A 144,179-nucleotide genomic window follows, 5' to 3' on the forward strand; every position below is an offset into this window, starting at 1 on the left:
ACAGGGTTAATGACTTTCTTGTCCTTGACAGATAAGGTCACTATAAACTTCATAAAGTGCAACTTCATTCTGTAGATTTGTTACATTGAGAAAACATAGAATTACTGAATGACAAACTGATTCTCATGTGCTCAAGCTGATTTTACTTTTCAACTCATTGGAAAATCTACAGCACTGTTGCTATAATTAGTATATTAGCATTTCACTCACTATGTCATGCACTGTTCCACAAGGACTATAGTGAGAACACCTCTCACACACACACACACACACTGAAACTGACTCCAGCCTGTTGGTTCTGGTTAAAACTTCCCCACACCAAGAGGAACATGTCATGCAAAAACACTCATTCACAAGCACAAACACACATGCATTACAGACACACTAATTACATGTATGTATCTGTATACTCTGTGAAGGGTTAAAAGTGATTTATAAGATGTCTTAACAGAGGTCACAGGTAGGTATCCATATAGCCTACTCATTCAGGCCGTGATCAAATCCCATCTGGTATCATTACATCTAAGAAATTCAAGACCCTTGTTATTTCCCCATGTTTTACTACATACACATATTCATGAGCACATTGTTAAAGGTCAAAGCCAGCAGCCAGCAGCCAGCAGTCAGCAGATCTCTCATTTCCTTCACAAACTTTTTGAAAAGCAGCCACCCCTCTACACTTTCAAATCCCTTCCTTAAATCAGATACAGATGGCCACACAGCCACCAATCACAGCAGAGGCGTGTGCAGGCTCCACCTCCTGGTGTACTGAAGGGTGACAGGGTGCATGTGGAGATGAAACAGCCCCTCTGTGCAGTAAATATGACACGCATTACCATCACAACAAACATGGACACCTATATACACATGACAGGGATTGGCAGTGCGGTGGGATACGGCTGCTCTCATGTGGTTTAGAGCAATAACTCTCATAGTCGGTATATAGTGCAATACACCATGTAAGGTAAAAACAAACGTATATGTATAGATATATAAAAGTAGAAGTGCATAATTTTGTGATGTCTAATTTGCAGAGACAAGTAAGCTATTTGTTTGTCTGCATTGCAAAAAATGTAAATACTGTGCACCTGCGGTGGTATTAAAACATTACTCTGTTTGTTTTAAAACAGTCTGTCTGAAAGCAATCGTAAGTTTCGCTGCTTAATTTGGTGCTATTAGTGGCACAGAAATTATGCACTGCAGCGTTGAGGCATTTAGTAATACAGTTTTCTGTAGAAAACTGTAAAAGTAAAACTGTAAAGGTTTTACAGTAAAAAAAAAAAAAAAATTGTATGTAAGATTTAAAGTCACGTGCATAAAATGTTCCGTTTCAGGAATTCAGCAATAATAATTCTTAAAAAAAAGTATATGATCAATGAGTTATGACAACATGTGTTTTTACATTGCGTTAACTGATCAAAATCAGAATACATACAAGAATACAACAACCATACAAGAATCAACTTATTTTTTTAAAGTAGGTTTAATTTAAGTTAAAATGACTTAAACATCCAAGTTAATTGATTTTTGCTCAAAATTTCTACCCGATGAAATATTTTGGAACTTGGCATAACTAGAATAATGCATATTCGGTAACGCTTCCTTTTACAGTACAGTACTTACGTGTACTTACAGTGTACTTACCTAGAAAGTACTGGCTAATATAAGGTAAGTACATGGGTTAGGGGTAGGTTCAGGGTAAGTACCTAGTTATTACCCAGTAATTATAATTACTATAATAAGTACATAGTAAGTACATGGGTAACAGGACTGTAAAAGGAAGCGTTACCGCATATTCTTTATAAAAATGCCCAAGGCATTTTAATATTTTAATAATTTAAATGACTTTTCCAGGTCTAGAAATCACACTTTTAAAAGGCTACCTCAAATATCCAGTTTTCCAAGGCCATGGGAATCCTGGACCTTCACAGATAAAAACAAACAGTTGTTCAGGTGAATTTAAAAGCTTGGTTTGTCTTATTTTAAATTAGGGACAATTCACCCAAAAAAATAAAATTCTGTCATCATTTACTCACCCTCAAGTTGTTCCAAACCTGAATGAATTTCTGTCTTCTGCTGAACACAAAAGAAAATATTTTGAAGAATGTCAGTAACCAAACTGTTGACGGGGGCCATTTACTTTCATGGTATTTTTTTATTTTTTTATTTATTCATATGGAAGTCAATGGCCCTTGTCAACTGTTTGGTTAACTGTTTGGAAATTAGGTGAACTATTACTTTGTCATCTTGAGGGACCCTTGGAACCACTGCTCTACACCATTTTTATTTTGTACAGACAGCAGAGGACAAGACAGTCTGGCTGATATGTTATATATTTGGGCCTAGAACCTGTTTCTCAATCTGTGATCAATGCGTGTTAATGGGTATTTAGTGATCATTGTTGGCTTTGATCAGTGTCCGAGTGCTAGGAATGTCCTTCCAGCTCAGTCAGAGAACATAAAATCCCCAGTGCAACACATTCTTTAGTTTGGTCTATATGTGCATCTGAATTCGGCATTTAAATCAGATGTGTTATACTGCATTCTGTACTATCTAGAGCATGTCACATGCTTCTCCCTCCACATGCCTCCCCTTAGTAACGGAAAAAAGAGCACAACTTCTCTGCGTGTCTCTGGTGAGCGTCATGGTGACAGTTGTGGTCCTGTATTGGCTATCTAAATGTATAACTGTTTTGCACTTTATATTTCTGTTGTACTGAAGGTCTTGTGATGCAGGGGTGGTGAGTTTAATCTGTATTCAATGGTCGTTTGACCTGAACTAATCTGGCCTCTAAACTGGATTCTTTCCACCTGGATTTATCCAGTACTAGAATCACACAAAAGATTCTTACATGAAAATGAATCATTAAAACAACCATAGATAAAGATTATTTTTGAATTGTGCTGTTATTCGGGTTACGAATTCTGGAAATGACTTTGAGATAAGCAGAAGGGATATTAGAACACGCTAATACAACATTAACCATGCCAATTGAAATCAGAGAGCCATCCACCCTGTTAAAGGTTGTGACTGACCGTATCCACAGTTTAATTACATTATTCTGTTAAAGTACTGCTTCACTCATCTCAGCTGCTGATGTAAATATTTGGTTTGTGTGCAGAAAAATAGACTTCTGTTTATCATAAATGGAACAGAAACCGGAGGAGATACAGGCGGGTTTCCTCGTGAACTGCAGGGAGATGTTTTGAAAGGGACTTGAGAAGAGAAGAAGTGCAGCGTGGATAAACAGGCCTGCGGACTAGTTTGCTTGTGTTGTGGGTTAAAGTTCCCACATGTGATCTGTTCAAACAGCGATGGGTCATTCTACATCTGCAGTAGTGAAAAAACAACAGATAGAGGGAGAGGATTTGTGCAGAAACATGTTGGCTCTGTGATATGGGAAAGACATACACTCTCTAGAACAAAAAAAAGAGATGTTCATTTAACATATGTCAGTGTGGTCCATAACAACACTGTACACTTTAATTGCATGGACAAAAAAAACAGAAACATTTTCTTTTGTGTTCCACAGAATAATAAAAAAAAGTCATACAGGTTTGGAACAACATAAGGGTGAAAATTCTAATAAAAATTCAAAAACATCCCTTTTAAAAATACTTGTTTATGGAAACTGCTCTAAAGCTAAACTTAATCTAGCTTTTAGCCTGCAATTACGTAGATCAAATTATCTTATTGTAAACGGTCCTACTCGACCCGCTCCGAGCAGGATTTGAACCGGAGTTTCCGGCGTGGCGTGGGAGGGTAAAACCGCAGCCTCACACTGGAGACGCCGGTGAGTAGGACCCATTACATTTAGTGTCGTGACCCCGGATTGGATTGAGGTTTAGGGGGTTGAGTGTATGCCAGCAAGAGCTGTATGAGTAAACCTCACTCCCCTGGCCTAAAGAGGTGCTCTAGCGACTGATACTAAAGTCTGAAGTTTTTAGCGTCCTTGTTAGCGCACCCGCCTCCCATGCCAGAGACACCGGTTCGAGCAGGACCGTCGAGCAGGACTGGTTACATTATCACTGTTTTTGCTGCGCAATTCTTGACTTTGACACTTGATATCATCCCTTGCTATGATCCAATAACTAACATTTGCTGAGAAAATAAATGAATTGGTGATTTAGACTGAGAAAGTGCAATGGAAAGAGGTCAATACAATGACACAATGTACTTTTCCTGTATAGGTGAAGTCTGAGATTTTAATGATGGCAGTGATGTGTGTCTGCTCCTGATAAAGCTGTCCTTATGGATTTTGAACCCTAAAAGATGATGAAAGCAAGTTACATAGAGAATACTAGTGTCTGTTTAAAAAGAAAGAGAGAAAGGTTAGCATATTAATAATTTATTTATGCATTGAATGAATAATGGAAGTGCTTGTTTCGAGCTGTGCTAAACAACATACTGAACTTATATAAATTTGTTGAAAAGGTAATAATTTCACCTTTGAATCCAATTCATTTGACACATGGATCATGTTAGGAATAATGTTTTCGGACATAGTACCTGTAGCGCATGACTATAGAGATCTGAGAGATTCCGCTTGTATTGATGTCCACTCCTATTTAAAGTTGGAATGCTTGAGTGGGGAGTTTCCTGGAATTTCCGTTTTTTTGAGAGAGTTGTTACTCTCATTCCTGCTGCATTTTCAGGGGGGCATGTAACCCTTGTGCATCAATTTAAAAAAGTTACACATGTACATGGACAAAAATGTCCGTGTCAAAAAACTGTCATAAAAATCTTAAGCTTGGGAGCACAGACTTATTTTTGGTATCATTTTAAAGAAGACCCTTGGCAGATTATTGCTGAAGTAAAAAAACAAATAAATAAGTAAATCCAAAAAAAAAGTTGTATAGGTTTAAGTTTATTAAAATTATTTATGAACATTATTTTATATAAAATATATATTTTATTAAACAAGTTGAACTCCAAAACGGCTAGAAAATCAAAGCCATAAATCTACATAAGTTGTGTTCCAAATTTGAGCATGATATCTCAAAAAATGAGCTTTCGGTAAGATTTTGTTTGGGCGCAGTAACAGATTTTCCCCATTGGTTGCCAGCAAAACTCCACTGGTGCACACAGTAATTGGATTTGTTATTTGCAGTTGAGTTTTTCTCTCTCAATATTACAAACACACACATGCACACTCACAGATATTTTTTTATAACACACATACCAACCACACTCTGACATCCATACCAACACACCCACACAAATATTGTTGCATAATTTATCCAGTTGGCTCTATAATATGCTGAAGTAGAAAACAGTAATCAAGCGAGTATTTGCGAGTATTATAGGCCAAACCTGGAAAAATGGCACCATCTGGTAAAAAAAAATAGTAAAAATTTAAATTTGGAAGCCTTGCCAACAGAATGAAAGCCTCTTAACAAAGATTGCAACATTTTATAGTTAAATGGCCCTGCATGGGATTAAAAATTGCAGTTTTAATGGGTTTCAATGGGGACATTTTTGTCCAAAAAGCGCTGAGGGAGTATTTTGTGCACCTAGTGCAAAATTGATTTTTTAAAGAAAATGGCGGTGAAATAGTAAAATTCCAATAAAAATACAGACCTGTGCCAAATTTTATGCAGTTAGCATTAACACAGGCAAAGTGATCAAAAAAACAAAACTGAAAAGGACACAAATGTCCATAAGGATGCACAAGGGTTAAGAATGTTTCATCAAAACTGATCTCAGGGTGTGATATACAGAACACTATAAGGGGATCTCTATGAAAATATATCAGCTCCTGTAAGAAATCCCTTATCATTGCTGTCAATCATAAACTAAAGACACACCCACTATATAAATGTGAACCTTTGTAAACTGCATGTCTGTTGAATGTTCACACACGTTTCAGTAATTTCACAAATGCACAGTTTGGAATTCTGTGGTGAGAATGTAATTATTCCAAATTAGATTCCAAATTGCAAAGTCATTTGAAGCAACTGAATTTAGCTTTGAGTCACGTGTGATTAATGTATGCGACTATTCTGTAAGTTCTATAAGAGCTTCTTTGGTTATGGACTTTGAGGGCACTAACTGTGTTTGCATGCTTGTGCACACCAGAAATATTCATATAAACGGGACAAGTTGTTAACCAAGACTGTTTTTTTTTTTTTTTATCTTTCATTTCAGTGTTCTTTTATATGTCAATCTCTGATTCAGTATGCAGGAATTTGTTCTCTTTGCTGCTGTGACTGGAACTCATGCTTATTAACAAAAGGCACTAATTAATCTCTGCTGGTACAGCACAGCAATTTCACATGCTGTCAACTGAAATGAAAGAATGGGAGACAACAGAATATTGGTGAATACAAAAGAAGCTGCAGACATTAACTAGTCTAAAAACATTAGGGATGTACCGATATAAAGAAATTGGCCGATACTAATAACCGATAATTCTTCAAATTTGAAAGCCAATAACCGATATATTGGCCGATATTTTTGAAAGTCTGATTTCAAAAACAAAAGTCTCACCATTAAAAGCCATGTCCCAAGCACACAATTATAATGTTCTCATTATAATTTTATGTATATGACAGACTTGTGCTGCATATGTCACACTTAACTCTGTATTTTCTTTTTCTTTTTAAGTGATTACAATCATATTTGCAATTCAAAACCATCATGGTGAACAGTGCGCATCTGAAGAAGTGTCTCAGCGGAAGGAAATAATCCATTATTTTTCGGCTTAGATATTTCACCCAAATTTTCTTATCGGCCCGATAACGATAACATTAAAAAGGAACATATCGATAGATACCGATATGGCGGCCGATATATCGTGCATCCCTAAAAAACATCCTAAGGATGTCTAAACATACTTTTAAACAATCATTTTGCTTGAGAAGTAATCTTGCATAAGAAAATCAATGTCTTATCAAGGGTAGCTAGCAAAAGTAAAAAGAAAAATACTGGAAGTAAAAAGTAGGCCATCCACATTAAATTGTAGGCTACTTGAATATCTTATGCATTTTTTTCTTCTGAATTTAACATATCTTGTTTAAGAATGATTTGATATTTTATTTTAAAACGCGACCAAAATACTTTTTTACACGTTTCAGTGTTGGGCTCAACTTGTTGAACTTAAATTACTTCCAGATTTTTTCGTTATCTTTAAAAAGGCAATGGGGTTGTAAATAACATATAGCATTAGCCTCAAATGGTCCCAGTGAAGTTTTAACATCACGTTCAAAGTCATCATAACTCCTCAAATGTCCTTGTAACTGGAGACTATATTACACTGGCGTTAGTTGTGCGCATGCGCAGCAGCAGGGTTTCTATCATAGTCGAGGGGATGGGTTAAGTCACAGTCACACCACATATCCACGCAGGCATTCGAGCTGTCCATGCTGCTCGGTGAACCGGGAGCTTACATCACAGAAGGATATCGCACACTTGGAACCGGAGTTGGTGAATGAAACGCGCAGGTATGTGTTTTCCGTGTGTATTTACAGGCTGTGTACCACTAGTCCTGCTGGAGAGAAAGGCGGTCCATTTAAAAATGCATTTTGAGCTTTAGAAGAACACAATGAATTAACCTGATCTCTGGTGGTGCGAGCACACTCTCTTTGTGATTCATTCGCGATGTTGTAGTGCGCTCAGACCTGCAGATTGACAATTGTGGCCATTTAAGACGGGCTGTTGAGTGAATAGGGGGTTTGTGACCCTCCAACACCGAAACAGACCCTTCTCTCACAGACCAAGAAGTGGGTCTCATTTATCACGTTGTTCGCTGTTCTCGCCGTTTAAGTTTATCGCCACTCACGCGTGTCGCGCGCTCACGTGCGCAATGAAGGATGTGGGGTGAAAAAATATAATGAATTAAAACCGCATCTGTTCAATTGCGGATATATCCTTTTGTTTTATCATTTTTATAGTTATCTGAAGATTACTTTTTTGCTTTCACTCAGTCATTTAGTCTTAGTGACTAAATGTGACTACTTTTGTGACAACTTTTGGTCTGAGTTGCTTGGTGACATTGGTTGAGAAGAAAATACAAACTGGGCAAATTACTATGAAAATCAAGCTACTATGAGATGCCTAACCTTACCTAGATAAGTTTTTGAGCTTCAGAGGCATGTGCTGTGTTTGATGCCTTCAGATGCTTTTTAGGCAGGCATATCACCAGGTTTTGAGACATTGAGTAGCTTGATTTTCATAGTAATTTGTCCAGTTTGTATATTTCTTCTCAACCAATGTCACCAAGCAACTCAGACCAAAAGTAGGTAAGAGAAACACTGATGGTCTGAATTTTAAAAACACACTGCTTGTTTTAAGCTAAATTAGAGCTCTGCTTCCATTCGTGAGAGGAAACCGACACTTTCACTAAACAAATAAGAAGTTCTCAGAAAACTTCACTTTGCTCCACTCATATATTTGGGTCAAAATTCTAACTGTAATTTATATAGGGATTCCTATAGGGACTGTATTTATAGGGGTATCCATTTTCACAGTGGATTCTAATGAGCAGAATCTGATTTAGTTTATCAGCTTTTTATTGCAGGGGAAAGTTTCAACATCTCTGATATTTCATCATGAGCTTATTGGTATCATCAATGTTGCAAGCTAATCTCATGAGGTTAAATGTAGGTCGCCAAGTCACCTCAGATTGAATCAAAAAGATCTCTACTCAATTTAGGAGAAGAAGGTTGGTAGAGAGATGTCAGTCAGGTCACACTGTTATAAGGGCACAAATGGTGCCTCTCTGAACTCGGTGGTACTATCAGAAACCTGATATGACTTTGTCTGGAAATGGAAATCGGGCAGATGCACACACAATCATTACTTAAAGTCCCACTCCGATCATATTTTGAGCTATTTTTAAACATTCCCAGTGGTCTTTAAATTATGATTATGCCATTTTTAGCCAAAATCACAAAACCTGTGCCGTTTTCTGGGACTTCGCTTCAGCAGAGCGGCAGTAGCTCATTAGCAATTCGCCTCTGTGTTGTGGGCGGAGCCGTTGGCACGGAGATGACCCTCCCCCTGCCCGTTGCTGAGAGCTCTGTCTCTCCTGCTAGCTTACACCCCCAATACCGGTGTGGCAACAGTATTATATACACGTTAATTATTATTATCCGAAGTTAATCAAAGTTATTACCGATCACCGATCATTATTTCACTCCAAGACGTCGCGTGTGGAGACGCCCAGTGGAGTTACTACGTCACAACTCCAGTCTATTTTAGCCGGCATTTTAGCGTCTGCTACTGATTCACAGCCATTTGAATGTAGAAATACTCAGAAATACAACTTTGAGCTTATTTTTCTCAAGGTATGTCCTCTAACATCAGAAAAATGCCACAAGAACATGTTAACACCTAGAAAAACATTATTTTCATCGGAGTGGGTCTTTAACAAAAGAGTAACCTGAAATTATTTCAGTAGTGATGAATTCCAGAAGGCTTCTGATGCAATTTCATTTCCAACTTTGACCCACGTTGAGAGTGTAAAGATAATCTCCCTTCAATAAAACTGCGTATGTAATGTTTAAGTCCATTTTAATGGGCTGTTATGTGGTGTTTGAGATCTAGTTGGCTGACTTAAAGTTCAGCGGTCACGTCTGATTTGTAATTGATCAAAGGTTCACACAAGGGCAAATGTTGAGGATGTGGGAGAAAAACGGGTTTAGCAATTCAAAAGAGTCACAAGACCAATCAAGAGCACATAATTGAATGATTTGAGTTGGATGCCAAACTGTCAACATCAAGCACACACTGATGGATATTATATTTCATTACAGGTATTGTTTAGTGCTAAGTTTGTTATTATATTTCTTTTCATGTATAGTTTGTTGCTAAGACAAGCCACAAACTTATTATAGTGCCAGTCTGTGGTAGTTCTTTGGCAGGTCAACGTGTATAGGCTCACAGTGGTGGTTTGTGTGTTTGTGGTTATGTGCCCTGTATGAGGTGGCAATTGAATATGACAAAGGCCGTTCTATTGTTGGTAGGGATGCACGATATAGGATTTTGGCCGATATTCGATATGCCGATATTTTCAAACTAATTTTGCCCGATACCGATATATTTGTATTTTTTTTAAGTGCAAAAAAAGCTTATTAAAGCTTCTATTAATGTTCTCAGTCAAGAGCAGTGAGTGATTTCCTCTGTGTTTTGTTGTTTTATTAACATTAACGGGATAGTTCTCCCAAAAATTTAAATTGTCATCATTTACTCTCTCAAGTTTCTTTCTTCTGTTGAAATTATAAAAGTTATTTGGAAGAATGTGGCTAACCAAACAGTTGCTGTACTCCAGTGACTATATTTAAGCACAAGAAAGAAATGAATCCAGGTTTGAAACAACATTAGATAGACATAATTTTTATTTCTGGGTGCAGTATCTCTTTAAAGACAAGCGGCAGAATATTATTACTGTCTCTTTAAGAACTGCACGCGAGTAACGCGACGCGTCTAATATACACGCATTTGACAAGCAGATTTTCTCTGTTTGCTTTCACTTTAGACATAACCAACTTTGTTTATGTAAACCTTGTGTGTATTTGACAGTATCAGCGCAATAAGACTCGAAAGATTAGTCCAGTATGCAGGCGCTGTGACAGGCTTTTAGTTCCTGTGAGCGTCGGGTGTAACGCGCTCAGAAAAGCGGATGTTAGAACAGCGCATCAGCACGTGAATGACATGTTTACCTAGCAAGACTTTGACGCACATGCAAACAATGAACTTTTGTGAATTGCGGTGTCCCGTGAGTGTAACTCTACCTCTGCGTTTACATGTGATGTGATGTGAATGTACGTCGCGTTGTACAGTATGTTGAGATGAAGGCGCCAGAATTGAACTGATAGAATGCACGATACTATGATTTTTCTTCAAAAGCAGATAGTGGAGACATTTTAATCGTCCACGATCAAAAACCGTGAGACGCACAGCACACCCCTAGTTGGAAGTTTAAGTTGCTGGCGCTCATGCTTCGTTCACGGTCGTCACGTGCGCATAGGAAACACGCCACCCTATCGGCAAGACTCATCGGCAGAAATATTCATATCGGCCGATGCCGATGATGGTCATTTTAAGCTTTTATCGGCCGATACCGATGTTGTCCCGATATCATCGTGCATCCCTAATTGTTGGCTATTATGAATGCCACAAACTCACTGTTGCATGTCAGAAATTTTGACTGCATCCACTCTTTAGAGTGGACACTCAAATTCAAAGTCAATGGTTGTGACATTCATGGCACGACTCGGCTCACTTTACTTTGGCTCGGCTTGCTTTTCCACTGCAGTTTAGTACCACTTCAAAGTGGGTGGGATTATAGACTGATCGTTATAGTTGTGCCGCCACCTTGTCTACTGACCACGATACAGCCATTTTTTTTCAAGTTGCGTGAACCAGATTAAAATCAAAAGGGAATTTGAATGAGAATGGAGTACAAGGGGGGGGGGTGTATGGTTAGGGCCGGTCCATCTGGCTGTTCCACTGTTCTCTTGGTGGTAAATGTTAATTCTATTGATATGCACACTAGGGATGCTCCAATCGATCGGCCAGAGATCGGTATCGGCCGATCTTCACATTTTATGACTCGATCGGTACTCACTAAACTTGGCCGATCTCACAAACCGATCACAATTTGATTAGGCCTACATCAAAACGTGAGAAGGTACATGATGCGTGGGGACTTAAATGATTTGGCAGTCATGTCATCGCTGGTGTGGAATTGCTATGAGGTGTCGAGAAACAGCTATTTGCCATGTATGTTTCAAAGGAATCTCATGTGGAGGAGCATTGTCCTCCAGAGAGATCAGCTTTCTGAAGAGTAGCTTCGCTCGCTCAGTCCACACAGCGTCGCTCGCTCAGAACGCCCGCAGTGACGTGCTGGTTAGGAAATATGTGAAATAAATTGGGCTGCCCGTGCACGACTAAAGTTTTTTTTCTAGTTGACTAGTAGTAATTCATTTAAGCCATTACTGCATATTTATATTAATTTAATTAAATATATATGGGAGAAAATACTAAACCATAATGAGCGTTATCGTAATATTGCCTATATGCCGCATATCAAGCGCATGCATAGGCCTAAAGCTTGCCACAAAGAACCGGCAAAAGTAATGTTTAAGCAGCATGGTACATTTGAATTGTTTATTAATAAACTAGTGTTTTCTGGCTGCAAAGATACAGTTGGCGACGACGCCATCTTCGCATGTAGTGAACGCGCCTATAGAGAGAAATGCACACTTCATACGGATAGACTACATAAGCAGAGAGTAGGCTACCCCATTTCTTATCGATTTGAATGGTTTTTTTTTAAAGCATTTCAAGCTTTCTATACGTTCTCAGGTCTGTGAGGCAAGTCATTTATACGCTGAGTTTCGGTTCATTTATGAGACGCGTTCACCTCCGTATCCTATATTGTCTGCTATATTTCGCTTCTTATTTATTAAATCCAGCCAATTGGTTGATGAAACATTGATTGAAATTAAGGTAAAAATTTTTACAAAACGAAATTCACTTTAAAAAATGGCTTTCTACAAAACAAAACTTAATTAAGTGTCAAAATCATGTCTGACCCACTCCAAATGTCTCCTTATATATTGGGCATCTTATGATCCTATCTTACCCATCTCATGCGGTTCCTTTTTCATATAATCAACATAGATGAAATTAAAAAAAAGAACATTATATTATATAAAACAAATATGAAATGTATATTTACGTTTTTAAGTTATATTTAGCCTAAACGTCAGACCACTCCGCTTTTCTCAGTTTTGTGGCCTATGCATGTGTGCGTGCATATGGGGGAGGGGTGCGATTTTCTAATAATAGCCAGCTACAGTCTCTTCGAATATTATTTTTGCTCGAAATGCCCATCCCTTCTAATGAGTAGGATCAAACTACTCCAATTTGTTCTTTTAGGAGTTTAAATTATTTAGTTATTTAATTTTTGTCCTGCTCAGACTTGTATTGGACAAGGTTTAAGTTATGACTTCTCTATTTTAGGTGATTAAATGTTTATGTTGTCCTCCAAAGTTTACTATTGGACAATGTTTAATTTAAGCCTGTGGGCTGCATCAGACTGCTCCATTTTGTTTGTATTTATCATTGTCTTATATTAAGTAGCCTATATTAAGCATCGGTATCGGGATCGGTATCGGCCGATCACCATGACAAGAAATCGGCTATCGGTATCGGCTGCAAAAATCCTGATCGGAGCATCCCTAATGCACACTCTTAAACACTTGTCAAAACCCTTAAAGCAGTGGTTCTGAACCTTATTTTACTCCAAGGCACGCTTTGTCCACAACAATATTCGAAGGCGCTATAATATATTTATTCATAATTTCTACTCATTAAATATTTTAGAGCTTTGCATATCTTGTAAAATGTGTTCATTATAAAAATATATTATGAAAAAAGATTTTATTAATGTACATGAATTGTACAGGTCTAGAAATCACACTTTTAAACTGAGGCTTCCTCATGAATCCTGGTTTTAGACCATAGGAATCCTGGTTCTTCAAAGACATTTTTTTTTTACGGGGTTGAATTCAAATAAATATCTTGTATGGATTTGGATGCACGATATATCGACTACCACCATATCTTATCAACCGATTCATGTTCATTTTTGATGTTATCGACCCGATAAGAAAATTTGGCTGATATATTAAAGCCGATAAATTATTTCCTTTAGCTGAGACATTTCAGATGTGCACTGTTCACCATGATGGTTTTGAATTGCTTGAGATATGATTGGATAGAATGAATTTTGTTCTGTTCCTCACACAAAGTTATTGTATGACTCAAGAACTTGTATAGCAAATATAGCATGTTTTGAATGGACTACTATTATTATGGTACTTTTTAGAGCTTTTTTGCCTTGAAGCTTAAAAAGCTTCAGTCCCCATTTATTGTCCTTGTCAATGTAATTTTCATATTATTGCTTTAACTCTGAGAGGAAGAGAACTCTATCGCAGCCTCTCTTCACATGTAAAGGTTTAGTGTGGTTTAGTCAAATGTTTCCTCGTCAGAGCCCTGTGGAGACAGACGTTGCGTATATCAGTCAGAAACCAATGAATGTTGGGGGAGTGTTTAAACCCACCTCTCAGGACTCAAGACTTTGAAGGGGCAAGTGATTTTAATGTCTTTGTAAGTGCCCTGTGAAATTGTTTTAATGGTTATTACTTACTGTGTGTGTGCTACTTGTTTCACCCGTTAATAATTGATCAGGGTCATAAGAAGTTAAGAACGGCTCTTTCTATGAATGAATGATTGTGGGCCCACTTTTAGATTTCCTTTGCTCAGTATAACGCCTGAACCGGTCTGTTTTCAGAAGTGTGTGTACTTTGGCAGAGTGTGTGGATGAATAAAGCATGTCACTCAGTACCATCCTTTTTGCTCTACTGAGAGTGAGAGAAAAGGGATTGTGAAAAATGCCATCAGTCTGATAGACTTTACAAGGCATTTGGCTTCAATGAACTGTAAAACTTGTAGTTCACAAAATTTAAAATGCATGTAAGCAAAACTTTGCTTAATGAACAGTCTGGTTTCTGATTGGAGGCCACACTACATACATTATGATGCAGATTTCACGGGTGGTTCACTTATGACACATAGGTGTTGGGCGTTCTCTATCAGATTTCTTAAGAAGAGGAAATGGTTTGAGGATTTCTCCAGGGTTGCAAAAATATACAAACAAATGACCATGTCATATTTTTTTTACTCATGTTGTCGTGTCATTGCATATCATTCCGTATGGCTTCCTTTTCTAATGTGGATGAATGTGGAGTTAAGCTTTCAGAATTCAAAGTACCATAAAGGTATGGACCATACATCATAATTCTTCTGAAGCCATACAGTAAATGATCCGTTCATGAATCCGTTCTCTCATGAGCCCACCAAAGAGAGAAGATTTTCATTGAATATAGACAATATCAGTATCATGTTCGGAAGACTTAGATTATTGCGATACTTTCGTTTAAAAAAAAATTCAGAACCTTTAACACTCCTTTGTAATTTCTTTTGTGGTGTTCCAAGTCATACAGGTTTGAAATGACATGTGAGTGAGTGTAGTTTAGTCATACTGGTTTAGTTCAAAACAATTGAGTATGTCCTTCTCTATTTGCAAAGAACTTTTGACGTAAAGTCTTTAACCTAAAAGATTGTACTCCAAGGCATATTCATTTTATCACACTTTCCCCCCTGACTTTTTGATCATTAATGACTAAACATTAACACTAAATTTTCCAGACCAAGAAGTTTCAGGAAACGATCACTTCCTCCTTTTGAGATGCAGCCAGATGTCATGCATCAGTTGTCTTTGGTGAAATAAGATAATTCACTTCAAGTTTACACTGCTATAAACTAACAACCCTTGATTCACACCTTGGCAATAAAATCACCATTGGCTAGTAAAACATTTTTGGTTACTCACCAGACTGATATACTGTTTATATTTATATATATACACACACACACACACACAAAATGGCACAGGTTTTTAAATATCTAAACGTACACTCTTAACATCAATCAAGCATTATATTATGAGAATCAAGCAATACAGTATTTAATGATTGAACTTAATTAGGAAAATTCAACTAAATAAACTACACCACGGTCCCACAATTTCAACGTCACCATCACTAAGCTTCCGACAACTCTTTCAGTTTTTATCTAAAAACATTTTCCCAGAATGTTTCAGTTAGAATAGTTTGTAAGAGCACAATTATAAGCATAACTCAAGCGCTCATACAGTATTTTCACTCGCTGAACACTCTATCTATGCTAAACTTATACTTAGCCTCTTAACACACACTGGCGAGTAAAATCTAAGAATCTATTAGCCAATGGCTAATAATATAAATTTTTTAGTCGCCCATATTGAAGATTTAGTTGCATATGTGAGTGATTTACTCGCATTGTAGAGGGTTGTGATAAGCTTTAGTACAGCTCATACACCGTATACTACCTGCTTTGTTTTTAAATAGTGCATGTTTAATGTTTTAAAAAAGTGGAGTCCCAGTTTACATCTTAAAAATAAATACGCTTTTGCGTTATGTCTTAACTCTGGGCAGTCAAATCATGAGTCATATGAGCCATAGACATTGCAACATCTCATATCCATCCATCACACTCAATATAAAAGGTAAAATAGAGCACATTGCATCGTGGGATACAGTATTCCCCCACATGTATACAGATACGTTATCTCAGTAACGAAAATGTGTACTTAATGCAGCAATAGTAAGAAAAGTATATTCTTCTAAACATAGCTGAGGGCTCTCATTATAATGGCAGCTGTAAACTGGTTGACCAGACCAGAGCTCTAGTCTAGACAGCTGAAATTGGCCATATCTAAAGTCTCATAGTCTCAAAGTGGGTGACTATGTATTTCTTTTGTTTATCTACCGTGATCTTTCTTATTACATTGGTCATTGGCCTTTCTGCATTAATGTTCTGTCTTTTAAACATTCCACAGGAAGATGCATTTAATGTTTACAGATGTTTTGATTAAGGAGGTTGGATTGAAGGTTTATTTATATCCAGTAAGGCAATCTATTTAAAATTCTTGGGATTTTGTTATTCTTTTGAGCATCTCAGAAATGCATATTCGTGTCTAGCATATGAAGTTTTAGGTTTTTACTTTTATGATGGGTTTATTTGTAGTGAACTGTTTTGTTCAGTGCCAGAGAGGACTGATGTTCACAGGAAGATCCAGTTCTACTAACTTCTGTTAAGAACCATATGGCATTTGGAAGGTAGACTAAATGTCACCTGCGTAAAACAAATGGAGATTATGTATCAGGGACACCGTAGGAAGTAGGGCTGCAGGATATTGAAGAAAAATGTGATATGCGATTACTTGTTAAATAATGTGATATTCGATATGCGATATTGCTTTAAGTGTGTAAAATACATTTAAATTATATTTTAAATATTTAAACTTAAAAATGATATAACTAATATGTTTCACATTCTTTCTGGGAAAGGAAATCAACACAACTTCTGAAAGTGAACAACAGTGTTTTAGCATTACATAAATAGTAATGTCACAAATCTGACAATGTAATTTTAACATCAATGTAAACAAACAAAACAAAAACTATTTAAATAGCCTACTATTTAAAGTGTCAGACAGCGCGAGTTGCAGTGAGTTGTTTTCCGCAGCTTATTGAGCTTAACTCAAAAGTAAATCACACGTAAGTAACAGTCATGTGCCCAGTCTATTCTTTGCTATATGCGTCGACCTAAAACTTTGAATCCTATTAAAATGTTTCAGATATCGCTAGCCGTTGTTTTATCGCTATCGCTATTATGCATAGCTCGATTTGCATTACGATATGTACATTTGCGATATTTCAATAATTTCTATATATCGTGCAGCCCTAGTATAGGAAGTGAAATTTCTTTCAGACTTATTTAACCATTAAGCCATAAAAAAACTAGGGAAATGCATCTTATCATTTTTTTATACTTGAGTACTTAACAGATTAATCACCAGAGTACTTATTTTTAACTACCTGACAAGTTAATATGAGACTTTCTGTGATGGTTGGTGTTACACAGTATTCGGCCATACACGGTTTACTTTACTTGCCCAACGCAGTCGTTGCCATCGTGGCCTAATGGTTAGAGTCAGACTGGTAACCCAAAGGTTGTGGGTTCAATTCTCAATACCGGCAGGAAAGGACTGAGGTGGCCTTGAGCAAGGCACCTAACCCCTAATCGCTCCCTGGGCGCCACAGCAAAATGGCTGCCCGCTGCTCTTGGTGTGTGTGCCCACTAGGACTGGGCAAAAAAAATCGATTTTTAGATTAATCGTTTTTTAAAATGTGGTCGATTCAAAATCGATTCTCAACGGCCACGAATCGATTTTTTCCATATTCAGGGCTCGCGGTGCTGCGTCTTCTCACTCTGCACAAGGCAAGCGCTGCAGGCGTCGATACACACTCGTGTTTAGGAGTCGGGACATGATTCACTTGCACAATCGGGCAAGCATTGCATCGTAACTAACGTTTATCATTTTCACGTCTTTTTTAAGTTTTACCAGTTTAAACATTCAAGCAATTTTAAACTATCCTGTGCTCGCGAACTCGTGCATGTTTTTCATTGCGTGCACAAACAGTAAAGCCTAAATCCGCCTCACAAACAGCTCGCCAGTAACAAAAGTTCTTTTTGCGTGTTTTTAACTGTTAAAGCGATATAATCCACGAAAATGATGTCAAAACTCTGGTCTTGGTGAGTATGTAACCTCGTAAAGACAGTCTGTTATGTCTTAAATAAGCATAAAACGCGTGTGACAGACAGTATAATGAAACAGTAATGGATCCGTGCACTAGTTCTTAAAGTGAACGCAGCCATATGTGTCTGTCATTAATTTTGTTGTCAAAACAACAATTGTAAGGAATCAGAATTAATAGCCTATGTATTTAATTCAGTCAGGAATTAGGCCTATTCTATTGTATTTATTTGTGCTACTTTTTTCAATTTAATTCAAAGATCGAAATCAAGCTTCCATGTGTTGCATAAACTCTTAACAAAAAAATTACCCCATTGTAAAAACAAACATTTAGGTGAGATCAATATAATAAAATTTTTTCTAAAAAATGATAACTGATATTTAGACTGAGATTTGTGTTACATCTATATTCATTATAGTCGAATCGAGAATCGAAATCGAATCGAACTGTGAGCTTGTGAATCGAAATCGAATCGAATTTGAACATCTGAATCGATACCCAGCCCTAGTGCCCACAGTTTGCAGTGTGTGTGTGTTCACTACTCACTGCAACTAATGTGTGTGCTCTAACTTGGATGGGTTAAATGTAGGGATTAAAAGCAGAGGACAAATTCTGAGTATGGGTTACCATACTTGGCCTTCAACACATGACACTGTCACTGCGGCACTGGCCCCACTGTCGTTTAGCTTTTTGTAGAAATAAAAACCATTTTGTTTAATTGGACAAAGGATGCTACAATTATAAACTGAAAGTATCTGCTCTGCTCCATACAGCAGGAGTCAGATTTCACTTATTACGTGATGAGAGAGAGTAAGGAAAGATGAGATGAATGATGGCGATGGCGGAGGATTTGGTGCGCAACAGATCCCTGATTGTCATTGGCAAAAATCTCATCTTGTAAAATGTGCGTTCAGTGCCGCTGCTCCATATACACATATTAGACACTCTATCATGAATTCACATTCTATCTGAAATGAACTGACATTTCAGCCTCCAAAGAATTTCACTTAAAATGTCCTAATTACATTTAAGGGCGTTTTCACACCTGAAAGTCCGCACCAAGGTCCGAACCAAAGTTCACGTTTTGATACATTTTATACTTTCAGAAAGTTTTGGTTTGGTTTCACACTGCAATTCTGCGAGCGCACTAAAGAACTTTACGTGACATACTTGCGTTGCGTCCTGTCGTCATCATCTATGTGGGCTGCACATTGATTGGTTTTGTAAATGGACGTGCGTCTGACGTCAGCGTGTTGTCAATTCGGCGGGTAACTTTGACAACATGAGTGAACAGACGCATATCGTTGCAACTATATTGTTATTTTTATGGGATAATTACCTGCAGCACCAACTATACACAAGGCTAGTTCAAATGCGCCAAATGAACGTCCTCGTCGTGCGAACATTTTATCGTCGCCGGCAGGAAAGGAGGAGAAGACTGCTAGTTGACTTCTTATTATGTCATCAGACCATACTTCAATTAAAAACCTCGTCTCCTCCTCTCCCCATGTGCTACACGGCTCATTTTTCCTGCCACCTTCTGTTTTTCGGATATGCGGGAACCACCAGAACTTCCTGTAAAAGGTCCGAAAGTCCGAACCATACAGAAACGGCTTTCACTCTAGAAACGAACCAAACCTTTGTTCAGTTTGATCCGGACCGAGATTACCTCTTTTCGTCGGACCAAATTTCATCTGTTTGGTCCGGACCGTGGTCCGGGGGAGGTTTCACACCTGTAATTTTGATTCGGACCAAACTGAAAAGTCCGAAAGTCCGGACCAAACAAGGTAGGTGTGAAAGGGCCCTTAGTTTCAGAGAGCAAAGTGAAAATCCATTGAAAATGTGAACAGAATATGGAATAACATTATCATAGTGTGTATGCAAAATGATCCATGTTTAATGGGATTTAATTAATGCTGGCTGATGATAGATCATCTATTGACCAACTAGTCGACCATTCTTCTGACTTATCCCAACTTTAGATTAAACGCAGCACCTGACCTACTCTGAGAGGGTAAAAATGGACATCTGCTTCCTTTTAGTGCTGATCTCTTGTCTCTTGTAAAAAGCACAAAACCGTCATCTCTCAACCTATGACTACTAGTCAATATCCTGTACAGCTCCCAGTAGAGAAACATTAGGCCATAACCTCTTCGGTTGAGACTGAGTCTGACTGATATACACAGATCCACTGTGGAGGGCATTTCATGACATCCACAGACTCTCAGGAGACCGCTGAACCAGCAGCCTGTCCAACACTGAAGTCTCAGGAGGAAAGAGACTCTTCATGGCTTAATTGGGCCATACTGAAGCATTCTGGGAGATTTACAGGATATTTAATATTAGACATGGTCATGGTCCAAGCAGTTTTTAAACCGAAATGATTTCCACATAAATATGGATGCATGCATTGTGTAGATGTTTTAATAACATTGTGCTGATTTTAAATTCATTTCTGACTCCTGAATATTACAACATGGTTTGCAGTAACCAGAAGTATTAATCTTTGCTTATTTGTTTTTGCTGGGTTGTCACACTTTATTAATGATTTAAAAAATAACTTTATGGCAGTTAAGCTACACTGCCCTTACGAGGGCATATACGAAGTCAGCGGAAAACAAAAATGCTTATTTTAGATATCTTGAGGTTGCAACACACACGCACATTAGTTTTTCCTGTACCAGTTTTAAGTAAGATTAAATGCATACGTTTCCAGAGGATTAGGAATGCACAAGTGTTATGTATGAGTTGATCTGGCTCCAGCTGATCTGGTATTCTGCTGGGGTTTTGGCCCCTCACAGGTCTCGAATGGAGTGTGTTAGGAAACAGATCAGCACTTTAAAGTGCTCAAGCCTACAGATTTTTCCAGACTCAGGAGTTTTGTCGACATGTGATTGTCCTCATTAACCCATTGCGCGTGGCGTGAGTGAAAAAGCAACTGGGCATCCAAGTGAAATTGAGCATTTATTGCAGCTCTGTTTTACTTTCTATGTGCGGTCTGTTATTTCTCATAGGAAATGTTGTTTTGTGTGTGTGGTACAGTGAAAAAAATACAAATCAGCAAGTTATGAAGATGATTGACAGATTTGCAGACCATTTAGGATTAAGAGGAGGGGTTAATGCATCACTTCATTGGCAAACCAAACAGAGGTTAGTCTGTAGTCATCAATAAAACATCACAAGGAACTTGGAGAACGTGGGATCACAATGCTCAAGTCTCCATTCTCAGTTTGTTTCCAGAACAATCCAGCTACTGTGTCTGAGCTTGTCTGACCACAGATGTTTGTACATTTGATGGCATTAATACAAGATGAAATCACATTCACATACTGGATTGAAACAGTCACATGCAAGTTGACATGAAATCGAAATTGTCCCTTTTACTTTAATGCATATTATTCCAAAGAAAATATTTGAGTCTTTTGTAATATTTAATCTCAACTTGTTGTTCCTCTCAAATTATTTTTCTTTCTGATGTCATTTTTCATGCATGCTATTTTGATTGTTAATTTTTATTATTATTATTAAAAATATTAAGAATTTAAATATCTTTTATAAGGGGTTGTAAGCAGCTCTTGGGCAGGATATTATGCTGTGTGAACCAGACTTTGTTGTTTGTCAAAAGTTTGTCTATTCAAGACTAGAGCTGTGTCTAGTGGCAGAATGACAAGAGCCGTTTCCCACTAGAACAATATGTAAAAATGGAAAAGTGTCTTAATTTTGATATCTCTTATTTTTATTGGCTTAATGTGCGGTAACACAGTTAGTCTCAGTTCGACCCTCTTGAATGTTTGGCACATCATCATGTATTTGTTAGTGTCAGCTGCTATCTGGAAAAACAACCCTCACTGCAATATTTATGCCAAAAATCCCTGCTCTGCACTCTATTTCACCAACAATTACCCAAAACTGCTAAATCTCTCTTTCATCCTTTGAATGGCAGGAGTGTACTGTACACTCTCATGCTTTTACCTTCTTCAGACATGCAACAGCAGGCCTTGACAATTCCCATGATTCTGCAAATACCATATGACCTTATTAATAAACCGGTTTTAACATAAAATGAAACTACATTGTCATGATTGCTCAGAGATAACATAACCTAGACTAATAATGTGGTTAAAAGGATTTACTCACCCTCATGTCATTCCAAACCTGTATGACTTTTTTCTTCTTCTGTGGAACATAAAAGAAGATATTTTGAAGAATGCTGGAAACCAAACAGTTTGTTTTCCCATTGACTTCCACAAAAAATACAATGGAAGTCAATGGAAACTGACACTGTTTGATTACCAACATTCTTCAGAATATCATCTATTATGTTCCACCGATGAAAGTCAGCCATACAGGTTTGTATTGACACATGAGAGTGTGTAAATTGATAGTTCAGGGCTATTCCTTTAAAGGTGCTGTTTGTAATTTGTTTGGGGGCTGTGCTAAAACGTAAAAATACCATATGTTCGCAGATATTTAGGACACATGCTAGGTTCACATACTTTTTTCTAAGAAAAGAATGCTACAACCAGTAATTCTGCTTTGAAATGTGTATTCCGTGGCGGAATGTTTGTTTTTGTTTTGGTACGTGTGATCCCGCCTACTGCCAATATACCCAATACGCTGATTTCACGCAGCCGTTATTTTGAAATCGAAAGCGAGGCTCCGGTGGGAAGAAAACCGGAAGTGCCGCCTTTAATCACAGGAGAGTCGCAAATGCGATGGCGCAGAAAATAAAAAAAGAAGCAGGAACGAACTACGGTATATACATATCCTATATTGGATAACATCCAATAGTGTAAATCGCGGCTTCAGGTTGGTAGTCCAAGGCATTGTTCAGTTGTTTATCTTTACTTCCGGGGTTCTTACCACCGGAGCCTCACTTTCGATTTCAAAATGGCGGCTGCGTGAAATCAGCGTATAGCATTTCGGGTTGCCAGTTGGCGGAAAACACGGCGTATTGCAGCATTGAAAGCCAACAAACAAACTGGGTCAGAGATCGCAGATTCTACCTGACCTAAAAAGCCATGGCATTCATCTAAAAAGTTCTATGACCAGAGGCACATTTGAGGCACAATATGTAAACATTTTTTATTTAAAATATTAAAAAAAAAACACTAGAGCAATGTTAATTAGTTGACTTGTGTACTTGCATTATCCCAAATGTTTCCAACAATGTTTAAATCCAAAGAACTTATAATTGTTGCATAGCTCAACAATATTGTTTGAACTTGTTTTTTTTTTTTTTTTTTATTTACCACAAGTTACATATTTATACCCAAAAAGTAAATTAGAAAACACTATTTTGTCAAGTGGCTTGCATAGCATAATCAGAAAAGGCTTTATTTTTAGTAACAGTAATACATACAGCTTTTTCTCCACCATGCAATTATTTTAAAACATTGTCTTTTAGCAACATAAGTCATCCAGCTTTTATTAATATGATATTCTAATATCGATCTAGCTTACTACAGTGTGCAAAAAGTGTCTCATATATTAGCCACAAGGCACAGAGTAATGTTAACATAATCAAATGTATTTTTATTATGATTGTTTTGACCAAGTAAAACAGTGCTTCGCTTAAACAGTAGCCCCTGAAGTGCACGTGTCACCCCACACATTATTACCTCACGGTAGTTGCATCATAGCAGCTATTTGAGTTCTGAGGTAAGTAAGTTCTGCCTGAAGCAACAAAGAGAGGACTTAATTAAAATGGGACTCCTTACCCACATCTGTTTTATCCTCTCTGATATATGACCCTTCCTCCTATCTGAGGCCCTGGCAGTGATTTAGCCTTTACCCCTCCAAGCACACATACCAGCCTAGACCATGACTTTCATGCTCAAATAAAACTATTCTGTGCTCTAAAGGCAAAGAGAGTCAGAAAAGACTGTTTGTGTGTGAAGGCATTTGTGCCAACATCTCGGTTGTTTTGATGTTTCTAGGTCTCGTATGTTTGTGTGTTTTGACATCAGCTCTGTTAAAGAGTAACTAACTATAGCAGTTACGCTCAAACTACAAGCTGTTTACACTGTTTTTGTTCACGCTTTGTTCATTCACATGCTGTACTCTTGCTCTGTCCGCGTGGATAACTTTCCCTGAATTGGATCTTGTCCAGTGTGATCTACAACAGAGTCTGACACAGTTCACAGGGTTAGGGTTGAGATCTGTCATGTGAATCATCTTATTTCAGTCTATGCTTGTGTGCCTATAAATCTATAAATCCTTCTCTTTTTCTCCTCACAGACTGATCCAGTTTGCTTGAAGCTCAGCTGATTCTTTCTCTTCTTCGTCATCATCCTCATCAGTGTGTGTGTGTAAAGATGCCGCCAGCGACAGGAGGGCCGGTAGGCTACACTCCTCCCGAGGGCGGCTGGGGCTGGGCAGTGGTAGTAGGGGCCTTTATCAGCATTGGCTTCTCCTATGCCTTCCCCAAATCCATTACGGTGTTCTTCAAAGAGATCGAGGTGATTTTCGATGCCACCAGCAGCCAAGTGTCATGGATCTCATCAATCATGCTGGCTGTCATGTATGCGGGAGGTCAGTTTTGTTTTACTACTTTCACTTCTGTCCTGCTTGGTACGTAAAGTCCCCCTGTCAATGATTTAATTCCTTCAAATTCATCTTTGATCACCAAAATGGCACATTTAAACGTTTTTTTTTTCCTGTGAAAAAAAAATTTAGTCATGCCTTGAAATAGCTTGAATGTAACTACACCCTTTCTTCATTTACTATAAATCATTTAGGATCATTTAGTATAGTATGAATATGCAAATGAGCCCCGCCTCCACTCACTCATACAGGTTCGTCTACAGGTCGATGTATCAGAATGGTACCAGTATCAGAATTAGGTGAACACGACAACTCCCATGATTCCATGCTCCATCACTGCATCATCATGTTACATCGTTGTTATTGTTTTGAGTAAACAGCCTCTAGTGATGAAACTTACATACTTCAGTTCGTAATTAGGCTTCCCATTAAATGCACAGTAAGTAAACATCTCACCCACTTGATATCACAGCTTTGTCATGTCGCATTCAAACCTAAAATTACTTGAAAACATAATTTGTGAGGGTTTTTAGTGCCTGCAAACTAGGGATGGTAAGATTCAAATAAGTGTGCATCGGATACAAGTTGGCATTTGTATGCATCGTTTCTAACATCTGCATCGGTAAAAAACGATTTATTCATATATAATTATTAGTAGATGCGCTATACTTTTACTATTTAGAAAGTGACCAACATTTTATTATGTAACTGCTGCGTTCACACCGAACGCAAATTGAGCGTCTGGAGCGAGTGATTTCCTTGTTAAGTCATTGTAAAGACACGTTGACGCGGGTCTGGAGGTCCTGCGGCGCGAGACGTTTAACGCGGTGCACTGGACACGATTTCGCCTCATTTGCGCGTCCAGTTCGACTAGATTGATTTCTCCTTTCTGAACTGTTGCACAAGCGCGTTCTCTCATCACGACTGCTGCAGCTGCTACATGAATATGACGTATCACAACACTACGGAGTGCGAGGCGTGTCCTGAGAGTCACCCACCTTTAAACCTTAAAGTAAGACATTAAGTTAATCTGGTTTACAGAAGCCTGTGACTGCAAATAATAGTTTTCATAGATGTATATTTTTACATCTGAATACAGTTATGAAAGTATGGAGCCCCCCTAGTCCCACTTTGTCAAAAAAAATTATTATAACTATCTCGTGGCCTCAAGATAAGTAACTCGTGGCCTCAAGATAGTATCTCGTGGCCTTAAGGTATCTTGAGGCCACGAGATACTATCTTGAGGCCACGAGTTACTTATCTTGAGGCCACGAGTTACTTATCTTGAGGCCACGAGATACTTATCTTGAGGCCACGAGTTACTTATCTTGAGGCCACGAGATACTTATCTTGAGGCCACGAGATACTTATCTTGAGGCCACGATTACTTATCTTGAGGCCACGAGTTACTATCTTGAGGCCACGAGTTACTTATCTTGAGGCCACGAGATACTTATCTTGAGGCCACGATTACTTATCTTGAGGCCACGAGTTACTATCTTGAGGCCACGAGATACTATCTTGAGGCCACGAGATACTATCTTGAGGCCACGAGATACTATCTTGAGGCCACGAGTTACTATCTTGAGGCCACGAGTTACTATCTTGAGGCCACGAGATACTATCTTGAGGCCACGAGATACTAGGCCACGAGATAGTTATAATACATTTTTTTGACAAAGTGGGACTAGGGGGGCTCCGTATGAAAGACCTGTTTGTGAAAGTTTTTTATTTATGTTTATTGGGTAACACTTTACTTGAAGGGGTGTACATAAGACTGACATGACACCTTCATAACCATGACATGACGTATGTCATGAATATGAAGTAGGGTTTATGCATGTTTATGACAACTGTCATTAAGTGTCTTTCGCTCAATAATGACATTTTGAATGCAAATATGACATTGTTTAAGATGTCTTTGTTATGACACCTTGACATAAACCATAACATCATAACCTGTCAGTGTCTTTGTCATGACAACTTGACATTAAATTAAATTAAACTGTCATGTGGTTGGTTTTGACACTGGCTGTCATAAGGCCATTATAACTGTGTCATGAATATTTTTCGTGACCTCAACTACAGTGGTACAAATTTAATTTGTCATTAAACAGTTATAATGGCTTCATGACAGCCAATGTCAAAACCAACCACCTGACAGTTTAATGTAATGTTAACCAATAAAGCTAAGTGGTTTCTTAAGTTTGATAATTAATCTGCTATGTCACGTTTATGACAGGTTGTGTTGTCTTAGTAATGTCAAGTTGTCATGACAAAGACACTGACAGGTTATGATGTATTGGTTTATGTCAAGGTGTCATAACAAAGACATCTCAAACAATGTCATATTTGCATAAAAAATGTCATAATTGAGCGAATGACACTTAATGACAGTTGTCACAAACATGCATAACTTCCTTCATATTCATAACATGTGTCATGTCATGATTATGAAGGTGTCATGTTAGTCTTATACACACCCCTTCAAGTAAAGTGTTACCGTTTATGGTTTGTTAAAACAGCACCTGCTTTTATTTAATCTTTTGGTTTTGTGAAGAAATATGAAAGAATATGCGTTAAAAGTCAGATGGCACTTAAGCTACTTTATGATTTGCTGTATGTCTGAATAAAAGAAATAAAAGTTAACTATCTATACCATATTGAATTGCATAGCATCATATTTTTCTCCATTGCATCGTATTACATTGAATCGCATCGTGTTGAATCGGATCGCACCGCATCGTAAGAGTAGTGAATCGTATTGCATCGCATCGGTAGCTGCTTAGATGTATCTTTAATGTATCGTATCGTTGGCTGTGCATCGAGATGCGTATCGCATCGGCCTCAGCTATGGAGATGCACATCCCTACTGCAAACAGCTGTGCCGAAAATATGAACGCAACACGCTATATTGTAGATTAAGCTTTTTCCCATAGAAAACCATTAAGAAAATGTTTGCATAGAAAAAACAATGGAAAAGCAGTGCAGTTGACTGTTAAAAACGCATTCTGTGTGAATATCCTACTGTTTGTAGTGATTGAAATACTGAGGTAGGTGATATGGATCGAAAGTAACCAGAACTGGTTTGTTCACATACATTCGTTTTCCTTCTTTTGAGAGGTGATCTAAATATTCGTGGCATGAAACAGATGGAAAATAGACTGTGCTGCAGTTCAATGGATGTGTTGCCCTCCAGGTCTCCGCACCAGCCAAGGACTAAAAACTATTAGTTGTTCAATTCTGAGTTGTGTAAAGGCCCGTTCACACCAAGGATGATAACGATAAAGATATAGTTCTAAAAATCATTCTAAATATAAGAGAATAGAAATAGAGCAGTTTCTGTTTCAAGAAACTGCTGAAGACATATCTTTTTCGGCAGCACTTGATTCAGTAGAATTAACACTTTCTCTTCTATTCTATTCTAAAAAAAAAAAAAAAAACTGCACTAAAATTAAACTGAGAGGGGTTATAGCACTTACGTATTGTTGTCCTACTGTTAGTTTAACTGCTTCTATTGTTCTCATTTGTAAGTCGCTTTGGATAAAAGCGTCTGCTAAATGAATAAATGTAAATGTAAGAGAATAGCTGAATCCACTCCACAACTATAATGATAATAGCACAGGGAAACGATATTGTTAGAATCGGATAAAAACAGTGACAGCCAATCAGAATCCACCAAACATTAAAGAGCTCGAGCATTTAAAGTGGTAGACGACAAAACTGCAGTGCGCGTTTATAATAAACCGAACATTTATATCGTCTGCTGGTGTGGACACTAATATAGTTATTTTTATAGTTATCGTTTTTGGTGTGAACGAGCCTTAACTATCTCTCTCTAGCTGTTTTGTTTCTTCTGTGTTCTGGTAGAGTAAAATAAGGTCAGATCTGAAACACAGCTGTGTGTTTAAACAGGTTTTCATATAATGAAGCTGATTAGGTAAATGTAGGTTTAAACTAGTGTTCCTACCTGATGTTCTAACAGGCAATCACCCAGAATGCTGTGCTGATTTGTCATTAGACTGTTAAAACACACTTCTTTACTTCTATGAATTTTTGGTTTAAGGTTTGAAAAGTTGCTCAGTCACTTGACACTGTAGTAGGGAAGATACAAACGTACATAGTATGACTAATATTTGCAGTCAAATACCACGTCAGAGAAAATGTGGATGAGTACACTGTAGACTGATGATGTCACTTCCTGGTGTCAAACGTGTCTGTGGTTTCCACCACACACTTATATCTGACTACATTAGGTTCATGTTGCTTTGCACGTAGCCTGAACTCAACAAAGAGGCTCTTCCAGTCACCCATAACCTGAGAAAGGCAGAGCGGGGGTTGGGGGAGAGAAAGATAGTTGCTCTGTTCTTTTTTCCTTCTTGTGAACCAGTTGTTGTAAATTTGACTGAATTTAAAAAAGTGAATGTTTGAAAGGAAAAATGTAGTTTAATAAATCTTTTATTATTAAATACATTTAATTTATTTAAAAATAAAAATTAAAAATAAAGTTTATGGAAATGAGCATGTGCTGCAACCTAATGAATCAATCTTTATTACTTTCTATCCTTTTTTTTCATAAGGGGTGGTCACACTAATCAAAATGATTTCACTGCTATACGGTATCATTCAAAAGTTAGGGGTCAGTAGGTTTTTTTTAAATACTTTTAATAAACAAGGATGCATTAAAAAGGTGATCGAAAGTGACAGTAAATACATTTTATTATTTGAAATGTAAATCTTTTGCAACATAAATCCTGTTCTTTTGAACTTTCTATTTATCAAATAATCCTTAAATTGATTTACGGTTTACAAAAAACTATTAAGCAGTCCAACTGTTTTTAACATTGATAATTATAAGAAATGTTTCTTGACAACCAAATTAGCATATTAGAATGATTTCTGAAGGATCATTTGACACTGAAGACTTTTAACATTTCACAATTTTACCGTTTTGTCTAGAGTTTTTTTTTCCGTTTTTTTTTTTTTTATCGAATCAATTCAGCCTTGGTCAGAATAAGAGACTTCTTTCAGAAACATTTGGAAAAAATCGTAACATCCCTAAACTTTTGAATGGTAGCGTATGTTGTCTGCCATTTATTAAAAAAAATACAATGTTAATGATGCATTAAAAAAAATACTCCCTTGACATTTCCAAACATGCAGCTTCTCCTAATGAGTAAAGTTTATCTAAACTTTCAAAAATGTGTTTCTTTTGTCTTTGATTTTACCAATCTGTGACTTTTAGACCCTCTCTTGGTCAAACAAATTGTTGCCATACAATTTGCAGGTGAGAGTTCACCATATGTGAACTTTGGCACACTAAAATGAGAATATCCTATACCATTTTCAAACTTCTTTGGTCTGCTGATCACATTTGACCTGAAATATTTACTTAAAATTCCCCTTGGGATTATAAGTTGTTCTCAGTTCTCTGATGTCGGTTAATGGTCACATGACATGCTGCAGGTAAAGAAAACAATATTAGATCTTTGTTTCCTAATGAACCCCACTCTCTAATAATGCTGGGTTGTTTCAGCCCATGTTTGGGTAAAATATGGATAAACCAAACAGTTTTGTCCATATTTGACCTAAACATGGGCTGAAACAACTCGGCATTTTTTTAAATCATGTTCTGTACATATGCTTTTGTATATGAATAAATGAAAGAAATTGATTTGAACACAATCTAGTGTGGTGGCCCTTTTGTCCTTTACTTTTATTCAAGGTCTGGACACTTCTCTTGTTTTGACTCATGTCAGCAGAATTTATGTAATATAATATCTCTTTGTGTCATGTATTGAGTCAGTAAAAAGGTATTCTGCATCTGCACACTCTAGTGTTGAATGCGATAATTGCAATTGCACAGTAAAGACGTGTTCAAGATGAGCTCCGATCTGAGTGTCTTTTTTCTTACGGTTGTGTAAAAACATAACAGAACCCATGACGAGATTTAAAAGGACCCTGTCATGCAGCAAACCACAAAGAGTGGAAGCATTTGTGTCTATCCTACCTCAAAAGTTCTGCAGAGTTGCTTGCTTCGGATGGAGGAGGGGACAAGCAGGCCTTACGTACCAGGAATAAAGTGCAACAGAAATTGTCTAAAGGAGAAACAAAAGAGAGAAACGGAAATGTCTGGGTGTGTCGGACAGATGGATGCTTTTGAAAGTACATACAACCTCTTGCGCAGTTTAACTGCACCAGTAAAGCCAGCAGAGAAAACATTCAAAGAAATTGTGGAGGTGCTGCAAACACATTTGAATCCAGAGCCCTTGATACTCACGGAGCGCTTTCGCTTTCATAAGCGTAATCAACAAAAGACAGCATCAGAATCGGATAGGGGTGTAACGATATACATGTCACAATTCGATACAAATCACGATACCAAACTCAAGATACTATACTATCACGATATTTTAAGCCAAAATAAGACTTTTTTTTAAATTACTTTATTATTATTAAAATATTATTATTATTATTATTATTATATAATTATCAGGACCCATAAATATTCCCCAATTGCATTATTATACTTTTTTTTTTTTTCTCACACAGTATTCTTACACAGACAAGCCGCACACACAGACTCTCCCGGTGCTCGCTATGTCCTGCCTCTCCCGCTATTAAAGCACTATACATATAAGAATAAACCATCTAAAATGCTTTGAATAATACTACTAAAACTAAATGTGATATGGTGATTTTAAATTGTTTGCTTTCAATTTGAGGAGTGCCGTTCCAGCGCAAATGCGCTTCAGATGATCAATGCAATCAATCACATTTGTAATCGCAAGAAAGCATGTCAAAACTATTTCCAAACTGTAAATGGTTAGTTCATCCAATAATTAGGGCCCGAGCACCGATGGTGTGAGGACCCTCTTGGAATTGCTCTATTTATTAATTCTACATTTACTCACTCTCATGCATTTGAAAGTCTGTGTTTTCTACTGCACGTTGTAAATCTGTTCATCATATAAAGCCATGGGTCTCTTCCAAGTCTGACATTTTTTTGGATTTTTAAGTTTTAGAGGAATGGATTTTAAATGGAAGGACATCAATTTCTCAGGTTTCATTAAAAATATCTTAAGGGTGAGTACAGAATTTACATTTTTGGGTAAATTATTGCCTACCTTATAAATACGCTAAGCTGAGCCTTGGATAAAACTAACTCTATCGCAAATTATATTGCTTACATCAAGGATACATATTGTTGCATTTTTATATTGCGATATCTTGATGTAACAATGTATCGTTAAACCCCTAGTATAGTATAGTAGAGTACATGGCAGAGCTTAGGCTCGCAGAGCACTGCCAATTCGGGCGATGGGATGTCTGACTCGATCAGAGTTAGCCTTGTTTGTGGTCTGCACAGTGAGCACACAAGTGTCTCCTTACTGAGTCGCCATCTCTACTGAGACAGCCGCGTTAGACGCGCTGGATCTGCAAAGAAAGGCAACAGCTGAATGTCACGTAAACGAATTTGCGACAAAGCTAAGTGAACAAGGAACGGTATGTTACATTTGCAAAAAGAAATTAAAAGGTAAATTAACTGAATGAATCAGACTCCGAAAACTCTATGGCAGGCTTGTCATACATTGAGCTGCATTCCCTTAAAGAGACGGATCACAAAATGATCTGGGTGACTCCAATTATTGAAGGGGTAAAATTGAAGATAGAACTTGACGCAGGATCAGCGCTGTCAATATTATCATACACGGATTACAAAGACAATTTCGACAAACTCAAACTAAAATGTACTTGCGTAATGATCAAGACCTACACCGGTGTGAAAATTGCACCCATGGGAAAATGAAGTCAGACCAAAATGTGAAAAGAAAAGGTGTGTTTTAGATCATTATGTACTGAAAAAGGGTGACGTACATCTGTGCAGGACAAACTAGAGCGTGTGCTTGCGCAATCCGCACAAGTTTTCCAAGGTGGCATTGGAACACTGAAATGCGTTAAAGCAAGGTGTATTATTAAGTCTGGCAAAATTTCACAAGGCATGGCCTGTACCATATTCGGTACGCCCAAAAGTGGAGGCTGAGCTAAAACGACTAGAAAACCAAGGAATTCGGTCTAAAGGAAGCTGGACTGACTGGGCAACACCTATAGTTCCAGTTGTCAAGAAAAGTGGTGATGTAAGAATTTGTGGTGACTTTAAGGTCACAATTAACCCAGTCTTGCATCTTTGCGTCACTATCAGGTGGGCAATGTTTTTCAAAAATTTATCTTGCCCAGGTTTACTTACAAATGGAGATAGAAGAATCTTCAAAAGAAATACCTTACAATAGACACGCATAAGGGTCTCTTCCACTACAACAAATTGAATGCTGTTCTTGAAAGGCTTGAAAGGGCTTAAGCTTGATATGGGGGAGTGAAGAAGTTTAATAAGTATTTGTATGGGTACCATCAGAGCATGTGAGCGGAGTGGAGCGGGAGCGAGCGGGGAGCGCGAGCGGGCGGATCTTGGACAGAGCGCAGAGCGGCATTTTTAAAAGGATGGAGCGTCGCCCTATTTCCCGCTCCAATTTTGCTCCGCTCACACCACGAGTCTGACTCCACGTCTTTTCCCCGCCTGGCTAAAGAAGCTCGCATTGTATTCAGCATCCCAATCGGGTCTGCGAGCGCAGAGAGGGTTTTCTCCGCAACCACTGCATGAGTCTGAAGCCTCAGACATTGTCCAAACTTGTGTTCTTGAAGGTGAACTCAAAAGAACTGTAGATAAGGAAAGCAATTCATTTTCTTTCTTTCTTTTTTAAGTTTGACAACATAAGCCAATTTAAATTGTAATCCACGTGCACTCTGCACAAAAGTTCAGTTTTACGAATTTTGGCCTAATAGTTAATTTAGCCTACTTTTAAAACATTGATGTAGCCTACAGTAGGGCATAGCCTGTATATTTTTATTCATATAATTAGGCCCATTGATTCGTTTAATTTTACAGCAATTTTTTTGTACTATTGATATAAGCCAATTTTAAGCGTGCGCGCTGTGCAAAAGTTTAGTTATCAAAATGTTGGCCTAATAGTTCATTTACTTTTAAAACGTTTATGTAGGCCTATATTTTTGTTTATATAATTTTTATTTATATTAGGCCCATTTATTCGTTTAATTTTAGAGCAGTTTGTGTGTACAATGGATAGGCTGTAAGCCAATTTATATTTTAATCGTGCACTTTGCGCAAAAATTCAGTTATCAAAATTCTGCCCTAATAGTTAATTTACTTTTAAAACTTTTATGTATATTTTTGTTTATATCATTTTTATTCATATTATTAGGTCAATTTATTCGTTTAATTTTACATGACTTTTTGTATAGGCTATATTCCTTCTTACATAGGTTAGGCCTAATTTGTCATTTGAAATAAAACATTTCTATTTCAGTTGCTCTTTAGTTCTTTGGGAGGTAAGCATGTGGTCTAAGCTAAAAGTGAAGTACATGCAGATTTTTTTCCTTTTTTGGAGCGAGCGGGGGGCGATTTGAGTGGAGCACGAAGCAAACTGCGTTGAGCGATAATGAGCGAAGCGGCCTGATGTGGCTTTGAGCAGCGGAGCGGAGGGGTGAACAGTTCCGTGAGCGAGGAGCTGAGATTCTCACCGCTCCACTCCGCTCATATGCTCTGGGTATCATCCAGAAGCTGGCCCAGAACAGACAGGAGTGGAGGGCTTTTGTTGCTGCCCTACATGTCAGTGGCATAAAGGGCAGTAAGCAAGTAAGTATGGGAAACATTTCACTCTGATCACTGATCATCAACCTCTAGTGGCTATTTTTTAGACCTAGCAAAAGTGTTCCGGTGATGGCAGCAGCACGACTATTGAGTTCAAGGGCACAAAGTACCATGGCAATGCAGATGGATTGTTGCGTCTTCCTCAGGAGAACCTAGATTATGTCAAAGATGACACTGATATGTTTCACATCGTTCAAATGGAACCATTACCTGTCACAAGTGCTCAAATACAAAGGGAGACAATTCAAGATCCTGTATTGGCCAAAGTGTTTGACCTAACCATGAAAGGCTGGCCAGCTAGAGGAGATCCACAACCTCCCGACTACTCAAACCACCGTGAGAAGCTTTCTGTAACACAAGGACGTGTCGTGGAGTACCGAGTGAGTGTGCAAAGTACTCACTGCCTTACACAAAGGACATTTAGGTGCTGATCAAATGATAAGCCTGGCCAGAAGCTATATTTGGTGGCCTAGACTAGATCGCCAAATTGAAGATCTAGCTAGAACATGTTCTTGGTGTCACAGATTCAACGACAGCCACTTTACATGTGTGGTTACAATTTCCCACCAGTCCCTCCCTGGCAGCGAGTCCACATCGACTATCAGACACCCATTCTTGACAAAAATTTCCTGGTAGTAGTGGATGCACATTCAAAATGGCCAGAGGTATTTCCTGTCAAAAATGCTACACCTACGCTGACTGATGAACTGCTACACACATTGTTCTCCCTCACTGGCTTACCTGAGCAGTTGGTCAGCGATGATGGTACACAGTTTACCTCGGAGGAATTCCTGTAACGAATGGCCTGGCTGAACGCTTTTATTCAGTCCCTGAATCCCATGGAAGGAGAGTGCCACTGTGAGAAAAGATTGCAAACTTTTGTTTGGCCTATAGGAACTCCACTCACGCAACCACAAGTCAGTCTCCAGCCACACTCTTTATGGGACGAAGTCTTTGTTAACGTCTAGACTTGTGTAAATCTGACTTGCGCCGACATGCAAACTAAGCAGTGTAGCCAAAATCCAAAATGATCCATACTCAGGACCTTGCAAGTTGGTCAAAATGTGCTTGCTAGAGACTATAGACCAATCACACCAAAAGTGGCAACCAGGTAAAAACTTGACTAAGACTGGGCCCCCCTCACTTACACGGTAAGTTAGTACCAACATGGTTTGGTGCTGATACATCTATCTGCTTTTGGATGCAACAGCAACACAAGTTATTTCTTTTCAAAACATCGGAAGTAGGGCTGCATAATTAATCGAATTTTAATCACGATTTTGGCTTCCCACGATCAAATTCGAGTGATCGAGCGATATTTAAAAATGTGTCATTCCGTTCATAGAACACTCCGTATCAAAGTTGGGTTTTTGGGGGTTTTTTTGCAAAGCCAATCTAGCGCTCCGTAAACCACTGTCTGATCACGTGCCTCCATGAGCCAATCAGAGTTGTTCCCTGCACCGCGCAGCTTAGTTTCTAGATCTAGACTATGACCCCTGGGCCATGCTCTTATATAGTGTAAGTTCGAATTATGGACTCCAATAATCAGTACTACAAACGTCTTGTTTTGAACTATTGTTTAATGAATAGAAATAGTTCGAGCACATAAACTTTCATATGGAGGATTTCACAACTAATCACTGACACTGTACCACAACCAGGTTTTACGTTTCTTAAGCGTCATAACAATGACTCTGAATTTTATCCATTAATTGAACTTCCATAGTGCATAGTTCTGCCTTGAAATGTTCTAATTTGGTTACATTCTGTTATGGAATATTTGTTTTTTATTGATTAGTATATTTTGAGTTTTATTCACATCCATTATGCAGGTGCAATGCAAGTTTATATTTTGCTTCCTAAAATATATTTACACAATGTAAAATTGAAAATAATGCCCTGTTGAAGTTTTGCTACATATTTCTTTATTGATTTATTTATTTGATTTATTCTTTAAGGAGATGCACTGAATTTTGGTGAGTAAGAGGACCTATTTTATTTTGATGCACATATTTGTACATTAGCAGGAATGTAGCACAATATGAATGTGAAAGCAGTTATAATTAGCCTATGTGACAATTGTTGTTTTAGTTAAAATCAACAAATAATCGTGATCTCAATATTGATCAAAATAATCGTGATTTATCATTTTGGCCATAATCGTGCAGCCCTAATCAGGAGTGAGTACATCAAGGCTGGATGGGAGGGACTGTTGTGAATTGAGTTATTTTGCATCTGCGCACTCTAGTTTTGAAAGTGATCGTTGCAACTGTGCAGTAAAGATGTGTTCAAGATGAGCTCCGATCTGAGTGTCTTTCTTACTGTTGTATAAGTGTAAAGACACAACACCGTGTGATCTGTGGCTGTTTTCAGCCTTGTAGAGTGTTCAAGTTTTCTCCAGTGTTTGTGAGAATCACACTCCTGTGCTCCTGTACATTTTAAATTATCTCTGTACAACTGTAAAAAAATACTTTACAAGTAGCTCTCAGACTGAATATCTAAAGAAAATTATCCTCTTCTGACTACCGGGTTTCTGAACCAGTTTATATAATTGTGTATTTGGATCACTGCTGTTTTTGTCCTTTTTTTTCCCTTTTTTGTGGTCTAGAAAGGATGGCCTATTTGGTGCTACACAAAGCCTGTCAGAATAAATTAATTCAAGGAATGTGACTGGGGGACAGACAAATTGCTTTGAACTCTGATTGGCTGCATGGAACATACGGGAAAGTTCCTCCTCCTGATGATAGATTAGCTTTTATGGCGAACTGTCACGTAAATTTTGCAGATATTTACAACTAAAGTTTTGCAAACATAAAGAAAGAATTTATAGTAGTTTTAGTGCTTTTTGTCTATACTTTTATGTGTACTATAAGGAATTATCTATCAAGTCTTTTTTTTTTTTTTAAAGCTTCATTACCTTGACATGTTGTTATTATTAGCTTGGGTTGTGTGTACACAACTATATGCTATGACTTTTATGGAGTTTGCGCTAGATTCTTCTGCACTGTTTCAGATTCTCTCAATAGCTTTGTGATGGATTCTCAGATTCTCATTCTTTTCTGTGTCTGTTTATTGTTTAAAAGTCTTAGTTACCGTGACCGACCCTCGTTTTAAAGTTATCTATCTCTGAGTACTTTAGGGAGGTTAGTTCCTAAAGGGTTAGTTTTCCAATTCTGTCATTAATTACTCAGCCTCATGTCGTTCCAAAACCTGTACGATTTTTGTTCATCTTCAGAACACAAATTAAGATATTTGATGAAATCCGAGAGCTTTCTGACCCCTCTATAAACAGCAACGTCATAACTTTCTCATACTTTCTCAAACTCGTACTTTAAAGGCCCAGAAAGGTTAAGACTTTGTTAAAATAGTCCATGTGACTACAGTGGTTTAAGTTTAATGTTATGAAGCGACGAGAATACTTTTTGTGCGCAAAAACAAAAATAACGACTTTATTTAACAATTTCTTCTCTTCCTTGTCAGTCTTCGAGCCCATTCACGAGAGCTGCAGTGTTTTCAACAATGTCTTCTCTTCGCTTTCTGTCTCTGACGCGGTTCACGTTGTATAGTCGGTTTTTTTATTTTTTTGCACACTTCAAATGCAGAATAAAATGCCACGTAGAGGACAGACGCAAAATGTGTGGGGAAGTCCATTTGATTGTAGTTTAAGTGAGAAATGGTTGCAGTGCTCTGGTCAACCGCTATAGAGTAAAAACCGGTGAATGCAGTTTACAGGTTTCACAGAAAGACAATGATATGAGAACGTGCGAGTTGCAGCCAGTGAGCCAAATCAGTCGCGGTAAAAAACGGTCATGTTTGCGGACCAAATAGCTCAATACGAGAGGCAACGAGAAATGCAGACATGAAATAAAATTTCAGGGTTTCAGGGGTTTTTAGATTACTATAAAAGTTCACACATTCACTTTTCTTGAAAATATTTAGCTATTAGATCTATTTAAATGCTTCAGTTTGTTTTCATATTATAATAATATAATATATCAGTTTAAATGCTTCAATTTGTTTTCATATTAAATCACTTCAAATACTTCAATTCGTTTTTTTTTATATTATATTAGGCCTATATTTTATTATATTATAAGCCTAATGAAGAATTGATCTCACAAGGGTAGGCCTATTGTTTAGGGCTCTTTGCCATTTAAAACGTTTGAAACCCCCTGCTAAAGAAAATATTGGCAATTCATAAGCAATAAACAATCATTTAACTTTGACGGTTTAATGCTACCTGTACAAAATTAATTGACTGTACAAAAACACTTTATGGTTTTCCCAAACCATCTCAGTGTAACAGCTTAATTTTAACTGTAAAAAGCACTGTAAAAAAAGATTCTCAGTAACCTAAAAGGTAACCTTCATTTAGTGACTTCTTAATTAACTGCTTGTTTTCAAAAATATGATTGAATACCAAAGAGTTACACCAATGCTCAAATAAAATAGAAATGGCCCATTCAAGTTAAAAGTTACAACTGCATGTTGAAACCATTGTGTTTCTACGTATGCTGTACAGGTCAGGTATAAAGAATATTTTTGCTCAGGTGGCGCAAAATGTCCGCCCAATAGAGAAGTTTTGCTCCGCAAGAAAAAAAAAATAGAGGGAACATTGGTCAGAAACCTCTCTAATCTCATCAAAATTATCTTCATTTTAGTTCCGAAGACATGAGGGTGAGTAATTAATGACAGAAATTTCATTTTTGGATGAACTAGCCCTTTAAGTGTGACGCTGCTCGAAATGGGGCCTTTCACAAGAAGAGCACTGCACTGATGAAGCGGTTTATTTATTCACCAGGAAAAAGAGGAAGTAATAGCTGGGTTCTTTTTGTTTCTGAATGCTCTTTCTTGTACTTGTATTGCCGTCTTCTGTGGTGCACAGTAAAGCTCAGAAGTATTCACTGTATATCTCTGAAACCGCTTATTAAATCTTGCAATTGTGTATTTGTGTGGGAACTCCTAATTATGTCGAAGAAAGGAAGGTTGTATTAGGCTGCTTGTTTTGTCTGCTTTCCATAATGTTTGAGCCATGTTTACTGAAATGAACAGTCTGTTCCTGTTCTGATCACTTTGGGGCAGCTTCATTCTGCTGATTAAGTTTTTCTCCCTCACACCACCTCAGTTGATCACATGCCATGTAGTGAAGTTTCCTTCCTCTGAATCGTCTCTGTGTCCTCCTGGAGTTTTGCTTTGAAACAGTCAGATGTGTGAATGACTGTAATGCCATCTTGTGGTGGAACATTAAAAGGGGACAAAATGTAGCCTAAAACTCTTAAAGTGATTTTTCTTTTTCAACAAATGGTTGGTAATGTTGATTGTCAACCTCGGGGGGTCAAATTAACTTTTTTTTAATATTCTATTTATTATAAGATGTTTACAATTTGTTGCAACCCTGTTACACAGGGTGATGTGTGGGTTGCAAATTTAGGTTTAGCTTGTTTGCTTTTACCTTTCTTTTTTTACCCACATGTTTTGTGTTAACAGGACTAATCAAGTTTACAAAAATGTTACCCAATCTAGTCTTATATTTAATTTGTGTTTAGCTATATAAAAAATAAATAATCACACATCAGTTTAAACTGTAATTAGACATGTGTCTGAATTTTATTTATTTATTTTCAAACCAACCTGTTTTTTCTCAACAGGACCAATCAGCAGTATTCTGGTGAATAAATATGGTAGTCGACCCATCATGATTGCTGGAGGGGTTCTGTCTGGCACAGGATTAGTCGCCGCATCCTTCTGTAACACAGTAGAGGGTCTTTACTTCTGTGTGGGAGTTATAGGCGGTAAGTACATTGAATGACACTGATCATGAGGACAGGGTGAGTACAATTAAATAATGAAAGTTACAAACTCACTTTCTGAATCATGCGTACAAGCTTTCTCTCTCCTCTGTTTCTAGGACTGGGTTTGGCTTTTAATCTGAATCCAGCGTTGACCATGATTGGCAAATACTTTTACAAGCGGCGGCCAATAGCTAATGGCATCGCGATGGCGGGCAGCCCGGTGTTCTTGTCCACCCTGGCCCCGTTGAACAGCTGGCTGTTTGATTATTACGGGTGGAGGGGCAGTTTCCTCATCCTGGGAGGAGCTTTGCTAAACTGCTGTGTTGCGGGGTCACTAATGCGACCCATTGGACCAAAACCACAACCTGCCATCCCAAAAGAGGATGGCGAACCCAAACGTCAAGAGAAAAAAACATGCCTTCAGACCGTCAACAGCTTTCTGGATCTGACCCTGTTTACCCACCGAGGCTTCTTGCTGTACCTGCTCGGAAACGTCATCATGTTTTTCGGCCTCTTCGCACCCCTTGTGTTCCTCAGTAACTACGCGAAGAGTAAAGACATTTCCAAGGATAAGGCTGCGTTCTTGCTGTCCATCTTGGCCTTCACTGACATGATTGCTCGGCCGTCCATGGGCCTGCTGGCCAACACACGCTGGGTCCGTCCACGCATCCAGTACTTCTTCGCAGCATCTGTGCTGTATAATGGCATCTGCCACTTGATGGCGCCATTCTCCACCGATTACTTGGGTTTTGCCATTTATGCAGTGTTTTTCGGTGTGGCGTTCGGCTGGCTCAGTTCTGTGCTGTTTGAGACTCTCATGGACCTGGTGGGCGCTCAGAGATTCTCCAGTGCTGTCGGGTTGGTCACCATCGTGGAGTGTGGACCTGTGCTGCTGGGGCCGCCGTTACTGGGTAAGGCTGGGTTTAGACCAAAAACGACAAAATGATAATCATTTACTCACCCTCATGTCGTTCCAAACCTGTATGAAGAATGTTGGTTACCAAACAGTTTTGTTTACCACTGACCATTTGATCATCCAAAGAAGGCGGCCAAGCAGGTTTGGATTGATAAAGTAAATGATGACAAAATTAGCTTTTGAGTGTAATATCCCTTTTAAAGACTATTTTCACGTTGTTGTTTTTTTTAATTAAATGTTGATACATATTTAATATATAAAATGCTTGAATATTTTCTCATCGTTGAAAGTGTTATTGTGAAATATTAATATGACATGACAAAATAGCGACAATTTATGGGATGTTTTTTCAAATGAATATATAAAATTATAATAAATATATTAAAAATAATAAAACATTTAAAAATAATAAATAAATAAAAACGATAATAGTGCTTCAATATGGAATTTAATTATACATGTTCTCATCAACTAAAATGTAATTACAAAAATGTATGAACATGACATAATAATGACTAAAGTTAAAGGAATTTTAATCAAAAATATGAATATCAAATTAAATATTAATGTTACAATTAATATGTAAAATGTTTGAATATTTGGTTTATTCTCATCAACTAAAATATTTCAAATAGTAAAACCAATATTAAAAAAATATCAAATTAAATATTAAAAACATTTTAATGAATATAAATGAATATATAAAATGCTTGGATATTCTAATTTTATATACTCTCATCAACTAAAATGCTATTATGAGATAAATGAGTGACTTAAAATATTGACTAAATATAAAAGCTGTTTTTATTTAATTTTTTTAACTGTGGGACTTAACGTGCTTCAGCTTTAACTACACTAATCAATGAACGTCATCGCATGTCTTGTTCCAGTTACTTTGTAACAGAGATTGATGAAAGCATTTTCCCATTTCTTTCCTTGCAGGAAGACTCAATGATATCTACGATGATTATAGATACACATATCAGGGTTGTGGAGCCGTCCTGGTGGTCGCCAGCGCATTCCTGTTCGTGGGAATGGGAATCAACTACCGGCTATTGGACAAAGAGAAGAGGGAGGAGGAGAGAAGAGCTAGGGAGGAAGAGAAAGATGAAGAAACAAGTATAGACAATGCCCTGAACGAGAAGGCAAAGGAGGCGGATGGAGACGAATGTTATGCATGAGCGGACGTTGCCAAACGGAAAAGGACACTATAAACTGCACTCACATGCCAACAATCCATGTCTTCCCATTCTGACAGTCCAAAATGATAAACACAGAAAAGAAATGTTCCCTCTAAAGCGTTACTTAATGATTCAGGCAATGTTTCGAAAAGCACAAAAAGACTGTTGCCAAGAAAGTCTTTTTTATGCAATCCCACACACCCCTCAAATGTTACTTTCATTCTCCCAACATTCAAATGGGAGTCTCTCTGTACCTTAATGACCCAATTCACCTTTTTCTGGTATATTACAAACATTATGAGAGCATTCCTAGTTTGAGACTCCAGAATTACACAGTTCATCTGCTTTTAAATGAAACTTCAAAATGCACATTTCAAAATAGAGCAGATTTTCATAAGAGAATTGCCTTGTCATTTTAAGGTGACGTGCGCACAGGATTTGTCAGATCAAGACATGGGAGAAGGATATCTATCATAGGAATAGTATTTTGGACTAAAGGTCATTATTACATGTAGGATACACTTTTTTTTCTTTTTTTTAAGTTGAGTGTGAAGTTTTTATGTATCTGTATTGTAGTCTTCCCTGTTCTTATTGGCTGGTTGAAAATAGTGCCAGGCTATGCTGCCACATGAAGGCAAAACGCAGATGGAAAAGGTTTTTGGATTGATTCGATGTCAACTTTCATGCTCCGTTTTCTCTGAATCTGAACGTAGTTTAGGAAAACCCATCTGTCATGGGACAGATCATAGACTTAGAATTTATGAAGTTACTGTGTTTTGCCTTTTAGCGTGGCAGAAGAATTCGCGGTTGGTTTCTAAGTGCAGTTTAATATGCATTTTTGACAGGTTGCTTCCTGCTCTTGTGATCTCATGATCTCACATTGCTCATCATCTCTTTATGTATGGACATTTCTGTGGTTACTGTTTTTAGGAACTGCAGCAAACACTAAATGGCAACGGTCTTGTTTTTGTCCGAGAGGCAATTCTCACTTCACATGAGTAGTCTGATGTTTGGAGATGTTTGCTTTCGCTTCTGTTTCACTTTTTAATTTAGTGAAGATTATAATTGTTTCACTAGGATACATTCAAATAGGGGATCCTTTTTAAAGTGTGTTGATTTGCCATTTTGACCATGTTGTTTTTAGATGTCTAGAAACTTTTAATTACGGTTGCCAGCAGATCCTGTGCCTTTGATTGAGTGCCTTTCTATCTAAATACAGGTACATGCAATACTAATTCCTGAAACCTCTTTTTACGGAGCTGTTTCCGATTATCAAGAGGATGTGTATTGATTTTAATTTCATAGTCTGAAATTAATTTTTGTTTTGTGCCATATTTTGTGGAGAGTAGAGTCCTTCATTTCAACCTGAGCCAGCAACAAACACGGTACTGAATTTCTGTTGGCTAAAGATAGTCTTCATTTCAAGTTCTGCTAGTGCAAAACAAAGGTGCTTGTGCTTGTTATGAGTGCAAATGTTTCCGAAGCCATTTTATTCTTTCTGCTTTTTTAGAGTACATTTTGCTGATGATGTGGAAAACAACACGACTCTCAGGTCTGCAAAAAGAACAAGAAACACAATCTCAAACATCAGCGACAGTTTTGGCACTCTAGAGTGCTGCATTGAGTCACTTTCAGGTAAAAATATACATTGAAAAAGCAAGGAAACACCACCACCTGCTGGCTGCTGTGACACTGCGGCCCAACAGCAGGTCAATCAAATAGGCTGGTTCACTGCAGTTTTTGTGTAGCATTTTTGAGAAACATTTGTGTCCAAACACAAGCAAGTAATTATTTTTCAAGTAACGTTGTTTAGTCACAGCAGATTTTGTATAGTGCACTTTATTTAAATACATTTAAGGTGAAATTCATACTGTTGAATTGTTACTGCATTCACCGTGTAAGGCAATTTATTTCGCTTTTTCCCTGAGTAGAAATGGATCGGACTGGGTCCTGGGGGATGTGTGCTCCAGTTCTCTGGTAATCTCAGAGCTCAGCTGAATAATAGCAGCTGCTAGACAAAGCAGAAAGAGATTCAGTGCCGTGTTAATGACTCAATTTCAGTATCTCCGATAAATTCATCGCTGCTCCGACTGCACGTCGGATTACAGGAAGAGCTGTCTAAACTCCACTCGACTGTGTGTGTGTGTGCAGGTGGATTTCTTATTAGTTTTGGTAATTGTGTGAAGGAAAATACTGCTGTACAGTAAATGGACCACCCTGAGAATTTTCTATCATCTTTTCCCACTTTTTCTTGTTGGCCAATTGAACAGAAGTAACACTAACCAGAGTGCTTTTAAACGTCTCCTGTCAAAAAGACAATTGACTGAGGTCAAGAGAGACTGAGGTAGGAAGTATTTGATTTTGACTGTATTTGTGTGTGTGTGTTTTTGCACAGAGATTCCATGCAAACTCACGGTTTTATGATTAATTTAGGAGAGTGGGTAGAGTCTGGCCCTTGGAAGGTTTTCAGGGCAGAGGAAAAACAATTGTATTTTCAAGTAGGCTATTTTAAACACTATCACGTGTGAAATTTTGTATGTTGTTTTGTGTGGATGAGCAAATCAATAAACTTTTTTTTAAAAAAATGTTAAAGTGTTATTACTGAGTTTAATGTATAAATTCCGATATAATTGTAATTTTGTTGTTGCATACACCCTGGGACTGGGAGACTGATGAGATGTGCATAATGGTAGTTAGACAGGTTGTTATGGGGTAAGTTGTCTCAGTGGAATGTGACACATTAAAATAGGTTTTCTGCTAGATTTTAAAAGGGCAGCAATTAAACAAAACTAATGTGAAAAAAATTATATAAATTATAGGCCTACATTTAAACCATGCACTTGCACATCTGCTCTAGCGTTGTCTTTCTATGGTATTTATAGAAATGGTATTTGTATTGTCATTGGATTAATTTGTGCTTGTATTATTTCTACTTGTGAGTCACTTCTGATAAAAAAAGCATGTGTTAAATGAATAACATTTATAATGTGTGACAACTTGCCCCAGCTTGGCATTTATACAATAAATAAATAAATAAAAAACAGGTAAGAAGTATTTAGTTTTTATTTTATTTTATTTTTACATGTAATATAACGCTTGTAGTATGCTATATAAAACATGTTATATATAAAAACCTGTGACAATTATCCCTAGTCTAGAGGAGGAGAAATACACCACAGTTAGATTAATCTTTAACTTTAGGTTAAATTTTTAGCACGGAAACATATTTCACCACCAGATGGCGATAAACTTGTAGATCACGTTTTACCTGTATTTCGAGACAAAAGGGTTATGCAAATGTAACGTTTTGTTTAATAAGAAAGTAGGCCTACGTAATATATCTTTGGAAACACAGTAGCAACGCTGTTGTTATACACTGGTGTATAAAATATATAAAACACCAAAATCGCTGGGGCAGTTAAATCCTCGGCGGTTAAGTTGAGGTCGTCTCCATGGGAACCCATTTGTAAAACACTATTGCGTGAGCTGGAAAATTGTTGAAACGGTTTGTGGTAAGAACGCAGAATTAACACTTGGTTTTGTTTTGTTTTATATTTAAGCACATTTTGCAGATTGAGAGTTTTAACGTTAGTATAGATTTGTACATTTGGAATGTCGTTCACTATAAACCCTCTAGCAAATCCCAAAGGAGTGAAAAAACTATGCGAACTTTGCCAGAAACCTGCTCAACTGAAGTGCACACAATGCCTGGTCACATTTTACTGGTGAGTCTGGAGCCTTCGGGTTATTCAATGATGTGTTTTGTCTTTATAAAACACCTTATACTGGTAAAAAAAAAATACTCCATAGTGTAATTGCGCGTACAGACAGCAGGTGGCATTATAGGCACACATGTTTCGCACGCATTCTTCTTGGCCGTGTTACTGCAGAGATGGAAAGGTTGAACGAGTTCAAACAGCTGGAGGAGAAATTATGTGCAGAGGGAAGAGAATAGCCAGCCATGCATGCTTAAAACCAACCAGGAAAAAAAGAAAGAAATATGACTGGAAAAATAAATGTTTTTTAGTTTGCATCCGTGGAGTTTTCACTTGCCGTTTTAAAGACGCCACGAACCACGACGCATATCTACGGTCTCACAGTGTCAACATGCAAATGTTTATCTAATTTAAATATTATACCTCGGTCACTTTTTTTTTACCTCCAGAAACAGAATGTTCTCTGATCTGATGGGCACCACTTAAAGCGATAGTTAAATGAAATTTTTATTTATAAGGGGCGATTCCTCCGAGGAGGCAAGGGGCTCCTCAAAAAACTAGATGAGAGATTAATCAATATAAGAAAATATAAACCCCCGCAAATATTACAAAATGTGACATAAAAAAACTTTTGAATTAGCGCCAATTCTGGGGCGGCAGTTGTTTGAATGGTGGGTCCATTATTATTATTATTGATGAAAAACACAACAAAACGATACAATGACAAAATCGCCTAAATACGTTAGGCGTTTTTCCATTTCGCTTTGAAACCAAATCTTCCGCCATTCAATCAAGATCGGCGAAATAGGCAAAGTGATGTTAAATCTGACTCCTGCTGAGTGCTGATATACCGTACACCAGTCTGATATAAACTACAGAATGTTTCTGTTGGGGTTAGGTGTATCTAAAAACAATAAAAGTATCTTGAATGTTCTCATTTAGCTAGCTAAGTAATGTGTGTGTGTGTGTCCTGGTAAACCCTACATTATGGGGACAAAATGTCCCAAAAAGATGGCAATATCTGAAATCCTTGTCCTTGTGGGGACATTTTTTGGTCCAGCTTAAAACAGCTTATAAATCACACTAAGTGATGTTTTTTGAAAATGTAAAATAGCAGAACGTTTTCTGTGAGGGGTAGGGTTAGTGTAAGGGGATAAAATACACAGTTTGTACTGGAAAAAAATCATTATGTCTATGGAAAGTCTCCATACAATTTGGAAACCAAACGTGTGTGTGTGTGTGTGTGTGTGTGTGTGTGTGTAGTGACCCTGACCACCAGCTGACTGACTGGATCAGTATTCATGAAAAAGTGTGTCCGTTGCTGGTATCTATTCACGCACCTGCATCATTCGGCACACTGCAGTCCGACCAAGACCACCACCAAAAAGAAAGAGTGAAGAAACAGGTTTATATGCACTCCAGCACATTAAAATGGGGCAAATCGGTTTGTTAACAGGGCAGATGTCTGATAAGTGTGTGTTTTGTATGTTTTTGACACTAGGAGTATCTAATAGAGATTGCTCATTTAGAGGCGCAGAGGTGGGTGTCCAAGAAGAGGTTCCAGGATGTGTTGCCAGCCGCTCTCCTATTCCTGCGCTGGGCCATGCAGGTGTACGGAACCTGTGCTGTTGAACTGGTACCAGCTTATCTACTGCTTGCGCAGGCTAATATAGGTGAGATGTGCACAAAACTAACAAAAGACAAGCACTAAACCTGCAAAAACCTACCCATGGTTGTGCTAATTTTAAATCTCTCTAAGGTCCATTAGATTGCAGACTTCACAGTTTGCTTCACTTTCCGAACTTCTCTGGAGGCTAACAGCCAATAACTTTCACTTCTGCAGAGAATGGAAACAAATGTTTGCTAAAAACCGAGGCTGACATCGAGCCCTATTTACTTCCTGTGGGACGGTCTATTGGTGGGCTCAGGGGTGGTGCTTGGACATGAACTGAACGGAGAGATGTTTGTTATGTAATTCAGGATGTGGCAGACTAGTCATGCAGATGTGTACTGTCTGAGTGAAAACCTCTTGCACTGAAAGCTCTTTGACATAAGCATATGAAAGATTAATCTTTATGTGACTGGAGATTTGATAGTTGGCATGGGATAATTCACTGACATGAATTTGCATATTGTGAATATGAATCGGGGCCTTGTTGATCCATTAAATATTGGGACATTGATGACTCAGTTTGCTGTGTCAAGAAAGTCTGCATCAAAAGGCATCTGACATTTATAAACAACATCACAGTGCATCTACATTATAGCTGTTCTTTCCATGCACATTAGAAATAACATTTTAAAGACAGTAATAAAGCTTTGTCTTCATTTACACTTGCGCTCATCTTCTCACAACTCGAGAGACAGATGACATGACGTCAATTCCATTAAGCAGCTGATTCTGGGGAGTGAACATCTCAGTGCAGTGGAATAATTTTGACAGTGAGACAGCACTAGGAATGGCCAACTCCTTGGCCAAGGGCAGTGCACTGTTGAACTAGGGAGCGGATTGAGACACACCCTTGATCATTAGGCTTCTGTCTATACAGATAGACACTTTACATGAGAATCCACACAGTGGACTTTTTGACAACTGAGGAAACCAGGCATGAATCTTTAAAACATTAGATCTCTATTCCAATAGAAACATCAAAGATGGTTGTATAGAGTAGACACAGACAGGCCCTCTAATAGCCAGGCTCACTCCAACTCAAGAGGCATCAAGGACCCTTTGTTCATAGTGCATGTTGTTTTTGTGTGTTTAGGTTTAGGTTCTCTCTTCCAGGCTCATGAGTATCTGTCTAAGGCTGAGTGGACAGTGATGAGAACACCAGGCTGCAGTCACACTGTCCTTCATCAGCTACACAGAACCCTGGGCCGACTGCACGCTGCCATGGGAAAATACACATCTGCTCTCACTCACTTTGCCAATGACGTAAGTCCTAATATGCGTGGAACACTGTGATTGGATTGCATGTACATAATAATGTGTACCAGTGGTATACTGGCATTAGATATTATTGTTTAATCATTTTAATTTGAACTAAAAATCCATATTTCATGTCCATTTATTTATGTCAGTTATTTGTTTGTCTCTTTAAAACACCCAAAGTTCATTCATTTTTAAATTGTAATATTTTTTTCTTTGTGCAGGTGTACTATGCCAGTGAGATGTTTGGTTTGGACAGTACTGTGACGTCTGGAGGATATTTCCTGATGGCTGATGTGTTTCTGAAGCAAAACAAGCCTGACGTTGCCCTCTCGCTCTACGCAGAGGTAGACACACACCCACCACCAGTGCACATTGAGTCATCTGTGTCTGTGAAACGTCTCTCATTGCATTGCGTGCGTGTGTACAGGTGGCGAGTTCATGGCACTCTCACCTGTGTAAGCTGATGGATGATATCAGTCGGAGTGGCACTCAACCAGAAGAATGTTTTGGTAAGTGGCATAAAGACATAAAGACAACCAACACAAAGACATATCCGCAAATAGTCTCATCTCTGTGGACAGTAACGGTTTCATTGTTAATCAAATATCAAATGTATATATATTCATATTATGAAGGGCCAATCAGGAAATAATTATATAATAATATGAATCGTGAATATGTAAATCCGAATATATATTTATAAGCCATATAAATATAAATCTGAATATATAGTTATAACTGTAAGTCCTGAAATAATCCTGAATATATAAATGCATATATTGTCTACTTAGGGCCTAAATTTTATCACAGGATTGTGTAATTGAACATAATTTTACTCATTCCCACAAGTTCAATGCTTATAATGTGCTGGATTCCTGCAAACACGTATTAGCATGCAGGTTGAATGAGTAAACAAAACTAAAGTCAATCGGATCTTTATTCCATGCCAAGGCATGGACTCTACAAGACCCCTGAAGGTGTCTTGAAGTATTTGGCACCAATACTTTAGCAGCAGATTCTTCAAGTCCTGTAGGTTGCGACGTGGAGCCACCATGGATCGAACTTGTTGGTCCAGCATATCCCATAGATGCTCAATGGGATTGAGATCTTGCCGTCAAATAAAACGGGACTCATCGCACCAGGCGACCTTCTTCCACTGCTCCAGGGTCCAGTTCCGATGCTCGTGCTCAGTGTAGGCACTTTCGACAGTGGTCAGGGCAGGGGTCATCATAGGCACTCTTATTGGTCTGCAGCTACGTAGCCCCATATCCATCAAAGAGCAATGCACTATGTAATGACACATTCCTCCCATAACCATCATTAAAATTTTGTTTGACTTGTGCCATAGTAGACTTTCTGTTGGCTTGGACCGGACAGGATAGCCTTCGTTGCCCTCGTGCATTGATGAGCCTTGGGTGGCCAACAGCCTCTTGCTGGTTTGTGGTTTGCCCCTCCTCGGACCACTGTTGGTAAACACTCACCACTATTGACTGGGAGCAACACAAGCCTTGGTGTTTCAGAGATCATTTACCCAGTCAATCAGATCTTAATTCCTACCCATTTCACCTGCATCTTGCATATATACAGTATATATATATATATTGTACATTTCATTTAATGTAGTTCATATCCTGACATAAATTTGACTTATGATCTCTCATGAAATGTCACATCTGTATGGTGCGGATTAAATTATTTATAAGCTTTTATGACAGCCTGTACCATCATGGTTGTGTGTGTATTGTATGTAGTTTGTATGAGGTCATCTATATATTTAGAGTCATGTCATGAGGTTGTTTCCTAGAGCAAAAGCTACTTTATTCTACTGATGACTAAGATCAAACATGACAGAGCCGCTAGTACGTGCCGCACTCCTGCCCTAGTTCTTTTGCTAAGCCTATTAACCTCAGCGGTGTTTTGGCTAAGTCTTCCAGTGACGTGGCTGGCTTAGCTCTGTGTTCATACTGGCTGGTCACTGGTCAGTACACTTGATCCTTCCTGCTCTCTGGCCTCTTAACGACTGACCTGAGGTCAGTAGACTGGCGCCGGTTCCGCCCTCTGGCCAGCCACATCACATTATAACTTCTGACCAGATGACACTATAGCAGGAAACAGCTCAGCCGGCCTTGCTCTGCATGTCACTTTGAATGTGACTGCACTGAGCAACAACAACAAGCATGACCTGATATCAATCAGGGACACAGACTAGCCAGTTCTATTTTTTATTGTCTCTATAGGGCAGACAGTCTGATCATGTCTGTGGACTTACATCACCGTTCAGTCAAGACACTTGTAAATGCAATAGGTATAATCATAATTACTCTTATTTTATTGATAAATTAATACATTTAAATGTTTAAATAAACCAATGATATAAGCGAATACTTTTCAATTATACATACACATACATTATTGTTAAAAACTACTTTAAGACTTTAAGTCTTAACAAGGCTGCTTTGATTTTTTCAAAAATACAATACAAATACAGTAATACAATGAAATTTCATTACAATTTAAAAATACCTTTTCTAGTTTAATTTATTCCTGTGATCAAAGCTGAATTTTCAGCATCATTACTCCAGTCTTCAGTGTCACATGATCCTTCAGAAATCATTCTAATATGCTGATTTGGGGCTCCAGAAACACTTATTATTATTATCGATGTTAAAAAAAACATGATCAAAATGTTTAATTCTTTGATGAATAGAGTTCAAAAGAACATGATTTTTTTTTTTTAGCTAGAAGTCTTTTTTAATTGTATGTCTTTACTGTCACTATTTAGCAATTTCATGCAATCTCGCAGAATAAAGTTATTAATTTAAATACATTAATTAAAAAAAGTCTTACTGAACCCGAAGCTTTAGAACGGTAGTGTACATATGCTGAAATCAAACAATATTTAATTGAAATACACTAAAAATATTTGAAAACAAATTATCCATAGACTAGGTTGTTGGTAGATTTTAGAACTGGCTCAAGGGAGAGCTAGTATTTCTCTTAATGGAGCGAGTGATCATGGTTATCAGCCGATTCAGACAATATCGGCTGATTCATCCACCTGGCAAACAACGTCAAACCCTGTGTAAGGTGGTGATATGTTTCAAACACTAGATGGAAGATCATATTGCTGAATATCTCTTAGACTAGAGATTATTCAACAGAATTCATCATACAGTTTCACAGGTATTTCCCTGGTTTACTCACCTCGCACGATCGAACAGTGGTGAAGCTTTTATTTAATACAGAAACTTGAAACAGTTTTCTCAGATACTACACTGACCTGGCTGTGACCTTGTTATCTGACATTGAGATTCCTGTTTGTGTGTCTGATAGATGAGGCCCAGTGTGTGGAGGCTGATCAGATGTTGAGATGTCTCTTAGAGTTTGAGGAACAGTGTGTGAAACCTCGCCCTGACCAGTCAGTCCTGTTGGCTCATTCTCTAGCTATGCTGTGGTTGCTATGCAACAACCACACCAAGGTAAACAATAAATATCGACTAATGAAATATTCTATAAAGAAACTTCATATGATACATTTACAATATGCTCCTGAATTCAACACTCACCTCCTCACCACTGCCCTGCATAACCAAATCATAGTCAATAACCAAAACCTCGCCCAAACATCTAAATTAAATAGAAAGTGCCGAGATGAAACATTTGAATCCAGATCTGGATGCATGGGTGTATACTGTATATGAAGTCATTCTGTGCCGTAAACATGTTAAGTTCTTGAATTCAGTGCAGATTAACACTAATAACACTAATGACTAAAGCCATGACCCGGCTATTCTGGTTGTAATGGGATTCTCCTTTAGGCTTTCTTTTACTTCCCCTACATTTTAAATCCCCAGATATTAGAAACTAGTTCAACCTCCCAGCTCTCATATCCAACTACAAAAATAACAAACAAAAAACTTCCCATATATTACCTCACATCTCCCCGGCTCTTAAATCAAAACGTTAACATCCCATTATTCATCAAACTATCCCAAAAGTCTCTCAATTAAACAGCTACACTTGTCATACTACCAGATTAAATTGGAAATGAAATTAGTCTATTTATTATAAATTTGGAAATCAGATTTCCTTTTTTGTTGTTGGTATATACTCCTTTTATGTTTTTGTGTTTGTGTATATAGGCTCTGGAGTATGGGAAGAAGGCTGAGGTGTTGATCCAGGGGTTAAGTGAACAAAACAGACTGAGAGAGTCGATCCATAACCTCCTACAACATGCTGAAAAACACCTAGAATGAGATTGCCCGCTAAACCTATACACCACAGACCTCCAAAAAACAATAAATCAAAACAGACCACAATCTTTACACTGTACGGTGGCATCCTGCTTAATTTCATATTAATTCGTTAATCTATCATCAATGGATATTGGGAGAAACTGATGTACAATTAAGGTGCAGTCACTGTAGTGAAATTTCACCGGCAAAAAGGGTCCATTGTCAATAGTGTATGAAGCACAGCTCACACACAAACAGAAGTCACTTTCAAACCTTTCTGCTGGTAAATTTGTGACTAACTCTAACCCGTTGCGAAATCTGCATAGGGAACTCCTTCACAAAAATCACAAGCGCATGGATTCCGATTGTATTGATTGGATTTTGCCTGCAAAAGTTCAAAATGTGACTGCACCTTTAGTGAGGCAAACGATAGCAAAAGTTCGATGGAAAAGGTCTGTCAACTGTGACGTGAGATAAAGACAAGCTGACACAAATTTCATGTTCTGGACATTTTTTTAATGTCTTTATTGGTATTATTGGTTTTATTACGTAATGACACATAACATCAATGTTAGCGTTCTATCACTAGTAATTTCTTGTTTTAAATTATACAACATTGCTTGGTTTTTGGCATTTAGGTTCCCACTAAAAAAAGGAAAACAAAAACGAAACAAGAGGCGCAATGAAATGAACACATGGAGTCTCAAAACATTTCCCTTTTCCATTCCATAGAACAGTTCATTAGCAGCAACTGTTTTTTTGTTTTTTGTGACACTAAGTTAATTGCCAAGTCAGAGGAGTATAGTGGTACCTTAATACTCAGAATGAGTATTATTTCATATAGACAATGTTTTCCACTGAGCCAGATCTGATGACGCCATGTTAGCTCTCAGTTCAGATTTAGGACTTGATTTATTCTGAATTGAAGTATTTAGATTTGGAGTCACACAGTTTGTTTGTATGCTAAACATAAGGGGAGAAGAAACTTCCTGTTGTATTCTACCGGAAGTGGAGGCAGAGTGTGTAAGAGTCGGACAACCACATGGTGCGTTATCGCAAACACCGAAAAGTGTCAGAGTTTACAGGGACACTTGTTCTTGAGTGGGATGAGGTGGAGGGTGCAAGTCTCTGGTGGCATGGAATGATGGAACACATCACACACAAGACGGCAAATCACAACGCTTGAGAGGGGGTGGTGAGAAGAGTGCGTGTGTGTGTGTGTGTGTGCGTCTCAGGTGGTCAATGTCTGTTCAGTCAAACTCACACTAAAACCCTTCGCCACTCTTCAGCCTTTCCCAAGCAAGATTATAAACCAGTTTGTCCTTTTTCTCAACAAAACATAAAATTATAAATTAGGAAAACAAAAGACAACAGAACACTAAATATAAAACAAACAAGAAAAAGATTGCATTTAACCATCAGGTCTCACAGCATCCATTTCTTAATATTTTATAACGCTTTGTCCTTTTGTTTATTGATACACATAGGCAGGACTGTCTAACATGAATGTCACGTTTCCAAGGACAGGAATTTGATCAAGGCTGCTTCCCCGAGTTAACTAAAATGTCAAGTCTATATTTCATCTTAATGTAAACTGTATTTCATCTAAAGTCTGAACTCACATTTAATTGATCTAAACTATGACGTCTAACATGGCAAACCATTCTGATATGGTTTGGATTGTGAGTTTGGTCCATTTGAAGTTTTTTTTTTATATATGCAATTTAAGACTGAATGTAAATTTGAACATGCAAATATGCAGAGTAAGGATTTTTACTATTTTTAGACATTTCCAAATTGAAAAGGGATATTAAAAGAGTCACTTAATGTTAAATAGAAGAATTAGACTGAGGAATGTGCAGTGCTCAAATCAATACAATTCCTGGTTTTCTTTCAGGTTATTGGCTTTTAGACCACTGGGCTGAATTAAAAGAAGTTGTAGCACCCATTTGAGTTGACACTTCAGTTTTATTGTTGCAGTATTTTTGTACAAACAAATCGTTGAAGACAAATAGCTTATTCATCGTCAGCGCTTAGTGTTGGCAAAACGTTCAGCCCTTGTGGTAAAAACATTAGTATTTAAAAGTCTACTCTATTTCTATGCAACTCACTGTTCAGACTCTATATGTGGGAGATTTGCTTTTGGAGTGGCAGACATGCAGATTGACGTGTGGGCATTAGCAGGTTTGAATTAGACATTGGATAAAGAAGCTTTTTTTTTTTTAAGAATATTGTTCCCGTTCACATTATCTTCCATAGTATTGATCTGTAAACAGAGTACATTAACCAATCCAAAATGGTGGACAGTGGAGGTTTTTAAAATGGCCGCCTCAATTACAGAATTACCAAGTAGAAGATGCCCATTTACCAATTAAAGTTCCTATAGGCCAAATCGTCACTTACACATTAAGGATGGTAATTCAAAACGGGTCCCACATCAGTCATTCAATTTTACAGACACCGGCAAAGCAAATGAAACCTTTACGCTTGTCTGATCAGCAGTAATTCATTTACTACAGGCAGCCATTGCAACAGACTAAAATAACTCGTATTCATTCATGCTTTTAAAAGAGTCGGGATGGATGAGAATATTCACAGCTTTCCAGTTTTTGTTCTTGGTGTCCCTCTATCTGTCTGTCTGGATGGACTTTTTGAGGGCAGGGAGGTATGTGCCTTTGTATCCTGGTGGGCAGTTGAAATTTGGGTCCATTCATTTCCTATCTCTTTCTTTCTCTCTCGCCCCATGCATGCAATGCATTATGCCTTCAGCCAGGCTTTACCACAAGGTTTGTAACAGACAAAATTCATTCATTCTCTCTCTATAATACAAAAGACTTTAATATGTCCTTAAGTGTGTGTCAGTGTGTGTGTGTGTGTGTACCCTAACCCACAGTATGAACATCAGAATCCAGTTTGTTGGTCGCTGAAAGGTTACATTTGGGAATCATGTCCTGATAAAACCACTCTACAGTACATGCACCCTCAAATTACAGTGGCAAACACATATTCAGCTGGTGCACTACAGCCAGACTGGAGTGTACACTATCTGGTGCACTTCCAAACTGCACTGTACACTTGTTTAATTCTATAGTCTGTCAATGGAGAAGAAACATCAGGGGAGCAGCCTCAGACGGGGGTTTACAGGGAGGGTTAGTATGATTACACGTGTGCATCTGTATGCATTTAATGTCCACTTCAGTATGTGTTGCTCTTTGATGTCTGTGTATCTGTGTGTGTTTGTGGCTGTAATTCCAGCTCACTCAGTCAACAGTTTCATCTCACTCACGAGGAGGGAGTTGATATTGTAAGCGGGATCTGCAGTGACAGGGTTGGGGCCCGTTTCGTTTAGATCCCCCTCACTCTCGCTGGAGGTGGAGCTTGTGCTCATGGTCGACACGCCGTCAGGGATGGTACAGCTAGTGCCGGGTGGGCAGATCTCGTTGGGAATACACACCTCTGTGGGGATTATCACCTCAGGCTCGCTGCTAGTTTCACTGGTGCTGGAGACCACAGACAGCAGCGACATCTTCCTGCTGAGGCGGTTTGGCAGGAGTGAGAGGGCATAGTCGGCCACGATACCCGCCACGTCCATCCCGCACGCCTGGTCGAATGCGATGAAGCCTACGTTGGCATTAGCCTCGCACACCACAAAAGAACCATCGTTTAGCTGGAGCAGGTCGATCCCGCAGACGTCCATCCCCAAAATATTGCACACCTGCACGGCCAGCTGCTTCCCCTGCTCACTAAGGGGGCACATCATTCCCACCCCACCTAGAAAAAGGAGTGAAATCATGAGCAGAGGGGCTAAATGGGAAATTATGGTCAGTCTTGCTATTGTTAACTAAAACAATTAAAAGCGGTAACTGAAATAAAGCTGAAATAAAAATAAAATAAAAAAAACGTATAGGAAAATTAGAAATGTTGCCTTGAACTGAAAATTAAAGCCAATAGTATTTATTATTGTAATTAGGGCTGTCATTTAAATTAGAGTACTCGGTTTAAAAAGAACCCTCGATTGCAATTTACCCGTGTCGAGTAACTGGCAAAATACCAGAATCCATGAACCACATTATTAGATTGTTTTGTAAGGCTGCACGATGTATTAAAACCATTTAAATACCATACTATAGCACTATTGTGAATTCACAAAGGCTGCAATTCAATTAAATAAATATATGCCCTGCATGTTTAATATATAGGCCCATGCGCTTGTGTCTCAGAATGGCTCCATTCACAGTTTTTCCACATGAACCATACATCATTTACATGCCTCAAACTCCATCTCTGAATGTTGAGTTTGGGTTGATTATAATGTTCATGTGCGCCATTTCAACAGCTTTGTAATGCAAATCATTTATAAACCTATGCTAACACAGGAGAATACATCAATATGTTTCTAAATATGCAAACTGATTTCAACTGATCGTGATTTCAAAATGAAAGTCAAACCCTCGCTCCGAGTTTGCATGTTTTGATGTCCACATATTCTTGTTCAAGAAATGAGTGGCTCTAGCATTTCTATCATAAAGAAGTGGCCAAATATTAAAGATTAAGTTAACATTTGAATTAAATGTCATTTGACCCATATTAAACAAGGATTTGATCTGCTGTAAAGTTGGTTCCCTCTGCAGGCATTTGTTATAATACATAATGTACATAAATAGATTGTTTATATTATGTATTTTACCAATATTGTTCTATAAAACCGTAAGATTACTTGCTTTTGATACATTATTTGAAGCAAAAATGAATGCCTCGTTATTATACATGTATTTTAAGTCATTATAAAGGCTATTGTTTTAGTTCTAGTTTTCTAGTTCTAGTTTTCGTAATCCAATTACTCGATTAATCGTCAAAATAATCGACGATTACTTGATTACCAAAATAATCTTTATGGACAGCCCTATTAGTTTTCTTACATACATCTTATATTTATATGGAAATACAAAAAAATAAAAAAATAAATCTTAGTTGATACAGAAAAATAAAAACACCCACAGACACCAAAAAATATCAGCAGTTATTAAATTATAATTTTGGGGGGAGGCGATTGCGCAATTGCATACCTAGCGAACAGTTGCTCTGCATGCGTCCGTCGGTAGAGCAGCGCAACATGGACCCGATCACTCGCCCTCCGACCAGAACTACCCGCACATCCCTCCCATGGCTCTCCTTCACATACTCCTGAAACAGATATGGGGCGTCATGGCGAATCAGATGACAAAGGTCTGAGAGGTGGTGCTTATCCCGGGCCAGGAACACAGCTTTACCTGCACAGATCAAAATGTGACATCATTAAAAGACCAGTGATGGGAATAACGGCGTTATAAATAACGCCGTTACTAACGGCATTACTTTTTCCAGTAACGAGTAATCTAATTGATTACTCTTCTCATCTTAATAACGCCGTTCCCGTTACTGCCAAAAAATGCGGCGCGTTACTATAACTGATGAAGCTGGGTTTTTTTTTTTTTCATCAGACCAACTAGATCTCTGAGCGAGAGGCAAATACTTTTTTTACTGTTCTTCCTTGGTTAGTGGGCAGAGCACGAGACAAGCGCATAAATGCTGACGACTGAGGTAGAGTAAAATGTCATTGTAAGCCAATCAGAGGTAGAGTTGGGCGGGTGTTCGAAAGCACGCATAGTAGTAGGCATTCGGCACTTTTGACTCAGCTCACTGAAAAGAGCCGGCTCTTTTGGCTCACAAACGGCTCTTTAAATTACTTTAACTATAATATATATCAATTTTTTTACATAATTATTTCATTTCTATAGGCTAAATTTGTAAAAAAAATAGAGTCGGCTCTTCAGATATGCGAGCCAGCTCCCGACGTTCACCTAAAAGAGCCGGCTCTTAGAGTCGGCTCATTCGCGAACTGTAACTGTAACTAGTAACTGTAACTAATTACTTTTTAAAAGTAACTTGCCCAACACTGTTAAAGACCAACTATGATCAAGTGCAAATTTAACAGTAGTGAGGTTTTGACTGTAAAAGTACTCAGAATTAATTTTTGGAACTACCTAAACAAAATGTGTCTACTTTTAACAGGTTGTGTAAAATGTAAGAAGTTTCAAAGTGTTACTAAAAGCTAAAGCGATGATTGATTCCTCTGCATAAAGAGCAAATAGAACAAGTAACAATCCAGGGTTAAATGCGTGAACCTTCATGTGACGACAATCTAGTGGAACAGTGTCAAATGCATCCCTTTCACAGATTAACAAATAATATTACACTCTTGATACACAGCCAGGTGTAGCAGCATGAATTTGGCCGCATGCAAAACTGTTTTTTTTTTATTAACACGAGGAAGAGAAAATAATTAGTTGTAATCGAAATGATTTAACCCCCAATGCAAATCAGGTTTATTGGCAAAATTTACAGACTTTCAGCTGTTCGCAATGAACAAATCAAACAAAAGTCATTGAAATAGCTCAACGCAACAAATGTTTCAGGTGGTTTCCCCAAATTAAACAAAAAATGATTCAACCCCTTCATGGCAAGCATCTTTAGTACTTAGTAGAACACCCTTTTGCTGTTATGACCTGCTGAAAATGAGATGTATAACCAGACAGCAGCTTCTGGCGGCGTTTCTGAGGAATCTAAGCTCATTCCTCATGAACAATGGCATCCAGTTCAGTAATATTCATGGGTTTGTGTGTTGCAACTGCCTTAGAAACCCCTAAGGGTTAGAAACCCTAACTTCAAATCCCACCAGAGATTTTCTATGGGGTTTCTAAGTCTAACTGTGATGCCACTGTAGAATCTTCCAGGACTTCTTCTGCAACCAAGCCTTGGTGTAGAAGAATCCCTTGGTGGAATTTGAGGTATGTTTGGGATCATTGTGCTGTTGGAAGGTCCAATGATGCTTCAGCTTTCTCGTCATGACGTTTTCTACTAGGATTTCCTGATAGTTCAATGAATCCATCTTGCCTTCCACACACTGCAGGTTTCCAGTGCCTGAGGTTTCAAAGCAGCCCCAGAGCATCACTGAGTCGCCACCAGTGTTCTTTTCAGCATATGCTTCATTCTTCCTCCAAACATACAGCTGATCCATAGGGCTAAAAAGTTCCAGTTTTGTTTCATCACTCCACAGAACAGAATCCTTCTATGGCTTATTTATACGATTTTGAGCAAATTGGTTTCTTACGGTTTCTGGTACAGTTTCTTATCTAGAACCGTTAGTGTTTATTTGAAAAATACCGGAACTGTGCGAAATTCCTAAGTTTCGGTTTTGAAAACGGTTCTGGTGCACTGTGTGGGCGAAGTGCTGGGAGCTTATCCTTTAATAGCGACGTCTCACGTCATGAATATTAAAATAGTAATGAATTCACTGGCCCTCGCACTACTCATACGTCTTGCTTCAGATTGACACACAGGGAATGTGTGTCCATATGCGAGTGAGAGAGAGTGTCTGGTGCTCAATAATACATACTACAATGATATAAAGACAGTAGAGCTGCACGAATAATCTTTAAACGATCTCGATTCAAACACCCATGCAATCTTATTCCTAAATGACAAAAACTTCACACTGGAACATTCAAATCTGTTTGCGCTGTCGTTGACGAGAGAGCAGTCGTCAATATATATGAAACAGCTTTACTTTCACAGTCTTTTCAACCACACAGTATCGATATTTCTGTGTTACAAATATTCAAATGATCACAGAAGTACTAAGATAAAAGCCTATAGTTCGAGTATAAACACGTGATTTACTCGGTTGCTACCGTAGACATCAATTTTGAAAGTCGCTGCCTTCAAATAACGAGTGTATCGATTACATCTGATGCTTCAAAACATTCATAAAGACGACTGTTAAAGCTGCAGTCTGTAACTTTATGTTCAGAATTTACAAAATTGATATAATGAGCGAGCACATCATGAATGCCTTTTTTTCAAACCGTGTTTTTGTCTTATCCTGAATCACTGCGGTAAGTCTGTAATAAAGCGTTTAGACTCGGACTACTTTACACCGGTCGGGTCGGCTGCGGAGTAGCCCAGTGCCTGCGTGACTCACCCGCGTCAGACATAAACAGAGAGAAGTAGCTCCGGCTACAATGCTCTTCTGCAAGACGCATGCAATTCTGTTTATTACCCGCTAGAGCGCTGATTCATCCAGTAATGAAACAAGTGAAGTCGTTATGAAATCAATCATTCAAATCGATTTAAAAAATATTACGTTTCACCTGTCTGTCACCTACATGTGTGTTCAAGCATATTCTACCCCTTCTGAGAAGGTATTCTCCACTGCTGGAGATGCAATAAGCTATAGGAGAGGTCCCAAATTATCCTAGAGAATACAGAAATGTTTATTTTCTTTCAGAAAAATTCAACAATAATATGTTGGATTTGTTGACATTACCAGTCTTTTAAACTCATTTGACAAGTATAAGGAATAAACACAAAAAGGATTGTGCATTTTCCCCTTACTACTATTTTTTATTAGTTGTTTTAATAATTTTTATTGAATGGGAACCAGAAATCTGGTTTCAGCCGTTGATAGCTTCCTTTTTCTGCCCCGTCCAGGTAGTGTAACCACTGTTCCTTTAACTTTGATCTTGCGAACTATGCTTCCAACTGTGTCTCTTGGAACATTTAGTCCCTTCACTATCTTTTTGTGTCCTATTACTTGTTTGTAAAGGGCAATGATATCTTCTCTTAACTTTTTGGACCATTTTGACTTGGCCATCTTTTGACTTCGCCATATTGGTCTCAACAAACCTAGCCAGTTCAGATAATTAATGTGTTCTAGCTCAAGCACACCAGGTGCAACTAATGAAGACCTTGATTAGTTGCATCAGGTGTGCTTGAGACAACACCTGTATTGCAGATGTGTGCTGTTGTGAGGGATTCTATTCAGGGGATTGAACCATTTTGAGATTGCAGAAGTCATGAAAAGATGCATTTTCAGTTGAATTTGGGGAAACCACTTGAAACATTTGTTGTGATGAGCTATTTCAATTACTTTTGTTTGATTTGTTCATTGCAAACAGCTGAAAGTCTGTAAATTTTGCCAGTGAACCGGATTTGCAATGGGGATTGAATAATCAATTTTCGTAGGTAATAGTCATCAATCACATACAAGGAGATATGCAAGACTAATTGCTGGGAGAGACCTCTAGAGCAACCAGGGGTTAAGTGTCTCGCTCAAGGGGACAAAGGTGAAACAGCAGGATTGTGAACTCTCCCAGATGTTCAACCATCAGGCTGCCGCCACCCCACCCAATTCCTCGTAGATCAGAGGAAATCTTTCAAAACATGTCACAGCCCAACAAAGGTCAACATTGTGAGCAATTTTATTTTCATCTGTAGTTCAATCGACCCGGTACCTTTTTAACAAAGATTTGACTGGTTACGTAAAGCAGGACGCACACATTTCAGTGTTCCCACACCTTTAACCAATACATTTAAATTACTTATCCAGTGGTGATCATATACTGGGTACGGATTAAAATAAATAAATAAATAAAATAGAGACTGCCAAAAAATAAGTGACTAATAGGCCATAAATATTTGAAAGATGAGATTTGAATGGAACATTAAAAAAATTCAACGTTCTGAAACCGCATTGGGTTGGGCTGATCTGGGAGCATAAAAAAAAAAAAAAGAATTTATATTAAATTTTCTTCAGGTGTGGCCACTGGTCTTAGCTTTAATGAGGCACTGTCATCTGACCATGAGACTCTTGAGTTAATCCAGAGCAGTTTGTGTAATTCTGTATTGTTGCTGATCATTGGCAACATCAGTCGTAAAAAAATATTATGCTTTCAGCACACACACCTCAAATTTGCTTGGGGGAAAAAAAAAACAGTGCAGGACAAAGACGCCTTGTGCACTGGGAGAAAGAAAGACAACCTTTGTTTTTAAGGTAAGAGAGATGATGTTTCTAAGCTGCTTGATTTCAGAGATCCAGCGTGCTGTATAACTTTGAGGCGTTTGTGTTCTCAGGGCTCCTGAAGGTTTGTCAGCACCCAGATCTGAAGTCTAATGTGGCCTGTTTCTTTCAGTCCCCAAAGGTGCACACAGACTGTTCTAGTATCAGTTATTTACCTCTGTGTCCACGAGCGTTCTTCACCACCACAGGGTAACCCAGCGGTTCAGCTTCATCAATCATCTTGCGGAAGTTGTCGTGTCCTCCTGGAGACACATGCATACACACACAGCTTAGTGAATATGTAATGAATGCAATTAAAAGTGAGATTTAATTTGAGTGCCAGATTCCAGAGCAAGACGCAAACAGCTCTAATGAAACAAGCAACACTGCGACATTCAATATCCACATGAGAAGAACTGCAACACTGACAGATTTTTTCTTTTGCCACACACGTTTCCCATTTCCTGGATGGCACTCAGTCCAACTACGTGGCCAGTTTTTGAAGGTTCATGGCTTAAAGATGTTTTAGGAAAATATGTTCTTCAGAAGATACACGACTGCCACATGTTAGACCCAGAGGTTGTGCTATAAATAATTGTATCACTTATGGTCTATTTTTATTAGTGCTGGGCCGTTATCGGCGTTAACGTGCTGCGTTAACGTGAGACTCTTATCGGGCGATTAAAAAAATATCGCTGTTAATCAAAGTTGGGTTGGGATCATAAATAGCTTTTTCGAATATCGTTATATTTTCGCGCAATTCTAATGTGTAGTATGACGCCGCGCCTACTGTCACAGATCGCGCAGTAGGGTATTTTCCTGTCAGGGACACAAGGTTTACTTTTACTTTGTTACGTTGGGCGAAGTTCCTCTCGTTACTTTATTTTAATGCAATACGTTGTTAAATGAGTTTATTCCAAGCGCGTTGTGTCCTTTGTATGGGCATGCCATGAGGGATGCTCATTTACAAATGAATCACTCTTTTGAGTCGATTCTGTTCAAAGACTTCATCAAACAAGTTGTCAGATGATCTGTCTAAATCGGTTCGCGAATCAGTTGATCTGTTCAGTTCCTCGCGCACTGAATCGTCTGAAGCGCTTTCAATTCACACTCGGAGTCGAAACAAGAAGATTTAAGAGCATCAAGAGCGTTGGATGAAGTGGCCGTCTAGTCTAGTCTAGTCTAGTCTAGTCTAGTCTAGTGAATGCAAATCTGCAAATGCATCATATTTTTGCCAGCGATGAAGATCTTTATTAGTTGAACATCTTCGTCTGTGAATGAATGATTCCACAGGACGATACATTCGATTTCATTTCATTCAGGTAATACATTGTGTGTGTATTGCGCGTGTATTGCGCAGTGGCATAATCACACGAATAGTTTACATTGATTGAAACTAATTTGTTTAAAAATGAGGCTATTGCAGTAACAAGGCAGGTTCACATAAAATTCTTATGACATATGACGACATTATTTTTTGATCTAACGAGCATTGGCGATGCAAAAACGGACTGTCGTGCGTATTTTTTTTTTTCTTCTTCCAATTAGCCTACTATGTTAAAAAAAGGACGAAAACATGTTACTTGTTCAATTAATAAACAGTTTGTTTGATGACAAATCGCTAAAGATGAAATTGGCCTCCCTTTCTGTCATTGCGGTTTTTTTTTTTGGTTTTTTTTTACGATATTCGACTTTTGCTCCTCGATTGTCGAATGGCATTTTTGGCAGAAATGCACATCCCTATGCGAGGCAAACTATTCTCAAAGACTTACTTTTAGTCATTATTTGGGTAGCACACATCCTGAATTAGGGCTGTAGCGATACACTAATCTCACGATACGATACGATACACGATATTCGGCTGACGATACGATATATATCACGATATTCAGCCAACGATACGATTCGATATAATTCGATACACTTACATCATTTTCTGAAAGATTTAAAGGGGACAGAGTGATTTTGGTGACATCTTGTGAGTCTTCCATTTACTTGGATTGAATTAATTGAACTGAAAACTGAAAACATCATTTACACAATATATGTCTCTGACTGGGCAGAGAGTACAGCTTGCAAATGCTGGACAAAATGAATCAAATATGTGTAGAGAAAATTAGTTCTATTTATTGAAAGACAACAGTGCAAACTGTAGCTTATAAGCCTTTGTTAATTGCAATACTGCACTTTATTTACTTTTCAATGGAGAGTTAAAAGGTGCAGCAAGTGGCCTGTTGTGAACAGTTTCTTTGCACTGCCTTTTCTTTGACAGCTTTTTTAGCTTGACACTGAACATGTGACGTGCTTCAGTTGTGCGCGAGGTCAAGCCGTCGCACGTCAGGGAAACTCTCTCCGCGCTGGCCAGGGAGGCTTTGACGTGTGCTCTTGCCTGAGTGTACAGCCTGGGAATGCAAACCTTGATGAGGTGTTCGCGGGTTGGAATAGGATAGCGGGGCTCCATCGCGTTCACCATGCGCCTAAAGCCGGCGTTTTCCACCACCGAATACGATTTTTTTTACATTTTTTTTTTTTTTTACTAAGCCTATTTAAAATCGTATTTGATTGCAGAGCGCCGCAGCGCATTCACGCAGCACTACCTCGCTCTCGCGCTCTCTCTCTCTCTCTCTCTCTCTCTCTCTCTCACACACACACACACACTCATCCGTACCTCGCGCACTTTCTCACTCACGGAACACCGCTGCACAAATCTGTCCAACACAGCGCTGTCAATTTCGGAGACCCAGCTTTAAAAAAAGCTACTAGCCAGCATGCAAGGAGCCTAGCCAACAAGGAGAGCTAAGTTGTTGTTTGAATACAGCTGGATTTTCGTCAATATCGATGCACGCGCGCAGCTGGCCACTAGCGGCTGGCTGACCAAATCACTCTTCATGCAACGCGAACGGGTTTAACACGGGGGATTTGAATGGGACTTATGTATCGATACTCGCGGCCTAAAAATCGATACTTTCTTGGGAGAAAAAATATCGATTTATATCGCAGAATCGATAAAATCGCTCAGCCCTATCCTGAATGCCTTCGGGAGAATTCAAATGAGCCATTTTAATCTAGATTAATCTAGATTAATTTCAATATTAATCTAGATCAAATTTAAAGTATAAAAATTAGAGGTGGGCATAGATTATTTTTTTTAATCTAGATTAATTTCAATATCTAATTTTTATACTTTAAATTTGTTTTCATTTCCCCTTTAAGAATGTAGAGATATCCCGTTCTATTTGTGTACATTTTATATAATCTCAATTTAGCCAATATGAACAATTTCAACAATTAAAAATGACAATTCATGCTTTGGACACGTATGGTCCGTTATTCATGTTTTAATCATATAAATGTAGCACCTTTTTGAATATGCGGTCACAGTCTATGTTTCTGTTTCCAACAACCTGAACTTGGCAAAACAGACTACAAGCTAGAGATGTTTAAAGGGGAAAAAACAGGTTTGAATTGTTTTCCTTGTATTTATATTAAAATGCTAGACATCATTTGAAATTTGCCAATGTTAATTAAATGACAAGATTTGTAATTAACGCAACCTCTGGTTTGATAGAACGTGTCCAAGATAGATGAAACAAACAGAGAGCATATGGAAAGAGAGTAGAAGAGAAACCTAAGAAGTGGGTAGAAATTTAAGCTCAAACCCAAACCAAAGCCAGTATAACTTTTAAATGTGTCAGCACCCTGTACATTCTCAAATATATTCTTCATGCTTTTGAAGAGAACATTCTTTATGGATGTAGAATCTGTTTGGCGGGTTTGAGAGGAACAGATGAACTCGTTCAGCATTCAGTAAGAGGGGGCGAAAGAGAGAAAATGCAGGGTATGTCAGAACGGCTCTGCCAGGAACACGTCACTACAGCAGCTGTAACTGCTGTTATACACTAGTGTTGCACGGTGCACCGATACTTCAAAAGTATCACGATTCCCGGAAATGAAAAACGTCACGATTCCTAAATTTATTAGTATCGATACTTTTATGAATGACCGCGTTCCAGATTTGTAAGAGACGTATTTCATGTTGGTGTGTGCAACGCACGCTTCCAGTGCCTCCCTATGGACGTCTGTGTTTTTGATCCTCACGCACGCAGCAAAGCAGCTGCAGCTGTTATGAGACAAACACTACAGCGCAGGGCTCCAGACTAATTTTTTGCCTTGGTTGCACTGGTGCGCCTAACTTTTTTATTTAGGTGCACCAGCACAAAATTTAGGTGCACCCAAATGTTTCCTCGGCTCGCGTCGCCTTTAACGCCACAATTTCAAGCTCAGCTTTTTATCATGCTCCATATACATGCATATATATTATGTAAATGATTTTAAACAAGAACAAGGTGTAGGTAAATACTTTTTTTTAATTTGAAGCACAATTATATTGTATACAAAAAAAAAAATTGTGCTTCACTGAGCTGCCAAACTAACTATTTTGAGTCTCTAGCTCAGGCTCGGTAGGCTCACCGAGGAAGGACCAGGGCTTGGCATCTTACAGGGACTGGGGAGACGGGTGGCTGAAGTAGCTCCATGTCTGGGCTGTTGTCGGAGCATTGACCGGGGAGTAGGGATGGGTATCCATAAGGTTTTAACGGTATTACTACTCTTACAGATACTCCTTAGCGATCCGGTACTTTAACAGTATTCTTATCGGTTCTTTTTGTTTTATAAACAAAGATAAACAATTAAACAAAGATGCACATTATATAGGCCTACACAGTGCTTTAATTTCAGGAAGGTCTACTAACATTAGCTACTGTTCAAGTATGGTCTAAAAAGAAATCTAATAAAGTAATCAAATGTAAAATAACACTGCATATTTTATCATAGATAGATAATGCTTATTAAAGCTGAAGTTATTAATTCAAGAGCTGTGAATACAAGCCGGTCATTTTGACATATTTTTGTGTACATTTGATAGTTTAGACACGCACATGAAACCCAAAGTATAATTTGCTTGTCTCGTTACGTTCTGTTTTTAGAGCGTGCGTCGCCTTGGGAACAGCATCTCTTGTGCAGACTTTTTTGCTTTTAATAGCTCTTTTTATTATTAAACGCGTCCCGCAATTTAGCAACAGTAGCTGGACTGCATTTTACAACAATCACGAGCTGATTCTGTCGTTAATTTTGAGTTTTAGGGAGAAGTGACAGCGCACTGCTGCGAATGGAAGGAAGCTGCGCCAGACCGAATGTGTCTGTAGTTTTTAATGGTTTTACCTCAATATATTTTTTTATAATCTTTGGAAGCCGAAATCTAAAACAAAATCAGACTAATATCACAGACCTAAAGTGTAACCAGGCTACGTTTGAATGTTTAGTTCTGCGTCGTCACTCATTAAGCAGAGCTGTCGTGCTTTGCGCGCTGTGGCTCCGCGTGAGAGATCTCTCTCTCTCTCTTGGACTGCGAATAGCAAAAATGGTGTAATATTATTATACACAGAAAAGGCTCGCAAGATAAATTCTTTTTTTAAATAACGTCTTTATAGTAATAATAAATAGTATGTGTATTTTCTTAATTTCTCCAGTAAGTTACCGACATCAGAACACATCACGTCCGAGCTGATCGACACAGCGGTCTTTCAGAAGTTGAATACCGGGTTTCGGTACCCATCCGTACCGGACAGAGTGTTGGGGGAAACAGGCCTACTTTTCTAAAAGAAAAAACTCTATGGGTCTATTTCTTTTCATTGTTCGTCGTCTGTTTTCTTGCGTTTCTTTTGCTGATGCTGATTGCCGTAACTGATTCTCTGGTGCTCAGGTCGCAATTTCAGTCACACAGCACGGAGCAGTGTAGGCCTACCACAGCCAATCAGAGGCAAAGACCCGCCCTATCTCTGTCTCTGATTGGTTTAGACCACGATATGATCCAACCATGAGTGTGCTGTGAGTTCCGACAAAGGAGAACAAGCGCTTCGCTCGTGGAAACTTGGCAGCGGACGCGAGGACGTTAGGTGCACCGGTGCGACCTTGGAAAAAATTTAGTCGCACCCTTACAAATTTTGGTCGCATATGCGACCAAATTGGTCGCACTCTAGAGCCCTGCAGCGAGATGGCTGCATGTGCGAGCACAAGTGATACTGTGTCTGTGGCCACCGGTCAGTAGCGGAGTGGCAATCCGGAGAGTCGGGACTTTTCCCGGTGGGCCGGTAGTGTTTCGAGGCCGCGAGGGCCGGTCTGATAGTTATACATTGCAAGTTCTTAGCAACACCATCCGGCGGCCTGGTGTGCGGCCGCTGCCCGCTAGTCAAACTGTGCAGAATATAGAGTCTCCGCAAAGGCGATAGATTGAAGCGCGCATCCGAGTGAAGATGGTGCGCGACTGCACGAGCCGCAAAAGACACTGTATGCATGCAACTGATAGCAGCGAAAAAGAACGCACCGCTTGATTTAAAAAAACAACAGATTTTAGCGCTAGATCTCTTATTTAATAGCGAACTAAATTAATGCTCTGCTAGTTAACTGGAGATGTTTCATTTATTTTTGTATTAGGTGTACAACTTTCCCCCCAACTTTAATAGATAACATTAATAATTTGCAAGCTGCTAAAATAAAGCATACAAAACATCAGCTAAAATGATCTGTAGGCTATATGATTATAATCAGAGCATGTGCTTGTTTGTCAGTGATTTATTTATATTAGGTTATTACAGCATTTAAAGAGCACAGACCTACGCAAAGGAGGTGCATGTGAAACGCCTTGTAAGAAATACTTTTTCTTTTCAGGAAAAGCAATTCTTGACTTGGTATCGTGACAACACTATTATACACCCCCTCCCCTTTTCACCATCTCTGTTTTTTCCATTCTGGTTTTCTTTAGTGTAATGATGAGGGCTTCCCGTTTCATTCTACAAACCGGAGTGTCGCATAAACAGCAGTCTGAAAAAATGATAAATACAGGAGTGCACATACACTACCATTCAAAATGTTGGAGGTGGTAAGATTTTGTAATGTTTTTGAAAGTCTTATGCTGAACAAGGCTGCATTTATTTGATCAAAAATAAAGAAAAATTATGCTCCGATACCTATCCATCAATGCTTGAATATTAGCATTTCCCTTGCTGCGACATCCAGTTAAGCGGCACAGCCTTCAGATTGGGCGATTTCCGGCCCAATTGGGCGGTTTTGCAATCTATTTTGCGGGCAAAAATGGGTTTGGGCGGGTGGATAAAAATTGGGCTGGTTTCGGATCAGTTCGGTGGGTTTATGCAGCCGAAACACCGGCACTTCAGATCCTTCTTTCGGCGACCCTCTGTTCAGCAGGCAGCAGTCTCACTCACTCACACACACTACATCTCTGGCTGACGTGCCCCCTAAACTCACAACAGACACTCCCTCCCACTACATTCGGTGTACTAAAAAATCCGTCTCCTCAAGTTTATAAACCGTAGGCTGTAAACTGTAGACAAGATTTTGACGCATATCCAAGCAAGGGTTTGTGCGGAGTGTGGAGCGCGCACTGCATGGCACGGCGGCGCGGGCGCGAACACTTGCGTTTTCCTATCAACAGTGGAAATAACTTAAAATACTCTATCATTTCTGGTCATACAGAAAATAAAACATCATTCGCAACTACTTTTATTTGTGTAAACTCACAATAACAAGAAAACGTTGTGCTTTTGTAAAGTAAATGAAAAAAAATAAGGTGCGCTTTCATGGTCTCCGTGAACTGGATCGCGTCTCAAATTAACTCAAACAAAATATTGCCTACCTATGTAGGCTAAAGCTTGAAATGTCCACTTTTAAACGAACAAATTCGAATCGAAAGCAAACCGTCTGATTAATCCATAGCTATGCATTTCTCTCTAAAGGTGCATCCGCTTTACAGCGGAGATGGAGATATGTTTCCAGCCGACACTGATTTAGAAAACACTAGTTTATTAATAAACAATTCAAATGCATCGTTATTTTTTCAGATACATTTATTATCATTAGCCTATAAAATTACCTAGAGCCTAAATCAGCTCTCTGTATGGTTCCAGAGAAATTCAGCACTGCGGGAAAAATATCATTTCCGGGTTTGGCCTTAGAAAACCAGTAAAATCGAAATTTCCATATTAATTTGGGAATATTTTAAATGTTTAATAAAGGGGCAAAAAGTCAAATAAAAATCTGAAAATACGTCAATATTATTTTTTTTGCACAACATTTGGTGTGTACAGTTCAAATTCAAATTTTGGTGTTCAACTGCGTTTTAAAAAAACAACAGTTTTTCGTTTTACGGGTTAAAAAAGGAAAAACGAATGGACGCAAAAGTACACGGATCAATAGGTAATTTTAAAGCTTGTTAATGATTAACTTTAAACCTGTTGGTAGCTTTAAGTAGCCTACTGAAGTAGCCTAGCTGTATTTTTATTTATTTTTTGTAGTGTTTGAATAAAGGGTGGCAGTCTTTCATAATCAACTGTTGTTGTGGACTATATACTGGAGAAGTATTTGTTCTCCATTTGAGTGAGATATTTTTAGGTGGCTAATTGAGCAAAGTACTTCCATATATTTTAATTAGTATTAGTTCAAGAATAAAATAAAAATATCGGATTGATATCGGTATCGGCAAATAGCCAAAGCTGCGGCATCGGTAGTGAAAAAGTGGTATCGGGACATCCATATTAAAGACAAAAATATTAGGGCTGTAGTCAACCAAAGAAATCCTTAGTCGACCAAAGTCCTGTCCTACGCAACGATCAGTCGACAAAAAAAAAAAAAAAAGACGCAATGTTTTGCATTTTGATTGAACATTTATTAAACAATTGTCAGAGCATTTATAAAACAACAACGAAAAAACATCAATAATACATAAAACTTTAATAATAATACAATTCTTTGAAAATTAAGTGATTTTTTTTTAACTGCAAAGTGAGGAGCACTGTCCTAGGTCTATAGTGTCAGTCACAATCGCGCACCTGACCACACCACACGCTACAAAAAATATAACTGCTAAAACGGCCAAATAATGAATAATCCTAACAAAAGCTCTCGTTTATACAGGCTGTTCTTTACTTTCAAAGCTATGGGTTAACTTTTGTCCAGCCGATCTAAGCGTTTTAAAACAAACACACAAAAAAGCCAAATAATAAAGGCTGTATAGTAGGAAGGCATATAGGTTTATTTTCGTTTTGTTACATTATTTAGGCTATTTTCAAACGCGTCAAGTGTACAAATAAAACAAAAACATAAGAAAACACAATCTATTGAGTCAGCATAATAAAGCCGTTAAAGCTCACATATCGCGTCTTTTGCGCGCTCAAGTTCGTTATTTCAAATGTAGGCGCGCGCGGTATGCGCGGTCATCATGGAAGCGACGCGGTTGCGGTGCGACGTGCTCGTTTTTTCCAAGCGCGTCCGCGCCGCAGCAGCAGTGCAGCCAGCCACAGGTGCGGTTCCCGAGTGTTTTACGTGGTGCGCTAAACTGTGGCGCTGTTACAAAATAGCCTAAATTACAGCATTTAAAGTTGGGGATAAAACATATGGAGGGATTATTGGGTCAGATTGAAAACTAAAAGTCTAAAACAAAGTCTTAAACGAAAACCAAAAGTCTAAGTTTGAAACTAAAAGTCTAAGACGAAAACTAAAAGTCTAAGTCGAAAATGAATTTGGTATTTAGGATTGGGCATTTGGTATTTAGGATAGGGCATTTGGTCATTTAGCCATTTAGGATTTAGGATTGGGCATTTAGGGATTTAGGATTGGGCATTTAATCATTTAACCATTTAGGATTGGGCATTTGAGGATTGAGGAGTGTATGCAAATAAGGAGGCGTGGCCCAAATACTGGAGGCTGGGTTTGAAATGGCTGGTGCAGATGCACCTTATGGACAGCAGAGGGAGCTCCAGTCAGTCCAGTGCTAAGGAGCACACTGTAATGAAACCAAACAGAGCGAGTGAGCAGGTCTGGAGCGAGGACTGTACTTTATAATGTGATAACTTCAACTTAATGACAGCGTTGTATAGGGGTACTGGAACAGTACATGTATTCCTATTGAACCGAAACGGTAGCCTACGGGCGTCACGGTTCGGTGCACGAATTTACACGGAGAATACACGGTGTAAAAATAAATAAAACTCTAAATAGCGATACATTTCGCTCTACTCGCGTTTGGTGTGAACCCAGCATAATAAACAGGCTGCGACGTCAAGATTGCAATGCTGGAGTGTGTGTGCGCGCGAGAGAGAGGGGGAGGCGTGGGCGCGAACGAACTAGGTGTGTGTGTGTGTGTGTGTGTGTGTGTGTGTGTGTGTGAGTGAGAGAGAGAGAGAGAGTGTGTGTGTGTGTGATTTTGGTTGGGTGACAGTTGTAGGTTACAGTTTGACACGATTTTAGAGTGTGACAAAAGCACAATGTTGTATTTTATTGCGAGTGTACACAAATATACACACTTTGCAGTTTGAACTTTGCAGCACACACTCCAACATTGCAACCTTGACGTCGCAGCCTGTTTATTATGCTGCGTTCACACCAAACGCGAATAGAGCGAAATGTATCGCTATTTAGAGTTTTATTTATTTTTATACCGTGTATTCTCCGTGTAAATTCGTGCACCGAACCGTGACGCCCGTAGGCTACCGGTTCGGTTCAATAGGAATACATGTACCGTTCCAGTACCCCTATACAACGCTGTCATTAAGTTGAAGTTATCACATTATAAAGTACAGTCCTCGCTCCAGACCTGCTCACTCGCTCTGTTTGGTTTCATTACAGTGTGCTCCTTAGCACTGGACTGACTGGAGCTCCCTCTGCTGTCCATAAGGTGCATCTGCACCAGCCATTTCAAACCCAGCCTCCAGTATTTGGGCCACGCCTCCTTATTTGCATACACTCCTCAATCCTCAAATGCCCAATCCTAAATGGCTAAATGATTAAATGCCCAATCCTAAATCCCTAAATGCCCAATCCTAAATCCTAAATGGCTAAATGACCAAATGCCCAATCCTAAATACGAAATGCCCTATCCTAAATACCAAATGCCCAATCCTAAATACCAAATGCCCAATCCTAAATACCAAATGCCCAATCCTAAATACCAAATTCATTTTTGACTTAGACTTTTAGTTTTCGACTTAGACTTTTAGTTTCAAACTTAGACTTTTGATTTTCGTTTAAGACTTTTAGTTTTCAATCTGACCCAATAATCCCTCCATAAAAACATAGGCTAATTATATTTAGAATACAGTAATATATAACTGCTTATAAAGGAATAAATATCAAGGAGTAAATCAATGAAAATTTCTTTCTATTGGTAAAAAAAAGAAAGAAATGCAACTGGTCGACCAATGAGAATGTCAGTCGACCAAGACGGCATCGACCGATTAGTCGACTAAACGACTAAAGTTGACAGCCCTAAAAAATATTACAATTAAATTAACTGTTTTATGTTTTAATATATTTCAAAATGTATTTTGAAATATATTAAACAAGAGCTGACAAGAGCTGAATTTTCAGCAGCCATTACTTAAGTCTTCAGTTTCACAAGACATTAGGGGTGGAACGGTACATGTATTCGTATTGAACCGAAACGGTACGGGCGTCACGGTTCGGTGCACGAATTTGCACGCAGAATACACGGTACAAATAAAAAAACCCTCTTAAATAGCGATAAATTTCGCTCTATTCGCTTTTGGTGTGACTGTGAACGCAGCAATGAACAGGCTGCGATCAAGATTGCAATGCAGGAGTGTGTGTGTGTGTGTGTGTCTGTGTGCGCGAGAGAGAGAGAGAGAGAGGCGCGATGAACAGTGTGTGTGTGTGCGAGAGAGAGGCGCGATCGAACAGTGTGTGTGTGTGTGTGTGTGTGTGTGTGTGTGTGTGTGTGTGTGTGTGTGTGTGTGCGCGTGCGAGAGAGAGAGAAGCGCGGGCGCGATGAACAGTGTGTGTGTGTGTGTGTGCGCGCGCGCGAGAGAGAGAGAGAGAGGCGCGGGCGCGAATCGCGCGATGAACAGTGTGTGTGTGTGCGCGCGCGTGCGAGAGAGAGAGAGAGGCGCGGGCGCGAATCGCGCGATGAACAGTGTGTGTGTGTGCGCGCGCGTGCGAGAGAGAGAGAGAGGCGCGGGCGCGAATCGCGCGATGAACAGTGTGTGTGTGTGTGTGTGTGAGAGGCACGGGCGATCGAACAGTGGAAACGTAAAAACATACTCCGTCATTTTTTTCATACAGGACATCATTAAAACTGCAAATTGTTTACTTATATTTGTGTACACTCGCAATAAAACACAACATTGTGCTTTTGTCACACTCTAAACTCTTGTCAAACTGTAACCTACAACTGTTAACAAAAGTTTTTATGGTAGTATTATTTTATACGGAAATCAATTATTTATAATTCAGTTGAGAATAAAGTTAGTTAATTAAAATGAAGGAAAACAAATATCTTGATCTGAAATAGCAAATTAATTTTAAATTCATTCAGGTACAATTACCAAACATATCTCAAGGTCTTTTCGTCTTTTTAATAATTTAATTAATAAACTAATTATATAAAACTACTGTCAGTGCACTACAAATAAACTGGTTCTATGCCTTTATTAATAAAACTTATTTTAAAAAATACAAGGCTTAAGACATTTATAAAAATGCCTTCTGCATTTTTGCTTTGCTTTTCACTCCATTGTACCGAAATCGTACCGAACCGTGATGTCTGAACCGAGGTATGAACCGAACCGTGACTTCTGTGTACCGTTCCACCCCTACAAGACATCATTCTAATATGCTGGTTTGGCGGTCTAGAAATAGCTTAATATTTTTGTGGAAACAGAGATATACATTTTTTATTATTATTCTTTGAATAGAAAGTTTAAACTTGAATCTTGAAAAAATTTATGCCGGTCAAAAGTTTTGAAAAATTCCTATTTTTAATGTAAAAAAAAAAAAAAATCTCTTATGCTCGTCAAGAGATTTAGCAATCTCTTGGCATTTATTTCATCAAGAGCATTTATTTGCTAGAAAATACAGGGGGGTTATTGTTCTAATATGCTGATTTGATACTCCGTTATTATCAATGTTGGAAACAGTTGTGCTGCTTAATATTTTTTTGAAACCTGTGATACTTTTTTCAGGATTCATTAATGAATAAAAGTTAGTGATGCACCAATGTGAACATTGTGGCCGATACCGATAACCGATATTAAAATTGCTGTTATGGCCGATACCGATATTTACAGATGTCGATATCTCTGTATAGAAAACACATAGCGAGGATTAGAGCTGCACGATATTGGTAAAAAATGACATTGCGATATTTTTCTGCGATATATATTGCGATATAAAAACAATTTCACCGGATGAATAGCTCTATTTGGAAAGAATGAATCATTCTAGAATGACTGGGGTGGTTTTGTCATGGAGTAAATCCGCAGAGAAACTAATGTTAATAGAATGTTAACTAATGTAGTTAATTAGACTTTAATAAATGGAACCTTATTGTAAAGTATGTTTCCGATTTATATCTCTTGAGTTCAGTGTTGGACAGATCAGTTGTTTTAACCATTCATTAAAGTGAATCGGTTCAAAAGGAGTCATTAGTTCGCGAATCGGACGTGTCATTAACGGACCATGGCACACGTTGTGTGATTATCCAGGCAGTTTAGGCCATCGCACAAGATTTGTCTCAACACAGAAACATTTCATCATTAGATAGATATTTTTTTTGTTTATTGAAAGTGTGGTTTATGTCATCTGAATGTGTGGAAAGCTTTTCAGAGAAGATAACGCAACGTTATTTTAGCACAATTCACAACCAGTGGTAGTTCAGAGAAGAAAAAAAAACTTCGGTCTTCCAACCTTTTACCATCATGTGTTCTCAAAGATATTCAGTCAACTCAATTCATTAATATGCGCGAGGGAGGGAGAGAGAGCAAGACAGTTTGAAGACGGTGAGAGTGCGCGCGCGCGACCGGGGCTTTCACTCTCTCTGCTCGTTCTCTCAGTTAAACAAGCGGAGCAGTCAGTCATCTACATCACTCATCGGTCAAATAAAGCTTTGGCGGGACAAAAATACGCCTTAGTAAGGCTGACAGAAAACAGCGCGCAAGTTCCAGTCTTCTTGCACTTGATGTTTAAACTGATGACCGGACTTGCGCTCGTAATGTATGCGCTCGTGCAAAAACAAACATCCCAGCCCCAGGACTCACATCTACACACGTCAAATACACAGTAATGATTATCGGCCTGTTCACATCGGCCCTATTTTGACATCGGAACGATACCGATGTGTACAAATTGACCATATCGGCCGATATTATATCGGCGGTCGATATATCGTGCACCACTAATAAAAGTTAAAAAGAACAGCATTTATTCAAAATAGAAATCTTTTCTAACGATGTTTTTTCTATCCAGGGCTTAAAGTGAAAAAAAAATTCTGAGCCTGAACTTTTTTTGGGGGGGGGGGGGGGGACTGCACAGACTGACTTATCTTCAAATGGAACCATTTATGGCATCTTTTTATTAATGAAGGCCAGTATCACTGATATTAATAGAGCTGGGTTTCGATTCAAATTTCAAGAATCGATTCGATTCCGATTCTCAAGATCTTGAATCGATTATCATTATTCGAATCGATCAGGCTATTAGGCTATTATAGACATTTAACTGCTTGTTTTGAACTTCATGCATGTGTATTGAATGTTAAACAAGTTCATAATGATAACAAACAAGAATGTTTATCATGGTGATGTGTAGCCTACAGAGGCTTCGCACAGACAGTGAATGAGAGAGATCGGCAGAGCGCGTGCGGATTACCTGCGTCTGTCTTTGAAGTCATATGTATTCGTGAAAAAGGTTGCCGTGTCAAAGGAAAGCGAAATATTTGTCATATCATCCTTTTAACGTTCACGTCACGGGTATTTACCATAAATGCGCGTCAGGAGCAGCGCTGGTCAGCATTCCACAGCGCGAGGAAGCCGCGGGGAAATAAAATCAGCGAATCACGCATTGAATCAATGCCATATTGGTCTCTAATAAGTGAAGCATCAGCTTCAGCGTTACCCATGCGACGCATTGCTGCTCAGCTGAGCCTTGAAAAGTGGAACTCAAAGTTAAAAATAATTAACACCTTGTTTCATTACATCTCTTTTAATGAATCAGCTTTTTTGAACGTGTTCGTTGAATGAACGAATGACTCACTCAAAGCCCGTTGTTGTAACAGTGTGCGCGCTGAGTGAAAGCCTTTCAATGCGCATACAGGGATCTCCCAGTCGCGGCAAGTTAAAGTTCCTATTATTAAATCGATCCTCTTGAGTTACGGATCGATCTTTAGAAATTAATATGAAAATCGATTCAGAATTGGTGAATCGATTTTTTCAACACAGCCCTAGATATTAATATAGCTAATGATGTCTCGATGAAAATTCTTTCCCCCACAATTTTAGGGTTATAAAATAGTCCGCACTGCATAAATTATAAATTAAATTAGATTAATCCTTATTAAAGCTACAAGCGTTCTTTAGTCAGAGTAGTTAGTAGTTTTCTCTGTTCCCTTTGTTCTTTGGTTAACTTTACTGACAGACAGAATTAGTGGCTACTGTCACTTTAAAGTCCCCGTGAACCGGAAGTTGCAAACGACTTTTCTCCAGTGTTGTGACGTATTTCCGAGAGAAACGGAATACTAAATGAGGCAAAATACTGGGCGTGGCTTTTTCCCCAACTAGCACCTGATTGGATCTAGAAAAGTAGGTGTTTTCATTCAGCCTGTCTACTGTCAGTTGGAGGGGCGTGATTACGGAAGTTAAGAATACGCCCAAACCGTGAAACCTACGTCATCAGGCAAGGTCCTCCAACGCAGAGGGGAGGGGAAATTTCAGATTTTGATTAAAGATTAAAGATAAAAAATTTTGTGTGGATTGACTTGCATGGATGAATTGTTCACCATAAAACGATCAATTTAGGCAAACAAAGTAAGTATGGTCAATTTTGAATTCATGGGGACTTTAAGATCTACAGCTGGTGACAGGATCTCACGCGTCTTATTCTCACTACTCTTTACTTCCATTTAAGATTTTATTTAACTCATTTAAGGTTAATGATTGATTCTTGTGAGGATACTCAACAAAACGGACATTTTGGCATAAATGTGTGTGTTATTGTTCGTTCAAGCGCGAAAGAGAATTCGATAGGCTACTGGTTCGCGACTTTTTGTGCCTCGTGTGTGTGTGTGTGTGTGTGTGTGTGTGTGGAGGACATTTACTGAAGTGCGTTCTCTTTTGTCTTGTCGCACATTAATGGTTTAAAGCATTTGGTGGACAAACTAATAACTAATAAGAGCGCGATCATAACCCTAGCTAAAGAATGACAAAGAACGGATGCAGCGTTAATTGTGTTAAATATTTTAAAACATTAAAGCTGGACAAAAAAAAGAAACCGCATACGTTAACGTTGACAGGACTAACTTTACTTGTCATACATTGCTGACAGAAAATGAAGCGGTTCAAAGTGGACTTGTTTTCATGGTAGGCCTACACATCTTTTTTTTTTTTTAGCAAGCTACACAGAATGTTCTACATTAAATATTTAACTAACAGTCTGAAGTTACCTAGCAACAGTGTATGTTAATGTTAGCTCAATCAACATAAGGCTAACATCAAAAGGTGTAGACAGAAAATATGATTATGCTGACCTGAGCTAATTTACGAAATCAACCAACTCACATCTCCTTTCTTTCTTTTCATCCATGATGACATTAAAGTCAGGTCTGATGTTGTTTCTGGAGTTCTGCGCTCCATGCTTTCACCGACGACGCTAACGTGAGGTATGGATGGATCGCAATCACACTGTTGCCAGGACCCACCCTGCTCTGCTTCTGATAGGCTTGTGACGTTAGTTAGAGCTGCGCTCCTCTCATATGATTGGTAGGTGAAATCAATTGACTCGAAAATATTAAACCGCATTCAAGTTCCCAGTTTCAAATGTAGCCGCGCGGTATGCGCGCTCATAATGGAAGCGGCGCACTCGTTTTTCCAAACGCGTCCGCGCCAAAAGTGCCTCCGACTGTAATTTGCAGCCTGATTAATACATTTTGCCTGCGCCGGAGGCCGGACCTGCCCTCAAGCCGGAAATCCAGCCCCCGGCCGGAATACTTTAAGCCCTGTCTATCAATTTAATTATTTTAAAACATCCTTTCTGAATAAAAGTATTAATTTCTTTCAAGAAAAGAAATGACTGACCCCAAACTTTTGAATGGTGGTGTAGGTTACATAAATTGGTGTATATAAGATGTAAGTAAGAAAAATGTATTCCTTTATTATTATTTTTACAAAGTGATTATTGGGGAATGATGCGTTAACAGACATAAAGATGATCTCTCACCGTAGGAGTATGTGTCTGGCAGAGGCACTCCATGCCCAGCGAGCTCCTGGAAGGTCCAGAACTTATTGACACAGTTGAGGATGGCCTGAGGGCGGTTGACCAGACGACAGCCCAGCTTCTCCAGGTGACGCAGTACGGTGATGTCGCTGTCCGACTGGACCCATGGGGTCGGAACACGCACCACAGCAACTTGCGGGTATGAGGTAACGGTTTCCTGCCCAACCCGCAGACCTGAAAGAAAGAAAGGGAAGATAAATCACATGCTGCAGTACAGGCAGTGCAGTCTGTGTTTTGGTCGCCGCAGTATTGTGTGGAGGGATTACACTCATGTACCTGAGCAACCAATGAGAGCCAGTCTTTCATTTGGATGTGTTGCCCCTTTCTCTCGCTCACTCACATACAAACACTCAATGACAGATGAGCTGGCCTTGGTTCACAAAACAGCATCTCTCTAAAACTAAATTGCGGATCTCCTTCTGAGAGCAGTTACACAATGCTGCAGAAGGTCGCTTGCTTTGCCATTGCGGCGTTCACGCTGACCCACTAACCCAGTTTGCACTGCTTTGTTTTTAATTAAGGTGCCAGTTTGGGTTCATGCTCACTTAACACCAGCCTTCACTTAGTAAAATCTAAAATCAGTTTTAAAGTCAGCGCTCATTGGATTTGACTTGAATCTTGCATTTTGACTCTGATTACAAATACAAGAGCAGTTGAAAGCAATCAAACTTAACTAAAAATGGCAAATGTGTCATTTTGTTGTTCGGATGAAACAAAACACACAAAATAGAGCATGACAAGAAAGGATTTCAGAGATTACATAAAGCCAAGCATGTGATTGAGTAATTCAAGAGACAACAGGAAATGTAAAACGGAGGATATAAAAGGAGCCATGAGGGAACAAGAGCCAAAACATGAATGCGTCACAGTATTTCTAATCTCTCCTGCTTCTCCGCCATCTTAGGATGGAGCAACACACACAAACCACGACTCAGCATCTTCACTAGCAACTGCTACATCAGCACTCTCTTTTCCTCTCATGGATCAAAGCAGACTTGAATGCAGTTAAACGGGCATGACAGGACTATATGGGATTTGGGCATATGAAATGAAGGAGAAATACAATCATTATTGATTCCCAATACGACATTATTTCAAATCATATAACATTATGTATTGTATGTTGACTAACAGACAATCATCTGCTTAGATTTTTTTTTACCACCTTGTTGAACAACCATTGTGAGGACAAAAACTCTGTTCCAAAACCTAGTGAATTCCCTAAATAGGCAGCATCCTAATTGTCACACTGTCTATGTAGAATAGCCTCATAAGTTACTCTACATAGAAAGCATCTCAACGTTCTACACTAGGGATGGTAAGATTCACCGATTCGCATCGGTGTATCGGCATAAAAGCTAACGATGCGATGCATCGATTTAAATAAGTGTGCATCGGATACAAGTTGGTATTTGTATCGCGATGCATCGTTTCTAACATCTGCATCGGTAAAAAAAACGATTTATTTATATATAATTATTAGTAGATGCGCTATACTTTTACTATTTAGAAAGTGACGAATCATTTGTGACCAATATTTTATTATGTAACTGCTGCGTTCACACCGAACGCAAATTGAGCGTCTGTAGCGAGTGATTTCCATGTTGAGTCAATGTAAAGACGCATTGACGCGGGTCTGGAGGTTCTGCGGCGCGAGATGTGTTTAGCGCGGTGCGATGGACATGATTTCGCCTCATTCGCGCGTCCAGGTCGACTAGATTGATTTCTCTTTTCTGAACTGTTGCTCAATCGCGTTCTCTCATCAAGAAGACCATCACGACTGCTGCAGCTGCTACATGAATATGACGTATCACAACACTACGGAGTGTGAGGCGTGTCCTGAGTCACCTTTAAACCTTAAAGTAGGACATTTGAGTTAATCTGGTTTACAGCAGCCTGTGACTGCCAATAATAGTTTTTCCTTTTTTTTTTACATTTGAATACAGTTATGAAAGACCTGTTTGTGAAAGGTTTTTTTTTATTTTTGTAATTGTTTATGTTAAAACATCACCTGTTTTTGGTTTTGTGAAAAAAGATGAAAGAACCATGCGTTAAAAGTCAGATGGCACTTAAGCTACTTTATGATTTGTTGTATGTCTGAATAAAAGAAATAAAAGTTAAATATCTATACCATATTGAATTGCATTATATTTTTCTCCATTGCATCATATTACATTGAATCGCATCGCGTTGAATCGAATCGAAATCGGATCGGACCGCATCGTAATAGTAGTGAATCGTATTGCATCGCATCGGTAGCTGCTTATATGTATCTTTAATGTATCGTATCGTTGGCTATGCATCGAGATGCGTATCGCATCGGCCTCAGCTATGAGATGCACATCCCTATTCTACACACAGTGCACACACACATTGGAAACTTACAATGTGTTGCAACTGATTTTAATAGAATTTGACTTTAGCATGTTGCTAACCTAAAATCATAACATTTTAAAAAAGAATAAAAACACAGAGCACACAAATATTGGGTGCAATAATACATTTAAAATTACAACCAATTATAATATTAATTTTAACCAAGTAATTACTCTTCCGTTCAAAAGTTTGGGGTCTGCAAGATTGTTTTAGAGATAAATCTCTAATGCTCACCTAATGCTGCATTTATTTTATATCAAAAATTATACTTTTTTCAGGATTCTTTCAAAACAAAAGCATTTTTTAAATAAAAATCTTATGCAACAATGTAAAAAGTCACTTTTGGTTCATTTTTATGCATCTAGGTAAGTCTATATTATTCGTAGTTGACATTTCTCTGTGTCCACCATCTTGGATGGTGTCAGTGGTCCACTAGGTTTTAAAACGTCACAATTCTTACTCAGTATTTCACAACACTGATAAACATGGTGGTAGCACATTTATTTGTTATTTGGTTTTGAATAAAGTAATTACCTGACTAGTTCCCAATAAAACAGTACATTATATAGACCAACTGTAACCAGCCAGGTACACTAACAGATCTGACACTCATACCAGTCTGACAAATTTCCGGAGGAAATAATAGGCATACATTCACTGTAGCACAGAGAATCACCCCTTAAAGGGACAGTTCACCCAAAAATGAACATTCTGTCATCATTTACTCATCCTCAAGTTTTGTTTTCATACTGTGAAAGTCAATGGGGTACAACAACAAAATATCTTCTTTTGTGTTCAACAGAAAAAAGAAGCAGCGCTTCCCCTAACTTCCCCCTTCTGTCAGTCCTGCGGCAGCTGTCTCATTGTGGGTTAAGAAACATGACTGACTCTCACACTCACACACTGAATCCAGAGCGAGTGAGGATATCAGGGTAACCTACTGTGTTTAAGCACAGTATAGACACAGGATTAACCTACTTCAGAGGTATGCTATGAGGGTGAGCTGAGCTGGAATTAGATACAGGTAGATAAATAGACAAAACATAGTGCCTGGATAATACCACACAATTATTCAATATAAACTACCACTCAAAAGTTTGGGGTTGTAAGTTTTTTTTTTTAGTCTCTCTTATGCCCATTAAGGCTGTATTTATTTCCTCAAAAATAGTTAAAAGAATAATATTGTGAAATAATACCACTTAAAATATTTTTTATATAGTCATTTATTCCTGTGATGGCAAAGCTGAATTTTTAGCATCATTACTCTAGTCTTGAGTGTCACATGAAATCACTCTATAATCAAGAATAGCCATTTGTTACAAAAGATCTGTCATTTTTTATCAATTTGATGCATCATCGCTGAATAAAAGTATTAATTTATTTTTCTTTCTTTTTTTAAATCTTACTGGCCCTAAACTTTTCAACAGTAGTGCAAGTGAAAATTAAAATATCCATTTGTTTTACTTAAAATCCATTTTTGTGTGTTCTGAATACTTGTCATTCAGCTGCCAATGAGAGTGCAGTACTCAAAACTACATTACCATATTTAAATCCATCCTGCAGAATTTCAACCACAAAAAGCCACACAAAAAAGCCATGTTGGCCTACCACTCATAAACAAGCTGGACCGCCATAAACAACTCGCATACACACAGCCTAAATCGTGCATGTTAAGGCAAGGGCTAGAATTGACATTTATTCCTGTATAACCCAAACTGATGCTTTATTACATTAGCATACACCACAGAAACTGGAAATTCAGCCACTGAATTTACAGTAGTGTCATCAAACACTGAGGTTCCTAACTCAAGTGTACCACCTTTTGCATTCAGGGTTCCTACACATTTTCCATATTAAAATTCCATACTTTTCCAGACCTCTGTAGATTTTTCAGACTATATTTTTTAAAAAATCAGCATTATTTTACACTTTATATTTTGTATAGTAGTCATCTGTAAATATTTATTTTCTATGGTTTTTTTTATATAGATTCTTGAAGTGACAGAGCAGCCCCTAAAATAAAAAGAGATCAAATAGAATTTTGCATGCACAAGAGAAACTTTTTCGTGCCCTCGAGAAACTATTCACATGCGCACAGGAATATTTTGCGTGCTTGCGCTACAATTTCTAGTTTTGTATATACTATAACTAGGGGTGGACGATCTTCCCAAAATTTCATATCACGATCCACGATCTGAATCGCGATCTTCACAATTTTGAGATGTACTATCGAGAATATCCAGATTGGAACAAGCCTATGGACTGATCTATTTTCTCAATTTAAAACACAGTATTGCTTTAAACCATCAGTTGTCAAAATAGTCATTAAACTAGTGTTTTTGAAGGCTGATACCGATATCTTTAAAGAGCAGACTGGCCGAAATATGAAAATGATTTAAAAAAGAAATCTCTAAATTAAATCGACTTACTTTAGATTGTAACTTCTTGATTTTGTAATCATATTACTATTTTTTTTTTTACGAATAAAGAAATTGTTTAATAATAATAATAAATTTGTGTGAATCATATTTTTTCAAAAAAAGACAAGGTAACTCATTTTACGTACAGTGAAAATTATATTAATATGAAAGTGGGCAACTGAATATAGCGCAGCATAATTTGACGATTGTGCATCTCCAGTGAAGCTGATCTGACAGTGACGACTAGCCTAAACCTGCAAGGTTTGTGAAATTTAAGTTTATTAGATCTTGAAAGCTGTTTAAATGATATAAATGCACATATGCTGAATGCTGATGGTAAATGAGAAAGTATTAATAGTGTTTGCCTTTATGCTACTAATAATATAAAGGCAAACACAATGATACTCTTTCGTATACGGTTTACAGTTCTATGTGTTGTGTAATGTTTGTGTTGTGGATTATGTGTCAATATGCCTGTATTGTACAACAAATTGCCTTTCGGGGACATTAAAGTTTTCTAAGTCTAAGTCTATCCAGTAACGCATTTCAACAAAACTGTTAAACAGAGACCACAAAATGAATACGGAGAATGTGACCACTGCACTCAGGCACTGCTGTTCGCAGAGCCATCAAAATAAGTCCCGATATTACGTGGACATAAACGATCACGATCTCTACGATTCACTTGAAATATAGATTGTGGACGTCTTCAAGATCAATCACGATATAAAATCATCAGATCGCCCACCCCGAACTATAACCTATTTCCTTCCTTTCAATTTAAGGCATCCTCTGTGGCGGAGAAACCATGACATGAATGGGCTGATGGCACAATACGTGCCAACTATGTGCACTGTCCTATTTGCCAAGTTCAAGGGTCTATAAAAAAGACTGGTACTGTATAAATTCTCGTAGGGATGCACTGAAATGAAAATTCTTGGCCGAAGCAGAATAATAATGAAACGCTTGGCCGGAGGCCGAATACCGAACCCGGTGTTTCGCATTTTTTCCATTTATTTTGCCAATTTTTTCACCATTGCATTAATTAAATAGTAAAAATATGCTTTTTACTATTTTGTCTAGCTTTTCAGAGAAAAAAATCAAATTGCAAAAACACAATTTAAAAATATTTATTTTACACTGAACTTTTTTTAACATTCCAGCAGATATTATACAAACAAAGCACAATATTACTTAAAATAAATTAGCATATTAGTAAAATAAAATAAAAATTTTATTTGGCCATCTTTGAAGCCCCCCTTCTTGAACAGCATATGTTAGGCCTATAACTGACTGCTCAAAGAATGTAACTCTGTATGACAACGGAAAAAAAAGCATTGAAAAGTGCAAAAAAAAATGTGGATGAACCCACAACAAATGAATAACTGTCCTAGACATAAGCCTACTTTTGCGGTTTACATACACTGTATCGCGATTAGAATAAAGAATTTACTTGTTCACAATCCTCAGCTGGATCCGTTGCTCGTCGAAATGAAACCCAAACCAGCACTTCCGAGGTACATTCTTCCAGGATTATATTACTATTACGCTATTATTCCTCACAGCATCCCAAGATGATGTAAAGTATAAATCTGATTAAACTTGATGCGTTTTATTGAGTTGATGTGGGTGTTGACAGGTTTGCATGGATTGCCTCAGATAAAAAGTACACATAAAAAGTAGTCATTTAACAGTTTATTTTTTCATATTTCTTCACCCAAAAATGAAAATGTCATTAATGACTCACCCTCAGGTCATTCCAAGCCCATAAGATCTCCGTTCATCTTTGGAACACAGTTTAAGTTATTTTAGATTTAGTCCGAGAGCTTTCTGTCCCTCCATTGAAAATGTATACACGGTATACTGTCCTTGTCCAGAAAGGAAATAAAGACATCAAAGTAGTCCATGTGACATCAGTGGGTTAGTTAGAATGTTTTGAAGCATCAAAAATACATTTTGGTCCAAAAATAACAAAAACTACGACTTTATTCAGCATTGTATTCTCTTCCGGTTCTGTTGTCAATCCGCGTTCACGAGTCCGCAGTGACGCTGATGACGTAAGATGCTGCTGACGTGTTATCTGGTGCGTCCGTGTATTTGGGTTGAAATAAATATGGCTGCGCAAAAAAATGCAAGTCTTCCTCTGTGTCGAAATCCTTAGACATGTTTGCGAAGATTGTTTTGTTTACAGCGTGCGTCTCCCTCAGACTGTAAACGAAGCTCGGGCGCACCAGATAACACGTCAGCAGCGTCACTGAACACGACTTGACAACAGAACCGGAAGAGAATACAATAGGGCTGTCAACGAATATTCTAAATTCTAATATATTAGGGGTGTGCAAAAAAATCGATTCACATTTGAATCGCGATTCAATCTTTACCGATTCAGAATCGATTCATAGAATTCCAAAAATCGATTAATTTTTTTTTTTAAATGGCGTGCACGGGCGGAGTGGCAATCGGGTGAGTCAGGACTTTTACCGGTGGTCCGGTAGTGTTTCGAGGCCGCGAGGGCCGGTCTAATAAATAGTTACATTGCAAGTTCTTGCCGCACGCTGGTCAAACTGCAGCCTCTCTGCTCAACCCGTAAATAAATGCATCGATCCGCAGATCTTATGTTTGAGTTCTATAGATAGTATAGTTTTTTCTCTCTCTCATCAAAACCCAATATGTTCATCACGTTTGTGTGCATTTTATTTTGTGATTGCACCGGAGTCTCCACAACGGCGATAGATTGAAGAGCGCGTCCGAGTGAAGACAGCGCGAGCAGAACACTGTATCCATGACACTGATAGCAGCGGACATGAGCGCGCAGCTTGATTTCAAAAACAACAGATCTCTTATTTAATAGCGAACTAAATGAATGCTCTGCTAGTTAACTGGAGATACCCGCAAATTACGCCTATGAACGACTTCACTGGATCTAAACAAATCAATCTAACCATAGATGTTACCAGTAGCCGTGGCTTTTTAAAATCTATTTAAAATAATTTCGCAAGGCTTCTATGACATTAGGGTAACATTTTACAATAAGGTTCATTAGTTAACTACATTAAGGCGGGCGCCTCCAACGCCATCGGGGCTGGGTATTGACACAAATTTCACAATTCGATTTCGATTCACAAGCTTGCAATTCGATTCGATTCCGATTCGATTCAATATTGATTATTTTGGATATTAGGTACAATACATGGCAAATTTTCTCAAGGAAAACAAATCTCTTAACTAATGCTGTAAACTATGGGAGTCAGTTGTAGCCTACTAGGCTTCATTAGCCTACTATAATATTGAAGGTAAAAATTAACTGATTTGTAGCTATACAAACACTTAAATTACACTTATTTATTTTTATAATAAAGTTATATGAAATATAAACATTTAAATGGTGGCTGTCATAAAAACGTGCCAGATTTATTCAAACATGCATTAAATATCGAAGAACATAAAAAATTATAATGAATATGTAATATGGTGCATATATTTAGCAAAATGCTCCTCTTAAGAGTTAATTTTTTTACGAGTTTATGGTCACATTTGGTTTTTCTGAGGTAAATGTGACGTTACATGACATTGTTTACAAGTTGTTTTACTGACGTCTTTCCACGGTTGAAACACTGATTGAGCGATTCCATGTGACATGATACAGATTTCGATAAGTTGTACTCTATCTTTTAACACACTTTCAGACGTTCATTCATGTTTATTTTGCGCTGTAACTGGTATTATTAAGGCAGAAGAGGAGATCATGTGCGCTCCGCGCTGCTGCTTCTCTTGAGCTGAGCTGAGCCAGAGCGATCACACGCCACAGCGCCAAAACGGTATTTATGTTTTTGAATTTCATAAGAAAATGGATGTAATTTGAAACTTTATTTAGTATCAATAGTAACAAAGCACAAAGATTATTGCGATTTATTGGATGGGATGCGCGCTACAATGTTCCATTCGTTCATCAAATGAAAACAGGATGACTAATCGATTCTTGAGATTTAAGAATCGATATCGGTTCGTAAAAATGAGAATCGATTAATATCGAGAAATCGATATTTTTTTACCCAGCCCTACGTTCAAGTGTCGGTTCTATATACTGTAAAACTTCAATTAATGTTAATAATATTTGTTTCAATCACTGAATGAAATTTAGGATAAGAGTCGCGACCTTAAATTGCTTGCACAAAACTCTTGATCAGAACTCAACATTTGTTTATTGTTGTTCATTTAAACCGTTATGCGCAGAGAGCGTGAGGTGAGAGAGAGAGAGAGAGAGAGAGAGAGAGTGTGAGAGAGAGTGTGAGAGAGAGTGTGAGAGAGAGTGTGAGAGAGAGTGTGAGAGAGAGAGAGAGAGAGAGAGAGAGAGAGAGAGAGAGAGAGAGAGAGAGAGAGAGAGAGAGAGAGAGAGAGAGAGAGAGAGAGAGAGAGAGAGAGAGAGAGAGAGAGAGAGAGAGAGAGAGAGAGAGAGAGAGAGAGAGAGAGAGAGAGAGACTGCGAGTGCGAGCGAGAGTAAGGTCTGCGGTCTTGGCCATTAGTCGATTTACTTGTTTTTGTATAAGTTAATATGTTGTCAAATATGTTTAAACTTGAATAAACAAGTAGTTATGTATCTTTGTATTAATTTGTCCTGTTATTGACGTAATGTGCGTCATTGACAAAATGCGCAACCAGATGTTCGAATATGTGTTTTTTTTTAAGAGGCAATATTCGAACGTCATTTTTGAGCAATTTTGACAGCCCTAGAATACAATGCTGAATAAAGTCGTAGTTTGTTATTTTTGGACCAAAAAGTATTTGATGCTTCAAAACATTCTAACTAACCCACTGATGTCACATGGACTACTTTGATGATGTCTATTTCCTTTCTGGACAAGGACAGTATACCATACATTTTTCAATGGAGGGACAGAAATCTCTCGGACTAAATCTAAAATATCTTAAACTGTGTTCCGAAGATGAACGGAGGTCTTATGGGCTTAGAACGACATGAGGGTGAGTCATTAATGACATAATTTTCATTTTTGGGTGAACTAACCCTTTAAGTCTGTATGACCATAAATGACGGAGTATTTAAGTCTGCTATTTGAAAAAAAATTAAGCAAAACGTGCTGGCGCATTTGTCGACCCTAGAGGGTTAAAAGACGCTTTAGCGCTGCAAGTACGGGTATAACGTCTGCCACAGATGCATCAGATGAGCTTCTCTTTTGTTATCTGCTCAAAGGGGGCATGTTTGCAGCATTTATAAAGCGCACGACTCTCACTCTACACTGGTTACTATTTGATCGCGTCATCAAAAACGCCATTGTTCGGTAAAATTTATTTGGTCTTTTTTACTTATTCCTTATTCTTATGCCGAACATTCGGTGCATCCCTAGTTTCTCGTGCGCACACGAAAGTCTTTTTTTTTTTTTTTTTTTTGCAAAGGTCATCCTTTTAGAGGCCCTGTAATACGGTGCTAAAAATCTCATAAGATATCCAAAATGCTTATAACCTACATTTTTTCATAATGAAACAAGTACACCTTGAATTAATTCAGTCGTGTTTGACAATCACTGAAGAATCACTAAATAGCTGCCATGAAATAGTCGGGGCAATAGTCTGGAAATGCAAATATTTTTCCATACTGCATAGGAACCCTGTACATTTATGTTTACAAATGTGCAACTTGCTTTTCCCAGTTGAGATAATCATGGGGAACTACCTCAATTTCAGTGCACTACAGATACTACTGCTATTTAAACACTACACTTCTCAACCCTCTTCTATGTCTATAAAATCTTCCCTATGACTTTATTGTAAGAAAAAAACATCTTGGGAAGTAGTTGATTAAATCGTTCCGGTTTGAAGTTTCACTTACCACTAACAACGGTCTTATACGGTCACGTGTATGCATTATCTGCATGTTATTTTATTTTTCAGCAGGCTTGCAGTTTGTGCATGTGTGAGACAATAAACTGGTGTTAGATTTCACATGTCTTAGAGGAATGGACACTTGACATCAAAAAGTAATGCACACATATCACTCGCACCATCATGAAAGTGAAAAATCAGTCTGCCAAGAGTCCTGAACCCTGATTGCCTATTGATTGTTTGATTGCCGCATGTGGCGTAACACGAACAGCAGGTGATAAGATAACATACACACTCTTGCGGCACACCTGTCAACAGGTTCACAAATAAATTCAGGAAATTATTATTTAGGAATTACGGTATGTCCTCAAACAATGGTCTTTAATTGCAATGCTTATACTGAAACAAGTGCTGACCTACTCTGTTCCATGCGTCTCACGTTGATGATGTAACTCAGCAGAATGTCAGGATCTCTGGGGGTTTAAATCCCAGAGCTGACCAACTGTCAACCACCTCTTTATTGGACCAAGACAGAATCCAGGACAGCACATTAAACACAGACAGACATAAACATGACAGGCCAACAACCTGCTCCAGTTGTGTTGCTGTCACGTTCTCCATACAGCTGTCTACCTTTGCATTAAAGTAGCTCAATATGGTCTTAGTTCTTCTCTCCTTCTTATCTTGTCTATTCGGGTCTTCCCGTTAGACTGGCAATCCATTATGTCGCGAAGTCACACCACTAAACTTAAAGTAGCTGATTCAAGGCAGAGCTGCATTGGTGCATAGCCACTCCCTTTACCTCAGGTCCATGCAAAATGCTTTATGTCCAGTGCCCATCTGCACCACCTAAAATAAATGCTGTCAAAACAAAATAGCCCCACCTTCCACAATGGCAACACTGGTGTCAATAACTCAGATCATTATCTTACTAAACACATTGCAACTTGCTGACAGCTTATTATTAAAGGGATAGTTGAGCTGAAAATATCACCATTTACTCACCCTCATGTTGTTCCAAACCAGTATGTTTTACTTCCAAGAGGACGTTAGGCAGAATGACAGACTAGGTCACCATTCACTTGCATTGCATGGAAAAAAAGATGCAATTAAAGTGAACGGTGACTCAGGCTGCCAAACATCTCATTTACCACTGAAGAAAATCAGCATGATGATAGTTTGGAACAACATGAGGGTGATTCAATATTAAGAAATGTATTATGATTTTTTTAGTGAACTATCCTTTTAATTTAACAGCATGACCCCCACACATATGTTTTGTGCATAAGGGGTTCTGTCAGATCAATTGAAGTCTTTAAGTGATCTGAAGTCATATTTGGTAGTAACCAATGCTGACTCCGATGTTTAAGCATATAAGTGACTATTAAAACTAGACAGGTAAAACAAGATAATCTATGACTAAGAGGAGGTAAGTGTGTGTATCTTTAAGCATCCCGGATACCACAAGTTAGACAATGTCTATCTGTATTCTTAATACTACTTTACTACCAGACCGTGATGCGATTACATCAGTAATCGTCTAAACGATCGCACAAACATCTTCCGACTAAAAAGTCGCATTTATGTTGAGGTTTGCACGTGACGAATCGGTTATTTCGATTAAAGCCCTTTGTATGTGAAACCTCGCGCAAATGCGTCATAACATGCCAGTTTAATTAATTCCGATCAAAGCTTGCTGATTGAATATTAAAAAAGGTTAAAAAACCTAAAACCATCGCTTGTGTAGCACCTGGATATAACGGGTCTTTGTGAACGTCGCGCCATCTGCGCTCGAGGCTTTATGTGATGATAATGAACGCGCTCGCGCCGCACACTCGTGACTGTTCGCGCGCACATGGTGCAACAATAAACGGTTATATGATATCTAAATGCTAATGTGAATATATTTAAATATTCGATATGAGATTAAAACGATTTCTCGACTATTTTAAACGGCGTTCCATCCATCGGGTAGGCTGTGGTGGCTGACTGAAAGTGGGTTAGGCGGTCACCCACCAGCACATCTAACGTTACACAAAACACATTCACACGGTGATGCACATCCGCTCAAAGCAAGCGTGCTAACCATCCACACTGACCAGTTTAGCCAACTCAACAGTTTAAACAACAACCATTTCAGCACTCGTACAGATGGAATGTATGCATGTATGAATGTGTATGTGCGCGCGGTTTTTACCGAGCTGTCCGTCCGTGATGGTCAGGACGATTTCATCCATTAGAAGATAGCGGAATTCAACATCATCCTCGACGCAGCGCTCCTTCAGAGCTCGCAGGATCTGGACCTGCGGGTATTCCTGGCTGATCCGCCGGTCTGTGATAAACCACACCCGGGAACACATGTTTTGGAGCTCGGAGTGCGGAACTTCGGGTAGCTTATAACAGTGACACGAAGCTGAACCCACACAAAGAGCCGCAACACGGTTTAAAAAAAAACAAAACAAAACCCAGTTAATCCGCTCTAGCCAGAACCAAAATCAAGCAAGAACGCACCTAAAATCGATTTTTAACGAACACGCGGTGAGAGGCGGCAATTTTGCCACCCAAATAACCGAAAAAATGATAACGCGCTCCCCCCCACTGAGGGCAACAGTAATTGCCCTCAACACGGGCTAACAAAAGCCTCGATACAGAACTCGGTTCCCTTTTGCTCACTTCGATTCAGACTTCAAAGATATACCGAAAACAATCGCGACAAAATGGAGAGAGGGCGGATGAGAGGCTGGATGTTGTGACGAGTGATGCCCCTGCTGATCTCCGGTGCTCGCGCCGCTCTCAGCTCTACGCCTCGTCTTTTCCAGCACGCGCTTCGCGTTTACAACTCTTTCCCTCGCGCTCATGCACAGCCCGCACCAGCCAATGAGCAAGAAGGGCTTGCACTCACATTAACCAATCGCAGTCCACAGCCCTCACCGCGAACAAATCGGGGGAGAGAACAAGAGGAGGCTCGAGATGTCCGCAGGAACCAATGGGAGATGCGAGGTGAACAAGGCAGAGGGGAGGGAGTGACGTATGCGCCGGCGTGCGCGCGCTCGTTCTCTGCTTGGATTTTTTTGCGTGTGTATGAGCGCGTGGCAGGAATTTCAGCAAGGGAGAGGGGAGGGAGTCTCCAAGAGCGCGCACTACCCCCGAACCGGTTCAGACCGGGCGTGGGGAGGTTTGGTTTGGTTTAGTTTGGATACCAACGCCTGTCTCGCTCATGCTACGTGTTGAAACCATAGACTGTAAAGGTTGAAATGTTTTTTTTTTAAAGAACGGTTGAGCGAAGAATCCCCCCCACCCGAGGAGGTGGGGAATGAGCGCGTCTGCAGGCGCATCCTCACTCTTTTGTGTTTCTCAACCAGCGTTTTCTTAATGTCGTGACGACCCCATAACAACAAAACACTGAAGATTTTTTTTCTTGGAAAGATAACGTTAGATGTCGGATATGGATAGCTTGTCAGTCTAGAAATTCAAGTCAATATATGTCTCACAGCAACGTTAACGGCGTTGTTTAATTTAGTTTGTTGTTTTAGTGACATATACATCGCTTGGAGGCTATTCACACAATTCGTTACGGAAGCAGAACCCTTAACTTACTATTCTTATGTGAGATCAAATCATCCCACGACAAAATGACCCACTTTGGCTTTGTTTACACCCAGAAAGGCAGAGGGAATTAAGGGCGATGGGGGAGAGAGAACAAGCATTATAGATACATTAAAGACATTATTAAACCAGTCGGTAAATAAATTATGTCTTTAAGTAAAATCAAACCTGTCTCAAATTAATCTTTCTTCTATTCTCTGTTATATGTGATCTGTACCTTTCACAGAAATAACACTGCAGTAAATCCTCATTTCAGCCTTAAAGGACTGTTGGTCCCGCCCTTATTTTGACCTGACACGTCCATCAACCCCCAGCGCCAATTTTCTTAGCCAACCAGCTTTCAATGAATATTTTCAGGGCGGAACATTTATGGCGTGATACTTATTTATTTATTTTGTCGATACGTATGTACATTGCACAGCCTGAATAATGTTTATAAAACTGTGACCCATTCATGTTAACAAAGTGCTTTAATATGATGGACAAATGAAGGATTTTCTTCTGCATTACAAATATAGTATTTCTAAACAATGATGTGGGCTAAACTGTGATGTAAATTTCGTGGTGGTGCGATCATGCGGCGAGTCAACGCTGCCACCTAGTGGATATTATTATTATAACATCAGCACACACTTCAGATAGAAGAAGCTTGTTTTGGCATGATAAAAGTCATACGTAAAATATATAGAATGATAAATATAATATTGATTTTTTTTACTTGATTCTTCTAAGTAACCAGTTGTGCAAGACAATAAACACTATCCATGATTCATTAACATTTCGTTTTTAGTCATAATAAGTCAGACATGTTACACTGTAACATTGTCATAATATTAAGTTTGTTTATGAGGCTTGTGAGTGGTATTGGAATGCATCTGAAATGCCACTGACATTTACCCATGGGATGCATATTTGTTAGGGTAGAATAAAAAAAACTGATACATTTATGTTTATGATACAGGGTGTAGTTAAGCTTGTAGGGTACTGTTTTTTTGTGATATTATGTAATTAAAAAACCAAACACATTCATTAAATTAACTTAGAACAGAGCAATTTATTCAGTCTTTCACATTTCACATTAAAATACTTCTGAAACCCTTTCAAAGCCTGAAAACATTGGGTAACGCCATAAAGCAAACTTGTAGGCAGAAAATAAACAATGGATTAAAAGTTACATTAGTTTCATAAAAAGGAATTTTCAGCAAGCAATAATTATAATATTTGAAAGATTAATTCTTCCTGTTTGTGATTTCTCTCCAGAAGACAAGTTCTGATATATATTATCAGTTCTGATATATTATAAAGTAGACTGTTTGTGTATACTAAGTGTATCTTTCTGCTAGCAAGCTTTGGTAACATTTTCAGTCACAACAATCAATCATAATGTAAACTTTTCATTGTTCATATTAGCCTTAAACTTTACCTGTTAACTTGTCTCTATCTCTTTCTCTCTCCCTCTCTCTCTCTCTCTCTCTCTCTCTCTCTCTCTCTCATATATATATATATATATATATATATATATTAGGGCTGTCAAATGATTAATCGTGATTAATCACATCCAAAATAAAAGTTTTTGTTTACATAATATATGTGGGTGCACTGTGTATAATTATTTTATATATATAAATACACACACATGCTTGTATACATTTAAGAAATATTTTCATGTATATACTGTATATAGATTTATATATAATTTATATTATATATAAATATTTTATATATAAATAATATTTTTTTCTTAAATATACATGCATGTGTGTGTATTTATATATATACAAAATAATTATACACAGTGCACCCACATATATTATGTAAACAAAAGCTTTTATTTTTGGATGTGATTAATCGTGATTAATCATTTGACAGCCCTAATATATATATATATATATGCATCCGATTTATATCATCATTATTGTTAAATCATTGACCCTTTTAGAACTTTTTGTTTACCATCTGCATGGCCAACAAGACACGTCATCAAGACACAAATTTGTGCTAAAACAATCGTCTTTAGAGCTACATTTCCAGACCTGATGGCTAATGTCTTATTTCACAAATAACTATCTTCCCTAATGCTACACAATATGTGCATTAAAAAAGAGACCTACTCATTTGACAGCTGACCAAATATGTTTATATTTCAGAAGGTGAATAGCTCAAAAAAGGGAGAAATGGGGAGACTTTTAAAATATATTCATACATATTCTTTGTGAACAGAATATACATTTCTCCTGCCTCTTGTGGTGCAGATATATTATATTCTGACCCTTCCCTTCACCCATAGATGGAATCTCTGGCATGCATGAAGAGTCTAAACTGCATCAATACAAACAAATAAAACACAACTAACACAATCTACAAAAATAGAAGCCAGTAACCATTACAACAAATACCTGTTTTCCAATGAATCTCACTGAACACATCTCGTCTTCTCTTAAACACAGTATACATACATTAATAAATAATTGGTGATAATTGACTAATTGTATTGCAATGCATTTTGACACAGGTGAATATGAACTACAGCATAAAGTGCATGAGACCCCCCACTCTTCAGACTTTGATTTAACATGACATTTCACTATAATTCTAAGGTTTGAGGTTTATGTAATCCAAAAGTACTCAGCCTAGCTCCCGGAGATCTACTTTTCAGCTCATCAAGGTCATTTCAAAACTACATGTGTTAGAGCAGAGGAGCTAAACTTTGTAAGAGGACATATCCAGAAACTGTGATAGCACATTCAAATGTTTCAGATGGCAAAAGTATTTACATACATCATGACAAGTTGATCTGTTGACCTGTTCTCATATGAATAGATAATGGCATTTCATAACACTTACAATGTAAATATTATAGCCTGCTGTGTTTGAGCCAGTGAATTTTAAAAGTTTTTTTTTTTTTAAAGTAAGGACATTCTTATTTCAGCCATAATTTTAAGTTTGTTTCAACCATGTCCAATATTTAGATGCATATTTACAGGTAAATGTTGCACTAAGGGGGCATTTAGAAAAAAGGATACAAGTCAATAGTTTACAAGTCTCATTTCTTGACTTGAAGAATGACAGGAAGCATGATTATGTTGTTGCTGTCTGGCTGTTTAATGACTGTTGTTGTGGTGCTGGCCTGCTGCACACTGCGAGTAATAGGTCCTCCTACTCTCTCCCTCAACCTCAGAGACAAACGGTCCTCTCTTCTGGGCCGTAGCTTTATGTCGCCCACGCCCTGCTCCATTTTTCTACCTAAAACATGTACCCGAACACCCGGCTCCTGAGAATTAACCTGAGCAACTGAGGAGAGGACTATCTTGCCTTTTTTACCAGATTGAACCACAGATGTTGACAGAATGGAAGATCTTTTAAGTCTAAAATCCTGAGTGGTATCAACTGCGGCATCTTGCTTGATGATTTGACTCTTTGTTATTATTTTTGGCCCATGGTTTGACCCTTGTGGCTTTGCACTCAAATTTGCAATTTGTCTGCGAAGGCTCCCGTTGTTCTCCTGAGCTAAAACGATACCGAGTGTTCTTTTCTTGGAGTTTCTACTGGCTGGCCTCATGGGGCAGCTAAAAGCTACATGTTTCTTTAAACTAGCATTGTATGTGAACTCCCTGCTACAGTGAGGACATGCAAAAATGTCTAGGTCATCCTGAGCGAAGGCCTTTCTCAGACCAGCAGGTCTGCCCCTTTGCAACAGCTGAGATTTCTTCTTATTCAGGAGACTCATTTTTATTTTAACTGCCGATTCGTGAAAGTTAATTTTTTTCAGTTGTCCGACCTTTTGAGAGAGATTCTGCCTACCATTAACAATCCTTGCAGTTGATAACACCCCATTTTGTGCTTTTGCAAACTGCTTAAGTGGTATAGGGTTCTTTTTAGGAGTGTAGCGCTTTTTGTCACTAGCATTAGCACAGGCTAAGATGTGCTTGTGCAGTTCGGGCATGTTGTCAAAGCTCTTACCACACTTGGTGCAACGAATGGCTGTGCTGAAGGTCTGAGGGATGTTGTGGGTGGTAAAGTTGGTGGCTGATGCAGCCGTCATCCCAGTTGGTGTTCGATTATGGTATGGAAAAGGAGGTGGTTTGAAACTTGGGTAGTGTTGATTAATGCCTAGACGTACATCTGGGCCTTTTGGTTTGACCCCTCCAGATGCCATGATTTTTATTGTTGTAAACAGCTCTTCAGAAGTGTCCAAGTTGTCCAAGGCATCCTCCTCTGCTTTTAAGGTTATGATGTCAGATTCTTGCTTAATTTCTTTGATTGGAAGGCTTGGATCAGTCATGTCAGTTTTGGGACTGTTATGGTTTTCAGGTCTTAACTTGCCATGTACTACTTCGGTGTGTGAGCACTCTTGACCGGGATGGAGATCTCGTTGATGCTGTTCCAAGTTGCAGAGGAAAGCAAATTCCTTAGAACATGTTTTACAAACATAAATTTTACCGATGCCATGATAACTGGAACGGTGCTCCAGCAAACCTGTGTCACTCTTAAACAACTGTACACAAAATTCACATTTATAGGGCCACTCCTTAGAGTGTTCACCTACGTGTTGGCTGAGAATCTTCATGGACTGGAAGGGCTGTTCACAAACATTGCACATAAAGTTCTTGCAAAAAGTATGCAAGGGAGGTAATTCATCTTCTACTGTGTTTTCCTGCTTAGAACAATCAGAGGACTGGGCTTTGTCCTGTCCCTCTTCTTTGCTCTCTGCTTTTACAACACTAGTGGAAGCCGTGAGGGTCGGTGTACCATCTGTAGAGTTTGATGACTGCTCTATAGAAACCGACTGTGTGGATGGTTCAGAAAGTAGGGAGGTGTCATGACTGAGAGGTTGCGGCTCAGATGGGACATAAGGTTCTTGTTGTAATGCATCGACAGATATTTTATCTGAGAGGCAATGAACAGAATTAGCTTGGAGTCCTGGGAGAATATTTTCTGTAGATTGCAGTGCAACTGTATACTCAATAACAACCGTGTTTGGAGGAAAAGCCAAGGATGCGATGTTGGACTGATTAACAGGCAGAGATGGAGAAAATATCTGTGTGTTAGAAGCTAATACAGAATCTACAACCAACGTTCTTTGAGCTAGTTCACATATGGCAGGATCAGCAACCCATTGAGGGCCTTGTAAAGTCAGGGAAGGGGCTGGAGGTATAAGGCTCTCCAGACCTACAGGAGCAGAGGACACCCAATCAGGGATTGTCACTTTCAAATCCTCCTGTGAGAGATGTACAGGATTATCAGCGCAGTCTTCTACAGACGCTGTGGGTGGTACAGTGTCAGATACCAGGAAGGTTGAATGGAGAGTTTGAATGTCCTGATTGGTTTCCACTGTGGGAGTTGATAGAAAGGATACAAAAGTTGGAGATGAAGAAGATGAACAGTGACGTGGAGGGACTGGGGCAGTTTGATGGATACTGACAGGAGCGAGCAATGGAGGGGTTAAATGGATTGAGGCAGGAGGAAGAGCCAATTCAAACAAAAGCTTTTCAGGGTTTGGTGGACTTGCATCAGACACTGGCACAACTGCAAGGTTTGTTAGGTCAGCACTGACGACACCTGCAGCAGCTGAATCTTCAACAGAAGGATTGTCTACCCCACCATACTCATTCATAAGCACCTTCTGAAGCATTCTAGAGTTAGGTTTATTCTTCCTCAAAGCAGGCTGAGTGAGGAAGACTCCAGTGGAGTCACAGTCTAAACTCTTTCCACTAATACTTAAGTCCAAAATGGACTCCACTAAGGCTTCACTGCTGTCTCGCTTACCCACAGAGTTGGAGAGGTCCAATGGCTGTTGATTACAGGAGTTTCCTCCTGTTCTTGATACAGAGCAGTCCAATGGCAAGATCTGTGACTGCATTTGAGCTTCATCAGAGCTGTTTATGGGTAAATTTAAAGGCTCAATTTCTTCATTGCCCAAGAGGCTCAACTCGTGGCTCTCCGACTTTGACATCTTGGCTTTTGTAGAATCCTGATCTTGATTTTCTACATTCAGATCAGGGGTTTGCTGTTGTGAGCTGGGAGGGGAGGTTGTCCTTCTCTTAAATCTAGTTGTTGTTGCAGGTAAAACAGTCAGGGATAAGGGAGGACCTAGATTGTGGCCATCGGCAATTAACGCAAACGACTGATTACTGCCATCCTGATTCTGCAGGAGCTGCTTGAGTTTGGGAGACAGATAGACAGTTTTTTCCTTGTGAAAGGCAACTGTCTCAATGCACTGAGGTAAATGAGCAGTGACCAGTGGAGCTCCAGAGCCAGAGGACAATGTTAAAGATGACAAGGAAGATGATGAGGTACTCAAGATGGATTCAGACTCTAATTCTGTTTTTATTTGTGGGAGTAAAGGTGGGGTCGACGTCCTTCTTTTGGCTGAGGATTGTCCAGACAGGTCAGAGATGAAACTGCTGTTACTGGTTTCCAATTTAAGAGCTTGTGTAATTTGAGCTGGACTGATTATAACAGCATTCAATCCAATCACAGCAGAGCCCGCAGTGTTCATCTCAATCACCTCACAGTTACTTACAGCACTCGTCGAGACAATTTTCCCATCTATGTAGAAGCTGAGATTCTCTGAAATATTACTGGAGATGTCAACCATGTATTCCTTTTCCTGATCAATGTCCTCTGCACACCGTGGGTTAGGAGTCTGACAGTCCTGTGCTGTCTCAACAAGCTGCTGTCCTTCAGGTTCTTGAGTGATTTTGACCTTCTTATAAACTCCTCTAGGAAGAAGCTGGCACTCATGGATCCTGCGCTGGTGTCTCCTTAGGCTAGTATGAGTCCTAAATGCTTTTTTGCAATACTTGCAGATGTGTGAGGCTTTGAAAGCACGGTTTTTATCATCCCTATGCTCACCATCAGCTGCATTAATGCACTTGTTTGGCTGTGGGTTTTGTGATGTTTTTTTCAAAGGCTCACCACTGCCAGGGACATTCTGACTAGCAGTGCAAGTGGCAATTGTATGATCATTCGTCTTCCTATTAATTTTTTCATGCCTTTTCTCATGCCTCCGACGACTAAACAGCGTACTGAAGGTCCTTCTGCAGCGATTGCATTTAAACCGCTGTGTGTGGCAGGTTGAAAGAGCATGTGTTTGTATGTGACGCTGCAGGCCTTGACTACTTGTAAACCTTCTCTCACATCGAGGACAGGGCAATTTACCCTGGAGTTTAGTACTATGGTCAAGGTCAGCCTTAGTGTCATTTATAGGCAAATCAGTCCTACAATCCTGTTTTATCATTCCAGCATGCTCATGGTCACTTGCCTGACAGGCTTGATTATGATTAGCTAGATTTTGGGACACAGACTGGCTTGCATTCTGGAACAATTGGGTGTTTTGTTTGTCTTTGCAATCCATCTTCTCATTGGTTCTTTCTATCTCTCCCCCTTCTGGCTGCAAGATACTATGAAGTGCAGCTTCATCAGAGTGGTCATCTTGAACCTCAGGTTGCTGAAAAACCTCTGATGGCATACTATGTCTCTCCTCTTCCACAACTGAAATATATGAATATACCAGTGACATAAGGAAGAATTTTTAATTGCTGTATGATTGTATATACCCTGTGCAATCTTTTCCAACATATGTCAAAACATTTCTAAATGCACAAAATGAAGAAACATTTTTAAACTTACTGTCATCTGATCTCCACATCTTCCTCATTGCCCTCTCTAACATTTCTTCTTGGGTATGTAGGAGAGGCCCCCTGTTGGCTGAAGGGGAAAATGAACACATTTTTTGACAAAGATTTAATTTTAGAATGAAGCACGCAAAGACAGACTAACTTAAAAATAACAATCCATAAGAGATATCTCTGTTAATTGCATACTTTATCAGAATTTATGTTTGTGTGAAAGATTAACCAACTGGGTGACAGAGAGTGCAGTTGCTGATTCATGGCATGCTGCAATGTCACTCTTGTCTGACATCTTAAACTAACCTAGGACCCACGCATACAAATATACTCATTCAATGCATTCGACGTGTCTGAAAATGTGTAAACAAAGGATAATTAAATCATCATCATCATCGCAACTTTTCAAATGAAACGAAGGTGGGCAGTTGAGTTCATTACTGAAAATATTTTTACTATTAAAAGCATATCTAGATTGCTATGACCTTAGACAAATATACATAAATTGGAATAACAATACAAGAAGATTGATTGAGCCAAGCATAGTCCAGCAGTGCAGAGTGTTAGGAGCTAAACTTTCTTTTTCAAAGAATACTTACTCTGCCCTTCAATACAAAATTAGCAGTAATGCAAACATACTCATGCAAAACAAAGATACATTTTACTGTGAAAACTGAAGACTGCTGTAACATTGGCTGAGTTGTACACTATCAGTTTAACCAATTTGAAATTCGCTACAGAAGTGAAATTACTATTGTAAATGTCACTGTCATTCTGGGGTTACAATATGAGGATGATAAGTTATGATTTATGATTTGATTTGTGATCATGTTTATAGGTGTAAAATTACACGCATCTGGTATCATCTGAATCAGAACGCTCTATATCAACACATTTTCACCTGCATGTTAAAGATCCTTAAAAATCATGGCTGGCCAGGCAGAGAGGATTGAAACGCTACTTTTCAAAGTATTGTCACTTGATTGTACAAGATTGCACAAAATAGCACCATGTATACATTTTACACAATTCTGAGAATGTGATGTCTATTATGTTTTCTAATGGTTGCTGTGGGTGGTGAGTGGGTTGGCATGTTTGTAAATTAAATTACCACAACAAATCCAAGCACAAAATGTAAAAATAAATAAAAATATTTTCAATTGGTGATGCAACCTATACCCCACATTCTACCAGTATTACAAGATATACATTCAGATGTGGCTGAAGATAAACATACAGGAAGTGAAATCATCATGGGTTCATTTGTAGCCTACCTGTAAGACTACGGAGGTGTGGGTGGGGTCAGATAAATTTACCTAAGCTAATATTAAACAATCCCATTTTACTTCTTAGGATCACAGGGCGTCCTAATGTAGTAAATAGATAACTTATCAATGTCAACACAATGGCAATAGGCACGAGTCTTTGTCTACGATGCTCAAGAAATAACGTAATGCACCCATAACTGCCGCATTCCCGCTGTAGCTACATATGCGGCGGATCGATTTACCACCATGCAGCGGATGTTTATAATATTTTCCAGGCCTATTCGGATTTATGCATGTGTTCAAATTATTACGCAATTACACAACATAAATGCATGCTGTCAGCGATTAGATTCAAGTGTTTAAAGCGGGAAAAATCGTGTAAACATGTCTATTGTACAGTCAAGGCGCACATGTTGCGGGTGTCTGACAGCCCTTTAAATAAGAGAGCACGTTTGGCACTGTCGCTAAGCTCAGACGGGAAGGTCACGGTCAGAGACACACGCTTCACGTTTAAGTGCTTTGACATCCATTAAGTTAGTACGCCTGTATATCCTTGTGAGTTCTACGACGTTATTACTTACAATAAATAAATAAAAAATCATGCGCGCTTAGTCTCGGTGCTAACTCGCAGACAACATAAACGAGATTGACATCGCAAAACTTCGGCAAACCGTTTTATGCCAAATGATTTTGATTAGGTATGCCCCTTTTGGTCTCTGTATTAAATTGGCAATACCTATGTATTGCTTACCAGCTTTGTTGTGACGCCTCGCTGCTTGAGTCTGGTGGGCACGCGCAGGACGGACGCTACTGCAGACTGCACGACTGACAAGGCGCATGTGCGAGATCTCATGCACCTGTAGGCTACAGTACAGTACATGCTACATGGTATATTACACGCAAAGCAAAAGTCTCTTTAAATTATTCAGTTATGTGTAATGAGTCCGTTTTAATTATTAATTTTTAAAATTCTGATCACGACAAATAGCCTATATATTTTCCCAAATAGGCAAAGGGACAACAGATTGGCGTTTTTAATGGCATAGGCCTAATTGGCTTTATGCACAGCTGCACTACTTCCTGAACTTTAGCCAGCTCCTTTGTTTCCTGTCTGCCATTATTGGACAAACTGATTAATCCAGGTGTCCCTGGCCTCAGTAACAATAATCAGGCACACCTGGATTAATCAGTTTGTCCAATAATGGCAGACAGGAAACAAAGGAGCTGGCTAAAGTTCAGGAAGTAGTGAAGCTGTGCATAGAGCCTATTAGGCTATTTTCAAATATTTTCAGGGAGAATGTTTTATTGGCTAGAGATCTTGAAAATATTGTGTTTGTAATGTTGTTGTATGATAATAAGGGAGGCTATTTTTTGTTTAAAAAAAATTCCCTCAGAAATGTAAATGCATGAAAGCAATTTTTAAAAGGATTAGGCCCACTAGTAACACCCACCAATTAAAAAGAAACTCGGTATTATCCACCAACTGAATCTGAAGGAGTGTCATTAATAAAAAATATTACTAATTTAAGCATAGTTTATACAATTACATATTTGTTTATATACATTTATTTATATTATGATATATATTTATTGTGCTCAGTAAAAATTGCATAAACAAAATGTAAAATCTTTTATTAGACTTGTCCAAATTAATTCCAAATTAGGCATCACCCACGATTTGCTGGTGTGTTTTCATCATCCATTGTGTCAGATGACAGCAGAAACAAAGCACACACACTCCTATACAACCTTGAACCGAAATTTCAATTATAGCCTATATATAACGTTGTAGCTAATATAAATGCATTTTTTACTCGAGTGCAAAGGAGCACGGCGTTTATTGCCAGGAGGTGTGTGCGATATTAATGTATGCTATAGACATTAAAAACTATCCAAGAAAAAAAACTTTTATATTCAAGGTCTTTGTTCTTATCAGAATTAAAACGATGCAGCCTGTTCAATTTCAGAAACCCACATTCCTGTAGTTATTACGAGCGACCACTAGAGGCCGCGGTGCCCCAATTTGTACTGATGTAAGATTTTTTTATTTTTTTTATTTTTATTTTTTATTAATGCCAAGGTATCAAAAAATACAAGTAGCCTACAACAATGTACAAATTACATACAGCAAAATAATGAAAGCAATACAGCACATATATACATTGCCTGTATGTATGTTCATACAAAAAATAATAATAATAAAATAAAATAAAAACCGAACAGAATGCTTTAATAAAATAAATTAAAAAGTTGAAACAAGTTTATGGTCTTAAGAGCTTTAAGATTCTTAGATGATGAAATGCTTTGGATGTATTGTTGGACCTCTCTTCTAAAAACAATGAATAAGGGATTCTGCTGAGTAAATTTACTACGGTGAATGTGAAATTTTGCAAGGAACAATAATAGATTAATAATAAAATACTCATTAAATTTAGCTTTTTGTATATTAAAGAAGCCAAACAGTACATCCTTAAAGAGCAAGGAAAAATCCGGAAGCACATTGCGTTTAATAAAATTAGAAAATTCAACCCAAAATACCTGTGTGTGAGGACAATCCCAGAAGATATGGAGAGCAGTTTCATCAGGGGCACCACAAAAAGAACAACCTGTGTCTATATCCGACTTAAATCTTTTCAAAAAAGCTTTAGCAGGGTAACATTTGTGTAATAATTTAAATGAAATTTCTCTAACCTTGTTAGTTATTATGTATTTCAAAGGCAGAGTCCATACTTTTTTCCAATCAATATGATCAAACAGATTCTTCCAATATGAAGCCACATATGGAATTGTTACAAGCTCCTTTTGAAAAAGAGATCTAATTCTGTTATTACGTGATGAAGGATGTGACAAAAAGCACAATTTTCCTACTGGGTGTTCAAATGGGTCTAAAGAAGTAAGAGAAGTGTTAGATGATCTAACAGAGTCCTTTAGAAGCATAACAACTCCTTTAGGGATTGCGTCCATTACAATGGAAAATTCCTTGGGAGTTACTGGGAAATTGAATTTACATAAAAATTCTTCATAATTTAAAATAAAACCTTCTGAATTCAGTAATTGGGAAACAGTCAACACATTTTTCTCAAACCAATTACTAAAAAACAAAGATTTCTTCTTATATACAATATTTTGATTGTTCCAAATGAAGTATCGGTGAGGGGAAAAGTTGTGTTTAAAGATTAAAGACCATGCAAGTAATGCTTGCTTATGGAACTTCGATAAATTGTAAGGGACTCTAGCAATATTATAGTTGCAGACCAATAGGAAAGGGAGACCACCTAATTTTGAAAAGAAGTAATTAGGAATAAAGTTCCAAATTGAATTTGGATTACATAAAAACTGTCTAAGCCAGTTAATTTTGAAAGTGTTGTTCAGAGATGAGAAATCCAGAAAATTTAAACCGCCATTATCATACGTATTCATTATTACCGACTTCTTAACATAATGTATTTTGTTCTTCCAAATAAAATTGAAGAGGATTTTATCGACTGACCTACACATCTTGTTGTCCACATTCAGAGAGAGTGCAGGATATGTTAACCTGGAGATTCCCTCAGCCTTAGCAAGCAGTGTTCTGCCTCTCACGGTCAAGTCTCTCTGCATCCATGCATTAAATCTTCTTTGGGCTTTTACTATAACAGGGTCAAAGTTCAAGGTACATCTGTTATCTTGATTTTTAGTGATCACGATGCCTAAATAAGTAACTACAGGTTTAACTGGAATATTATAAAAGGAGGGTGTTGTGCATTCTTTAATAGACATTAACTCACATTTACTTACGTTTAGATTAAGTCCTGAAGCTTTAGAGAACAGCTTTATACAATCAATTGCTAAAGGGATTTGGGAAGCATCTCTTAAAAATAAGGTGGTGTCATCCGCTAATTGGCTAATAATAACTTCTCGATCTGCTATACGGATACCCTGAATACCGCTTTCACAGATAAACGTTGAGAGTAGCTGCACACAAAGCAAAAATAAATAGGGAGAAATGGGGCACCCTTGTCTGACTCCTCTAGATAAACTAAACCTTGGGGAAGTGCCCTTCTTTAATTTAATCGAACAGCTTCCATTATTGTAAAGAGTTTTAATTACTTTGCAAAACATATCTCCAAAACCAAATCTATGTAATGACTTAATAATAAACTGGTGCTCTAAAGAATCAAAAGCCTTATAGAAATCTAAAAAAAGAATAAAACTGTCCTCCTGTATCAATTCTGAATAATCTAAAAGATCAAGAACCAATCTTATATTATTAACAATATGTCTTTTAGTCATGAAACCAGATTGTGTCTCATCTATTACAGAATCCAAAACAGATTTTAATCTTTTAGCAAATATAAGAGCTAAAATTGTATAATCATTGTTAAGCAGAGATACAGGACGCCAATTGTCAATTAAAAGTAGATCTTTCTTGGGTTTTGGAATTAAAGTAATTAATCCTTGAGTGAGAGTTGGGGGGAGAGTCTCATTCTGTATACTTTCTTCAAAAACCTTAAGCAAAAAAGGGGATAACTTTTCAGAAAATTGTTTGTAGAATTCTGCGCTTAGCCCGTCAGTTCCGGGTGATTTATTGTTTTTAAGTTCTATAATTGAGTTACTCACTTCTAATAAAGTAATTTCACTATCACAGATGTTTCTATCATTTCTTGAGATAACTTTGCAGTTTTTCACAGACTCAAAAAAGGTACCGGTTGCCTCTTCAGAATAATTTCGATGATAAAGATTACTGTAAAAATTAGCGCAGTAGCGTGCAATTTCTTGAGGGTTATTAGTCACTGTCCCATCAATATTTAGAGTTTCAATTAATGAGGTTTTTAAACGACTCTTTTCTAATCTAAAAAAATATGCTGTGTTGCATTCTCCTTCCTCTATCCATTTTTGTCTAGATCTTATAAGCGCCCTGCGCTCTATAAGTGTACAGCTCATCTAATTTACATTGCAGTGCAGCATACTCAACCTTATCAGATTCAGAAAGCTGTTCTTGGGGTTTGGAAGAAAGTGTTGCAATTTTAGACACCACCTTATTTTCTTCTGCTCGTTTAGATTTAGCTAAATTACTACCAAATTTTCTGAAAAATTTACCAATTATAAACTTCAACAGCTCCCACTGGCAACAATATGAATCTAACGCTAAAGCTCTCTTCCAATACTGCTCAATCAATAAAGTAATATTTTTTTTAACATCTTTAAACTGGAGAAGGGAATTATTCAATTTCCAATAAGAAGGAGTTGCGCTGAAATCAAGGGATGCTGAAAGACTAACCTTAAGAGAGACAGCACTGTGGTCTGTAAGAGGCGTAGCATGAATGCTGGTTGAGTTACAACTGCTTGCTAGACTTTGAGAAATAAGCCAATAATCTATACGAGACTGTTTAGAGTGGTCCTTGCTGCTCCAGGTATAGAGTCTCTGCTGTGGATTTGTTTCTCTCCATATATCAACAACACTAAATCGCATCATAAATGTATTCATAATTGGACACACAGAAGCCGCTCTTGAAGGAAACCTATCCAAATCACTATTTAATACCATATTAAAATCCCCACCCAAAATAAGACCAGCATTCGGGTATTTATTTATCCAGTACTGTATATGATCACTAACCACATCCATTAAGGCGGTATTTTCCTTAGAAGAATTATATCCATACATATTTATAAGAACTGAGGTGGTCTGGCCAAGTAAAGTCACTAACAAAAGAAAATGACCCTTAGGGTCACTGACGAGGTGAAGTATTTCACCAGCAAACTTATTTTTCAAAATAGCAACACCTGCTGATCGCTCTGTACCGTGAGACATCCATATATCACTGCCCCACTGGGACCTCCAAAATTTAGCATCATCCTGCTTGGAATGGGTTTCTTGAAAAAAACAGAAATCTGATCCGTGGTTTTTAACAAACAAAAAAAGGGCTTTGCGTTTCACATTGTTTCTTAAACCGCTGGCATTAAGAGAAATGAACGACATCGACATGAGTAAATGAACAACAGAGAACAGTTATTAACAAGAATCAAAACAAAGGAAAAAAGTCCAAATTGACTAATGAGAAGAAAATTGAAAAGAACAGAGCTTATATGACCATCTTAAACGACCAAATTGAAAGGTCCAGCTGTAATAAGACGAAAACACAAATGCCAAAGTGACAGTTAACAGTCACCTTTTTCGAAATCCAGTTATACGTAACTCTCTTGAAGGAATTCAAAAAGTAATCTCCACACCTTCAATAAACGCGCGCGCTCCGATGTAATAGGCAGTTTTTCCAGCATCCCTCGCCTCTTTTACTCTCGGCCACAAGGTCTTCCGTCTTTCCCGGTCTGCTGAAGTCATATCCTCTGCGAAGTGCAAGCTGTTATCTTTAAGAAACTGGGACTTCTTGGCAGCTCTCCATAAGGCATCGCGGACAACCCGTGAGGTAAACTGCATGATGATGGCGCGAGGTCTCTTGTTGTCGCTTCTTCTCCCCAGCCGATGCACAGTGTCAACGGCGTCAGGGTACTTGCTCTTGGCCTCGGGGTAAGTCTCGCCGCAAATTCGAATTACCTCGGATCTGATATCTTCCTTGTAATTTTCAGACACCCCAAACAATCTCAAGTTCCATCTGCGAGAGTATCTCTCTAGATCAGAAATGCGTGTTTCACATGTGTCCGTGAGACGTTCTTGAGCTTTAAGCCTGGTACCTACATCTTTCACATTCTTCTTTAAATCTTGTACTTCGGCACAAACAAAATCTACAGTTTTCTTCAGCCCTTCTATCTTGAGAGCATTAGCGCTAATCATTCCTTCAAGCGCGTCAGACCGAGAATTGATCAAAGAGGAGAGTGTGGAAATGACGGCAGAATCACCCTGCTCATCTGGATTTGAGGGTTTACCTTTTTTATTGACAGGTGGCTTGCTTGGAGTGACAGGGAGCGGAGTCGCATAAAGATCTGTCTCTTTTCCAGCGGGAGAAACATAATCGTGGACATCCATGCTAACGTCGACAACACCAGCCTCTAATCGTTTTTTGCGTTTTTCAAACTTTGGCATGTTTGCAGCTCTCGTAATTTGAGGTATTAACACAACTGATGTAGCAAAAGTAATAAGATACAGCTGGCCTTTCTAAAACAGTAAAGTTTGGTCAGGAGCTCTGGAAACTTCGTCTTACTAAGGCGCCATCTTGAACCCCTCCTACTGATGTAAGATGCTGCGCTGAAAAAGTAATACATGCGTAATCGGACGTCTAATGTGTGTGTTGGTGTAAGTTTACGCATGTGTTTGTTTCTGTGTCAACAAGTAGAACCCTGGGTCACATTTTTGTCTAAGGAGGAGTGGGAACCAACCATATGTGTGCAGTGTATATTGTGAAGTCATAGGTCTGATATCAGCATATGTGCCATTTGTGGAATTTAGGCTATATGCCTCCTTTGGTGTCTGTGGTCAGCGGGGTTCTGTTCTATTCAACAATAACCTATTATAGAACTGTCACATTGCTCTGCATTAATCTTCACCTACTCGTCCTTCATCTGCGGGTCGTCCCACTCAATCATTTGCCTTCCACCCTCACACTTTTACCATCGTACTGAACATTCTTTTAAAAGAATATGATTGTGTGAGAGTCAGCCATGCATGTGCCATGCATGTTCCTCTCGCATGTTAATGGGTGAGATCATGTGTGTGACCTCAACCCTGGATCGAGCTACAGATGCTGAGCTAAAAAAAAGAAAGAAAAAAGCCCCTATCACGTTCACTGTATTTCATTGCTTATAAAATAATTGCAAGATTATTTTAGTTCTTCAACGTTTTATTATGCAGAGTTATGAAGAGTTAAACTGAATGATTAATCTATTTGAGATATTGCTCATTTAAATACAATCCAACTCTGTCACTGCACACATGATGCCACACAATGAAAGTAGCCTACATTTCGTTCAGCATCAAAGAACAGGAAAAAACTCAAAACAATTTCACAAGAGGGAGAATCTGAGAATTGAGTGTTCGCCATCTTCTCATTGTTACCTGAGCTCAAGCATTTACCCAAAAGCCCCCAAATTTCTCACAAATCCTCATAATTACCCATCAACCCTTATAAATAGGGTTTTCATCCCTCGCTAAAGCTATACTGACTTTTGAGACCATCAGTGACCAATTTTTATTATTATTTTTATTTAAATGATTTATTGTGTATTTTTATTTATTTGTTATTTCAGTTTATTTTTCACAATATAAAATATATACAATAAAAAGCAGTGATACAATTAATATACAGTGCTCATTCAAAGCCTCTAAACAAAATGGATAGATAGATAGATAGATAGATAGATAGATAGATAGATAGATAGATAGATAGATAGATAGATAGATAGATAGATAGATAGATAGATAGATAGATAGATAGATAGATAGATAGATAGATAGACAGATAGATAGATAGATAGATAGATAGATAGATAGATAGATAGATAGATAGATAGATAGATAGATAGATAGATAGATAGATAGATAGATAGATAGATAGATAGATAGATAGATAGATAGATAGATAGATAGATAGATAGATAATGTGTCCATCTATGAAAAAAAACAAGTGTACAAGTGTGTATAATCATTTAAATGCCTGAGCAAATTGATTTATACGCCAAACACTGTAAAATACATAATGAAGAAATAAATTAGGAAAACCGGTTACATTTTTTGCCAGATGGGATAAGCCATTCTATAAATTGTTACTCCTAAATCTTATCAAGTATTGACCTAAGAAATTTAGGAGGATGAAAATCTGAATATTCATGAGTTAAATGACAATGAACCTGAATTTCCTTTCACTTGAATATATTTTATGAATAAAAGATATTCATATAAAGAATAAAAAAATATTAATAGTAAATCTGATGTTTCTGAAATAAAAGAGCAGAAGAAATATATGACTCTGATTGGGTTGCAATCCTCAAAATATTTCTGGACCAACATTTTTTGAAAAGTGCTCGCCCAAACTATTACAATATGAAAGTATAAAAATTAATCTATAAAAAAAAGAGTAAAGAGTGATAAGCCAGACTCAAAATGTTGTGTAATAAAGCAAGATATTTCTTGAATATAAGGGCACTCTATCTGCATGTCTGTTATTTCCAGAATAAAATTGCCGTGAGAAAATCTTGTGTGCAGCAACGCACTGATTTATTTACAAGATAACAACGGCATCCTAGATCAGGACAGTGATTTTAAGATAATTATGGCACCAAAAACTGCTCTTTTTTAGATCTTCACAAAACAAGTTGTCTTGGGTTTTTCTAAAGTTATCTAGATAACTTTAGAAAAATGAACATGAACAAATGAACACTGTATATTAAATATACAGTAAATATAAATGCAGTAGTCTGGTAAACTGCACAAGTGTCTAAAGGCTCTGCTGCCTCAAACAAATAGGTTATGCTCACCAAGAATAAAAATTATATGGCACTAATCTCTCTATATATTTCATTAATGTACTGAGAGTGAAGACATGAACACAGAACAATCTACAGGACACTGTGTGGTAGATACAAGTTTGTGCCAACTACTGACCATTGCCACACACATAGACACACTAAACAATAGTCACTTCTGAGCTGCGATTAGTGTTACACATACACAATGCATGTTCCGTCCACATGGCACAAAGAACTGCTTAACAAAAGAGAAGGAGAGAGACTTACATATCACAGAACACCAGATGTGAACTCAACAACAGCCTCCATCCTGATCCATCCAACACACACACACACACACACACACACACACACACACACACACACACACACACACACACACACACACACACACACACACACACACACATAAATTCAAATGTCAGCTTTGCTCATTACATCAGCTTCTCATGTACTGTTCATTTAGTTGACTTTTAACAACACAGAAATACATGAATAGAACATGGAAAATCTTTGAATCTGATTGACATTTACAAGTTCGATTTACACTTCCTTTCGAGAAGAAAGGATCAAATTGTTTCTTTCTGCATATGTGGCTGTGATGTGAAGATAGTGGACTCCTTTAAAGAGTCATGAAACCCCAAAACACATTTTTTGAGATGTGAACGGTCTATGTACAGGCTGCACATCAACTCATAAATGTTATCAATAAGTGGAAATTGGTTACTCTTGTGTTTTCCCGTACAAGTTCATTCCTCCGGGTTGAAAAGCAAAGTCGAGGCAACGTCACGGAATATACAGATATGTGTAACAAACTCAGCAGGACTAAAAACACAGAGGCGATGTAGAAAAAAGGACAGAGTCAGCTCTACTTGAGTGCACAGATGCTTCACATGTTCTAGCTCTCATGTGCAGAGGCGCTATTGACAAGTGGAGAACTTGTAGCAATGACCACACCCACATATCCTTTAATAATCTGCTTGTGTCTCAACTGCCACCGAATGCTTTTTTATGTATGTGAATGTATTTATTGCATATATGTTTAATGTGTATGTGTACTATGTAAATGTGCCCATATTTGTAAGCAATTGTGTATTTTTAGTCTACGTGTTTGATTGTCCTGTAATTATGAATGGCTGCATGTACCCATAAATAAAGTATCAATCAATCAATACACATACACATGTCTTAGGACACATGACTGCTTCCAAACTTCATATGCCCTCATTCAGGCTGTTCAGACAAACACAGATTAGTACATTACCGGGTGTATAATATATGAGAGAGGAAAGTCTCTGAACTTTGACTTTTGGGCATAAGTGTGAGCTGTAGATTGTTTGTGTGTAAAAAATCAGACAGGTGTAAAATAGATGTTCACCATAATTGGATCATACTGCAAAAACATAAAAAATAAATCAGAAGCAAAATTACATAATAAAGTCTTGCTTTCTGAAAAACCAAGGTTTTGGCACTTGTGAACACACACACTGTCAGGGTTCACAGAGGAAACAGACTGGATGGTAAGTATTGTCGTTTATTTGTGCAGAGGAATACTCAGTCGGAGATAACAGGTGAGGATCAAATGATATGGAAACATAGAACAGGCTTAGCTGAAATGGTAATGTCCTTTTCTCTCTTGCAGGTGGTTTAGAAGCAGTCACACTGGAGATGGATGAGACGGAAGGATCGGGAATCTGGTAAGTAGCAGGTGAGTGGAAGGAGAGTCTGTGAGTCATGTAACGACGAGACCAGACAAGTGACTGCAGTGAAGGTGAGTGCTTTATAGTGCATGTGGATGATGGGACACAGGTGACGGTGATCAGTAATCAGGTGATTGTGAACGGGGGAGTGTCCGACTCCCCCCCCCCCCCCCCCCCCTCCTGAGGCGGCTCTTGACGCCTGAGAGGAGCGCTGCCGGCCGCGAGGTCTACCACGACCCCTGGGAGTGGGACGATCCGGCTGATCATTGTGGAATTGGACGAGAAGGGCAGGGTCCAAGATGTCGTCACGAAGGACCCAAGATCGTTCCTCTGGCCCGTAGTCCTCCCAATCAACCAGATACTCCAGCCTGGGACCTCGCCGCCGGGATGACGGCAGGAGCGTTGGCCAATCCGAAGGGCATAACTTGATATTCATAGTGGCCTGTAGGGGTCACAAAGGCGGTCTTCAACTCGTCACCTCGCCGAATGCGGATCAGGTTGTATGCACTTCTTAGGTCTAACTTTGAGAAAATGCGAGCTCCACGGAGCTGTTCCAGAGCGGCAGGGACCAGAGGAAGGGGATAACTGAATTTGATGGTTTGGAAATTGAGGTGACGATGGTCAATGCACGGCCGCAAGCCTCCGTCCATCTTGGCCACGAAGAAGAAACTCGAAGCGGCAGGGGAGGTCGATGGTCGAATAAAGTGTTGGTTGAGTGCTTCTTCCACATACTCCTCCATGGCCTTCTGTTCCGGGATGGACAGAGGGTAGATACGACCTTTGCGAAGGGTAGCTTCGGGCAGCAAGTCGATTGCGCAGTCCCATGGCCGGTGCGGTGGTAACTTGGTTGCCAGTTGCTTGCTGAAGACATCCTGGAACGCCCGGTACTCCACTGGGATCTCGAACCTGGCTCTGGACCTCGGGGCTTTCAACGGATGTAGAGCAGACTGGAATTCTTGATTCGCCCGTTACTGACGTGGACTGAAGAGAGGAAGGGCTTTTCTGAACGGAACCGAGACAGGAATGATGACAGTTCTCACCCCACTGGAGTACCTCTCCGGTTGCCCAGTGGAGTACTGGCTGATGTTGGATAAGCCACGGTCGTCCCAGGATGATATCTGCGGTGGACTCCTCCAGCACCATAAAAGAGATTTCCTCCGAGTGTAAGCATCCGATCCGAAGGATGAGAGTGGGTGGGAAGTGCCAAATACGACCTCTTCCTAATGGCTTGCCTTGAATGGTATGGATGAGCAGGTCTTGTGATAAGCGCCGTTGACGGATGTTCAGTTTTTCAAGACAGAGGCTGGAGATGAAGTTCCCTGCGGAACCAGAGTTAACAAGGACTTGCGCTGGGAGACAGACAGAAGGGGTCAGAATATGCACACTGGTGCGAATCAAACGTTCTACCCTCGGAGCAAACTGGATGGCACTTACCGTTTGACGCGGTGGACGCAGTGGGCATGAACTGATGAGGTGCTTGTCGGAGGCGCAGTAGAGACAAAGAGAATGTTGTACTCGACGCTGTCTCTCCACTGCGGATATATGTGTAGTATCCACTTCCATTGGTATGGGTGCTGGAGGAGTGACAGATGGAGTCGGAGGCGGAGAACTTACAGTGGGTTCGCTCAGGGTGCAGGCAGTGAGACGCTGAAAAATCCGAAGTGTTAGTTGGATCAAGTTTTCCAGCCCCGTGCTGTCATCATATACAACCAGCTGATGGCGCATCCTCGAGTTTAAGCCATGACGGAAGGCAGAGATCAAAGCACTCTCATTCCAGCCGCAGGAAGCGGCGAGAGTGCGAAACTGCAGGGCATATGAACTTACAGATGAATTACCTTGACGAAGATTGAATAGCTGGTCATGAATACAGCTCGGACACAGCTTGCTCAAATACCTCTCTGAAGTGCTGTTTGAAGGAATTAAAAGACTTAGGGCCCTATTTTAACGATCTGAAACGCAAGTGTCAAAGCGTAAAGCGCAAGTAACTTTGTGGGCGGATCCCGGCGCTGTTGCTATTTTCCCGGCGGGATAAATGCCTCTTGCGCCTGGCGCAAATCTAAAAGGGGTTGGTCTGAAGTAGCTTCATTATTCATAGGTGTGGTTTGGGCGTAACGTGAAATAAACCAATCAGAGCATCATCTCACATTCCCTTTAAGAGCAGGCGCGCTTGTTCTAAAGCGGATTCCTATTATAACGGCGGATTTGCCAGGCGCGCGACAGGAGCGGTTCACAGCCGAGGAGAGCAACGTTCTCGTCAGGGCCGTAAAACACAGAGAAGTGACATTGGGGATGGAGAAACCCACCCAAATTAACTTCTGTTAAACAGGCGTATGATAATTTGGGTAAATGTGTAAGCTACATGCTTTTATAATAAATTGTCTATCTATCTATCTATCTATCTATCTATCTATCTATCTATCTATCTATCTATCTATCTATCTATCTATCTATCTATCTATCTATCTATCGTAATAATGTATGATTTGCAAAAATGAAAACTGCTGCTTAGATGAGAGAATCAACGTGTATGCGCGTTGTGCACACGCTACATTGATTATGGCCAAGCATTCGCCCTTAAAATAGCATAATGAACAACGCGCAACGCGCCACTGACTTTAGACTAGGTTTTTTCTGGTCAGTGGCGCAATTGTTTTATAGAACAGCAAAATAGCATGAGGGAAAGTTTGCGCCGGAACACGCCTCCTCTTTGCGCTGAACCGCCCCGGGGAGCGCAAGTGTATTTCTTAGTTAACCGACGTGCATCTGTGGAGGGAAAAGTCCGCTTTGCGCTGGTGCAAAATAGGAATGATACATGCGTCAGTGTACAAAGTCATTTGCGCCGAGTGCAAGATAGGGCCCTTAATCACAGGTGAATTAGAATCCCACAATGACCTTGCCCAACGAAGCGCTGGACCGGACAGCAAGGAAATCAGAAACGCCACAAGGGCTTCGTCAGTGCAGAACTGATGCTCATTCATAGTGATGTATAGCGATACTTGCAACAGAAACCCACTGCAGTTCTCCGCCTCTCCAGAGAAGGGCGCAAAAATTGTTGCTGCATACCCCTCTGACACTGGGTAGTTGCTCCCCTGTCTGTGAGTCATGTAACGACGAGACCAGACAAGTGACTGCAGTGAAGGTGAGTGCTTTATAGTGCATGTGGATGATGGGACACAGGTGACGGTGATCAGTAATCAGGTGATTGTGAACGGGGGTGTGTCCGACTGGGTGATTGGGAATGAGTGGGCGGTGATGGCGATCGTGACGTGGATGGAATCCTGACACACACACAAAAAAATCATGGAAATGATTCGAAAAGGTTAAATGGTCCTGCAAAAAATTGTCACAATTGTGCTCCAGTCAAAAATGAGCACTTTGGAAATGAATGGAAGACAGATTTCATCAAGAGAAACTTTTGGTACTGCGGGCAAACAAAATCTAACAAAAAAGGGGTCATATAATGGTACATGCACTTTTACAAGTTGATTGTACTGAAATGTGTGTTGGCAGTGCCTGTACACAAACATCATATAATGATAAAAATCCATCCAGTGGTTTTGTTTTAATCTCCTTATATGTTTTCCCCTGCCTCAAATCGAGCCGTTCGTTTTTGTGACGTCAATAAAACGGACGCCCCTCCCACGATTGTTGATTGACGGGAGCGTTTCAACACAGACCCGCCCTCGCACATGAGGTAGCTGTCAATCATAGTCTGCGCGGCGCGGACCGGACCGGCGCGGTCATTGTTGATGTGCTGGAGCACTGTCTATGAGCAGAATGGCGTCTAAGCGATTGTGGTGTTCTGTTCTTGGGTGTAATAACGAACACAGCAGTCATTTTAATGTTCCTGAATCCGAACCGCTGAAGACGCAGTGGCTGAGTTTTGTTTTCGAAGGGAATATTCCACACGAGCAACGTCAATGCTTTCATGTTTGCGCGAATCATTTCACACACCAGACTGCTTTATAAACGAGGGTCAGTATAAAGCTGGATTTGCTAAGAAGCTTTGCTAAAAAGGATCGGTACCAGATATTCGTGTTCCTGCTGAACCTCCAGAAGAACGGAAGTGAGTGAAACGTTTTATTAAACTTTATATTAATATAGGCCTATTAATCTTTGCAAATCGCTAGCTGCACGCTTCACAATGAATGCGTCTAAGGTTTACACTCAGTCAGGGTACATTACGGCATGTTTTCTATGTATGACGTTCTCAATATAATTCATAATTCCACGTTTATACTGAACAAGCGTTATGGTTATTGTGTTATTGTGTTACAAACGGTGTATGCACAGAACAGAGGGGCGGAGTGAGCGCAGCTCATGATCATTTAAAGGCATGCACTGAAACGGCGTGCTGAAAACAGAGCTATTTTTGACCAGGTAAAATAAGTGTTTTCTTACAATACTAATGAGAATTTTTAATTAAAGTATATTACAAACTTTTAATTTAGACCCTAAAGAATCATATTAGCTTGTACAAAAATGGCATTATATGACCCCTTTAAAAAAGCTAGTTTTTTAAGATCAAGCTCAAATTTGGAACACAACTTGTTAAGATTTATGGCTTTGATTTTCTTGCAGTTTTAGAATAAAAAGTGTTTTTGAAAATATATATTTCATATAGAAATTGAAAATAGTATTTTTGGGCATTTTTCATAACAATAAACATAACATTCTGTAACTTTTGTTTAAAGTTTACTTTTTAGACTTTTTTTCACTTCAGCAATAATCTGCCAAATGTCATCTTTGAAAAGAGATCAAACTTTGAAAAGAGATCAAATCTGTGCTCTGAGTCTAAAGCATTCAAGAGCTGGCTGAGTGTAGGCCTATAGTCCTATCACACGTACATTTATTTACGTTTTATACACGCAAAAACGTATAATACTGACGTATTTACAGCACTAAAACGTAAAATATTTAGGCCTACGTATTGACCGCACAAAGACGTAATTTGTATCTACCGACATTCAAATTTGTACGGTATTACTAATGCATATTAAAATCGTGGCATTAATGTTTTGAAGTTTTCAGTCGCATTTATTAATATAATAATATATATTTTTTTTTTTATAAGAATGGGGTAGGAGTTTATTCGATTTTTTTTTCTTCATCCTACTCTTGTTCTTCTTGTCATGGAATGTACTTTTGTTGTGTTTGTTGGATTTGTTAAATTGCTGTTGTGGCATTTCGTGTTGCATTACCATGAAAAGAGAATAGGCCTACATAAATAAATGAAATAATATTCATAAATATTAACATTTCGATCTGTTCGTGCCTTCTGCTCCAAACTCGCTTCGGGGGATTAGCCTGGATGGTGTTAAACAAGAATACACTTTAAAACCTTAAAAATACCTTCTTTAATCGTTTAACCATTTTGTAATATTTAGTTTATTTACCGTGAGACACAAAAAGCGTTTTCTCCTATAAAAACACAACATAAATTCACAAAAGACATCAATTTTATTAGTTTGATGTAATCCAAATCTTTAGAATCCACGTTGTTTGCAAGAAACAGATCCAAATTCAGCCCTTTATCCAGTGATCTTCATCTCCAGACCTCAGCGGTGAACGTGATTTCACCAAGTACCACATGTTCCTGGATCAACATCTTTGTTGATCCTGGACCAACTTTCCAATCAACCAATCAGATTTGAGGGACAAGTTTACAGTTTATGTCAAGTTTAGGCTTAGAACCAGAGTGAAGTACTTAAACATCAGTGTCATTAACCTTTCATTACCCTCTGATTTTAGGGAAAAGTTATGGGTAGGGTTAGGTTTAGGGGTAGGGATTGGGTAAGGACTACATTTTGAGACAGGAATGTTGATCCAGGATCAACAAAATATGTTGATCCAGGACCATGTCTTACTTGGCAAAATCACGGTGACCATTTCTCAGCAGCGACGCGCCCTCAAGAAGCGTTACGTCACGTTTTACGGCTGTTATATCAAACGCTCATTGGCTCTTGCCTGCTTCGTCACAGATTGCGACATGCCGTGCATTTGAAATAGAGAAGCGCGCGCGCCTTCACAGAGGGAACCGAAACCGGATTAACATTTTCATGGATTAATAACTTAAATTCTGCTCTGTGCCTCATACAAAACTATTATAATACTGCCAGAGAGGACTGCGACTGCAACACATCATCATGTGAACGACTTTTGGTAACGTTGCTGGTTTTGACATTTTCGCAATAAATAAATAGTTTTTCTTCATAATTGTAACTTAGCCTACGTAGTTTTAAGGAATGGTTATGGCTTGGGTAGGAGTAGGATTAGTGGCTCAAAATATATTTTAATGTTATTGTTAATAAAACTGCCATTTCCCTACACATCTCTGTCCATTACGTTGTATCCTTTTTATATTCTGGATAACATATGTTTAGGTTTGGGAGTAGGGTTAAGGGATCTTACATTTATCTATATAATGGTAAAAGGGAAATAATACAGATATTTTTATGATATTAAAATACGTGAATAATTAACGTTTTGTAGCTGTAAAATCGTAATAATGTTACGTTTAGCAGCTAAATGTTGCAGATACGTCCATTACGTTCCGGCATCTATCCAAACGTATAAAAAAGTACGTTTTTTATCGTTGAAAATAACGTATTAATACCTAACGTTAGACCAGGCTGAGATTTGAATTTAATTTTCAGGTCTATTTCAGGTCTAATTTTCGGGCTGTTCCACGTTGTCCTTTTATAAAGCCCGCCTTCGGCTGGCTCGTTGGATAATTACTTTGCTCGAAGGCTCAGGCATCTGCCTCCGGCTTAATAGAGCGAAGTCAGCACGCACGGCGTTTTACATGGCGTTCCCATAGCGTAAGCTATTACGCAATAGGAGGAACCTCTCGAAAGGGAACGACTCGGTTACTAACGTAACCTCGGTTCCCTGAGAGGAGGGAACGAGTATTGCGTAATCTGCCGTGCTTGTGCTTGGTCAGTTTGCTTCAGTCGATTGAACCTAAAGAACTCAGACGACGGGGCGCCCAATATATAGCCCTTGGCCACGCCCATCTTGGCGGGCTCTGACGCGCGTGGGCGCGAAGCACGCTCATTGGAAGCGGGTTCAGAGTCGCCCCGTCATAGGTTCGTACAGTTGCCGCAGCACAGCCAATGACCGAGCTGCCTCGCTCATTGCTGTATGCTGTGCAGCTGCAATGCGTTTTACATAAAGACTTCAATATTTCTCGAGAAAAGGAGTTTTCCCATAGCGTATTGCTATTACGCAATACTCGTTCCCTCCTCTCAGGGAACCGAGGTTACGTTAGTAACCGAGTCGTTTTTGTTTTATGAGTATCAAACAAATATATCTCAAATGTTAATGTTATGGGAACAAAATGTCCTCACAAAGATGGAAATATCTGATATCCTTGTCTTGTACTTGTGTTGACATTTTTTTGGTCCCCATGAGGTAAACAGCTTTTAAAATCATACTAAAACAAATTTTTTCAACAAATTATTTGAAATTGTAAAATTACAGAAAGTTTTCTGTGATGATACATACATAAATGTAACACACAAATAGATATTTATAAGACAAGAGAATGTTTTAAAAAAATCAAATAGATCTGATAACTGAATAAGTGACCTGATAGTGTTGTGTGAACCAGTCTCTCACTGGTACTGTGTACACACTCTCCCTAGATATATCACAGTGTGTGGACAGCACTGTGAGTGAGTGTTTCTCAAGGCCTGGGGAGTAACCAGAAACACTGTGAGACTCTGCACGTGTGTGTCATAGACTCTTCAGTAAACATGAGGCTGCTGTATTAGCCCTCCTCCCTTGAACACACTCACATTCTTCTGTGATACACATAAAGATACACTTCACTATAGGCTTATTTTTATCACCTTACATGTATTTGTAGTTGTGTGTTTGTGAAAGCAAGATTTCAAAGGAATTTCAGAGGGTATGTGTTGCCTTTTCCACATTTATTCAGTCTAAGCCATGCACTTATAGTTCTGTGATGACACAGATTTTGTTTTTACACTTGTGCGTATCTGAAAAATTGTGTGTATTTGTATTTCAGAGTGTGCACGTCCAGACATTGTTTTGTGTGTTTTGGCACTTCACTTTCCTGTGTTCATGCAAGTATACATGAAGGCTTTTGCTGGTCAGGAAGTGCCCTTCTCATTAGGAATGTACAGAAATCATTGTATCACAAACACACTGTTATAGAGCTCAGACTGTGAGCAGGACGTCAGAGTGGGTCTCCCACTAAAAGAGTCCATTGTTCATTGCTAGAGAGAGTGAGTGGCTGGGCTTCTGCCTAAAACCACATTCAAACGCATACACATACATACCCACATAAACATACACGCAGAAGTGAATGTTGTACGTTACATGATTAGAGGGCTTAAGTAATGTGGAGAGAATGAGATATTTGTTAAGAATATTTTTAAAGTCATATTAGAGTTTCTGTTTGTAAATTATCAATACTGGAAGAATAATATCAGGACCAAAATAAGCTAGAGGTTACTTAGAAACTTGAGTATTGGTAACTCTATTCATTTTACAAGTTGAGTACTTAGTTCAGTCAACTGTAAGTACACTGAACTTAAACAAAACAGTTTTCTAACTATGAAAAATATGTGGAAACTGATTTCTCAAGCATGTTTTTCTCGAAGTAAATTGTTAATACAAAGACATACTAAAGAGAGGGACAACAATGGACTGGGGGGGGGGGGGTATATCAGAGCTCGAGTTGAAGCTGCTTCATCGAACCCCTCTCCAGTGGACAGCAAGCCAAATAAGTTTAACCTAATATCTTAAAGATTTTATGGGCAAACAGACTCGTTAAATGCCACTTGATTTCATTTTTCTTTTAAACCTAATCTGTGGTGGACGAAGACATTCAAGCTCATTTTCTTGGCTCATTTGAGTCGGTTATTTACTGGCTCAGATATTCACTCTGACTATCATTGAATTAAGTTATACCTGCTTTGGCCTGGGCTTCATTATCCAAAAGCATCATATGCATTTAGATTGTGGAGACCAAGTAAAAAGTCAGACATTGTGCTTTGGAATCTTGCAAAAAGCAATGAAAAGGCCAAACATGAAAATACTATGACAGAGTAAAAATACTTGAAAAATGTGAACTCTTTGAATAAAATGTACTATATTAAACCTTAAATGGTTCTGTCAGATGGTTCATATAGGGTTTCCATCATGGGATCATTTTATGAATTTCATTTTAATTAAATACTACTTTCGTTTTAATTTATTTTAAAATACATTTTAGGAATTAAACAGCTCATAAACATACTTTATCACTAGAAAAAAAATTAACTCGTTAACTATTATATAATAAAAATTTAAGACATTTCTCCTTATATAGAAATGGCAGCTCTAGCGCAAGTTCTACAGAGAAGACTCTGATGTCTCGCCATTCATTAACCGCAGATCTAGCCAATCGTCACTCGACATATGGAGTATATAAGTCCGATTAACTCCCATTAATACGTTTGCAAAAGTACTTTTAAAAGTAGGCCTACTTAAACCTCTTAAGTGTCGCGACTCGCGCCCCCTTTTTGAATAAACATGAAAATGCACAATCTGAACTTAAATGGTTGTAATTCAAGAATGCTTTGGAATATAGATGTAAGATTGGTCTTGTTTTAGACAAGAAGACATTTTTGTAGAAGATTTTTGTGGAAGTTAAATAAATTAAGAAAGTTTGTTCGCTGTCGGCTACGGTAGAAACATGACGTCACAATATGTCGACCTTCATAGAAGGGGGTGCCCGCGGTTATGTAGATATAAATGTCTCATTCTAAGGTAATAAAAACATAACGGTTCATTGATTAAGGTATCTATACACCACTGAACACATAGTTATGGATCTTATATTGCATTTCTGTCAATAGATCCTCAGAAATATCACACATTGCACCGTTAACACGCCTTAGTATGAAAATATTCTTTTTGCAAATTGATAGTTTATGGCTCTTCTGTAATTTATTTTGAAAATCAATCACCAAATATGAAATGCTTTAAAATGATATATAGTTTGTCAATATTAGTTTAGGTTTAGTAATAGGATATTACTGGTTTGAATATGGAATGGCAACTTAAGGGGTTAAGTATCAAAAGTAAAAAGTAAATGTCAATGCATTGTTTTATTATTGTTGCATTGCTGTATGTAATACTTACAGTAGCATAGCACCATATGCCTTTGAAGCAACCTAGTGAATACACCCTAGTTAGTAGTATCTGTGGAATTAAGAGCTTTTATAATGTTATAAAACATAGAAATGAAACAACTGAACAGCCCATAATCATCTTTTTATTTTATTTAACACTCCTACCACCCCAATAAAAGAAGTAAGCCTATCTATGTAGTACGATATTTGTCTTTCAAATGTAGTGAAGTTAAAGTAAAAAGTTTCCATAAAATATAACACTCAAAGTACAGATACTCAAAAAGTGTACTTAAGTAGGCCCTACAGTACTCAAGTAAATGTACTTTGTTACTGTCCACCTCTGATGACAGGGAAGGGAACCCGTTGTAACATCCTACAAGGTAAAAAAAAAAAAAAAGAATGACCTGACATCTAGTCGAGAAGACTAGTAATAATATTAAAGTTAATCAGATATGGGTTGTGTCAGAAATCGCCCTTATACCCTCATATCAATATCAAATGTATTTCTAGAACACAGTTCCAGTAGTGGGACTGAATGTGAGATTGAATAAGTGCACTCAATAATATCCACAATTATTTCGGACACCAAAAGGGATGTTCCCTCAAATAGTGCCCCATTTAAAGTCTCTATGAAAAGTTGTTTGGCTTTTAGTATGAATATGTTAGCCTTACTGTTATCTATAAGCTAGTGTGCTCCAAAACAATGACAAAATTTGCATATAGAAGGCCGAACCCAAAGTTGAAAATGAAAATCTGGTTGATGTCAGAATCCAACGTCAGATTGATGTTAATCTCTAACGTTGGACAGATGTTGTATTGTGGATGAAAATGAAAATCGGGTTGACGTCAGAAACCAACATCAGTCGACTTTCATTTCCAACCAAAATGCAGTGTCCGTCTGACGTTGGATGTTGACGTCAAATATTTTGGGGGGCAGCTGTTTGGGACTCTGTTGTTATTTACCCTACTTAACCAGAGAGGTCACTGAAGAACATATTCATATTTACAGCGATGCATTTACTCATTAACTCTATCTCTTCCTCTGTCAGTCTTTATAAGGGATTAGAGAGACCGAGTGTGTGGGTGTGTGTTTGTGTGAGAAAAAGACCGTGCATAGGCATGTATAGGCTATGTGTGTGTGCCTAGTAAACCCTGTGAGGACCAAATGGACATTTTTTGGTTCCCATGATGAAACAGCTTTTTTTCTTCTTCTTCTTCTTCTTCTTTTTTTTTTTGAAAATGTTACAATGCAGAAAGCTTTCTGTGATGGGTAGGTTTAGGGTTTGGGGCTTGAAAATGTTATTACAGTTCAACTGCTTATACACAAAATCCTTACTTGTCACACAATTTCTGAAACCTGACACTCAAACACCACACACACCAAATCTGCAAAACGATGCACCAATTCTTGGCCATCGGCTCCGTTTTCAATTTCATAAAACACCTTTTGCAAACCACAACACACAATTCTCTATGTAACACACGAAAATTTAACAGGAAGTATTATCACTAATTCATCAGTGCCTCACACTAACTCCTCACATGTGCAAACATTGCTTTACTTAACATCACCAACCAATCATGGCTTTAGAATAGGCCTAGGTCAAGTTATAGGTTTTTCGGACTGTGTAATACTGTATTCACAACCACAAACGCTTACAGTCAATAGTTTGGTTTCAATCTTGCTTTCGTGTTTACTGCGAATTTTTCAACATCTCTCTGCCAGTGACTTTCAATCTTGTAAATGTACATAGAAGCTCATGAAAGAGCTTTAGGTTTCGAATAACTGTGTATATCCAAAATAACAAAGGTGTTTGCAACGTAAGACAAATGTTTGCTTTTGAGATGTGTTTGTGATATTTTGAATGCAGTGCTTCATTTTGCAAGAGATGTGAGGCATTTTGTGTATGCAATTCTTGGATTTGTGTGTAAAGTTTTGAAAAAAAGAGGCAAGGTTTTGAAAATGTGTGTAAGTAGTTGAAAAAAACTGTAACACGGTATAAAAACCATTACGCCAATGGAATGTCCTCATAATGACAGGAATACCAGTGTGTGTGTGTGTGTGTGAGAGAGAGAGAGAGGCTGGAATGCGGAGTAAAAGGGGCTGAAAGTAAACACAGACAAACAGACAATGTTATCTGGAATCCACTAACACAACAACACAACATGGCAATACAACATACTTTGGAACTTTTTTTATTGAAACTGAACAATAATAACTAAACAAAAAAACACCACCCCCAAAATACAAAGACAATCAGTCGGTTATAAGTGAATTCTGAGATCAAATGGTAAAATGTGATCATATAGTGACGGGATATAAAGAGGAATCTGGCAAAACAAAAAATATCGTTGCAAACAGTTGCAGTGTCTAAAGTCCTTTCTCAATATTGAACATTTATTCTTCATCATTCAGTGCACCCATTACTGATCTCTTAAAGCACAGCCCAGGATAGCCACGCTAGAACGTCAGTAAGAAACACAAACCCAACATTGACAAAAAAGAAATGCAAACAACTAAACCATGCAAAATGTCTGTATGCTGTTAAAATGTCGTAATCCATGGTGAGAAACATCAGGATTTTAGTTATACATGCCAATAGCAGCTGCACGCATGAAGCTAAGCTGATTGGAACACATAATAATGATGCGTCCCAGAGGAAGTGATGTCACTTTTGGAATGGGTGACAGTTAACAACACAGTCAAGTCACTCCGTATTTATGCACTTCAAAAGAGTAAATTTCAAGCACTTATTGTGTGCTGCTCCCCTTAAATATGAATTTAAAAAATTAGTTAATGCCGCTAGACCAGTAAATTACACATCTTGAGCCTATTCTGAGAACAGAATGTGTCCACAGCATCTGCCTATATGTATCATAAACTGTAGTGTACATAATGCGGCATAGTCCTATTGGACACATCTGTAGAGAGGAAAAAGAGAGAAATTGAGAAAAATAATGATCTTGGATTGGCTTTTTGTCACACATGAAGACATTAAATATCTTTGTATGATATTTACACTCAGTGGAATTAAAAAAACATACAAGCTTTTGCTTGCATGTGCAGTTCTTTGCTTATTTTTGTTTATTAGGCCATTCACAAACTCACAGTTAGAAACCACATTCATTCACATCATGTTACATTAATATGCATTAAAGATATTGTAACTTCCTGTGGCCTCCCACTGTTAGGGTATAAATGAGTTTTTCCGGGCTAAATAAGGGGCTTGTGGGCGTTGGGGAGGTGTCTTTGTCAGAGGGTTGGGGAGGGCATCTTTTTCAATTGGAAAGGGGATGGGGCACTCTCCTGCTCCCCTTATAGTCCTGGATGGATGGTGAGAGTGCTGCTTGCATTGTTTAAAACATTAGAACAATAGTTCAGAACTTCCGCAATTTCTTCTTCTTCTCTTCCTGTCGTGCCTTCCTTTTCAGGGGCTGGGAAAGAAAGACGACAAAGCAGTTTAGTACAAATGGCAGCAACAGACACTTATTAAAGCTTTTTTTTATACATGTAACATACAAAGATAAACAAACAAATAAATTACAGTACATTAATAGGTTATTGAAAATTTCAATTGCAATTATCAGTTTCATTCATGAGTTTGATTCAGAAATGATTCAGACATACTTGACAGAAATTGTACCAAAAAAACAACAACGTGTTTTTAAGGACATGAATACAATTGGTTATTTTTTGGCCCTCTTATTTTTTATTTTTTTTGGGCAACACCATGTTAGTACCACAAATAATATAGCATAAACAGCACTGTATTGCTGCCACTCCATTTCAGAACATTTGCAGAGTGATTTTCTAAGATGGTGAAGAGCGGTGCTAAGCATATAACCACTGCACTTCTGTTTGGCTTGTATAAGATTCCATTATGACATAATTTCCTTGTTTGGCATTAGCCTTGATACGGTTCAGTGGTGTTTTTCTCCAATATTTGCCATTTAGATGAACATTGGTAGAAGACTATTGGAGTAGCAACATAGTTGTGTTAAGCTGTTATATGTTTATATTTTAAGAGCAACTGTGTTACACAGATTAATCAGGATTATCTATGAAACAGTAAGACAGTTACAGAGATCAAGATGCTGTCTTGTTTTTGAGGCTTTCGTTTCTTTGCAGTCCTACAACATAGAAATCATTTACTGTCAGCATGCAATATTTCACCTCAGTCATTCATACAGAGAACATGTTCATAAAGCAGCCACGACATCTGTCACACAGTATTATCTGTACAACATTGGATAAGCAAAAAGGTCTTGTAAATAATGACAAAATTTTCATCCCTTTAATGATATTCTTTAAAAAGTTATATACGTATATATAATAATAATAATAATAAAATAATATTAAATCATATGATAATAATAAAAGTACTTACGAGTACTGGCCCATTCTTCTGACCACCAAGATGATAACAGCAATGACAACAATCACTCCGACCAATGCGCCGATTACGATCCCCACCAACTGTCCCGTGCCCATACCTGGAATAAGGAAGAACACCAGATATCATGTCAATGACTGCTCATCCTCGCTCACACAGATTCTCAATTCAAATTCTCAACTGTAACAATATTTACACTGTATGTCTGTGGTATATCTCACCTTCTTCCCCCTCTATCTCTACATCTCCTGGTTCTGCTATCGACTTTGTGACCTCAGTAGGGGTTTCAGTGGTGGCCACCACTGCTGGTAGAGCTGTTGATTTTGCTGCATCTCTTGGGGCTGTGGTTTCTATTGGGATTACTGATTGTGTAACTTGTGCTCCTGTGGAAACTGATGGCGCTTCTTCTGTTGAGGCAGCTGCTTCTGTAGCCTCAGAAACAGGGCCTGGTGTTGAAGCAGCCTCTTGAGGAGCTGATGCTTCTGTTGTGGCAATGACAGCAGTCGTTTCTGATGAAATGACTGGGTCTGGAGTCACCTCAGCCGCTGTTGGCACCACCAGAGTACCTGGTACATAAACAACAAAAAGGTTTTATAAAAATGTTATACTAGAAACCCACCCTTAGATGTTACATTTCAACATAAGGGGAGACCTCTGCATTAGAGAGTTGGATGAAAATGGAGAAATTCCAGAGACACTGATTTTTTGGTTCTCTAGTGCTTGTATCAGATGGGTGAGCCAGAATGTTCTCATGGCCTGCTGTTAATAGTGAGAACATTCCGGCCTCTCCATCAGCCCAAACACAGACTCACACGTTCACTTAGACAGTCACATTACGTACAAAAACATTCTGCCATTCCACCATACAGAAAGTCACGCCCTTCAGCTCCACACTAATGAGATCACTTCCTTTTTACGTCATACCTTCAACCAGACTAATTGTCTCACTTCCTGGGTTAAGTCGGCAATAACTGCACACAAGGAAATGAAGCACTGGAGAAAAAACATGGCCAAAAAGTTTCCTCAGTGGTTGATCTTAGATCTTTCTGCACTACTCACAATGACTTCAGCAACCATTAGAGACAAACAGCAAAAACTGATTTCAGATCTGTGCTGGTGTCGAAGCCAGATGGACTGCATATGAGAGACTTTCTCTCGCCGATCTGTAGGGAACCTCCCTTTATAATAACACCACCTCAGCTGCTGAAATACACTTAAAATATCAAACTCAGCATTGGTTAAAAAACTCAGCACACATTATCAACTCTGGGTTAATGGCAAATTAATGTTAGGGTTCTTTTGTAACAGAAAATGTTCATATGAGTTTAATGAAGCAGATTTATCTTTCACTGATTATTATGCGACTCAGACACTTTCCGCAGTGTGGAATTTAAAGGGTTTGTTTGTTCACCCAAATAAAAATGTGTCATCATTTACTTATGTAGTCTTTCCTCTGTAAAACCCTGAAGGGGAAATTCAGAAGAATATCCTGGCCATTATTTTTAAAATGTTAAAATTATATGAGAGGAAATTTTTTCAATAGTCCATGACTTATTGTGAGGCCATAAAATAATTGTGTTTGAGTTATAAACCAAATGTTATGGTACAGTAAAAATCTCTCTGTAGCTCTTCCCTGCACGTTCATGAGAGTTCATAAGAGAAGTAGCAATGCTCATTTTGTGTACAAATCCTTTCAGTATTGATCCAGTTCACAAAACCAGTTGGAATGATTCCTTCATAATGACAATTTATAAAACGTTTAAGGTACTTTTGAGTTCTTTTTAAAGTTTGAAAGCTTAATTTCCTTATTCATCGTAACTGCATTGAAAGAACGAGAAGCATACAAAATATCTTCTTTTATGTTCCACAGAAGAAAGAAAGACCAACATGAGGTTGTCAATGACAGATGTTTCATTTTAGGGTGAACTTGTTCTAATAACATGTTCCCACTCAGTTTGTAATTTTAAACTTAAATTTATATAACCTAATTAACTAGACTCCCAAAATAAAGTGTCATAACAATTAAAGACCTCTTACGTGAGAGGAGAACATTAATTGTAAGTGGGTGTAAAAAAAAAAAGACCTATTCTGCTCCAAAGATCACTGTTGCTTTTCATAGTGCCACAATCAAACAAAACTATCCTGTTAATAATGGGGTCAGAGATCAGAATGTCCTGGGTGTATTTGTGCTTGAGTGCTTACATTAATGTTCTTGTTGACTGCTGCTAACAATCAGCTCATTATGTTTGAGACCCCAACAATTAGTTCTAAGTATGGCTCTCTTCCTTTCCAACCACCACACACACACTCACATAAATACACATGATGTGATGGGAGGAGCAGAGTATGGAGAAAGAGCCAGCTGTTCTCTCCCTCTATTTCTCTGAGTTGTACACAGCAGCATGGGCAGAAACTGTAACTGTAATTTATGTAAGAAATAATGTAGGCTACAGTCAACCGCTCATTATCGAGAAATAAACCCCGACATGGTGATCAGGACTTGTGAGGGCCATTCGTAATTTTATAATCTTACCTGTGTATATATAGGGCATTTTTACGAAAATTGAACACTGAGACGCAAGATGGTGAAAGTCACGTTTGTATTAAAAAATCAAAAAGCAAGTCCGCTGTGTGATATGAGAGACTTGAAAGTAGTCCTCTTCAATTTCCTGGATTAACAGACTGATATTCATGTTATTTTTAATGAGCAGGCGCAAACTTCCGGTGTCAGCCGCTTTAAATTATTTAAATTATTTTACTTTTATATTTATTTGTTATTCTGCTTGTGTAACATGATCTGTTCTGGTTGTGTTTTGGTTCTGTTTTCCCTGTTCCTGTTTGCCTGTGGGACTTAGGCCCTGTCCACACGAACACGGGTATTTTCAAAACCGCAGCTTTTTCTATGCGGGTTAGCCGTTCGTCCACACGCAAACGCAGTATCAGGTCGCTGAAACCGAACCTTTTTGAAAACTCCTGCCAGGGTGAAGAGTTTCAGAAACTCCGATTGCAGTGTTGTCGTGTAACCGGTGAAACCAGAGATTTTGGCTTGTGACGTCGGAATACGCGCTGTTATCTCCTTTGCTTGACGTCAGATTGTGTGCCGCTATCTCCTTTGTTTACAGGAGGCGAGTCTGTGCAATGGCGGACGTAGCCAAAATATTGCTGCTAATAACTGTGCTAACAGGGCTTGCATGCATACAGATACATGCACAGTTCTCCCATTATATTGCGGAACAGAGGCGTCAGAATGCAATAGTACGCATGTCACTATGACAACATGTTGTTAGCCTACCAGAACTGGTAATAACCTTTTTATCAGGCTTCTGATTGGCCAACGTGGCTTTACGGTTAGGGTTATATCGCTTATAGCGTGTTTTTGCGTTTTCATGTGGACAGAGTTTTTTTTTTAAAACCGTACTTGTGTGAGCAATATATATATTTTTTTAAACAGAGGAAAAACTCAGTTTATAAAAATACCCATGTACGTGTGGACTAGGCCTAGTTTCCTAGTGTGTGTCAGTGCATTTCCTTGATTAATGATTCAGTTCACCTGTCGTCCAATTAATTTATTAAGTGTATTTAAATCCTGTGTTCATTCAGTTCTTTGCTTGGTGTTGTTTATGATACGTGGTTTTGTTATTTCTCCTTCACAGTATTTGTGATTAAAGATTGTTATTTTTGAGCTATCTCCTTCGTCGTGCTATATTGATAGCAACCACACAATTTATTCCCACGGCTTACTACAACGTCTGCATGTTTTACTAATTCGTTCCCTAATTTTAAGTAAATGGAGCACACTATATACTAATAATTCATTCCTTCGTTTTACTAAATCATAGCCATGTTGTAATAATTTTCTCCTTTTTTTAGTTAAATCAAAATGAGTGAACAAATAAGTTCAATGTGATCTAAATTTTCTAAACCAAGAGCACGAATTCTTAATTTGTGGCCACGATATATTTCTGTCTGCATGTCATGTGCGGGGCTCCGGACAAACTGGTATTTGTTGTCATATTAGTTTAATTATTTTATAGTAATAATCACACAAAAAAAAAACACACTGGTTTGTAGCACAAATAGTTTTACAGTTTACTGGACTTTGTTATTCTTCTAGTTATTTACCTATCGCAGCTAGTTAATTAAAAGTCATATATTCACAGGAAATAGCTCACTTCTGCATTGAAAAATAAGGTGGATACAACATTGCCATTGTTGATGATCCATCCATCCATTCTCCAAACCGTATGTCCTTTTTGTGGATGGTGGCAGTGATAAGGAAATATCAGATAGCTGAATGCCATAATTGACCAATCAGAATCGAGTAATTTCAGAGCACATGTAATAAAAGAAAGGGAGATTTAAGATTGAGAAACAGCAAAGACTAACAGCCTTTCTGCTATAACTGCAATGAGTCAAAACCCACTAAAATAGTACAGGCATGTGTGTGTGTGTCAGTGAAAAACTACCCATTGAATGATCAAATTCAAATCTATGACCAAGCCTGAAACATTTCCCTGACAAAAAAACATACCATAAAAGGGAAAGGCAAGGAAAAGGAGAGACAAATAGAGGAGAAAATCAGAGAACAAGGGAAATAGAGCACAAGAGGCCAGTATTGGGTGTCTGTCGAACAATTAATTGAATTACTCTAAATCTATATAAAAAAGAATATCCATCAGCTGCTTCAGCGTGTGTGTGTTTTTTCAGGCTGTGAGGGAGTATGATGCTGGAATGTTTTTGTACAGGAAGAACAAGTGAAGAACATCTCATGAAAGCAGATTCCCTCCCTCTCACAGATACACATACACACGCATGTCATGAGTGGGTAGCAGGGTAGAGCAAGTGGAAAATATCTCTTATCACTAGAACAGTACACACACATGCTTAGGCTCTCACACTCATAATCTCCAGGGAACAACATACTGTATCACAGACTAACACACACACACACACACACACACTCTAATCTAAAATACAACAGAAGTTCAGACCTGAGGGAGACAAAGCTCAATATCTACTCAAGCTCCATAATTACCCACAAATCTAAATTCTAAATACTAAGAACTAAATAATTCTAAATCTAAATACATTTGTGAAGTTTACCGACATTGATTGTGAGTTCTGAAGAGTTCAGTTCAGATTCAGGAGTGAGGCGTTCACTCTGATTGGCATTCAGAATTAATAGTTCCCTTTCGAGGGAACTCTCGATGCGTCACTTGACGCTTTGGGAACGCCCCCAGCGTGCATGCGTCTGAGCATCAATGTCAACTAGTCCAATGGAAAGAATGAGCGTCACGGGCGGGTGACGTCATGACCAGGAAGGGATAAAGGCTCACCCGGTGAAACGCGGCATTAGCTTCTGTGTCTCAGCAAGCGATCTGTGTCATTTTGTCTCTGTCTATTTACTGTTGTCTGTTGCGGAAAAGGATGGAAACTAAACAAGTGTACAAACAGTGTGCTTCTCCCTGCCCGCGTTATTTAACGGGTGGGGACACACACGAGCTTTGTGTCGTTTGTTTGGGAGTGGAGCATGCGGTCTCAGCCTTCGAGGGGGCTGAGTGCCAGCATTGTGAGATGTTACCGCTTCGCAGGCTCCGCTCTCGCCTGTCACTCTTTGATAAAGAGAGTGGGCAGGCTCGCGATCCGCAGGGATCAGGACCCGCGTCTGCTGAGGCAGCGCGGAGATTGCATTCCTGGGGATCGCAAAAGGAACTTTCGGAGGGGTTGGAGACGGGTCCGAGGGCTCTTTCTCCTTCCTTACCCGAGAGATCCAACGCTCTCCCCCCGGTGTCGGAAGCACGCTCTGCGGTTTCTTCCGCCCGGGGAGAGAGCCCTCCATTACTTTATTGCTCTTCCTCCGAGGAGGTTGATGCGATGAGTTTGGAGAGTGAAAGCACACACATGGGGGAAAGAGATTCACAATTTATTTCCCCAGCATATGATGAGCTGGTGGATGTTATGTCGCGGGCTGTAGAGAAATTAAATATTGAATGGCCATCTGAGAAGAAGGGCGCTCGTCCTAAAAGCAAATTAGATGAGCGCTTTTTATCTTCCACCACATTATCTCCACCACGAGGGCTTCCATTTTTTCCCGATTTGCACAATGAAATATCTAAATCGTGGAATAAACCTTACTCATCACGTCTTTTCAGCCCTCAAGTTAACACTTATTCGAGAATAAGAGGGCTGAAAGAGTATGGTTATGAGGCGATGCCCCAGGCGGAAGAGAATTTAGCCAGTTATCTTTCCCCTGGTCCCGCATCGTCTCTGAAAGCCTCGGCTTTGCCCACTAGACCGCTCAAAGCCACTTCGGTGTTAGTAGGCAAAGCTTATACGGCAGCAGGTCAAGCTGGAGCATGTCTGCATACTATGGCAGTGCTCCAGGCTTATCAAGCTGACCTGCTGGGGGATCTGGATAGTAGTGAGGGAGTCAGTCATGACGATATTCGTGAACTTCGTCGGGCTACCGATCTTTCTCTCAGGGCTACTAAGGAGACCGCCAGAGCAATTGGGCGGTCTATGGCAGCCTTGGTAGCTACTGAGAGACATTTATGGTTAAATCTGTCTGAAATTAAAGAAAAAGATCGAGCTTTTTTATTAGATGCTCCGCTTGAACCTTCTGGTCTCTTCGGCGACGCAGTCCACGCGGTCGTCGAGAGATTTCAGGAGTCAAAGAAACAAGCTGACGTTTTTAAAAAGTTTATCCCTCGCCGGGTCCAGCCCCCTGGGGCTGCTGGGCGTGAGCAGCCCCAGCCGTCGAGCTCATCATATCGTGTGCATCAGAAAGAGAGTGTTGCGTCTCGTGCACCTCCACGTAGAGACTGGAGACGGACGCAACCCTCTCAACCGAAGTCTTCTAAGTCGAAGCCGGATCTGAGGACCGTTCTTCAGGCGAAGAAGACTTCGGTTCAAAAAAAAAAAAGGTCCTGATGTTCATGCATCAGGCCTGTGAGGACAGCCCCGACCGAAGTGGAGCGGTGTACACCTCATTATACGGTGCCCGTTCCATTTCGGGGTCCTCACGAGACCGTTCTGCCAACCCTGCCACCCTCGGTGCTTCAGGGCGCAGCGGTCTCCAGCGAGTCGCTGATGCTATGCTGCGGCACAGCATCGGTTTCGCGCCCTCTGAGGGGGGCCTTAGAGCGGCCAGTTCAGGTAGTTCCTGCCATTATGTTTCAGGCTCCGGAATTAGCCGTCTCGATAACACCAGAGACCAGCCTCGAGAGGCTGGTTCCCTTAGTAAATTTTCTGGCAGCGTGGAAGCTTCTGCCGAATATTTCTCGTTGGGTCCTGCAGATTGTAGAGAAAGGATACAGAATCCAGTTTGGTTCTCGTCCTCCTCGTTACAACGGGGTGCTGCCCACAGTGGTGCATCCCGAGCAGGCTCTGGTAATGGAGCAAGAGGTAAAGGCCCTGTTAGCAAAGGAAGCTATAGAACAGGTGTACTCACCCGACAGAGAGTCGGGTTTTTACAGCCGTTATTTCTTTGTCCAAAAAAAGGATGGAGGGTTGCGTCCCATTTTAGATCTTCGTCTGTTAAATCGTTCGGTACAGAAACTCAAGTTCAAGATGCTGACACTCAAGCAGATCGTGACTCAAATCAGATCCGAGGACTGGTTTGTCACGATAGATCTGAAGGACGCTTACTTCCATGTCTCCATCCTCCCTCAGCACAGGAAGTTCCTAAGGTTTTCTTTCGGGGGCAAAGAATACCAATATCGGGTTCTTCCTTTCGGTCTAGCTTTATCACCCCGCACGTTCACGAAATGCGTGGATGCAGCTCTAGCCCCTCTCAGGCTTCAGGGCATACGTATTCTGAACTACATCGACGACTGGCTGATTCTAGCGGAATCAGAGCAGTTGGCGGTTCGGCACCGAGGTGTCGTTCTCGCTCATATGCAGATGTTGGGGTTGAGGCTCAATGCCAAGAAAAGTGTGCTTTCTCCAGTACAGAGAACCACTTTCCTTGGTGTGGTATGGGATTCAGTGACGATGCGGGCCACTCTATCGCCCGTTCGTGTAGCTGCTATCCTGACAGCCACCAAAGAGCTAAAGCTAGGCCAGTCACGCACTGTAAAACAGTTCGAGAGACTGTTGGGTCTTTTGGCGGCAGCGTCCAACGTGATTCCTTTTGGCCTGCTGTACATGAGACCTTTGCAGTGGTGGCTCAGGACCAGAGGGTTCTCCCCGAGGGGAAACCCACTTCGTATGATCAAGATCACGCGGCGATGCCTTCGTGCCTTGGTTATATGGAGAAAACACTGGTTCTTAACCCAGGGTCCGGTGTTGGGAGCTCTCTGCCATCGAGTTACGATCTCGACAGATGCTTCCCTCACCGGCTGGGGAGCGGTAATGGAAGGCCGCTCGGTTCAGGGTCGGTGGAGGAGCCATCATCTTTCTTGGCACATAAATTGCCTGGAGATGATGGCCGTCTTCAATGCGTTGAAGCAATTCCTCCCAGACCTGAGGGGCCATCATGTGCTCGTCCGTACAGACAACACATCGGTGGTCTCTTATCTGAACCGTCAGGGGGGTCTGCGGTCGCGTCCGCTTTGCAAGCTGGCGCACCAGATCCTCCTGTGGTCTCTGGGGAAGGTACTCTCCCTGAGGGCAGTGTATATTCCTGGGGACCAGAATATTGGGGCAGACATCCTGTCGAGGCAGGAGCTGAGGCCAGGGGACTGGAGACTCCACCCCGAGGCGGTGGAGAAAATTTGGGAGTTTTACGGCCAAGCAGAGGTGGATCTGTTTGCGTCTCAGCATACGACGCACTGTCCACTTTGGTTCTCCCTTACTCACCCAGCCCCCCTGGGGCTGGATGCTATGGTGCAGACGTGGCCGAGGCTACGTCTGTACGCATTTCCCCCTGTTGCTCTGCTCCCAGGAGTTCTGGAACGAGTCCGCCAGTACGGAATAAGCCTACTGCTAGTAGCACCACGCTGGCCGAGTCGGATCTGGTTTGCGGACCTGATCCATCTCTTAGACGGTCCTCCCTTGGAGATCCCGATCAGGAGAGACCTTCTGTCTCAGGCCGGGGGCACAATATTTCACCCTCGACCAGAAATTTGGAACCTGTGGGTTTGGCCTCTGAGGCGGCCCAACTCATAGAGAGTGGTCTCTCAGCTGAGGCTGCTGAGACCATTCTAAGCTCCAGAGCTCCAGCTACTAGGAAACTATATGCGCTTAAATGGAGAGTTTTTTCTGTATGGTGTCACCGACATCAGTGGGATCCAGTTAACTGTTCTGTGAACACAGTACTCGAGTTCCTGCAGGAGCGCTTTACGTCAGGTCTATGTCCTTCCACGCTCAAGGTCTACGTGGCGGCCATTGCGGCTTACCACGCCCTGGTGGGGGGTACATCGTTGGGTCGAGACCCCCTGATTACACGTTTCCTTCATGGCACTTTGAGGCTAAGGCCTGCAACTCGCACTAGGGTGCCAGCTTGGGATCTTGCTTTAGTACTAGAAGGCCTGTCTAGGGCTCCATTCGAGCCCTTAGTTTCGGTTTCAGAGAAGTTTCTTACCTTTAAGACTATCTTTCTGCTAGCTATTTCGTCCCTTAAGAGAGTTGGAGACCTTCAGGCCCTTTCGGTTTCCCCCACTTGCCTTGAGTTTGCACCGGGGATGGTCAAGGCATTCTTATATCCAAAACAGGGATACGTCCCTAAGGTGCCGACCTTGACTCCGAGGCCTATTGTGCTGCAGGCTTTCTGTCCTCCTCCTTTTACATCTGCGGACCAGGAAAGGCTGAACCTCTTGTGTCCAGTGCGAGCACTGGATACTTATGTTCATCGGACATCGTCAATGAGGAAGTCCGACCAGTTATTTATTTGCTTTGGATCACCTAAGAAGGGTCTTCCTGCTTCTAAACAGACGGTTAGTAAGTGGATAGTTGAGGCTATTTCACTTGCATACGAGTACTCTGACCTGCCGTGTCCTTTGGCGGTCAGAGCTCATTCTACGAGGGGTATGGCGGCCTCTGAAGCCTTACTATTTGGAGTTTCTCTTCAAGACGTTTGTGATGCGGCAGGCTGGTCCTCACCGCTCACATTCGTTAGGTTTTACAGCTTAGACCTGGATGCTGCCCCAGGTTCTCAGGTGCTTAGTGCTTAGTTTCAACAGACTGACACTCAGGTACTTGGAATTCTGGCGTTTTGGGTATTCTCGTTCCCAAAGCGTCAAGTGACGCATCGAGAGTTCCCTCGAAAGGGAACGTCTCAGGTTACGACTGTAACCGTAGTTCCCTGAGAAAGGGAACGAGACGATGCGTCACCCTGCCATACTTCCTGCTTCCCTGTGATCGGCTTGCTTCGACTTTTTGAAGCTAATGCCGCGTTTCACCGGGTGAGCCTTTATCCCTTCCTGGTCATGACGTCACCCGCCCGTGACGCTCATTCTTTCCATTGGACTAGTTGACATTGATGCTCAGACGCATGCACGCTGGGGGCGTTCCCAAAGCGTCAAGTGACGCATCGTCTCGTTCCCTTTCTCAGGGAACTACGGTTACAGTCGTAACCTGAGACGTTTTATGGAGTTAATTTGCATTCTCTGTCAGACAGTGTGGAGTTAATTTGAGGACATTAAGAATGAGCACAATAAAATTCAGATACAGATCCCTCATACAGAGCACTAATTAGTTGATTTAGATTATTATTTTTGTATTATTTTTATAGAGTAGGCCTACTTATAAAAATAAAAGCTCATTTAAAATGTTTATATTTTCGCTTTAGTTGAAGTTTTAGCAGTTTTATTATGTGCTTTAGTAATATTTAATAGTTAATTTATATTTCTATACAGCTTTAATCTATTTTTTTTTTTTTTACTTTTGAGAAGTGTATTCATATTATGAAGTTGTATGACAGTGACTTTAATGTATTTTGAGTCGTATGGAAATTCATTGAAAATCTGACTGCACTCTGAAGTTAAATGTGAGTTTGATTGAGCTCCGTGAATATAGGGTTGAGTTTGTGGTTGCATTCAGAGACCCTGAGAGAGTTTCAGGGTTCATGTAGCTAAATTAACACCCAGTACACCCAATACCTCGATGTGCTCTCACGTGTCAGTTTACCATTACTCTATTCATAACACACACACACACAACACATAACAGACAGAGTGTGCCATCTGAAAAGTTAAAAAGTTCATAGAACAACACAAATTTTATGTTCTTCCAAAAGAACTGTATATAATGCTGTATATTAAACAGTGTAGCCTAGAAACGTTTAGCTGTCTGATGACGCCCCGCTTTTAGAACAGGGAGTGGCACCACCAGACTGGGAGAATGGGAAAAATAGGAGACGAATGGCAACAGGAAAAAAGAATGAGAGAGACCGAAGGAAGTCTGAAGAGAAAGATTGTGCACTGGTGACGCTCCTCTGATTGCAGGGAGTGAAGTTTTCCCAGGTTTGAAACTTGCTGAGTATTTTAATGTGATGTTTAGAGGGCTGTAACCGACCCTGAGCAGTGAGTCAGAGTCGCTGCAGTTTAAAAATAACACACATGCCCCTCCAACCCACCTCTGAGAGGGGTGAAAGCTTGATACCCCGCCAAAGATGGTTACAAGCGAAGGGGGGTGAGGAGAGGGAGAGAAAGACGTACAAAATAAGCACATATGGGGCGTCTCTCTCTCTCTTTCTCTCAGGCCTGCACTGCTCTTAGATGTAACCAGCCTGTGTACGAAATGCTCAAATGCTTCCCTTAAATATAGAGTCGGCTCTATTAATACACATGTGTAACGTGTAACTCCAGAACCAGAAACGAAGCAATAAATCAGTGCTGACTAACTCAAAACTGGTATATAATGGTGTAACAATCATTGCACCATTACATCATTTTCCCATCACAAGGTCCAAATGAGAGGAACATAAGTCTGGATAATGTTTATCATGAACAGAAGGCACTGAAACACACACACATCAAACAAACATAATTTAGTGGAGATACTGTGTGTAATCAAACAAAACTGAATTGAATTAATGAAAGTTATGGTCACTAGAAACAGATGAGGAGAATGGACAGAGTGTGTGAAAGAAAGAATAGCACTGTGTTTGTGTTGACTTACTTGCTTGGATAAAGGTACAGAAAGGCCCTGCCAGGGCGACCAGCAGCAGCAGTACGATCCTCATCTTGGTCACTGTTGGTCACTATCCTCCAACTGAAGCTTTAACAAACTAAGAGGCTCCTGAAGGCACACAGCAGGCTCTGGATGAAATGCTGGCTCACGCACAGACGTGTGGCTTAAAGTTGGTTTGAATGGAAAGGGGCGGTGAGGTCTGGAGCAGCAGTCTGGACAGAGGCACTGAGAGCCAGAGTGAGAGAGAGGAAATGTGCTTTAGTGTGTCTTCAGAGGGGGAGGGGTTGGTTGGGCATTGGCGTTAGGTGGTCCTGCCCCTCATGCCTTCAAGTAAGTCTCTGTCAGTCTTGCTCTCTCTCTCTCTCTCTCTACTTGACTATCACTTTCTCAAGATAGTCTTTTACAAATTTTCATTTTAAACCATGAAAAGAGCTCCAAAATAAAAATAAAATTATAATCCATTTTCTTTTCTTTTTTATATTACTTTTACTGTTGCTTTTATTATTCTTAAATAGCCTATTCCCCAAAATCAGTCTAATGGAACAGGGTAGATGCCATGTAATCTTATGAGAATGAAAATGGGTCTGTGAGAGGCAGTCTTAGCAATGGTTTACATGTTGTATCCACCTTATTTTGCAAAACATAAGTAAGCTGTTCTGTGAATACGCAAGACTTTCCGATTCAATAGCTGCTATATAAATAACAAAGTGCAGTAAACTGTAAAACTTTTTGCATTACAAACCAGTGTGGCCGTACCCGTTCTTACATTTAAAAAGGTGTAGGCTATAGCCAACATTGAAAATATGGCTTTTCTAAAAAAAATATATAAAAAAATAAAAATCCAATGGACAAAAAAATGTTGAAAATTATATGTGACTTAATAGCCTACAGTACACCCTATTGTGTGTAAGCTATGTCTGTCCAGACTGTCCCTAATGACCACGCTGTGTCAAGTAATTGCGTTAAATTAAATATGGCGTCTATCTTGACTATTAAATTATGGGAATTTGGTGAATTTAGGATGTCATTATGGACTGATGGCTTATTTTACGCCTGAAAATGAGGGCTGTCAACTGCCACGAGTTCTAAGCCAAATCCTCCAGCACGTCAGCTTATGATTCCGAGGAATTGGCACAGAATTATTTTCAACCGTTAAAAGTTTGAAATATCCTGTGAGGTAGGCTACTGTTTGTTTGGAGGCGTGAATGCGCCCATTTTATGCTGACATCTAGTGGCTAGTTAGTGTAATTACAGGAGCACAATGTTCCTTCTGTCTAACAGCAGCCAAATCATCTCTCATATCAACAAGACCACACAGAAAATGCACATTTCTTAAAGACTGAGGGCAGTTATGCATTTTATTAACGGCACACAAAATTGGTGGCGGATCATTCGTGTTATGTTACATTTTCATGTCTATATAGCCAGAGCCTACGATTTTTTATAAAAATGTAACTACAAATGGAAATAATAGATGAGTTTCCTTTACCACAATATCACAATAAAGTGAACATGGGGTGAATTTCAAATAGTTTTTTTTTTTTGTCAAAATCTGTCAAACAAAACAAAAAGTTCCTACAGCCTCAATATGACATTCCATCCTAATATTTTGTCATTTCCATTTAACTAACAAAAGCATCTTCCTTAATGAAATTAAGTGACATCATATACCAGGTATCGCAATACCCTGGTATTAAAAACGGCACAACAACACATTTTGTTAGTACCGGTACTTTAAAAATAGGTTTCTGTTTATTCTGACACCTTCAGTTTCGCTAATGCTCACAAATCTGTGTTTTTATAACAGCTAAAAGGTCTTTTCTTGTAACCATAATGTTATATTGTGTCATGTTTATCAAAATAAACTACAGGAAGTCGAACACACCTAATGACAGCGCTCCAGTACTAGAATGGCTTCGCGACCCTGCTAATAAAAAAAGTACAATACCACATTTTATTAGTTCCAGTGCTTTAAGAATGACAGCATTCTAATAAGAGCCGTATTTCTTAATTTGCGTCGATGAGTGACAGCAGGAGTCAGGATGTAATTTGCTTTTATTCACATATAAACATTCATCAACGCACACATCAGCTGTGGTAAACGGAAGCTCAAGCATGTTTCGTTTGACGTGCGAGAGCCAATGAGGTTCATTCTCGTGTGTTACGCAGCATGTTTGAGCTTCGCAAGAACCAATGAGGTTTGTTCTAGCGCATCAAGTTGAGCTTCTGTTTATGTTTAATGATCAATGTTTATACGTGAATAAATGTCTAAATTCAATCTGTTCATCATATAAAGCGATTGTGTCTCTTCAGAAAATTTGGACTAAACCATTCAATTCATATGGATTAGTTTTACGATCTCTTTATTAAAGGTGCTCTAAGCGATGTCGGGTGACGTCACTTCTTGTTGACGTTTAAAGTATTTTCAAACAAAACGGAGGCTAGCTAGACCCTCCCTCCTCCTCATCCGCGCACTAACCCCCAAACCCCACCCCCAAGTCCTTCTTGACGGTAATTGGCTGGAACAGTTTGTTATGTTTCGTGGAGCGGGTTGCCGCAGTTTGTTTTTGTTGCCATTTGTGGAGCCTGGGTTGTCTGCAGAGACCGCGTTTTTTTACAGTGTGTTCAGGAGACAGGCAGCCAGCGGATAGTGAGGAGATGTTTGCTGTATGTGACAAAAAATGTTTTGGCCTAAAAAACGTGTGACATCGCTTAGAGCACCTTTAACTTTTTGAAGTATCAAAGTGGTAGTTGCATGGCTGTCATGGAGAAACAGAAATCTTTCAGATTTCATTAAAAATATCTTCAATTGTGTTCCGAAGATGAAAGAAAGTCTTACCGTTT

At 39.0% G+C, this 144,179-nt stretch overlaps 5 protein-coding genes and 1 long non-coding RNA gene across 6 annotated transcripts; 2 read left to right on the forward strand and 4 right to left on the reverse strand.

Moving 5' to 3' along the window:
- Positions 1-7,337: 7,337 nt before the first annotated feature.
- slc16a1b (solute carrier family 16 member 1b) lies at positions 7,338-42,991 on the forward strand. Its single transcript, XM_056260887.1, has 5 exons — positions 7,338-7,442; positions 24,453-24,746; positions 40,134-40,277; positions 40,394-41,188; positions 42,136-42,991. The coding sequence occupies exons 2-5, from the start codon at positions 24,530-24,532 to the stop codon at positions 42,372-42,374; spliced, it is 1,395 nt and encodes a 464-aa protein (XP_056116862.1). The 5' UTR covers positions 7,338-7,442; positions 24,453-24,529; the 3' UTR covers positions 42,375-42,991.
- A 2,928-nt stretch (positions 42,992-45,919) lies between these two features.
- On the forward strand, positions 45,920-53,507 carry zmynd12 (zinc finger, MYND-type containing 12). Its single transcript, XM_056260896.1, has 8 exons — positions 45,920-46,099; positions 47,354-47,495; positions 47,592-47,763; positions 48,856-49,025; positions 49,244-49,366; positions 49,450-49,531; positions 52,356-52,501; positions 53,165-53,507. Exons 1-8 carry the CDS (start codon positions 45,987-45,989, stop codon positions 53,276-53,278), a joined length of 1,062 nt encoding a protein of 353 aa, XP_056116871.1. The 5' UTR covers positions 45,920-45,986; the 3' UTR covers positions 53,279-53,507.
- Positions 53,508-53,751: 244 nt separating this feature from the next.
- On the reverse strand, positions 53,752-93,949 carry rimkla (ribosomal modification protein rimK-like family member A). Its single transcript, XM_056260894.1, has 5 exons — positions 93,318-93,949; positions 80,430-80,660; positions 63,311-63,397; positions 58,324-58,527; positions 53,752-57,028 (listed from the first exon to the last, which is right to left on the reverse strand). Exons 1-5 carry the CDS (start codon positions 93,478-93,480, stop codon positions 56,514-56,516), a joined length of 1,200 nt encoding a protein of 399 aa, XP_056116869.1. The 5' UTR covers positions 93,481-93,949; the 3' UTR covers positions 53,752-56,513.
- A 3,687-nt stretch (positions 93,950-97,636) lies between these two features.
- prdm2a (PR domain containing 2, with ZNF domain a) lies at positions 97,637-104,433 on the reverse strand. Its single transcript, XM_056260860.1, has 3 exons — positions 104,377-104,433; positions 102,359-102,436; positions 97,637-102,220 (listed from the first exon to the last, which is right to left on the reverse strand). The coding sequence occupies exons 2-3, from the start codon at positions 102,399-102,401 to the stop codon at positions 97,770-97,772; spliced, it is 4,494 nt and encodes a 1,497-aa protein (XP_056116835.1). The 5' UTR covers positions 102,402-102,436; positions 104,377-104,433; the 3' UTR covers positions 97,637-97,769.
- A 23,640-nt stretch (positions 104,434-128,073) lies between these two features.
- Positions 128,074-129,403, reverse strand: LOC130094570 (uncharacterized). Its single transcript, XR_008807984.1, has 2 exons — positions 129,258-129,403; positions 128,074-128,304 (listed from the first exon to the last, which is right to left on the reverse strand). It is a non-coding gene; the product is annotated as an uncharacterized LOC130094570 (long non-coding RNA).
- Positions 129,404-129,455: 52 nt separating this feature from the next.
- si:ch211-156j16.1 (uncharacterized protein LOC564557 homolog) lies at positions 129,456-141,584 on the reverse strand. Its single transcript, XM_056260839.1, has 2 exons — positions 141,324-141,584; positions 129,456-129,829 (listed from the first exon to the last, which is right to left on the reverse strand). Exons 1-2 carry the CDS (start codon positions 141,385-141,387, stop codon positions 129,456-129,458), a joined length of 438 nt encoding a protein of 145 aa, XP_056116814.1. The 5' UTR covers positions 141,388-141,584.
- Between the last annotated feature and the right edge of the window lie 2,595 nt (positions 141,585-144,179).

The sequence above is a fragment of the Rhinichthys klamathensis genome, unplaced genomic scaffold (genome assembly GCF_029890125.1).
Source record: "Rhinichthys klamathensis goyatoka isolate OS25496 unplaced genomic scaffold, OSU_Roscu_1.1 h1tg000180l_1, whole genome shotgun sequence".
In the NCBI taxonomy this organism is placed as follows: domain Eukaryota; kingdom Metazoa; phylum Chordata; class Actinopteri; order Cypriniformes; family Leuciscidae; genus Rhinichthys; species Rhinichthys klamathensis.

Bases quoted from the DNA above. Each gene is read 5' to 3' on its own strand.
- si:ch211-156j16.1 (XM_056260839.1), bottom strand. From the start codon at position 141,387: ATGAGGATCGTACTGCTGCTGCTGGTCGCCCTGGCAGGGCCTTTCTGT. The intron at 129,830-141,323 runs GTAAGTCAACAC...TTTATGTACCAG, and splicing joins CTGTACCTTTATCCAAGCAA to GTACTCTGGTGGTGCCAACA.
- prdm2a (XM_056260860.1), bottom strand. From the start codon at position 102,401: ATGTTAGAGAGGGCAATGAGGAAGATGTGGAGATCAGATGACA. The intron at 102,221-102,358 runs GTAAGTTTAAAA...CATATATTTCAG, and splicing joins GATGTGGAGATCAGATGACA to TTGTGGAAGAGGAGAGACAT.
- zmynd12 (XM_056260896.1), top strand. From the start codon at position 45,987: ATGTCGTTCACTATAAACCCTCTAGCAAATCCCAAAGGAGTGAAAAAA. The intron at 47,496-47,591 runs GTTTATATGCAC...TTTTGACACTAG, and splicing joins AAGAAAGAGTGAAGAAACAG to GAGTATCTAATAGAGATTGC. The intron at 52,502-53,164 runs GTAAACAATAAA...TTGTGTATATAG, and splicing joins TATGCAACAACCACACCAAG to GCTCTGGAGTATGGGAAGAA.
- slc16a1b (XM_056260887.1), top strand. From the start codon at position 24,530: ATGCCGCCAGCGACAGGAGGGCCGGTAGGCTACACTCCTCCCGAGGGC. The intron at 24,747-40,133 runs GTCAGTTTTGTT...TTTTCTCAACAG, and splicing joins GGCTGTCATGTATGCGGGAG to GACCAATCAGCAGTATTCTG. The intron at 41,189-42,135 runs GTAAGGCTGGGT...CTTTCCTTGCAG, and splicing joins GCTGGGGCCGCCGTTACTGG to GAAGACTCAATGATATCTAC.
- rimkla (XM_056260894.1), bottom strand. From the start codon at position 93,480: ATGTGTTCCCGGGTGTGGTTTATCACAGACCGGCGGATCAGCCAGGAA. The intron at 63,398-80,429 runs GTGAGAGATCAT...ATGTGTCTCCAG, and splicing joins GCCAGACACATACTCCTACG to GAGGACACGACAACTTCCGC. The intron at 57,029-58,323 runs GTATGCAATTGC...TCCTTTTTCTAG, and splicing joins GCAGAGCAACTGTTCGCTAG to GTGGGGTGGGAATGATGTGC.